The 144,179-nt window shown below is 37.6% G+C and overlaps 3 protein-coding genes across 3 annotated transcripts; 1 reads left to right on the top strand and 2 right to left on the bottom strand.

Annotated features, from left to right (window-relative positions):
* Nucleotides 1–3,226: 3,226 nt before the first annotated feature.
* Nucleotides 3,227–22,808, bottom strand: LOC131977986 (germ cell-specific gene 1-like protein). The gene is made up of 5 exons (XM_059341477.1): nt 22,410–22,808; nt 14,017–14,064; nt 11,260–11,412; nt 8,187–8,309; nt 3,227–3,519 (listed from the first exon to the last, which is right to left on the bottom strand). Exons 1-5 carry the CDS (start codon nt 22,696–22,698, stop codon nt 3,227–3,229), a joined length of 906 nt encoding a protein of 301 aa, XP_059197460.1. The 5' UTR covers nt 22,699–22,808.
* An 8,475-nt stretch (nt 22,809–31,283) lies between these two features.
* Nucleotides 31,284–55,213, bottom strand: sec23b (SEC23 homolog B, coat complex II component). Its single transcript, XM_059329056.1, has 19 exons — nt 55,058–55,213; nt 51,437–51,664; nt 50,439–50,496; nt 50,216–50,302; nt 48,279–48,515; nt 47,500–47,582; nt 46,587–46,731; nt 42,909–43,067; nt 41,911–42,026; nt 40,993–41,116; nt 40,327–40,407; nt 40,127–40,216; nt 39,748–39,854; nt 38,437–38,590; nt 38,213–38,290; nt 36,413–36,574; nt 36,212–36,298; nt 34,954–35,175; nt 31,284–32,356 (listed from the first exon to the last, which is right to left on the bottom strand). The coding sequence occupies exons 2-19, from the start codon at nt 51,655–51,657 to the stop codon at nt 32,267–32,269; spliced, it is 2,301 nt and encodes a 766-aa protein (XP_059185039.1). The 5' UTR covers nt 51,658–51,664; nt 55,058–55,213; the 3' UTR covers nt 31,284–32,266.
* Nucleotides 55,214–58,516: 3,303 nt separating this feature from the next.
* On the top strand, nt 58,517–96,707 carry ccdc85al (coiled-coil domain containing 85A, like). The gene is made up of 4 exons (XM_059341498.1): nt 58,517–59,207; nt 60,440–61,541; nt 91,600–91,657; nt 95,654–96,707. Exons 1-4 carry the CDS (start codon nt 58,962–58,964, stop codon nt 95,670–95,672), a joined length of 1,425 nt encoding a protein of 474 aa, XP_059197481.1. The 5' UTR covers nt 58,517–58,961; the 3' UTR covers nt 95,673–96,707.
* The last annotated feature ends 47,472 nt before the right edge of the window (nt 96,708–144,179 follow it).

Below are 144,179 nucleotides of genomic sequence, written 5' to 3'. Positions count from 1 at the left end.
GAGAAAAGAATACCGAACATTACAAAAGAACTAAATATGACAGACCCTAGTAAGGGCAGCATTTATATATAAAGAAATATTTTATTTTTTTTAACTATATTGACATATGCAATATGGTCTAATTCCATACAACTTTAAAAAATATATCGATATATTTTTTTATATCGATATATATATCGCCCAGCCCTAGTATGAGTTATTAATCCATAAATGGGGTGACTTTATCCAGAGTGCAATACATTGAATCTTGCTATATAATCCAAAAGAACAAAGTGGTAAGATATCTACTGTAGCAGAGCAAGAAGAGAGTGCAGGTCCACCTCTTCATGCACCTTTTATATATATTTTAATAGTATGACAGTATATGAGCCTTGTAAAATGAATAATATGACATATATACACTGGGCCTGATCTTGTGCCATTTCTAATGTAATTTCTGTACCATAAACACCAGTTGTTAATACTGTATATGTTCTCTGTGAAATGTAGATGAACACCAGATGCAAATAAAAGAAAGCCAAAAATAAATCTACCACTTTTAACTCATTATGCCAAAATAATCCAGAAAAAAACACTGTAAATTGAGTGGATTGTAATTTTGCAAACAATCTGTTAATACAACACTGCCCTCTGTAGGGATTATGTACACAATACCATGGGTTAGGCATTGAGTTTTAGGTTTTATCACACAATGATCAGTCATTCTTCAGCTATATTAAAGATCCCTTCCAAACATGTTTAAAACATATAAAAGTTCTCTGCTTTGAGCAATAGTAGTTTGTAGTAATAGTTTATCCCTGACATTTTTACTCTAAACTAATTCCAATTAAAAGCAAACGCCAAAACGTTTTTTTTTACTTTAATATCGAGCATAATTGTGTGAAACACTGAGAAAAAACACATTCAAAGCCTTGAGTTTTTGTTTTCCTCCTTTTAAAAGCATCACATTTTAATTACGTACTGTTATTAAAAGATTGTAAGTGTTTAAATGTATTTAAATGTTGGGTCTGTGTTATAAGTTTATCTGCAGTGATGCCTGATATGATGAAAAGTGTGTTGCAAATGCTTATTACAAGCTGTAAGTATAAGAGTAACTGAATGATATGGAAGCCCTGAGAGACAAGTGAGAACAACAAAAGTCTGGAGATACAAAAAAAAGTTTTATTGTCATGTCTTTGCTTTGGCTAGTAATGTATTTTAATCAGGGATAATAAACAGAAAAATCCTTTTTGACATATATTCAATTCAAGAAAACGACTGTAAAATACAACATATTTAACGTTCAAACTGAACTTTAGAGTGAATGGAGAAATTAAAACTCACCTGGAAGAAAACATTAATGGTTTTTAATCCTATTTAGAATATGGGGCAGTGGTGCAATTCACCCCCTTGTGGCTGAAATGAATATTACAACAACAAACACTAAAGCCCCTTTCATAGTGCCGTTTCATGCAGGTACATTTTCGGCTTTGTAACGTCTCGCCTACACTATGAACTCGCCAGAAGTGGGATGCCGGGATCAAATAATCCCACCAATATTCCGCCTCCAGAGGTACACTGCAAAAAAGCCAACTTGTATTTTTTGGCCTAAAACAGTGATTTAAGTTGGTAAAACTTGGAAATATAAATTATTGACATTTAGGGCAATAATGTAAGTTAGCACAACAAAGGAAGCCAGTTGTCTGCTCAAAAACAAGTTGGTGAGTTGTTGTTACTTATATCTTTAAGTTGGGGTTCACAACAAGGGACAATAGCTCTGCTAACTCTTATTTCTTTGTTGTGAAATGCGGGAAAGCGGTGAAATTCGGTCATTAGTGAAAGCTAGCGGCTAACTGATGCTAGCAGCTAACTGATGCTAGTGGCGCTGCTTGTTACAGCTACAAGAGTAGCCATTAGCGTATCAATGCTAACTCAAAATTGTGGTCACATTTCATAGCGCCGTTACAATCGTGCCACTTCAGCACATTGCAGAAGTTAGCAGAAGTAAGGACTAAAAGTTATTACAATGTAAAATTATAAATTAGTACAATTTACAGTTGAGTTGACAAAAATCTGAATTCAGAGTTGAGCAAACTCAAAAACAAAACTTAAAATATTTAGTTTAATTGTCCAACTTAAAATTTTATCGAAGTTTGTTGCCTTGAAATTTTGAGTTCATGTTGTGCGTGACGTCTGGCACACACCTCCCACTTGGTCCGACAGTCATCCAATCACTGTTCACTGCGGCTGCCGCTTATTGTAAACAAACCGGCATGCTAACTGTACACAGAGTATCCGTTGATGATCGTAAACAAACCAGAATCACTAACTGTGCACAGAGTGTCCGGTGCTTGTTTTAAACAAACAGAGGTCGCTAACTGAACACATGCTGCTGCAGCACATACACACTGTACTGCTAAGGAGCTAACTGTGTAGCCTATTAGCACTGTGCTACTGGGAAGCACTGCTGCTCGCTTTAGGTTAAATGACACGAAACGCTGTAATGCAAAACGTGTTGGATTAAAGGCTCCTCCCACTATCGTCTCCTGCCACTAACGCGAAAAGCCGACACAGATCTTTCTGGCAATATAGCGGGACATTTGCAGGACCGCACTATGAAAGGGGCTCCTAAATCCTAACAAAAAAACCCCCAGCTTTTCAGAGATAAAAAAAAATAATAATAAGGGCTTCCATAGTTGGTGAACATCCAACAGTAAAACGACAACTTTCCACAGCAATTCTGTGTACAAAAATGCCACACTTAAGAACTTATTCATAATTAACATGTGTAGGCACGTCATTTGCAGTAAGTATTTGTGGCTTTATTTCACAACGATGAAAAAAAAACAGTTCAGCAGTGACTAACTGCCACCCTGTCTTTGCATTGATTTATTGATTGACATGTTTAATAAGGCTGTTCACATCCGAGAGGCCTTGACTCTATTTATATGGGTTTACTTCACATGTTCTTTTAAATCTACATTGTCGTAGGTTATACAGACAGAAAAAACACCTCCATTGGTCAAATAAGCTCACACACGTCCACTTTTACCAGTTATCAGCCGGTTTGAAGCTCCTATGTGACCTGAAGCTGTGCGACTACCATCCTCAAATATAAGGCAGTGTTGGAATGATCAGGCGAAGCTAATGATGCAGCCTGAAATCCTGTTCGCTGTTCATCCCGTACTGAATGCTGCCCATATAAGGACAACAGAGAAGAAAGCCAGCAGCTCCTGTCCCAGCCCACTCAGCACTGCTCCTCCCCCAAAGATGCTGCAATGTCACTCAGGTCCAGGGAGCCGGCAGGTAGTGGAGTTTTCCTGCCACTTTTCAGGCTCTGGCTGGTATAAACCTCCACAGATTTGGAGATGGAGTGCAAGGAGCGTTCATGGAAAAATCCAAAAGCCTCCCGTGCGTGCTCCTCGCGGATGCTTTGCTCGAAGGTTTTCCGTTTGTGCCTGAACTCGATGACGGTCTTGGTGTAGGAGTTGAGGGTGGTGACCGACGCGCCCATGCAGCAGGTAAAGGACGCAGGCCATGCTGATAGAAAAGAACAAAAAAAAAAATTTGAAAAAGAGATAAATTCACCTTGTAATTCAGCCCATTCAGTGACTCTGTATGGACAATGTAAACCAGGGGTGTCAAACTCAAATACACAATGGGCCAAAATGTAAAACTTGAATAAAACCGCGGGCCAACATTGAACAAATAAACCTTTTAATATATACCAAACATGTTTTGCTTTAACATTAAATATGGAACCAGCAATGCTTATAAACATACAATATATAACTAAATAGTGCAGACATGCAAAATCAAATTTCAAATAAAAAACACATCAATGTCATTAATTTATTAAATAAATAAAAAATAAAAATCGTATGCGTCTTTTCTATTTGCATCCTTCTGATTTAAATATCAAAATAAACTTTTTCAACAGGTTAATAAATTCTGCCTTTCTTTTCGCCATTTTTGGGAAGAAATTTCCCAAAAGAAAGAAAGAAAGAAAAAAGAAAAAAGAAATCAAAAAAAAAAAAAATCAAAAAAAAAAAAAGAAATCAAAAAAAAAGAAGAAAGAAAGACATTTCTGGGAGACAGCTCTAGCTTGAGGTTGCTATGACGACTGTCACAGAGGAGCGTTTCTGGGTCCTGTCCTGATTGACGCGCCAAAACAACAGCAGAGCATTGTGGGATTTGTAGTATTAGCGGTAAATGTAAAGATAATAATTCGCCTCGCGGGCCAAATAAAATTACACTGCGGGCCAAATTTGGCCCGCGGGCCAGAGTTTGACACCCCTGATGTAAACTGTCAAAATCAACTAAGAAATGAATGCCTTCATAAATAAATTGTGAACCATTAAATGTATCAAAAATAATGCTAAAAATAATTTTAGATTTTGTTTTGGGGGGGGGGGGGGGTTCTTTTGTTTTGTTTTGTTTTAATTTGCTTTTTTTAATTTATTTTTTTGTATTAATTTCACTATTTATTAACTTTCCTATTGGCTATTCCTTTTTGTGTATTTAAAAAAAATGTATTTATAAAAAAATATTTTTTTCTATTTATTTAATTCTTACATTCATTCATTCATTCATTTATGTACTATTTTGCCCCCCAATTTATTTCCCCAAACTTATTTATTTCTGTGATATTTTCTTCATTAATTAAAATGTGTCATGGGGTAAAATTTTCCACCTGTTGGTTGACTGAAATCAGAGTAAATAATACATGTTGAAATTAATAAAAATAAAATAAATAAATAAAGGGAAAATTAAATTGAAAGGTAATTAAATAGGGGGATTAATAAAAAAAAAGTGAATACATAAAGAAAACAATTAAACTAAAAAATACATTTTATCTTTTAATTTTATCCATTTAAAAAAAATCAGTTTTGGTACATTTAATAGAAAGTATTTATTTATTTTTGAGTTTGGCAGCTTACGCCATCAATAACTCCACTGTTGGCTTTCAAATAGATGAAAAAAACAGTGAGCACTCGTGTCGGGACACAATTCAATATGCATTTGGACATTTTTCTCGTCAGTTATTTTGTTTGCTGAGATTAGTGTCAATCACTTTTAAGTCTTTCCGCTCCGTTCGAGCATGCTGGACCACATGTGAGATCATACAATCAAATCATTGTCTCGTGTACTTTTCCTGCGGGTTGGTTAATGCCTACAAAAGGTCAAGAATTGTTTAGCCTTCCAAAGGAATTCTCAGCATACTGTGCATATTGTAATGGAGTGAAATATCATCCCCTTATGCAATTCCAATCACGCCTGTATTGGAGCTTTGGACACCAAAGCCTAATCCTGCCGTAACATGACAGCTTTGGGCTTTTTTCATTAGAGACAGTGACACTGGGAGAGGTGAGAGCAGAGCTGGAACCAACTATTTGGGGCGACATGCAAGAAAGAAAGGAATTCCTTTATCTTGTCTAATAAAATCTTGAAAAGTGATCTGTTTCATTCTGAAGAGTCAGCTTTTTCAAAACCAACATGGCTCAGTTCAAAATTTTGTTTCAAAACAAAACTTCTCATCTCTTCTCTGACATGATTCTGACATCAGATGATTTGCTACCACTACACTTCATAATGATGTTTGTTCGAACAGAGATGTTTTTATTTTGTCTCTGCATAATGTACTTTATTACCTGTGTCTTTTTTTTTAATCTACTGCTGATTTTAATGAGTTTTCTCTTTCTTGTTTCTGGTTTCTGTAGCACTTTGAGATTTCTGTATGAAAAGTGCTTTTCAAATAAAATGTATTATTATTACATTTATTATAATAGGTGACACAATTAAACGTATTTTATAGAGCACTGCTTCATACACGGTCGGCCAAAAAGTTGGAATATTTTTGTTTTCAGATTAGGGCTGGGGGATATATATCGATATAAAAGATACAATACAGGCCAAATGTTTGGACACGCCTTCTCATTCAATGCGTTTGCTTTATTTTCATGACTATTTACATTTTAGATTCATCAAAACTATCAATGAACACATGTGGAATTAGGTACTTAACAAAAAAGTGTGAAATAACTGAAAACATGTCTTATATTCTAGTAAGCAAAGGGTGGTTACTTTGAGGAATCTAAAATACAAGACATGTTTTCAGTTATTTCACACTTTTTTTGTTAAGTACATAATTCCATATGTGTTCATTCATAGTTTTGATGCCTTCAGTGAGAATCTACAATGTAAATAGTCATGAAAATAAAGAAAACACATTGAATGACAAGGTGTGTCCAAACTTTTGGCCTGTACTGTATATGGATATATTTTTAAGATGTGATATGGAATTAGACCATATCGCATATATCGATATAGTTTAAAAAAAAATCTGGTAACGCTTTATATTAAGGTCCTTGTAATAACCATTAATTAACAAGTAATAAGGCATTGTTCTCGCTTTAGATCCCTTTAGCTGCAAAAAGCATAGTTAACCGTTAACAAGTGCATAGTTAACTTATAATAGATGAGCAATAAAGTATATTTTAATATCAATAAGCAAACAAAAGATTAATAAAGGCATGGCAAAGACATAATGGGTGGGTTATGGGTGTTTGTAATGCTATTATGAAGAATTATAAGATACTCATGAGGCTTTTATTAATGTTCTTATTATAAATCAGTTATAGCCTGCTATTAGCTGTATTATAATGCCATTATTAACACTTATATAGGCTTATAAACACACAGTAATGTTAATAAGCATCTTGTAAGGACTTACAAGGGCCTTATTACTTGTTAATTAATGGTTATTACAAGGACCTTAATATAAAGCGTTACCAAAAATCTTTATATATAAATACTGCCCTAACTAGGGTTTGTCATATTTTGTTCTTTTCTAATGTTCGTTATTCTTTTCTCATATGAATATATTTATTTCAGAAAAAGATTAGCCTATTTTATTTCATAGGCTATTTTTATTGAAGATATTTTTTATTCTAAATGTGCACTTTATGGAGCTTTGATTTTTTAAAAAGGTACTCCTGTTATACAGTATTAAAGTTCACTTAAATAAACCGTTTCAATAAAACTACTTGTGACATGTCATATTTTTCTTTGGCTTTGACTGAACATTTGCTCTCAATTTGCGATAAAAAATATCAAGATGTATGTCGTATATCGATATTCAGCCTAAATATATCGGGATAAGATTTTTGGTGCATATCGCCCAGCCCTATTTCAGATACGATCCTCTTTTTTTTTTTTTTCAAACTTCTCTTCATTGGGTTTTTTTCTTTCGTTCACATACAAAAACAAAGAATGTACGTGTTAATTTATGCTTAAAATCAACACGAAAGAGCAGAATGACAGTAGAAAAATAAAGCAATAAAAAAAACCTACAAAAAAAAAAAAAAAACCTAGGTGGAGTCAAATCAAATATCAAAACAAAAATAAGGTTTACAAATAAAATAGATTTAAATATTAATAATACAACTCGGAGGATGTCAGGTTTTCCAAAATTTACATTTGTTAATTTTTGATCCAATCCTCTTTTAATAGTGGTTTCATTTTCATTGTGATATGTTTGGAAGAGAACTTTATTTGTCTTTTTTTTTATTTTTATCTCTAACTCTGTTTTGGATTGAGTTTTTATTACTATTTTATTCTATTTTATTTTTATTGTTTTACTGTTTTTAGTATTTTATTCTTTTTATTGTTTTTATTTATATCCAGTTGTGTATGATTTATTCTATTTTAATAACTGTACAGCACTTTGGTCAACTGAGGTTGTTTTTAAATGTGCTCTATAAATAAACTTTGACTTGACTTGACTTGACTTATGAGCGACCGTGTATAATAGTGGTGAACAAACATAGTATGATCTTTGAGCTGTGGAGTTGTTGAGAATTTATTTGACTGAATAAAAGAATAAATAAGTCAATACAGGTTAAAATATAAGTTAACAGTAATATTATTAAAAACAGTTCATGTGTGTCATATGTGATTAGAAAGAGACATTTAATTTCATTGATTTGGAGTTACATTAAAAAAGACTTCATTTCCCAAGATGCTCTAGGAGCAGACGTAACGTACGTGATTACGTCAGAGTTTGTTGTGTTAGCAAGAAATGTGGAGTCACGGCATGAACGCACACGCTGTATGTTTTTGCTCTTCTTTATTTTTCACTAAAGATCGTCTGATCATGAAAGGAAAGGTCTCGCTTCATTATTTTTTAGTTAAGGATTTTCTGCTACAGGAGTCATACCAGAAAGACCAGCCGTAGTCCCAGTTGTAGGGCCTCCAGTCAGGTGGACCGTGGCTCACAGTGACCTGGAAGACCTGTGTGTACATCACATGAGCCACCATGCCAAGAAGACCTGAAATAATAATGCAGGAGATAAGTTGTTAGGTGTTGTTCATGGTCAAAATTAGAAATATTATGCTTCAGAGCAAGGTAATTATAGTTAACGAAAACTAACGAAATAACGAAAACTAGAATTGAAAAAACATTTTCGTTAACTGAAATAAAAATAAAAACTAGAGTTTTAAAAAAAAACGATAACTAACTGAAACTGTATTGTGTGGTTACAAAACTAACTAAAACTAACTAAAATTACAGTGAAAATGTCTTTAGTTTTCGTTTTTTCAACTTTTTCCATTCATAATTCAGTGTTTCTATTTTAACATGCAACACATGGTAAATATGTTTACTGAGACTGGGATGTTTACACTAGAACCAAAATTCAAAACACCCAGAACTGTAAGAGTTAATAACCTTATTGGGGCTGAGATGATAAACCAAAGGAGATAAAGACAAAATTTATTATGACCTCTTTGAATCTGGCACCCAACACATAGCCCATTACAAAAAAACTAAAACTAACACTAAAACTAATAAAAACTAAACTAAAACTAAGCATTTTCAAAAAATAAAAACTAAACTAAAAATAGAAAACTCACTGTAAAAACTAACTAAAGCAAACTGAATTTGAAGACAAAAATAAAATACGAAAATAAAACCAAAACTAATGAAAAATCCAAAACTATTATAAACTTGCTTCAGAGTTGGTGCAGACTTTTCATGTTCAAACAAATATGCAGATATGGAAACAAAATATTGAGCTCCTGATAGCATCCAAATAGTTCATCCTGCCCAGCTGATGGAATATAATATGTTATGCACGTCTTTTTATCAAGTGGAGGAAACTGGAGAAACAATCGTGTCCAGTAGTCAGGCGACTTAGGACCAGATTTAAGAAGAACGGGGACACACCGGACAAAAGCACCAACATTTTTTCCACATGCTCTCTATCACTATAGGTTTCAATTTTTGGTGGGAGCCACTTCATCAAGATTGTGGATCGGAGATGGCAGCCATATAAAGTCTATGAGAACCAATATATCTTCTAAGCCAGTAGTTCTCAACCTTTTTGAGTCACGACCCCCAATTTAACATGCATGTTGTCCGCGACCCCCGCTCACTGAACAGAATTTCACACGCACAGTTGAGATCACCCAAAAAAGAAACCAAATGACCAAAAAAAGTAAACAAAATGATCAAAAAAGACACAAAATTACCACAATATGATCAAAAAGACACAAAATGACCAAAAAAGACACAAAATGACCAGAAAAGACACAAAATGACCAAAAAAAGACACAAAATTACCAAAAAAGACACAAAATAACCAAAAAAGACACAAAATGACCCAAAAAAGAAACAAAATTACCAAAAAAAGACACAAAATTACCAAAAAAGACACAAACTGACCAGAAAAGACACAAAATGACCACAAAATGATCAGAAAGACACAAAATGACCAGAAAAGACACAAAATGACCACAAAATGATCAAAAAGACACAAAATGACCAGAAAAGACACAAAATGACCAAAAGTACACAAATTGACCAAAAAAGACACAAAATGACCAAAAAAGACACTAAATGACCCAAAAAAGAAACAAAATTACCAAAAAAAGACACTAAATTACCAAAAAGACACAAACTGACAAAAAAAAAGACACAAAATTAGTAAAAAAAAACAAAAAATGACAAAAAAACACACAAAATGACCAGAAAAAGACATTAAATGACCAAAAAGACTAAAACACATTAACACATGAACACTTTAACACAGTGGAGACAGAGCTGACTTCCAAAATGATTTGGCGACCCCCAGAAATCATCTCGCGACCCCAAGGTTGAGAATAGCTGTTCTAAGCCACTCAGAAGGTGAATCTTGGTGTCAAAATATACATTTTCTGGGTCAAGGAATCATTTAAAGCTATTGAGAATATCACTAGATGACTCACTGTAAATAATTTGTTGATCAAGATCTGACATGAGATGAAAGTGTTCCCTTGATTTTTTTTGAGCAGTGTACATTGCAGCTAATCCAAACTCTCCCGTGAACATAGATTCAAAACATTTTCAACTCAGGATTCCCTGCAGCAGCACTCGAAGACCTACCAGTCTGGGTGAAATGAAAAAAACTATTTGATCAAATAATCATCTAGTGATGTTCTCAATAGCTTCAAATAATTCCTTGACCCAAAAAACTGTATATTTTGACACAAAGATTGACCTTCTAAGTGGCTTAGAAGATATATTGGTTCTCATAGACTTTATATGGCTGCCATCTCCGATCCGCAATCTTGATGAAGTGGCTCCTACCAAAAATCAAAACCTATGGTGATAGAGAGCATGTGGGAAAAATGCAACATGATCTCACAGAAATCCGTGAAATAGCCACGGATTTCGCTTAACTCAAAATCCGTGGAATAGCCACGGAATCGCTCAAGTTTCCGTGAAACTGACACGGATTTCGCTACAATGCAAGTTAATGACAGTCATATCCCGAGGCTATTCCAACATACAAAGTGATTATGTACATTCATTGAGTGAATATTTAGAAAATAAAACATATATTTCTCCCTAGAAATGTGATCAAAATCCATTTTTATGCAGAAACAAAATCAAAATATTAATTTTTTCACTAAAAATTAGAGAACTGTCCGCCATGTTTTTTGTTCTGACCGCCGGAACCTTGAAAGTCACGTGACTTGGAACAAACCAATAGGAACAAATATCCATGGGATGGCCACGGGATATGACTGTATTTAACTTGCATTGTAGCGAAATCCGTGTCAGTTTCACGGAAATTTGAGCGATTCCGTGGCTATTTCACGGATTACTGTGAGACCAGGTTAAAAAAATGTGGTGCTTTTGTCCGGCGTGTCCCCTTTATTTGGCTAAGCCGCCTAACTATACTAAATCACAAGCAATAAAATCAAACTTTGTGTTGATAATAAAATAAATGTGTCTACCTGAGAGCACCGTGAAGACGGCAGCGAAGGCATTGAGCTTGAGTCCATCGATGATGTTGCTGGAGTGGACGAGGTCGACACACATGAGGCCGAAGCCCACCACCAGCAGAATAATGTACAGCATCTCAGAAACCAGCGACAGCCACAACATCCCTGCACAACGGGCACATATGGTTATGATGACATTAGGTATTCACATTTTAATATCATGGTATAACATAACTTACAGCATGGGTCTGAAACTCGCGGCCCGTGGGCCAATTGTGGCCCTCGTGACGATATTTTGTGGCCCCCACCTTGATATGAAAGTTTAATGTGAGTTTTATATGAATGGCACTTTACCCTGTTGAGTGTGGAAGGTCCCCTTAATTACTTTTTTTGGGTAATTTTGTGTCTTTTTTTGGTAATTTCGTGTCTTTTTAAAATGATTTTGTGCCTTTTTTAATAATTGTGTGTCTTTTTAAATCATTTTGTGTCTTTTTTTGGTCATTATGTTTCTTTTTTAAGTAATGTAGTTGTTTTTTTTAACGTGTTGTGTGTGGAAGGTCCCATTAATTACTTTTTGGGGTAATTTTGTGTCTTTTTTTGGTAATTTTGTGTCTTTTAAAAAATAATTTCTGTCTTTTTTTAATAATTGTGTGTCTTTTTGAATAATTTTGTGTCTTTTTCAATACTTCTGTGTCTTTTAAAATAATTTTGTGTCTTTTTTAATAATTGTGTCTTTTTTGTTAATTCTGTGTCTTTTTAAAATAATTTTGTGTCTTTTTTGGGTCATTTTGTGTCTTTTTTTAGTCATTTTGTGTCTTTTTTGGGTCATTTTGTTTCTTTTTTTAAGTAATTTAGTTTTTTTCTGTCATCTTATGTTTTTTGGGGCATTTTGTGTCTCTTTTGGGTCATTTTGTGTCTCTTTTGGTAATTCTGTGTATTTTTTGGTCATTTTGTGTATTTTTTGGGTCATTTTTTTAATTTTATTTTTAATTTTGTGTCTTTTTTGGTAATTCTGTGTCTTTTTTGGTCATTTTGTGTCTTTTAAAAAAAAAGTAATTTAGTGTTTCTTCAGTCATTTTGTGTCTTTTTCTGGCCATTTTGTGTCTTTTTTGGTCATTTTGTGTCTTTTTTGGGTCATTCTGTGTCTCTTTTGGTAATTCTGTGTACTTTTTGGTCATTTTGTGTCTTTTTTTTTTAATTTTGTGTCTTTTTTGGTAATTCTGTGTCTTTTTTGGTCATTTTCTGTCTTTTAAAAAAAAGTAATTTAGTGTTTTTTTCAGTCATTTTATGTCTTTTTCTGGCCATTTTGTGTCTTTTTTTGTCATTTTGTGTCTTTTTTTAGTAAGTTTGTGTCTTTTTTTGGTCATTTTGATTCTGCCTCCAGCGGCCCCCAGGTGATTTGAGTTTGAGACCCCTGACTTACAGTATGTTGCAATCACTCCACAGTCAGCCTACTCAGTGTAACTATTGCAAGTATTATTGCATGTCATTTTACTGATGTTGAACGGGGCACTAATCACATTGTGTGAATCTTATCTGTACAACTTAAAACAGACAGCGATTTGTTTTGGACTAGTGGACAATTTAGATCTAATCCAGCATCTCAGTGTCTCCTCTGGCAGCTAATAGAGGGCTGGTGTAAATATGTCAGACTGCTGAATCTCAAGTGATGTCAGAGCTCTGCAACGCCAAATCTTATTCAGCCGGCCAATGACTCCAGCCAAGCGTAATCACATCTCCATTGCAGTCTGCCTCTCATCTTTCTTTCAATTCAGTCACTGCACAAAGTGACAGGAAGTGAGTGTTTCTCAAATTACAGTATCAACACAGCTGAAAATCCTAAAAGTTAACACCAAATGTGTTTTCAGCTAGGGCTGGGCGATACGGACCAAAAGTCATATCCAGATATATTTAGGCTGAATATCAATATATGATATATTTATATTTTTATCATAAAGTGAGAGCAAATGTTCAGTCAAAGTCAAATTTGACGTCACAAGTAGTTTTATTGAAACTTTTTATGTAATTGAACATAAATACTGGAGTACCTTTTAAAGAAAATAGCCTATGAAATAAAATAGGCCAATCTTTTTCTGAAATAAATCTATTTATAGGAGAAAAGAATAAATAACATTACAAAATAACTAAATGTGACAAACCCTGGTAAGCATTTATATATAAAGAAAGAAAAAAACTATATTGATATATGCGATATGGTCTAATTCCATATCATATTTAAAAATATATCGATATACTTATATCGATATATCATCCAGCCCTATTTGAGGCCCACAGGTGAAATTGCAACATTTGAAACTGTCTAATAGTAAGTAATAGTATCTATTCCTGGCTACATGATGACAAACCCCAGATTCGAGACTATTTCATGGCAATATTTTTGGCGGGAAAATAGTAAGACTGTATAACAATAGGTGTTTCATAGCTTCATAAAGTGCACATTTAAATAAAAAAATATCTTCAATGAAAATGGTCTTTGAAATAAAATAGGCCAATCTTTTTATGAAATAAATATATGTATATGAGAAAAGAATAACGAACATTACAAAAGAACTAAATATGACAAACCCTAGTAAGGGCAGCATTTATATATAAAGAAAGAAGAAACATTTGAACTATATCGATATATGCGATATGGTCTAATTCCATATCACATTTAAAAATATATCGATATACTCTTATATCGATATATCGCCCAGCCCTATTTCTTGTGAGATTGTTCAAGAACTTTTCATCATGTTGGACACTCACCTTTCTCTGAGGCAGGGGCCAAGTCAAGGAAGCTTCTGCACATCTCACCTACAGCAGAAAAACAACATATTTATCATGAGTTGCAGTGGTGGACACGGGCCTCATGCCTCCATGGTTGAAAAAAGTGCGCTGAAGTGCCTCTAGAGTGGTGAAAACGAGAGGAAGTGCCTTATTGGCTGCCCTTTACATGTGCAAAAAATGATTTGGTGCCCTCTAGGGTTCCCCTTCATACAATAAATTATGATGATGTGCCCTCTAGTGCAAGAAAATTCAATAACGTGCCTTAACGAGTGCCCTTTTAGTGCCCTTTTTCCTGTTTGGTGCCTCCGTGGTTGAAAAAGCGTGCAAAAGTGCCCTCTAGAGTGGTGAAAATGAGAGAAAGTGCCTTATTGGCCACCCTTTACACACTGCAAAAAAAAGAAAAGTTGGGTGAACTCAAAATTTCAAGGCAACAAACTTCGATAAAATTTTAAGTTGGACAATTAAACTAAATATTTTAAGTTTGGTTTTTGAGTTTGCACAACTCTGAATTCAGATTTTTGTCAACTCAACTGTAAGTTGTACTAACTTATAATTTACATTGTAATAACTTTTAATCCTTACTTCTGCTAACTTCTGCATTTCACAACAAATAAAGAAGAGTTATCAGAACTATTGTCCCTTGTTTTGAACCCCAACTTAAAGATATAAGTAACAACAACTCACAAACTTGTTTTTGAGCAGACAACTGGCTTCCTTTGTTGTGCTAACTTACATTTTTGCCAATTTATATTTCCAAGTTTTACCAACTTAAATCACTGTTTTAGGCCAAAAAATACAAGATGGCTTTTTTGCAGTGCACATGAAAAAACTTCTTGATTGCCCTCTAGGGTGCCCCTTCATACAATAAATGATGATGATGTGCCCTCTAGAGATTCTATAATACCGCATCACCCAACTGTTAATAATGTCATGTGAGATATTTGCTCTCATTTAGCTCTCAAAGTGCACAAAATAGATGCATTTTACTTGAAAATGTACACATTTTCTCCCAGGGGGGCATGCCCCCCGGACCCCCCTAGATGGTTTGGTTCGATACTTTTAACTGTCAGTACCATATCATTAATAAGTTTGATCTGGATCTCCTTTTAACTTAATGCTAATATTTAATCATACATGATGCATCATAGCTTTTTGCGTGCTGGTGGGGCTCCATGTTGTGCAGAATGTGCCCTTTTTATTTTTTCGCCCCCGCCCTTCTAACAGTCTGAGTCCGCCACTGATGAGTTGGCACAGCGAGGTAGCAGTGGGATCTTTCTGTTGAATTTACCATGTGGCAGTTCAGAAACAGGTTTGTTTGGGCTTGGGTTCAGAGGACATGTGAATTGTTTAAGAGGTCAGAGGGGACCGGTTTGGGATTATTCAAAACTGGATAAATAAATGCTCTTATGACTGAAGTAATACAGGCCTCAGGCCAAGTCCTAATCTGTGTTTAATTCCCAATTTCTGCCCAGGTGTGTCTCTCTGGATCGGCTTAGATACAATATGACCTCCTGCCCGACGACCAGGCAGCAACAGCATATTTAGAGTTCATAAGTTCAAAAATGAATAAACAGAATGTTGAATAAGAGGCACATGTCAGAAATGCAGCTTTTTTTGGGCTTCTGATTCAGTGTCACCAGCTGGTGTGTTGGCAATGCCGCTCAACATCTGGTCCTTATCCTACTGAAATACAGGTACTTTGCATAGAATACCAATGACAGAGTAGAAAAGAGATATTATCCTTCAGGAAAGAAGATGTGCTGTAATTACACGCCTGCCTGTCAGAGTGAGACGTCACAGTAAGACGTAATGAAAGCTCGTGTCAAATCAACAGCCAGAATGTAAAAAAATGACCCTTGACACGGCACATTCATACAGATGGGATGCTTTCTGTCTGTCATCTGCCTAGCGGAGCGTGTCGCTGGATTTCTTGTAAGTTCAACACTTTAATCAGGTAGAAGCAGTGTGGCAACAGCTGTTTTGAGGAAAAACTCATCAAGGACCCTGTTACATAATCCTTATTAACTCAAGCTGTCTCCATCCCCCTCTCCATCGTACAGCCACTTGATGAGATAGACATGTGTGAATTCCTGTTTGAGTAATCTCAATATGTGATTCATTTCTAGTCTAGAGCAGTAGTTCTCAATCTTTTTGAGTCGCGACCCCCAATTTAACATGCATGTTGACCGTGACCCCCGCTCACTGAACAGAATCTCACACGCACAGTTCAGATCACCCAAAAAAGAAAAAATTACCTAAAAAAATTACCAAAAAAGACACAAAATGACCAGAAAAGACAGAAAATGACCAAAAAATGAAACAAAATAACCAAAAAATGAAACAAAATGACCAAAAAAGACACAAAATGATCAAAAAAAGACACAAAATGATAAAAAAAAAAAGACAGAAAATGGCCAAAAAAAGACACAAAATGACCAGAAAAGACAGAAAATGACCAAAAAAGAAACAAAATGATCAAAAAAAGACACAAAATGACCAAAAAAAGATACAAAATGACCCAAAAATACACAAAATGACCAAAAAAGACACAAAATGACAAACAAAAAAACCCCACAAAATGACCAAAAAAGGACATTAAGTGACCAAAAACACATTCACACATGCACACTTTAATACAGTGGAGACAGAGCTGACTTGGCGACCCCCAGAAATCATTTCGCGACCCCAAATGGGGTCCTGACCCCAAGGTTGAGAATAGCTGGTCTAGAGCACCATGAACATAATTATTATTAGCACATTATCACAGTCAAAGTTCTATAGAATTTGGCAAACATTTATTGATTATTTTAACCAGAACACATAGTCTGAGGGCAAGTTATAGAAGTGCTCTTAATAGAAGGATTTTTCAATTTTTTCAATTTATTTTTATTCCTGTCTGTTTATTTTTTATTTTTTTATTTTTAACTTTTGAAGAGTGTATATATATGGGTACACACATACACACACACACACACACACACACACACATATATATAATTAAATTAATTTTCGACATCTGTCTACTTTTCATTTTGAGATACATAAGTTAATACAACTTAAATTACCTTTTTATGTAAACGTGTACTTAATGTGTATGGTGTCTGTAGTGTCTGATATATTTTATGTTCAAAATGAGGAAAATCGATAAAAAGAGTTGGGAAAAAAAGAAAAAAGAGAATTAATCAGAGAGGACTAATCCAGCCTGATTGTCCCTTTGACCTGAACTTTTACCCCCTTCTGTTAAACGTCACCTTTGAAACTCACGCTCCCCTCTGAGCCCCTTTTATTAAATGGCGAAACCACAATGTCACCAATTTCTTTCCCATTTCGCTGAGTGAAAAAGTTAAGACCAAACACATCATTCTCCATTTTCTCGTCCCTTTGGCTTAAGCTGGGAAGCAATCACATTCAGCCCCTATCAAGTGCTTCACAGCCTCCCACTTAGAGCCTGAGACCAATCACACAATACTGAGTCTAGAGTGTGAGTGCTCCTACTCTTTGCTTTTTTTTTCTGTTTTAACAGCAGACTGAAGCTCCCATGTGTGGCTATTTGCTCCGCATTTCATGCTGGATAAAAACAGATAAAGCAATTTTACCAGATCGCAGCAATTTGATGAGCAGACTGATAGAAATGGAAGGCGATTATCCTGAAATTGTCATAACAGGGAATAAGTCAAAGAGAGCGACTAATCTCCATTTGAACTGAGGGAGAGCTCCATTATGATAGACGAGGGGGGGGTTAACATTACTGGAATGATTTTCAAAAAAATTGTTAGTTTGGAGTTGTGTTTTAAAATTGGAATGATACGTAATACGTGGTTATGCAGACTCAGACAACAGCCTGCTGTCTAACAACTAAAACTAGAAAATTTCCTCTGGGGAAATTCTGAAAGGGCCACGGGGGCTACTACCGGTGTGTGTACACTATGATGAGATTCTTTTGAGATTTCAAACTATGCCCTTTAACCTCAAAATGTGTGTGTGTGTGTGTGTGTGTGTAATTAAAATCACATAAAGTTAACTGTGTGTGTGTTTGAAGCATGTGTATGCATGTGTGTGTGTGTGTATCTGTAACTGTAATCACATCAAAGATCAAAGGCAATCAGATCAAAGCAATCAACAGAATTAACTGACACCTGTTCCGGCATAGTGACAGCAGAGGTGGACAGACTGGAATTTCTGGCCTCGAACAGAAAGCATTTTTGGCAAAACCATAATACCTATCATTGATCCGACTTCACTTTGAGCGTCCTGAGTTCTTCCTGAACGTCTACATATGTTTTTTTTAAGAAAAATGAAAAAATAGCTTTGTTAGAGCGATCTAAAAAAACTGTTACATCTCCCTTCTTCCGAAATCTTCCTGCGTTTTTAATATGGGAGCCAATGAGGCTGTTGGTGCGTGTTGGTGGATCATCTGTGCGCCCTACGCCCAAACTATAACTCTGACAGCTTTACCAGCGGATTGTGAGGGAGAAGACAAATTTTCCTACGTTTCTATGTATAAATTATTTCTGCAGAGTGGAATTTGCGGCCTGGAGCGCAGTTTACAAATGTATTTTTTGACAATTTATTCTCTCCCTCTACACTCTGGCGATGATGTCACACACTGTGACACGGGATTGTGACAAGGGATTGATAAAAAACTATATGACCTATCGAAACGTGGATTAATACACCGATACACAAGACTTGTGTCTACTGTTTAAAGTTTAAATGGAGTCTCTAGGTGAAATTATGCCGGAGAAGTAGACGTTTAAAAATCTCCAATTATTGTTCTTTTTCGCTCATTTTTTGTCGGCCGTCCCATTCATTTCAATGCAAAATTCATATTCTGTAGAGAAAAGTAATAGCACACCGATCCCGATCAAACCGCATGTTTTGATATATAATTTGTCCTGCAACTCTTCAAGTTGTAGGACTAGTAGCGGGATGAAATTGCGTCCGGAAGAGGAAGAAGAAGAAATCCACAGTATAACAGTACAGTACACTTTATTTTGAAGGTGTCTACATAAGAGTGACACAAGCCTGTCAGAAACATGACATGACAAGTATCATGAGCATTAATGTTACTTCAAAGTGTCATTAATGTTCATGACACATCCCATGTCATGTTTATGACACACTCATGTCACTCTTATGTAGACACCTTCAAAATAAAATGTTACCATATCTTGCTTAAGTCACAAAGGCATGTTCAAAAAATGTCACATTTTATTTTGACTTCGGCATAATAAACCCGCTTAAGTCACACATTTGACATAGGCCATTATCTTAAAGGGGTAAAATCACATGATCTGATTATGAGGAGATGATTTAGGCAAAAAAACAAACAAATTTGACAAAAAATGACTTAGGCGATTACTTTAACAGTGTGACGTTATGCTATTTGATCCTATAGTGGTGCTACAGATCACTACACCTTCAAAATAAAGTGTTACCAATATTAGTGTCAACAATAAAACACTGATAAACTAAACTGATAACTAAACAATCTCCCTCTAGCTCTTCTTTGCTGGGTTCTTATCTGATGCCTATGAATGTGGCAAATTGTCAAAGAAGTGATGATGTTAAATGGTCAAAATCACATGATCTGATCAACTGAGGATGGAGGTGATTTTACCATAGGTGGCTATGAGGAGATGATTTAGGCAAAAAAACAACAATTTTGACAAAAAAATCACTTAGGCGATTATTTTAACAGTGTGACGTTCTGTCTGGTCATCATATCGATAATCATTACAATTTTTCCTCAAAAATCGGTATTAGGGTTGTCAAAAGTATCGATACTAAAAAGTCGTATCCGGATACGATACTCATTCTCAAAAGTATTGGTACCCCCAGTATACACAGTGTCAGTACACATAAGCATAGAGTTAATAAGTTTACATAAATGTTGGTGACTGAAAAGTGTTATTTTCCCAGAATGAAGCAGAGAAAAGTTGACCTGCAACCAAACAGCAACACACACAGCCGAAAATATTGTTCTAATTGTTATTGTTTATTGTATTTATTTATTTTTTGCACTACCTCAGACCTGAAGCTTGTTATCATAGTTGCAGTTTCTTTTTGTGCTGTTTTTTATTGTTATTATTAGCCTGTAGCTCTGTTAATTTTTACATGTTGCATTTTTCTTGTTAATAAAAATATTTATGTTAAATTTTGGGGTCTTTGTTTTTATCCTTGTGGTATCGAAAATGGTATCGAGTATCGAATATTTTCCTGAGTATCGGTATCGAGTTGAACATTTTAGTATCGTAACACCCCTAATCGGTATACACTCTAAGAAAAGATTCAGGAGGTTAGTTGGTACGACTTAAAAACACGAGCTTTTTCAGCATAAAAAATACTATGTGTTACATGTCCATTGTTTTATTAAGTTGATAACTTATTTCAAGAAGTTGATCAAAATTAAAAATGAAGAAAGACGTCTTAACTCAGAAATATATTGATTTGGATAAACATTTCTGCCTTCACTTAACAAGGAAAAGTATTAAGGTAATGAAACTTAATATTGTATATTAAAAATTGTATTACAATATGTCTGACTTAAGTGAAATAAGTTACTTATACTCAATAACATTGAGGTAACAATTTGCATGGACTTTTCTGACTAGAAAGAAAGTAAAATAAAGGAGTTATAGCAACTTAAATAGAATAATTTGACCACTTATTAACACTAAAACGTTGATATAAAAATTGAGTTGGTTCAACATAATGAAGCTTGTAGAGGACAAAACAAATCATGTTGGTTGTACTAGACTATTTTAGTTAGTTCAGCTATAAAAGTCTCATGGGAAATACTCAATAATGTCTTAGTTGGAATTACTTAAAAAGAGAAATGCAAATTGTTACAACTTTAAAAAAAAAAAGATGAGCCAGTGTCATTTTTTTAGAGTGTAGGTCTAAATGAAGAGATATCGGTCGGGCTCTTCTTAAAAACATCACATTTCTTTTGTCTCCTTGCACTGTAATAAATTATTCTGTAGTCATTTCATTTTACTTAATATATTTGATAAAATGTATTAAATATAAATGCGTCCTTGATTTAGAGGCAGTTGTTTAAGTAACTTTAATATAAAAATGTTTGAGATAGAATCTACTTATTTCGATCACATAAAAATATAATCTTTATGTGTTTGTAATTCTATATCAAGAGAATTTTGAATGAATCCAACACAATAGAATTAGTCCGTTTTAAATTGACAGGCACTTCCTGTTAAGTTGTTATTAACTCAACTTGCAACATAGTTAGATTTAATTAATGATATTGCATGCATTCTGTTGCCTCAATTTTATTGAGTAGCTATTGTTTATCTTTTTTTTTTTTTTTTACTGTGTGTGTCTGTAAAGTTAAGATAGCTCAGTACCATTGGCGGTTCTACACAGGGGCCTCCAGGGGCCACTGCCCCTGTGAAGAAGCCCTTGGCCCCTGCTGTGGCCCCTGTGTAATAATAAAATAACGGAACACTTCTTCCCTATTTTTCTGTTAAAACAATATCTCATTGTACACAAAATGAACCCAGAATGTGTACAGTGTACAATAGTTTAATTGTGCAACAGAAGCTTTCAAAATAAAAGAAAGTAATTGTGGACAAAAATTATAAATGTCATTGTCGTACAAAAAATAGTTGTTGTTATTGTTGTGTAAGTCTCATTGTTTCAATCAGTGTATTTGTATCTTCCAAATATATTTAAATTACACACATAATAACCAGTGGTGGAAAAGTAACTAAGTACATTTACTCAAGTACTGTACTTAGGTATAATTTTGAGGTACTTGTACTTTACTTGAGTATTTCCATTTTATGTAACTTTATACTTCTACTTCACTATATTTAGAGGCAAATATTGTACTTGTAAATCTACTTAAAGTATGAAAAGTAAAAGTACTCGGGTTATGCAGAATGGACCTACTATGATTGTTTTATATATTCTAAATATATTATTACATTATTTGTATTGGTGATTTAATGTATGCGGTGTTTTAATTTTGTAAAGATTGGGCTCATTTAATTACTTAATATACTGTTAAAAGATTTAATTAAAAAAACGTTTAATCACTTTACATTGATCATATATATTATGTTAAATCTCAACCTGATAAGTAACTAAAGCTGGCAGCTAAATCCTAGAGTAAAAAGTACAATATTTGCCTAAAAATGTAGTGGAGTAGAAGTAAAAAGTTACATAAAATGGAAATACTCAAGTAAAGTAGAAATACCTCAAAATTGTACTTAAGTACAGTACTTGAGTAAATGTACTTAGTTACATTCCACCACTGATTTCACAGTGTGGTATTAGTACTTTTACTTAAGTAAGAGATCTAAATACTTTTCCCACCACTGATAGTAACACACAGCTTCTCCTCTTACTTTCATCGTGGATGTTCTCCTCGCAGGAGAACCAGATCCCGGTGTGGAACTGTCTGAAGAGGAAGCGGTCGTCCCCGGTCTCCCAGCTGTAGACCACCTTGTTGGGGTCCGTCTCGTTGACTCCGTAGTCTATACACTGGTGGGTCCGCAGCTTGCTGCACTTGGGCTTGGGGACTCTCTGCGTCCCCACGCACCAGTACGTGGTTATAAACGCGGTGATGGAGAAGAGAAGAGCGAAGAAGTTCAGACTGACCGACAGAAGGCTCCTGCATTTGCGACTCGTCTTCATTGTCCGTGAGAAGGAGGATGCACGAGGAGGAGGACCGAAAAGTTCATGGGTGCAACGTGGAGTAAGAGCACGCGCCGCGGCTAATTCCCACTCAGTCCTCCAGGTGAAGCTCGGCTCCCATTGGGCTCCTTCCAGCGACCAGACATGTCCAGTGGAGCAGGACAGAGACTCACTACACCTCCACACTGAGCTCACTCAGTGCCAAAGTGTCATTCACACACTTTTTTTCTCCACTCCTCTTTCACGCGCGGTGTCCCACGAGCGTCCAGCCTATAGGACGTCACGTTGTCAGAGGATTTGACGCTCGACTGCATCAAGTGTGGGATTTTCTGTTGATGCTCTCAATCTCTCGCCCCCTCTGTCTCTGTCTCTAGATAGATAGATAGATAGATAGATAGATAGATAGATAGATAGATAGATAGATAGGTAGGTAGATAGATAGATAGATAGATAGATAGATAGATAGATAGATAGATAGATAGATAGATGGATGGATGGATGGATGGATGGATGGATGGATGGATGGATGGATGGATGGATGGATGGATGGATGGATGGATGGATGGATGGATAGATAGATAGATAGATAGATAGATAGATAGATAGATAGATAGATAGATAGATAGATAGATGGATAGGTGGATGGATGGATGGATGGATGGATAGATAGATAGATAGACAGACAGACAGACAGATAGATATACTTTATTTATCCCAAGCTGGGAAATTCCAGTGTAGCAGCAGCATTACACACAGAGACAATAACAACATTGTGGGGCAATTTTGTGGGACAAAAAAAAATCATATGACATGAACAGTTATTTCTGTTTTCCCTATAAACGATAGGTGTGTATGAGGTGGTGGTGCCACAGATGATCGACATATTTGATGTGTTTTTCTTTTTGCTCACCAGAGAATATATCGGCCGGCCGATATATCGGTCTATCTTTATTAACTAATAACTGTACAACTATTAGTTTTCTATGAAATTCCTGGTAGCAGGTAAAATGTTTCTATTAGTCCTTGCCTTTGACAGTTCCCTGTGAAGCCGTAGATGTTAGCTCATTCAGAGGGAGGTCACGGAGAGGATGATAAGCTGCTGCTGCTCCCGACCAGACGAGTGGTGGTCTATTGAGTCCTTTGAGACGAAACAGAGATGACTCCACGAGACTAAAAGTCTGCAGTGAATGTCTCCTAATCTGCCGGAGTGCAGAGACAACACAAATGTTGGCATTTCAAAGACCTTTCCCATGAGTACTGTGTGAGAATGAGCTAAAAATACCAATCGTTTGAGCCTCCGTGCAAACAGTATTTACAACCCCGGAGTAAATGAGGCCAGATAAGCTTGACATCTCTTTTACCTCAGCTGCATGCCTTCATGTTGAGCCCCCCAGAGGCTAAGCCGCACTTCAACATGACTCTGAAAACTGACAAATCAGGCCACCAAAGTGCCCCAAATACTGCTGAACAAGCTGCCGGGGACACTGTGGGTAATTACCACCTTGAGATCTCGTACGTAAAAGGTGATCAAGGGGTGAGGGGCACGATTGCTGTTGCAATTACACTGGATTATACCGCCCACTGCAGAAACCACTTAAAGCAGGCGTCTCAAACTCAAATTACCTGGGGGCCGCTGGAGGCAGTATCAAAATGACCAAAAAAAGACACAAAATGACCAAAAAAATACACAAAATGACCCAAAAAAATAGACAAAGTGACCAAAAAGACACAAAATGACAGAATAAAAAACTAAATTACTTAAAAAAGACACACAATTACCAAAAAAGACACAAAATTATTAAAAAAGACAAAATTATTTAAAAAGACACAAAATGACCAAAGAACACACAAAATGACCAAAAAATACACAAAATGACCAAAAAAGACACAAAATTAATTTAAAAAAAAGACACTAAATGACCAAAAGAAGACATAAAATTACAAAAAAAGACACAAAATGACAAAAAAAAAGACACAAAATGACCAAAAAAAGGACACAAAATGACCAAAAAAAGACACAAAATGACCAAAAAAGACACAAAATGACAAAAAAAAAGACACAAAATGACCAAAAAAAACACAAAATGACAGAAAAAACACACAAAATGACAGAAAAAACACACAAAATGACAGAAAAAATACACAAAATGAAAGAAAAAAGACACAAAATGGTAGAAAAAACACTAAATTACTTTAAAAAGACACAAAGTGACCAAAAAAAGACGCAAAATGATTTAAAAAGACACACAATTATTTAAAAAAAGACACAAAATTACCCAAAAAAGTAATTAAAAGGACCTTCCACACACAACACAGTAAAGTGTCATTCATATAAAACTCACATTAAACTTTCATATCAAGGTGAGGGCCACAAAATATCGTGACGAGGGCCGCAATTGGCCCGCGGGCCGCGAGTTTGAGACCCATGACTTAACCCTCCTGTTATCCTCGGGTCAAGGAAGGAAGAAGAGGGAAGGACGCAAAGGGAAGTAAAAAAGGATGGAGGAAAGAAGGAAGGAAAGAAAGAAGGATGGAGGAAGGAAAGAAGAGAGGAGGAAAAGGAGAAAGAATGGAAAGGAGAGAGAAAGGAAGGAGGATGGAGGAAAGAAAGGGGAGGAGGAGAAGAAAGGAAGGAAAAAATAAAGAAGGAAGGAGGGAGAAAAGGAGGGAGGCAGGAAGGAAAGAGGGCAGAAAGGAAGGAGGAAGGAAAGAAAGAAAGAAAGAAAGAGGGGAAGGAAAGGGGGGCGAGGGAAGGGAAGAAGGAAGGAGGATAGAGGAAGGAATGGAGGCGGGAGGGATGAAAGAAGGAAGGAAGGAAGGAGGAAAGGAGAGGAAATCAGGAGGAAGGAAAGAAGAGAGAAAGTAAAGGAGATAGCTGAAGGAGGAAAGAAAAGAAGGGAAGAAGGAGGAAAGGAAGGAAAGAAAGAAAGAAAGAAAGAAAGGATAGAGGAGGAAGGAAAGAAGGAAGGAAGGAGGAAAGAAGAGAGGAAGGCAGGAGGAGGGAGGAAAGAAGGAATAGTCAAAACAGATTGGGTCAATTTGACCCGGAAGGACGACAGGAGGGTTAAAGGTTAAAGGCACAGAAGTAACAAGTGGAATCCGATGAAGTGCTTTGGTAAAGGCTGAAAGATTCTCGGAGAAGACCCGATGAGTTACTGTGGGATACGTCATCACTTGCCACTCCATGAATAAATCCTTCTACACATCTCAGAGCTCCAAACAGCGCCCCGTGTCCTGAAGTCACCCAGTGGCACTTGCCACCAGCTGCCAAGAGTCTTATTGGATATCAGCAGCATATTGGAAGTCAGAATACTTGGCACCAGTCTGGTAAACACTGCTGATGACGTTCATGGTGAGGATGCTGATAATTTGTGACAATAACAAGAAGTTAATCCCTGCTCTCAAGTTAACACATTTTAAGTCCTTGGCTGCGGCGTGAGGGAATGAAAGTTTACACATCCACCAAAGCCTTTCGCAGAATTATTCAGTTTGGCTCAGTTTAGAAGAGGCACTTCTACTATGTACACATCAAACACTACACCAGGATAGGCTGGATGTGAATTTTAGAAGATACAAAGATTCTGAAATGAGGTTATCAGTTGTATGTCTGAGGTGTTTAGAGTCAGGATTCCCTTCTGTGCAAAACTTTGTATATTGGGAATTTATCCCAATGATTTTACACATACAAAGAAACAGACTAAAGTGTTGAAGTGTTGGATTTCGGACTTTTGCATGCCAGGAGAGCTATTGCCTTGAATTGGAAGAGCATGGAGGCTCCTTCTATAAAACAATGGAAAAAAGAACTATCAGAGTGCATCAGATTGGAAAGACTGACTTACATTACCAAAGGAAATCTGAAGGAATTTGTACAATTATGTGAACATTATAGCATCTGGAACATAGGGTCATAAAATTTAAATTATCTTTATTATTATTATGTGTATATGTTTACATGTATATGTGTGTGCAATTGGGCAATTAGTTGAAAGGGGTGTGTTAAAAAAATAGCAGTGTGGCATTCAATCAGTGAAGTCATCAATTTTGTTAAAAAAAACCAGGTGTGAATCAGGTGGCCTCTATTTAAGGATGAAGCAGCACTTGTTGAACATGCATTTCTCTTTGAAAGCCTGAGGAGAATGGGTCGTTCAAGACATTGTTCAGAAGAACAGCGTACTTTGATGAAAAAGTTGATTGGAGAGGGGTAAACTTATAAAGAGGTGCAAACAATTATAGGCTGTTCAGCTAAAATGATCTCCAATGCTTTAAAATGGAGAGCAAAACCAGAGACACGTGGCAGAAAACGGAAGACAACCATCAAAATGGATGGAAGAATAACCAGTTTGCATATGTCAAAATACTTGAAGAGGTCATGTTGCCTTATGCTGAAGAGGACATGCCCTTGAAATGGGTGTTTGAACAAGACAATGAGCCCAAACACACCAGTAAACCAGCAGAATCTGGTTCCAAACCAACAACATTGATGTTATGGAGTGGACCTTAATCCAGTTGAGAACTTGTGGGGTGACATCAAAAATGCTGTTTCTGAAGCAAAACCAAGAAATGTAAATTAATTGATGAATGTTGTTAGAGAATCTTGGAGTGGAATAAAAGCTGAAAGGAGCCACAAGATAGTTAATAATAAAATAATAATAATAATACATTTTATTTGTAATGCACTTTACATTACAGGAAATCTCAAAGTGCTACAGGTTAAAAGCATAACATTCTAATTATAAAAAGGATAAAAAAGGGAAAAAAACAGCTAAAAACAGAAAACATGCATACATAATCTAAAAACCATCTAGATGGGAGGAACCAAAGGTTTTGCTAAAAAGGAATGTTTTTAGTCCTTTTTTAAAAGTCTCTATGGACTGACTCCATGCCACACAGATGTGAAGCAGTTATAAAAAACTTACATACATACAACTAAATATTAGTTTAGTGATTCACAGGATTGCTAAATCCTAGAAAGAAAAACGTTTGTACAAAATAGTTTTGAGTTTGTAAAGTCAACGGCAGACACTGCTATTTTTTTTAACACACCCCTTTCTACTAATTGCCCAATTGCACAGCCTTAAGAGCTGCATATCACCAATACTGGGTCCGGTTGGTTTTCTGAGAATCTACTGCACCTACTGGTACCTTGTTTGCCATGTAGCAATAAAAAATATACTAGAATTTTATTTCATTATTATTATTGTTGTTATTTATTTAATTAATTAATTTTAATTATGTATACTTTCATGATTATTATGATTGTGTATTATTGTTTTATTGTTATTTATTTATTTCCTCTCCATTTTTTAAATTTGTTTTACATTTTTTTTTAAATATTTAATTCATTTAATTTATTCCTTAATAAGATTTAATTTAATGTATAATGTATATTATATTTAATGTATTTTATTATTATTATTATTATTGTTATTTATTAATTAATACATTTAATTTATTTTTTATTAACTCAAGTATTTGTTTTCTGAGAGGGAGGGATGGGGTTTTATGACTGTATGTTCGTTGTTGTGTTCATCGTGTATTACTTTTTGGGGAAAAAACTCAATAAATAAAGTTTTGAAAAAAAAAAAAAATACTAGAAACCTGGATTAATCTGGTTAGTCACATTGGACTGCTATTATATTGAACATTACTGTACATGCAGCACATGATTACAAACACATTACCACAGCAGCTCCTGTTCAGAAAACTTTACATTGTCCTGGAGATGAGGTTTCTTCTTCTTTTTCTCCTGTTAAAAGGGTTTTTGAGGAGTTTTCCCCTGATGTGAGGCTCTAAGGACACAGGGTGGTGACACAACATTTACAGTCTGTAAAGCCCTTTGAAGAGAATTTGTGATTTTGGGCTATATAAATAAAACTGACTTGACTTTTCTTTACATTTTTAATTTCCTCTGCACTCAACTTGATGAAATCTGCCACATAAAGATTATTGTGACAACAATTAATATTAAAAGGGACGGCCCTGTGTTTTATCTCGTGGTGTGGATATTAAATCATATATCTGAGCTTTCATGCGATTAAAAAAAAAATGTACATGCACTCAGACGGACAATATTAATATACATTTAGAGTGAAATTTAAGCTTTTATAATCTTAAATCGCTGAAAAGAACAGAACTATTCTATTTATGGTGTGCATCATATGACGACAGTATTGTGTCAATCATAGTTATATAAACTTGCTACGGCATATTCCATATAGAAATCTTACATAAGTTATCTGGGATGGAAGCCAGAATGGATTTTTCCGGCTGCAGGAACTGATCCGTGAGGATTTTATAGGAGATAATAAGACAACACATTTCCTTACAGCTTTGCCTAAGCCTGGGAATCACATGGCCATGAGCATCATGAATGATCAGCGAAGGAGAAAAATAGTGTGACGAGAGAATCTTTAATGTTCTTTTGTTCCCTTGAACGTCATTAAAAATGCACAACTGCAGTTTCTGCGTGCCTCATGATGTCCAGGCGTATAGACACAGATTAAAATAAAAAAATCACTCCTTTTAGGAGATCATTTCATATCCACGTACAGTATGGTGTCACGCAGCTGCTCCAATTTAACCCTATAAAGCCTGAACCATGAAATAATTGCCAGAAAATTATATTTTTTTAAAAACTTGAGTATTTATTGAACCTGCTGACAAAAAAAATAAATCAATTTGCATATATGAATTCTAATTTGTATCATATTTGATACATCAGGGTTTTTTTGTACAATTTGTTGCAATTTGTTTGTTTTTCTTGAACTAACAAAAACATAAAAACCTAACATTTTTATCCTATTAAGACTTTCCTTTTAACATTTAATTCAAATATGCAAGAAAAAAATTATTTATCTGCTGATATGAAGTTTTCACCCAGCAATGAACCTGTATCATTTTTGCTACGTATTTTTGTGCAATTTGTTGCTCAGTTTGTTTGTTTTTAATCTCCAACACATGTATACATCAGGTTTTTCAGGAAAAAAAATATATCACTCTAATGATGTAGAGGTCTCAACAACATGTGTATCAAATATGATGCACTTGGCTTTATAGGGTTAAAAAAAAAAAAAAAAAATGGACTGAGGAGCAGCTTTTGGTATTGTGCAGGAGTATCCATGTCAAAAGAGATTAAGAGCTGCTGCAGTGCATCTTTTTACACGGCCTTGAATACCTTTGGAGCATATGTGGCTTCACAGTGCAACATCACTAAGGTCTAAGCTCTTGATAGACAGACTTCATTTGTATTTCAGTGGCAACTTCCGCCTAAAGCTGCTAAGAGTAGAATTTTCCTCTGAACAGATAGCCCCCTAAGGATTAGTCTTCATAATCTGCCGTTCACTGATCCTCGAAATCATACTGTCTGGGTGCTCTGAAATCTGCTTACAGTGACAGTAGATGGTGTGTGAGTGGTTTTATGATTGGTATGGAGTGTGGTGTGGGCTTCATGTACAGTAGCAACAAATGAGAAAAAGACAATTGTTGAGAGAGAGTGTTTTCACCAGTCTGACACGGGACACATCACCTAGTGTTGTAGAAACACGCTGGGTGCTTGTTTTTTTTTTTACTCACTGACACGCAAATCTGCAAGCCCTCTCCTTCTGCTGCACATAAGCAAACAGATGCTGGGCGTATAAACTGAGCATCTCCTTTGACCTCTGACCTCCATGTGGAAATCCATTTTTTCTTTCTCGTCCAAAGTACAGACTCACCTCTAATCCGTGAAAACTGTTTGTGTACGGCAGTAGTTCTCAACCTTTTTGGGTCGCGACCCCCAATTTAACATGCATGTTGTCTGCTCACTGAAAAGAATCTCACATGCACAGTTCAGATCACCCAAAAAAGAAACAAAATGACCAGAAAAAGGAAACAAAATGACCAAAAAAGACAGAAAATGACCAAAAAAGACACAAATTGACCACAAAATGATCAAAAAAAGACAGAAAATGGCCAAAAAATACAGAAAATGACAAAAAAAAGACACAAAATGACCAGAAAAGACAGAAAATGACCACAAAATGATCAAAAAGACACAAAATGGCCAAAAAAGACAGAAAATGACCAGAAAAGACACAAAATGACCAAAAAAAAAAGACACAAAATGACCAGAAAATGACCAAAAAAGACACAAAATGACCAGAAAAGACAGAAAATGACCAAAAAAGACACAAATTGACCACAAAATGATAAAAAAAAGACAGAAAATGGCCAAAAAAAACAGAAAATGACCAAAAAAAAGACAGAAAATGACCAAAAAAGACAGAAAATGACCAGAAAAGACAGAAAATGACCAAAAAAGACACACAATGACCAAAAAAAAGACACAAAATGACCCAAAAAAGACACAAAATGACCAAAAAAGACACAAAATGACAAACAAAAAACCCCCCACAAAATGACCAAAAAAAGACATTAAGTGACCAAAAACACATTCACACATGCACACTTTAACACAGTGGAGACAGAGCTGACTTGGCGACCCCCAGAAACCATTTCGCGACCCCAATTGGGTCCCGACCCCAAGGTTGAGAACTGTTTGTGTACGGGACAGGCATGCCGGTGGAAGAACAGACAACTCAGACAGATTTGGTTTCCTGCCGACAGGGCTTTATATGGATAGCATTACGAATCCAGACAGGATCTAAATCAAACAACTGTCCCTTTTGATACAGTCTAACAGTATATTAAAGTTTGATTACAAAGACACTTGGGCAATCATTGGGTGCAAAATACCAGATGGTGACGAGACGAGATGAGGAGCGGACTATAGAGTGCTCTATAAAGTCAAAAACAAATCTAAATGTTCGTCATTGAAAAACAGTCAAGTCCCAGTTGAGTTGATGTGATTGACTTCCATTTCTCAGAACTTTAATCCTCATTATTCAGAGGGAATTTTCTTGGAAAACAATTAAAAAAAGGTATAATCCATTTAGGATTTCTTTCATTTATTTATATATGTCAAATGTGATTAATAAAGCCATCGGTGTGAAGACCGATCGGCCCCGTGAACATTACTTAACCAGCATTAGAAGTTCCATTATAATTTATTAATGAGAAAATTCTAGGCATGTCATTTTTAAGCTATAGACAAAGCAAACACATCTTATTTAAACAGCTCTTTCAACCGAGTCGGATGCAGTAGACACACATTTTTTAGGACGAACGAACAAAAAGAAAACAAAAATAATAATTATTATTAGTCTAATCATTCTGCATGTCAGAGGTAATATCAAATATAAAAGAGATAGAGGGGTTGATATTGCTTACATGAGGACAGTCTGGAGCACTGGAGGCGGTTCTTATAAATAACAAGTTAATGGAAATGAGTAGAAATGTCACTCATTAATTAATTAATTAGGAATGTGCTATGTTCCTTCCCCTCCTTCATCTTCTTGTATGGATATGTCACACATGACTCCAGAAAGGTCACAATCAAGCAAACATACAGTGGACTCTCTGGGTTTGGCTCCTTTTACAAACAAAATGGAGAAATGTGAATGGATCCCTTGTCAGATGGGGAATGTCGGATCACTCCTCGTCGCTTCGTGGTGGAATAGAGACTTTGACTTTATGCAGAGCTGGAGACGGCCAGTTTCTTCAAGTGGTCCATGAAGACCTGCAGGCTGACGTCATCAGTGAGGATCGGGGCTCCCGACTCCTGCAGACAAAATAACAAGAACAAGTGGCGTCAGTATTTAGTCTTTTTTTTCATTTTATTGGGAAAATATTTTATTCACAAGCAAAAATTTCAGCCTCCAAGCCGACCTTTCCTCATTTTTTTGGTTGAATTTAATTCACTTTATAAATCCTTAGCCCTGGTTAAAAACAAAAAAAAAATAGACAATTTTTAGATTACTAAGAAAAGATATTTGATGTACTCTCTGGCATTTTATGACATAATTATATTAGTATTTATTTATTTTGAAATTTTGTACGCAAAATAAGAAGAACAAGTGTCGTCAGTATTTAGTCATTTTTTTCATTTTATTGGGAAAATGTTTTATTCATAAGCAAAAATGTTCAGCCTCCAAGCCAACTTTTCCTCTTTTTTTTGGTTGAATTTAATTCACTTTATAAATCCTTAGCCCTGGTTAAAAATAAAAAAAATAGACAATTTTTAGATTACTAAGAAAATATATTTGATGTACTCTCTGGCATTTTATGACAATGATGTTGTATTAGGTATTAGTATTTATTTATTTAGTAATTTTTTGGGAAAATATTTTATTCATAAGCAAAAATTTTCAGCCTCCAAGCTAACCTTTCCTCATTTTTTTGGGTTGAATTTAATTCACTTTATAAATCCTTAGCCCTGGTTAAAAATAAAAAGAATACACAATTTTTAGATTATGAGAATATATTTGATGTACTCTCTGGCATTTTATTACATAATTATATTGTATTAGTATTTATTTATTTAGTAATTTTTTTCATTTTATTGGGAAAATATTTTATTCATAAGCAAAAAATGTTCAGCCTCCAAGCCAACCTTTCCTCATTTTTTGGTTGAATTTAAAAAGAATACACACTTTTTAGATTACCAAGAAAAGATATTTGATGTACTCTCTGGCATTTTATGACAATTATATCGTATTAGATATTAGTATTTATTTATTTATTTATTTTGTAATTTTTTTCATTTTATTGGGAAAATATTTTATTCACAAGCAAAAATTTCAGCCTCCAAGCCAACCTTTCCTCATTTTTTTGGTTGAATTTAATCCACTTTATAAATCCTTAGCCCTGGTTAAAAATAAAAAAAATACACAATTTTTAGATTATTATGAAAATATATTTGATATACTGTAATTATATTGTATTAGATATTAGTATTAGTATTAGAACGCACTCTCATCCACTTTAAAAACTTATTTTCAGGAACCCCAGAATAATATAAAGGGAACACCTTATACCCCATGTGCCTTATTATGTTATTATTTTATTTTTATATATATATTTAATTCTTCAGATACTTTTACTGACATTTTTCTTTGTATGTCTTGTTTATATACTGAATGTTTGTATTTCCTTCATTGTTAATAGGGATCTGAAAAAATAAAAATAAAGCAAACAGGTTTTAAGATTATCTTATGCAAGGCCTTGTGCTCTTGATAATCTCTTTTTCAGACTGACTGTTTGTAAAAACTGCAGGTTCAGGGTTCAGTTCTTGGTTTACTTTGGGAATAAGAGATTTATGCTATTTTCAGCTTTCAATCTTCCACACTTTATATCAGAGGTTAGCAAATCCAGGACCTGTGTTTGCTGACAGTTTGACTTTCTTTTCTTTTTTTTGAGTTGTCAGCACAGCTTGTTGTTCACCCAGAAGTTCACACAATCCTGGGCTTTAAAGTAAGGAGGCCCCTTTCTTCCAATGGGACAATAAAGAAAACTTTAAAGTCACTTAATCAAAATAATGTCTCTGTGTTTAAAAGTAATGACTTAGTTTCTTAACAATATCGGAAAAATTCTCACAATAACGAGTTAGTTTGACTTTATTATTTCATTATTTTGAGATATTAAGTGATTTTGAGAAAGTGTGTACTCGTTTTTAAATATCAAGTCATTATTTCAAGATGAGAAAGCCAATATTTTAAGTAGGGGTGCACAGATTTACTTAACTTTTACATCAAACCAATCTTATCTAGGGATCTTATCTACCTCCACAAAGGTCTGAAAGTATTTATTTTAAGTTCAATATTTTATTAACTACCTCAGACATTGTGATTTCCTTTATTTGTTAAAGAAAAATACTGCTATGGTATTGCTTTTCAATAAAATAAGACTCAGACATTGAAGGTGTATGCTGTGAGTCGTAAAAAAAATCGGGAGGTCAGGCTTTTTAAAAATCGGTGAACGGACAGAAAATTGCAATCAGTGCACCACTAATTTTAATCTTTTGAAACAAGAAAGTCATTATTTTGAAAGTTTGTAATTATTTTTAATATAAGAATGTCTTTTTTAAAGACGTTAAATCATTATTTTGAGAAAGTTTCTCATGAGGACTACCAGAATGCTTCTTTTTCATCACAAAGCCAACTCGAGCCTGTATATTAAGGTCTTGATTTGGACACAAGGACATTTCTGAAACTTGAATGAACCGTTTTATATTAATATGCTCTTATGAAAGCTCTGCAGGTGCTTGTAAATATGCTCAGCCTGCTGAAGCTGCATGAGGAGAAGACTAATAAGGGAGTCTGCTTGTTCTAGTAAGAGGTTAAAAAAAAACAGAGTAAGTGGTGTGTTGTGGTCCAGTACCTGTCCCCAGGCGTAGAGGTTGTTGTGGGTCTGTGAGGGGTTGACCTTAGAGAGCAGGAAACGAGCCTGGGAGCCTCCGTGCTCCGTGTCGACGTAGCGCGGCATGGGGAAACGTGTCTGGAGGATCTCCTGGGCGTCATCCAGAGGAGCCTGCAGCAGCTGTTTGAAGTTCTCGTACTCGGCCATTTCCTGGTAGCCGGCCTTCCGCCACTGGGCGATGGTCTGGGGGAAAATAACAACGTTAAGAAAAGCCTGAATCAGCCAATATGTTAAAATATTATATATAAAAAGATAAGATATTTCTGAAACTGTTCTGTTGAACAGAAGTGGTGATATGGAGGAGGCAGTGGGAGAATAAGAAAATTAAAAATGACGTTTTGGCTGGGGAGAGGGACGCCTGGAATGCCGTGCTTAGCATGTTGCCCCCGCGACCCGGCCTCAGATAAGTGGACGAGAATGGCTGGATGGATGGATTATTTGTTGTTGGGAATGTACACTGTAACCTTCACTAAGAATATTATCTATTGATTTTATAAAAATTTCAAATTGTATTTATTAGTTGTTGGGTTTTTTTGCTATCTACATTTAGTCCTCGCAGTATTATTAATATTTTAAATATTATTTTCTTAATTATACATTACTGTCATATGTTCTTGATGTTTTAAGTATTGGATGTTGGATGTATTAAAACAAAAAAAACCCCCAATAATTATATGTTTAAAAAATATATTCAGGGTTTGTACACTCTAGCAGTGGTCAAATTCAAGCATTTTTCAAAGACTTTCAAGGTAAATTTTCAAGCTTTTCCAGTATCTTACACCTGTTGTAAACTGCCTGTTTTAGATGAGTACTAACATACTAAAAGCCCCCTTTTAGTATGCAAGTACTCATCACTTAACCATAGCAACAGAGATGGTATTACACTTTTAGGAGGAACGGTCTTCATTTCAGATAGGCTACTCTTTATTTTTACACTGAACATGTGATTATCTATAGTCTATAGATGGATATAGTCAGATTGAAAGAGAAATACAGTAAGAATTTCAAGCATTTACAAGCACTTTATCCAAAATCCAAGCACTTTTTAAACCTCGAAAATACATTTAAATTCAAGCATTTTCAAGGATTTCAAGCACCCGTACAAACCCCGTATATATATATATATATATATATATATAATAAAGAGATGGATGACAGGTGGAGATTTTCAGAACCAAAGTTCTCTAGTGATTCATCTCAGTGAATCAAACTGTCTCACCTCTCCGTGGTAGATAACCAGCTGGAAGAAAGTGTCCATCAGCAGGATTCGATCTGGCAGGATGCTGCTGCTGTCCAGGAGAACGGGCTGTGAAAAACATCCAGAATAAAATCAGCAATCAAGAAACCCCGAGGCTTCTAGGAAACCCCCGATGCTGCCATAACAGTGATTAGAATAAGGCTGTGAGGGTGTGAGGCTGACCTCTGGTGGTCCGTGGAAGGAGTAGGAGTAGAGGATGGGCTGGATCATGATGAGGGACTGGGTCAGGTCCTGCCTGACGAAGTGGTGTCTGTAGTAGGAGGACTCATCGGGGCTGTTGTTGAACACCTGCAGGAAGGGCGACCGCCGCAGGTGGAACATGAACTGCAGGTGGAAGAGAGGAAGAGTCAGCTTGTTGAGAAGGAAATAGTCCAGGGGTCTCAAACTCACGGGCCAATTGCGGCCCTTGTGGTGATATTTTGTGGCCCCCACCTTGTTATGAAAGTTTAATGTGAGTTTTATATGAATGGCACTTTACCGTGTTGTGTGTGGAAGGTCCCTTTAATTACTTTTTTTGGTAATTTTGTGCCTTTTTTTGTCATTTTGTTTCTTTAAGTAACTTAATTTTTTTTCCGTCATTTTGTGTCTTTTTTTGGGTAATTTTATGTCTTTTTGTAATTTTGTGTCTTTTTTTGGTCATTTTGTTTCTTTTTTAAGTAATTTAATTTTTTTCCATCATTTTGTGTCTTTTTTTGGTAATTTTGTGTCTTTTTTTAATAATTTTGTCTTTTTTTGGTCATTTTGCGTTTAAAAAAAAAAGAAGTATTTTTGTATCTTTTTTTGGTCATTTTGTGTCTTTTTTAAGTAATTTAGTTTTTTTCCATGTCATCTTGTGTCTTTTTTTTGTAATTTTGTGCCTTTTTTTGGTCTTTTTGATACTGCCTCCAGCGGCCAACTGCCTCCTAATGGCTGAGTGCATGAAAAAGCATCAAAGCAAAGCTTGTTTATTAAAAATAAATAAATAAAAAGTGCCAGGGGAGGATTTCAAACCCAAACCCCCTGACAGAGACCCGTGCTAAATATGCTATTAATTCTCTCTCTTGTAGGAGCAGTTTATGTTTATAAATTATAAATAATTCCAACACTTAAGTGAGTGAATGATGGAAGATGATCCAGCTGTTTTATTAACTCTACCCAATGTAACCAAAGCATTTACAACTAAAATGCAGTAAAACTTCTATTTTAATCTGTCATATAGTAGTATCAGGTGCCAAGTTAATTTAATTAACAAGTCAGTTAATTTGAAAATAATGAAAGATGAATTATGGGCCATTAATGTTTGTGTTCATTAACTGGCCTCGTGTCATTTTTCATAAATGGCCCCTGGACAAAACAAGTCAAGCATCCCTGATTGAGTGGATACTAAATTTTAAATAAGTGCTCTGCAGACAGAGTGCAGATCTACTTTAGCAAACAGACACACAGGCCTGTCACCATAATTACTATATTGACTTATTGTTCAATATAGAAAAATTACAATAGTTTTTTCTGCTTTTTTGTGTTTAAAGTAATGCTGTAAATGTTTGACAGGCAGCACGAATTGTGAAAAAATAAACTATATTTCCCAAGCAGCCATTCCAGCTTTTAGTCATTTTGTGTCTTTTTGTGTCTTTTTTGGGTCATTTGGTGTCTTTTTTTCGTCCTTTAGTCCAACATAAAATGTGATTTTGAATCTTTTTTTTAACTTTCAAAACACTATCATGCTCAATAAAGAATTTTAAATGTTGCAAATGTGCATTAATTTCAGAGTACACTGAGACATTAAACTGCATCATTTTCAATTAAATTCTGGAAAAGTTGGTTGTGTTCTAAAACTTTTGACCAGTAGTGTACATCTGTCAACCACTAATGAGAATCGATGAAGTCACATTTTAATGAGAGAAATAAAAGATCGGAAAACTAAATAAAGGTTATTTCTTCCTAGATTGACATTCATGTATGTCCAGTGGGAGGCAGGTTTACCTGTGGGTAGAGGGACAGAGACTCTGACAGTTTGAAGGATGTCGGGTCGTCTTTGTTGAACTGGCCGAACTTCTGACACTGAAAGCGAAGAACAGGAAACAGTTCAAACGCCGGACGTAATCTTACATAACCTGCTGCATCATATGTGAGCGATTACACAATCTGAACAATGCCAACTATTCATTGTTATCTTGACAAAGCGCAGGTACGGGGGCGGGGCTCACCAGGCGGATGAGCTGCCGGTCCAGCCAACGCAGGACGTCCGGCCCCTCCTCCGACTCGGCCCTGAAGACCCCCAGACGAGCCATGAGCACCGCCGACGCTTCCTGGTCGAACGAGGACTCGATGTGCTGGATTTGGGACTGTGCATCTGCCCAGCTAGGGTGAGGACAGAAAAAAAAAGAGAGAGGGAGAGAGAAAAAGAGAGGAAGGGAGGACAGCAGGTGAGCATGGGTGTGGTGTGAATGACGCACATACACACACACAGACAGATCTCTGAGGCGTCACCGCAAATAGCAGGAATGTAAACATCCTTTTCCAGTGAGGCTTGTGTTGATTCAAGCTGTCAATTAGCAGCTTGACAAAATGCCAGGCTTATATCACAAACACATAACTTCTTTGAATCATTTCTTAAAACCCATTTTTATAGACTTAGTTTTATGTAATGCTTTCTATCTCACCACTCTTTTTTAATTCTTCACGTTTTTTACTCTTTTTACCTTTTATTTTCTGTGTATCTTGTATCTGAAAATGTCTTGTGATTGTGCCTGCTCTGTCGCTTATTGTTTTTCTTTTAACGTAAGAAGTGTTTTTAGCCTTATAGCATCATTCTCGTTGTGATAAACTGCTCTCTGTCCAAGCACTTTGTAAACTGCTGTTTCTAAAAAGGTAAAAAGTCTCGTTGAGATTAAAAAAAATCTCTTTTCCAAGAGAGACTTGGCCAAAAAAGTTACCAGGAGATGTCTAAAGCCTGAGCAACCAAGAAATGAGGACTGGATCAACATTATACAAGAAATCTACGAAATGGAAAAAGTGACTTTTCAACTAAAATTGCAAATGGACTTATTTTACAAAACTTGGTCAAAATGGGCAGAATATGTTAAGCCTTCAAGTTCTGACTTTAAGTAAAACTGTAACTAACAATGACTGATGCAAATAATGATGCGAGGAGAAAATGATGATGCTGTGTGATATAGGTACCCCCCACCCCAACTGTTCCTGTTCTTTGTTCTGTATAAAATGTTAAAAAATTCCTCAATAAAAAGTGAATTTAAAAAAAAAAAAAAAAAGAAAAGAAAAAGTGGCAAGTTACAACATCTAAACACAGTTAATATAAACAATTAAATACAATTAAATACAAATACAGCCACCACAACATCAGGGAAAGAGCCTCAAATAGAGACTCATACGAAGCAGTCACATGGCTATATTATTATATACATATTATTACATGTAGGTGCATGAAAGGAATATTCACTGGACCCGAATAATAATGAATAATAATGTTTCAGGTCGTCAGTTTTAAGGCGTCTTACTTCCTGACGATGGTAGTGACCCGTATCCTCCTCTGAGTGTTGGAGTGCTGGTACTGGGTTACGAACTGGATGGCCCCTCTTCCGCCCTGGGGGACTGGTGCATTGTGCTACACACACACACACACACACACACAAACACACAAACAGTAGAGACAGTAAGACGACTATTGTCAATCACTTCTCTCTTTGCTTGAGCCAAACAAAAAGCCTTCTGCTCCAAGACAAACACCACAAACAGCCATTGTTTAAAGAGTTTCCCTACACAAAGCCTTCATCACATCACTAGTATTCACTTTCTTGATGTAATTAGCGACTTTACTTTCATCAGCTTGCAGCAAAACTCAAGCTAAGGTTACAGGAAGTGTTTTTTTTTTTTTACCTGATTCACCACTTCAAAATAAAGGCCCAAAGTGGTGGAGGGGTTGATACCACACACTTTCCACTGGCTCGTGCCACCGATACCCATCTCCTACACAGAGACACAGAGAAGATATTGTGATGAATGGCGGTAAACAGCAGCTCTCGGGTTGCAGTTCAGATGTGAGGAGGAAAGAATGTGAATGTGGGGAGGAGACTCACGTTCTCTGAAACACAGGGACCCTTAGAGTTGAGAGAAACACACGGCCCGATGGCCCCGCAGATCTTCAATTCCCTTGATGTCTATAGAGAAAGAAAAACATACAATGTCAGTATGCAAGTATATATTAAATTTATGCTTTGTAAGGAGTGATAGCAAGGTTTTAGTAACCCTCTGGAGTCCATCTATTTATTCAAAATACACGTTTTATTTACAGTAATAACTTTATATATATATGATATGTAGACAAGCTGAGAAAGCCAGTTGAAAGTTCAATCATAGGAGCTTTCACAGTGTGACATTTATGTTTCTAGACCATTTTAAAATTGTGAATTTTCTTTCTACAGTGAAAACTATTACGGTTTTTGAAAACTATTACGGTTTTTAATGTAAATGCAAATAGATTGTTTTGTAGTTTTATTAATTATTATTTTTTCTGCTGTTTTTGTGTGTATAAATGGTAAAAAAAATAAAAATAAAAATCGTACATTTCCAGAGACTCCTGTGTCTTTTGTTCGTATTTTGGGTTCCTGGCAGCTTTATACTTTGTTAATTAAAATAAAATGAAAAAACTGACTGATAGCCAAGTTTGTGTACCGAAATCTCCTGGACTTCAGAGGTTTAATCAGGGCAAAAACACAGCCAACAATGATGTTTAATTTCTTTACCTTGACCTCCATGACGCCTCCGAAGGCCATGCGGAAGTCTCCGTTGTAATCTTTGCTGAAGACTCTCTGGAAGGTCTGCTTGAACAGGGAGGTGTTGAAGGAGTCTCCCATCACAATGTGCCCCCTGATAATAAATCACAACAAACTGGTTAGAATTTTTAGTATCCTGGAAACAGAGATTTTCAGATTCAAGAACTTTATTGTGATTATGCAAGCAGAAAAGCAGAGATGCAAAATGTATTTTTTTTCAAAAGTTCAAACTATGAGCAATATGAACTATAATGCATTGGTAAATGCAAGTAGCCAAATAAAAAAACACACACCATTGCACTAAATATTGATTGAAATGGTTAGTAATGGAGTTATTAATGAAATATAAACAATATTTATTGGGATTTTTTGTACACTTTTGGATAATGAAACATGCCCCGAGTCAAACTGACCCAAGACCATTATTGCTGTTTCTGAGAAACGAACGTACCGGGAGGGTTAAGAAAAAAATTAAAAATTAAAAAATAATAAAATAAATGCAACTAGCCAGTGTGCGAAGCATCAGCAGCAGCAAAAGACAAGTAACACTGACTTTTAGGTCTTCATTAAATGTAAGCCATAATCATTATAATTAGAAGAAATTAAATAAATGAAGCCATGAAATGTTTCATTCTGTGTGTAATGGATCTATATAATGTGTTATTTCCACTTTTTGAGTTGAATTACAGACAAAAATCCACTTTTCTATGATGTTATTATTTATCGAGATGCACCTGTGTAAGCAATATGAAGTATAATGCACAAATGAATAAATGTAACTAAACAGTGTGAAAAGCATCAGTCAAGTAAAGGTTTATGTGAAGAGAATCACACATCCTTAATATCTGGGCCCTGAACCAATGAATGAAACAGTCAGTGTTGACGTACCCGGTGAGGTTAGATAAGCACTTCATCTCCAGCAGTCCCGTCTGGTCCAAAGCACAGGCGTAGATATCAATACAGTGGCCGTTCACTGCTGAGCGGTTGGCCATGGCTTCATAGTACTGAAACAAAAAAACAGACATTAAAACATAACCTAAATATGTTGAGCGCTCAATGTATTAGAACATGGGTCTCAAACTTGAGGCCCGCGGGCCAATTGCGGCCTTCGTGCCGATATTTTGTGGCCCCCACCTTGATATGAAAGTTTAATGAGTTTTATATGAATGTCTCTTTACCGTGTTGTGTGTGGAAGGTCCCTTTAATTTCTTTTTTTGGTCATTTTGTGTCTTGTTTTGGAAATTTTGTGCCTTTCTTAAATAATTTTGTGTCTTTTTTGGTAATTCTGTGTCTTTTGGGTCATTTTGTGTCTTTTAAAAAAAATAATTTTGTGTCTTTTTTGTCATTTTCTGTCTTTTTTTATAGTAATTTAGTGTTTTTTCAGTCATTTTGAGTCTTTTTTTGGTCATTTTGTGTCTTTTTTAAGTAATTTAGTTTTTTTCTGTCATTTTGTGTATTTTTTTTAGTAATTGTGTGTCTTTTTTGGTAATTCTGTGTCTTTTGGGTAATTTTATGTCTTTTTTTAAATAATTGTGTCTTTTTTTAAAAAGTAATTTTGATTTTTTTCTGTCATTTTGTGTCTTTTTAAAGTAATTTAGTGTCTTTTTAAAGTAATTTAATGTCTTTTTTAAAATATATATATATTTTTTCTGTCATTTTGTGTATTTTTTTGTAATTTTGTGTCTTTTTTTTGGTAATTTTGTGTCTTTTTTTGGTCATTTTGTGTCTTTTTTAAGTAATTTTGTGTTTTTTCCGTCATTTTGTGTATTTTTTTTTGTAATTTTATGGTTTTTTTTGGTCATTTTGATACTGCCTCCAGTTTGAGACCCCTGTATTAGACATTTGTGAATGTGAGGGTTTTGTAGTGTCTTCATGCGGTCGCTCACCTTCGTGGCTTTCTTCAGATGGCGAGCGTTGTCTTTCTGGATGTCGTGCCAGGAGCGGATGGGGGTCTTCAGCTCGTCTCCCACCACCATGCCTGGGCCCTGGGTGGGGGGCCCTCCGATGAACAGCATCACACGAGCCCCGGTGTTGGGGAACGTACCCTGGAGATAAAGACAGGAAGGGTTTGGTTTCAGTGAACGGGGTACAGTACTGCAATATTTAACACCACAATATTGTTATTTGACTTTGACTTAGTAGTTTTGTTTTGATCAATAAATATACAGTCATGGAAAAAAATATTAGACCCTTAGACCCTTGTTTTCTTCACGTTATTGTTCATTTTTAATGCCTGGTACAACTAATATAACAAATATAATAACAAAAATAGCTCATAAAAGTTTCATTTAATAGCGGATATCTAGACATTTTCCATGGTTTTCTTGATAATGACTTTGGTTATTATCAAGAAAACCATGGAAAATGTCTAGATATCAGCTCTTAAATTAAACTCTAATAAGCTATTTTTGTTGTTTTCATTATACTTGCCCAAACAAATGTACCTTTAGTTGCACCAGGCATTAAAATTAACAAGAAATTCAAGAAAAAGGGTGGTCTCATAATTTTTTCCATGACTGTATAAAGCATGTACATTTCCAGAGTAAGAGATCAACAGGACTTAATCTTAATTCAGTACAATATATTAAAAGATAAATAGATATTAAATTATTTTATTAGCGACTATGTTGGGATTTTTGCTAGGATCTGTAGCAAAATAAAAGATGTTCTCTTCAGTCTGTAGGATATGATGTAGAGGCCAGTCACCGGATTTTAATCTAAAATAGTTAATTTGAAACACATTTCACCTTTTACAATTACTGTGCCTAAACCTGCAGCAAGCCATCTTGTGATAAAAATTAAATGTTGATTAATTATTCACCCCTATGAGTATATCACTCCTGATTGAGAGCTTTTAAGGAGTCACTTTCAGCAAAGGTGCCAACACTTAAAACAAAGTCCACAGTCCAGGAGTCTGGGAAAGTCAGACGTTTGGAAGAAGGCCACATATTCACAAAGCCACTGAATGAGCTTCATGACGACAAGTTCTACATGAACGGTGATTCATTTATACTGGGACAAAGTGTACTCATTCAGTATTCAGTGAACAATCAAACAGTAAGCCAACAGACGCTGGATGCTAAACACTTTTTAACTTTCTGCTCTAAATGTTTAAAAAAAAAAAAAACTGTTAACCCTGGGTTTTTTTATTTTTATTTTTTTTATTTTTATTTTTTTAAAAATTAATTTATTTTATTTATTTATTAATTAATTTATTTTTATTTTATTTATTTATTTTTATTTTTTCCTGTCTGTTTTTGGTGTCTGTCTCAGTTGTTTGTAAGTGTCTGTACTATATGTTGAAAAATTAAAAATTAAATAAATACTTTAATAAAAAAAAATAAAAAAAATAAATAAAAAAAACTGTTTATCAATTCAAATGCCTCTTTATAAAATCAGTGAATCTGGAGTCATGGAGTGAAAGAGCCAAAGTTATTCTAATCAAGCCTCATCTCCTCAGTTTGTGAAATTGGAGAAGGTTAGGTGCTCCATACATGGTTCTCTTGCAAAGTTTGATAAAACTTGCGGTCCATTTTTTGCACATGTTGAGGGATTGATTTTTACGGCTATTCCTGAGGAGCCACCCTGATTGTCTACTAGTTGTGAGCTTTTCTTGTGTGATTTTGTAGCATGCTGGGAATGTTTTTGATTTATCTCTGCTTAAGTGAACATATTATTAGACTTTTATTTAGCAGTGGGTGACCTATTTGTGTTTTTGTTTTGTTCTGTGTATTTGTTGTTCGCTTCCATTTTTATTTATTTATTTATTTATTTATTTATTTATTTATTTATTTATTTTTGTAATTCTTCTTACTATTAGTTATTCCTTATCTGATTTCATTTTATTTTATGTATTATTTTTATTATTATTATTTATTTATTTTTTACTTGTTATTTTGACTCTCGTAATGTCATCTCTTGATTTTGTTATGTCACTGAAAAATCAATAAACAAATGTTAAAAAAAAAAAAAAAAAAAAAGCCTCATCTCCTATCTGTTGAAGGAGAGTACAACAGGGGGAATGATCTGTTGCATGGGTTATGTAACCAGGCAGATTAGCAGAAGAGAGGATAATAACGGTGGAGGGAAAAGACAGAAGGCAAACAGGGAACTAGCCTTTGAACTGGCAGAGCACACTGTTCCTGCACAAGATAGTCATCTGCTAGTGTGTGTTTCTGAACAGTAACATGTGGCACAATCATCTCCAAGAGACTAAAGTTCAGGTCGCTGTGAAGCATCTCAATAAATGACTAATGATGAATTCAACTGAATGCAGGGTGTAACTCTTTGGATTTGATCCGTGTTAACTCTCTGTACTCGCAGCAGTTAAATGCTTGTTTTTCTTTCCATGTTTTTTTTATGTTTTTGTAATTCCAACTTGTCTGCATTGCATTTTACTTTGCTTTGTTGTTTTATTGTAATTTTTTTTTATCTGTCATCCACGTTCCATGTTTTTATCTCTTGTCTGTAAAGCACTTTGTAACTTTGTTAAGAAAAGTGCTATACAAATAAAGTTTATTATTATATTATTATTAATAAAGGAATACATCAATACAGCAATTTTTAAAGGGCCCACTTGTGTTATCAAAAGGGAAAAACAAAAATGGATACTTGTGTGCTTTTAAAAAAAAAATTAATTTTTTTTTTTTTTTTTTACAGGATCCCATTAGTGCAGACCGTTTTTTATGGTGACACTTTAAATGAGACATATAGAATAAAGTAATTTTGATGAAATATCACTATTTTATGGTTAGATTGACACACATGATTCTTCAAAAAACTGTTGTATTGTGAAAATCTGACCATATTTTCTGTTCTTAGAGTTTCGGCCTATGATAACTGGTGTCATTTTTGCAATTTTTAGGATACAACATGCCTTTAAAATCTGCAGGTGGGTTCTGGGGTTCCACATGTATAAAGGTACAGCGTACTCTATGTCCGACATTATTTGTATCTACTGAATGTACAAGCCCAATTTCCAGTTAAAACAGAATGTGGTCATTTTCTGATCATATATATTTAATTGAAAACTGCACAAAGCCAATGCAATTATAGTTCAAAATGATAAACTTTTGTTTTTTTGTACAGGTGCATCTCAATAAATTAGAATATGATGGAAAAGTCAATTTCTAGTAGTTCAAGTCAAACAATCCCAACCAAGTATTGAGTCATATAGATGGACATACTTTTCAGAGGCAACATTTACATATTAAACATACTTTTTAAAATTGGTCTTTTGTAATATTTTTTGAGACACTGAATTTTAGGTCTTCATTAAATGTAAGCCATAATCATTATAATTAGAAGAAATTAAATAAATTAAGACATGAAATGTTTCATTCTGTGTGTAATGGATCTATATAATGTGTTATTTCCACTTTTTGAATTGAATTACTGACATAAATAAAACATTTCTATGATATTCTAATTTATTGAGATGCACCTGCAAATATTTTCACTCTGAATCTGTTTTTATTTACGTTTCACACAGCATTGCCATTTTTATTTTTTTTTAAGTGGGGTTGTACAACAGTATGTCAGTTCTGCATGTGTGTGTATTGTACCTCCAGCAGACCAACAGCAACAGACAGAGCGACGCCGGTGGAGCGGAGGGGCCGTTTGCCCTGAGGGACGGGCCAGGGGTCCCTCTGAAGCTCACCCAGCAAGTCGGTCAGATTCATATCGACTCTGTGAACGGGCTGAAGGAACCTGAAGAAGAACACAAACACATCTTAGACCAGCGGTCGGCAACCTGAGGCCCCAGAGCCACATGTGGCTCTTTGGCCCCTCTCCAGTGGCTCCCTGTTGCTTTGACAAAAAAAAAAAAGATATGGAATTTGTCTACAATTTAATCCACATCATTGTAGTGATTCTTACATTATCCAATTGTAAAAATATGTACCCTATACTGACCTACAAAGCAAAAAGGCAGTAACTGCATTTTTGGTCAAAAATGAGTTATTATCATTTTCATGACTTTCAAGGCATCCTTTGTTATGTGAAAAAACATCTTATCTCAAATGTGTGTCATTTTGGAGAAAAATGGTAGTCGGCACTAAACGGCTGGATTACAGGATAACTTTAAAGTCATTTTTCTCAGTTCTGCACTCTGCGTAGTTACTGCCTTTTTGCTTTGTAGGGCCTATAATAGACAGGAAATTTTTATTTTTGTCGACTGAAATGTGCATCAAAGCCTATGACTTATACATTTTTGCCAAAACTAGCTACAACAGAAGAGACATGTGTTTACATTAACTGCCAGTACTTCACTCTGAGTGATTTGCAGTAAGAAACTGGTAAATTACGTTCATTATAAGGCTTAAAGATGCGGCTCCAGAGGGACTTTTCTTTCCGTTTTTTGGCCAAAAATGGCTCTTTTCATGGAAAAGGTTGCCGACCCCGTCTTAGACAAACGAAGCAAACAAAATCCATTTACTAACAAAGACAAGTGGGAAGTGAACAGCCTACGGTTAATACCTGCAAGAGGCTGCAGCGTCCTGAGGAGCCGCTGGGCGACCTTGTTGTCCTGCTGCCGCCGGCTTCATTAAACCCAGCATCTCCTGAAAAAAACACAGAAAAGAGAAACAGTTATTACACTTGACTTTTCCTGTGTTTACACCAAGGTTATAATAGTTTTGTATTTTTCATTAGTTTTAGTTTTAATTTCGTTGGGAATTTTTGTTTTCAAATTCAGTTAGTTTTAGTTAGTTTTTAGAGTCAGTTTTCTAGTTTTAGTTTAGTTTTTAGTTTTTGAAAATGCTTAGTTTTAGTTTTGTTTTTATTAGTTTTAGTGTTAGTTTTAGTTTTTTTGTAATGGGCTATATGTTGGGTGCCAGATTCAAAGTGGTCATAATAAATTTTGCCTTTATTTCCTTTGGTTTATTCATCTCAGCCCCAATAAGGTTATTAACTCTTTTGAATTTTGGTTGGAGTGTAAACATCCCAGTCTCAGTAAACATATTCACCATGTGTTGCATGTTCCAATAGAAACACTGAATTATGAATGAAAAAAGTTGACAAAAACTAAGGACATTTTCACTATAATTTCAGTTAGTTTTAGTTAGTTTTGTAACCTCACAATACAGTTTCAGTTTTTTTTTAAAACTCTAGTTTTTATTTTTATTTCAGTTAACGAAAAATGTTTTTTCAATTCTAGTTTTCGTCATTTCGTTAGTTTTCGTTAACTATAATAACCTTGGTTTACACATGAATCTCCTCATTCGTGTCTTTTCTACAGAGCCTTTGGCCCCACCCACCTGGATCTGTTTGGACGACAGGTCCTTGGTGCCCCTGAACACGTAGCTCTTGGCGATCCCCTCGCAGCTGAGCTCGTGAACCTGAACCATGCGTCCGAATGTGATGAGGCCCACCAGGGCGTTGGGCGGCAGCAGGCTGAGGGACATCTGCAGGGACTCTTTGAGGGCCTGGAGGTCCTCTTCTTCCAAACACGTGTCCACTACGTACAGGAAGATCAGAGGGGCCGCCGGTCCACGCTGTGAAGAAGAAGAGGAAGAGGAGGATTAACCCATTGACGCCTGAAACGCCTGTAAAACCTCTGGGCGGTTTTAAAATAAGCCCCTAAAACCTGAAGTTTTTCTGGAAATTCAACAGAAGTGTGAACGCTTCTACTAAATAATAGATTTTTCAGCCTCTGTAGCAGATAGAAATGAAATTCAAAAAGTATTTGAGAGCTTATACAAATACTACAAAACGACGTATCCGCTTTCCAGGCTTCAATGGGTTAAACTGGTGAAATTCCTCCCTACACACGTTAACACATACAGTCATGGAAAAAAATTATTAGACCCTTGTTTTCTTCAATTTCTTGTTCATTTTAATACCTGGTACAACTAAAGGTACTTGCTTGGACAAATAATAACAAAAATAGCTGATAAGAGTTTAATTTAAGAGCTGATATCTAGATATTTTCCATGGTTTTCTGGATAATTACCAAACTCATTATCAAGAAAACCATGGAAAATGTCTAGATATCAGCTATTAAATGAAACTATTATGAGCTATTTTTGTTGTTATTATTATATTTGTCCAAACAAATGTACCTTTAGTTGTACCAGGCATTAAAATGAACAAGAAATTGAAGAAAACAATGAGTGGTCTAATACTTTGACTGTATATCATGACTGTACACTGAGTAGCAGGCACTGTTGATATTTATATCTTTATTTGTTTATTTTGTCTGCAGATTGAAGAAAAATGCATTGTTTGGTTGTTGTTTGTTCAACGGGTTTCTAGAATACAAGCAGCAACACGGCTCATATTACTTTTGAAAAACCTTATGAATTATTCATAAAGCCACACTTGTTGGCTACAATAGCAGTCAGGCCTTTGTTGGTTGCAAAGCTAAGCAGGTTAATGTATAATTTCAATAACAAATATTTGCAATAGCTTTTATATGGCTTAACATATCAAAGCACATTCATGATGACGACATTAACCTCTTTCACTAATGTGTCAAATTAGCTGCACCTATTAGATCCCAAGTATAGGACTCAGGACACAAAATGCCAAACCATAAAACAGGTAAATCATGGTTTTCATTGCAAACAAGTGGTAACGAACAACATCGACAAAACCGTTTTTCAAAAGACAGATTTACAGTTAAGCTCTTAAAATGTACAATTTTCAAAAACCGGAAGGAAAAGACTGATTGTTTTTTTGTTATAGACACACACACAAAAAGAAATGAGTAATTGCAAGGGGAAATGAACATGTTAAAGAATTAAGTTCAGAGATAGCAGTACTGATGTTCAACAGCTGCTTGTTGACTGAAGGTGGATCAAAGGGAGCAGGCAAGTCCCAATTATGAAAATCTTCTCAAACATTAAGATAGATTATATGCTTTTTTTTTTGTTTTTTTTTTTAGTAAGTTTTCTAATTAGTTTTTAGCTCCGAACTGAAAATATGCAGATACGGTTTGAATAAAACTCTGGGTTAATTATGTATTCCTATAAATGTTGAAGCATGGGAAATTATCATTTGGATATGCGAGAGTTGAAGGATGACACTGAACACATTGATCAGAACTGATAAATAAACTCTCCACCTGGCGAGGCCATTATCACAAAGGGTTAATATTCACCTTTGCACAGAACACTAGTACTAGTACGAGTACATACAATCTCCATGCATAGGGCTGAGGTCAGAGTGCGAGCATGTTATGTGTGGTATTTACCTGTACTATGTACTCGATGGTAGAGAACTGTGGCATGAGTTCAGCCGGCTGGTTCACCTCTGATATGCCTGCATAAGAGGGAGGGAACTGCAGAGGGACAGAGAAGAAACACATTAACCACAATAATAAAGGAATGCTGCTACACCACATTCACTTATGCAGCCTCATATGACACTCATACCTTAATATCAAATCAAAGTATGCGGTCAACGTCAGTACTTACAGGGTTCCTCTGGAAGCAGAAGTTGCACGCCCAGATTTTTGCTCTGAAGTCAACTTGACTGTAGAGGGAACAAAACAATTTTAAGTTTGTGTGCAGTTAATTAGCAAGAGATTAACTAAGACTGACAGTAGGTACACCTTCGGTGTATTTGCAGTACCACACCCAGTACTTATAACACATCAGCAATCTTAAATGCTGATGTGTTAAAAAATATTCAAACACAGCCTCACACCCAAATTCATGCAACCTATTTTCTATTGCTTAGAAGTACAAAATGTAATATTTCTGCAATATTATGTCTAAAAACGGCCAGACTAGTTGCATATATTTTGTTAAGTCGTGTTCTCAAATCATCACAAATGTTTCCAACAACCCATAAACCCAGAGAAATCTATAATTTTAAAGACAAACACGCTCGATGGCATCATATGCCCTTTGCACATTTGTCAGAAATTGACTTTTTATCCAATATTTTATGATAAACTTTAACCTTCTTGCTTTATTTTTTTCAATATACTTCAAGCGGATTAAGGATTTTAGTTGCCAGCTGTCTGGATCTTAAGTTCAAACTGGATTGGAGAAACACCGACTAAGGTGGAAGTACTTTATTCAGTGTTTTTACCGTTTTAATCAGCTAATTTGGCTCCATGTAAAAACCTCCTGAACAATGAACACTGAAGGAATTCTAACCTGGAGTGCAATAACTGCAATGAGTTTGAATTTGTCTTTGTTACCGTTTTGATTGAAAAACCCCTAGCAGCAGAATATTACATAATGCATGCTTAAGGAATATTGCAACAAAGCAATGTCAAGAACATAGTCGGCACTAGACACTTGCACAGATGGTTAAACACAATTCCCTTATAAAAGAAAAAAAGGCTAAAATAAACCACAAGCCAAAATAAAAGGCTGAATACTCAAATTCTTGTTTTTTTTGTGCTTTGTGGCTGAAAAATTAAACATTTTCCCATCTGTTAGCATTGTTTTCTATGACTCACCATAGTGGGTTGAGGACTGCCTTGCAGTTGGCCCGGCTGCACAGAACTGGTTCATACTGGACCGGTGGCAGGTCGGGCCTCTCCTTGAGTGGTGTGAAGAGGCAGGAGACCGGGACCACTAGCCTGGTGGCTTCCAGGCGGCTGGAGGGCCAGAGGTTCCAGCTGAATCTCACCCCATCCCTGTCCTCGTTCTGTTGGATGAACTCCTGGTAGGTCGCCATCACCGAGCTTCAGCAGAGAAGAAGCCCAATAGTTCACAGTGAGGTTGGAAGTCCAGTAGAATAACAGGTTATAGTCCAAGTGACACTAGTAGCCTAAATGTGCTGCTGCTTTTCACAAGCTGCAGTGAGCTGCTCTTTATAATGGTGCTCCTTTCTGGTAGTGTAACCTTGTCTGTGTGTTTCACTAGCTGAAGTCAGTCTCTCCTTTATACAGGTGTTCCTTTCTGTCTCATGCTAAAATAAGAAGCAGGTATTGAAAATCATGACGCACAAGTGTGTCATCAGCAAACCTGATAAGCGTGTTTTCATGCGATAGCGAACAGTGCAGAGGAATCTCAGGAGTATTTTTAGGCTACACCTTTGTTGGCATGTGTCAAGGAAACATCAATGACGCCTTTAAGGAAGCGTCAGCAAAGATCCTGTTGTAGCAACTGTAGACTCTTGCCCTCTTTCTCAGAACTATCAAAGGAACGTTGTATTCCCCAAACAAGGCAACAGCATTTCCGCAAGGTAATGAGTAAAGCAGTAATGATTTGTTTACTTATTGATTTAAAAAAAAATATTGCCAACTAGGCATTAATCATAATTGTGTCATGTAAAAATGGCACAAAATGATGTTTAAATATGGAGATAGTTTGCCTTCTCTGTTTTATATCACATTTAACTGAATAGCTTTGTGTTTGGACTATCAAAACAAGACCTTTAAAGGAACTTTTTAACATTTCTGACATTTATCAAACCAAAAGATTTGAGAAAAACAATCATTAGTTATAGCCCTAATCTTTTGTTGTTAGCTGGGCATTAGATTTCAATGCGTACAACAATATCTGTACTTCTGCAGGATGGAAAAACATGTACGGGGCAGATTTTCATTATCTATTAACCACTTAATCCATAGAACCCACGCTGGTGGGACTACACATATTTACAAAACTCCATATTTCACAATCATCTATTTACAGAAAAAATACAACTGTTGTACTGTTTTGAAAACTTGACTTTTCCAGCTTTCAGAATTTGTAAATCAACTGTATGTTCTCCTGTGCAACTATGTCTTATTAGGAAATGTTTAAAAAAAAAAAGAAACATCCATCACAATCATTAACAGCCCCCACGGTGGAGTGTTTTAAGTCTCGTCTTCAGACCTGTTTTTATTCTCTGGCTTTTTAACTTTGCGTGAGTTTTGTGGTCCTCTGTGTCTTTTATTTATTTATTTTACTACGTTTATCTGTTTGATTGTATTGTTTTATTTATAGAATCATTTTAGATATATGTACTTATTTGATTATTTATTGCTGATTGTTATATGGAAATGTTTTATTGTTTTTATGACTCTATGTACAGCACTTTGGAGACGTTTTTGTTGTTTAAATGTGCTATACAAATAAAGTGGATTGGATTGGACAATCTGCAGTAGCCCAATGTGACATCTTCAGATAACCTGCTGTTTTGAATGGCCACATCCCAAAAATCTAGCCCTGTATTTTAATAATCAGTTGATAATTTAAGTAAAATTCCCTAGCTTCTCTACTGAGATTGTTAAGCTGATTTTCTCTGTCTTATGTCTGAAAGCCCTATCTTTGGGTTTTGGAAAACATGAAGACACCACCTTGAGGAGATTAATTAGTAATAAAAATAAACGGCAGTTGCACTAAATCCAATGCTTTTCTTATGTAATACGAGCTTTGCCTGGCCATATCTGACGAAGGTGTGAAATTGATGCTGTTGGGGATGTTTGGTGTTTTCCCGTCCTCTTAGTTTAAAGAAAGGAAAGTACAAGGAAACCCTAAAATGTTGTAAAGTCTTAGATAGAAAATAGGATCTTAGAAACTATTTTGAACTGTTTCTACAGTGGCTACCTTTGATTACCTTTGTTTCATAGCACCTACATTTTTATACTGTATATTCATATTTATTCTGCACTGGAATTCTATTCTACTCCTTCTTTAGACACTTTATATTTTATTGTATTTTTATTGTATTTTTATATTTTATTGCTTGAAGTATGCCTAGGTTGTTCTTTTTACTTAATTGTGTTGTTATTGTCTCTGTGTGTAATGCTGCTGCTACACTGTAATTTCCCAGCTTGGGATAAATAAAGTATATCTATCTATCTATCTATCTAAATAATATGAAGAGGGAGACAGACAGAGAGAGAAAAGTCACAGCCTGGACAAAGACGCTGCCTGCACAAAACAAGTGAAAATAACACCCTTTTTACCACTTATCACTATAAGTACCACCAAATAAAACAACATTGTACATTAAAGTTTGACAGACTTCAGACAAATAATTTAGCAAAGAACAAAAAACATGGCCAAACAAAAAGTGATGACTACTGACAATTAAACTTCAAAAACAAGTGAAAATCACACCCTTTTTACCACATATCACTATAAGTACCACCAAATAATCAGAATAAAAAAATAAAAAAAAGAATTTCCCTTTGGGGATGAATAAAGTAATCTATCTATCTATCTATCTATTAGGGGTGTGCCATATCGTATCGTTCACGATAATATCTGTATTTTTTTTTCATGGTTAAAGAAATGCATATCATGATATTGGCAACGTTCCTACTTCTTGATGTAGTGGTTAAAGTTGTTATAATCACAAAAAGCTACTTACTCCCTCTCGCTAAACACATGCAGCTTTCAAAATAAAAGCACAGTGTGTAAAGAGAATCCACCACAAAATTTTACAAGAAGACTGTCAAAATAAGAGCCTTAAATAAAACATACAAGAACCTTTATTCTCCTTTACAAAATGTCATTAAAATATGCCCCCGGAAGCCCTAAATGGTTATTTTTATTATTTGCTCATACTCAAGAGTTGAGAGTAACTTTTTTGTATTTGACAACTGTTGAGATTTGCACTTCAAACTACATGTTAGATTTTTATTTATTTATACAGACTAAAAATATATATATTTTCCATATCTTTTTAAGTATTTCCTAATATCGTATAGTATAGTATAGTATAGTAAGTATATCGTTATCGCAAAAATAGCCTGAAATATCGTGATATTCTTTTAGGGCCATATTGCCCAGCCCTACTATCTATCATATAGTTCAGGCTACAGGCCACGTATCATCTCTGATGAACCCAAGGTTGGCATTTGACACTTAAAGCATATCTAACGTTACTCAGGAGTGAACTAACATGTTCCTTATAGCGGTGTCTCTCACACAAAACTAGATATAGTGACCACTTTTTCGCAGGAACCCTATAAATGGACATGTTAGCCATCTTTCCGCTGCTCTGTCAGTCAAACCCTGGTAGTTAGCCGGTTGGTTCAACTAGCTAACGGAATGTAGCATTGACCCACTTCCGGTCCCTTCATGAATGGAGGCAGTAGCGGGCCTACTTTCGAGGAAAAAAATTAAAGTCAAGGGCTTACCTTGTGTATCAGGTTGGCCTCGGGTTTGGAAAAGGGCAAATTAATCTGCTGTATTCAGAAGAATTTACAGCATCTGGAGACAGAAGCAGGCGGATGTAGAGGACAGAAAGACGACGGTGATCAGCCGGCTCCTACACTTCACTACACTGACGTGTTACTCTACGTTAGCACGGCTCCTATTGGCTGCTCTGTCCGTGACGTAGCCGGGGCGTGCCCTGCGTACCAGAGCGTAAGAAAAGGGAAAAGAGGACTAGAGAACTCTGGGAAATGGAGTTTATAATATTGTCCTACACAGCAAAGACGTTATCTGCCTTAGTGTCTTGTTGGAGCAGAGACAACTGACTTTTGACGTTTGTGCTATAAAGTGGCACTTGTATTGCTTTATTTTTTTTTGTATTTGTTGTTGCTTTCTCTCATTGTTGTTGTTGATTTATTTTTTGTATTTTTTTAATATTTCTTGGGGAGGTGCTTTTTAATAAGCCCATATAGGTTTTTTAACCTCTCCCGCACTTTTCTTACTCTCTTAATCTTCACTATTCTTGTTTCATTTCTGTTTTTTGTAATTGTCCTTGTTGTCCTTTTTTGTTTATTGTCCTTTCCTATGGTGCAAATAAATAAATAAAATTTAACTTATATATATATATATATATGTGTGTTATATTTATGTGTGTGTATATATATATATATATAATTAGTAATAAAAATTAGTTATATATATATATATATATAAATATAACAAATCGAGAGAGCTGATAACAACAACAACAACAAAAAATAGAAAAATAAAAAATAAGGGTGTAAATAAAATAAAAGAATGCAATGAGAGACAAATACATTTTATCAAATAGGCATAAGTCGACAATTGAATAATAACAAAACAACAACAATAAAAATACAGAAACTATTGAAATAGAATTGAAATACATTAAAGAAGGTATTATGTATGACAGTAATGATGACTATGGGTCGACCACTAAAACTTCTTTCTTTCTTCTTTTTTCTATCTCACCACAACTGTGTAGAGAAGTAATAAAACTCTCTATACTATGACCACTGAACAGTTGTTGAAAGTGAAGTAAATGTATTTACAGTTGAATATTTCCTTTGTGAGATTCTACCCCACGATAATGTACAATTAAAATGTTATACCCATACTTTTACTCTAAATTTATATTAAAGTTATTAGTCTTCGTTAGAATGAAACATTAACATTAGATTCAGAAAATAAAAAAATCTGTTTCTAGAAGCTCTCTGTGCAACCTAATGGAGTTTGTGTTGCTGAATTTTGACTGAATGGCAAAGTTCAATTAAGCAGCTAATTATTTTATTTTTGTTTTAATGTGATTAAGCTCGAAAATAAATTACTTTTTTAAACTTAACTCTGCATATTCATATTTTACATACAAACTCATGATGCATCCATATAAATCTGATGCATTGTGATTTGCAGTTGCATCTTATACTGCTGAATCAACACGATAACTTGGCTTAATTTCTTAGATAATCAGAGGGCGTAGCCTATAGCTTTCTCCTCACCAGCCTTACCAATTAGTGCTCAGCACTGCACAGTGTAAGAATATCCACTCACAAATCATTAACAAACATTAGGTAATATATCTACAGTGCCCTATGTTTTACAGTTTGTACAGTTTTATATCTCAAGGTCACACACGCCCTGTTGCGCTGCAGCAGCTGTCCATGGTGCTGGAGTGAAAGTGCTGCAACTGCTGGATGTGCTGCGTTCAGGCTCGGCTCGTATATTGGGACTTTTGGCATACGTCTGCAGTGAAACCACTTGATATGACCGAGTGGCCTATAACAGTGGAAATATATTTGTGGATATAGGATATTATTACATTTGAAATACAGTTAACTGTGAATGGGCACGTATTAATATGTATACATATATTTTACTAACTAACTAACTAACTAACTAACTAACTAACTAACTAACTAACTAACGTTTACATACCAGTAAAGTTTATTAAATTAGCCTTTTCTGGAATCTTACACTCTTTATGTTCTGCTGTATGTGCTTCCACTCAGTGGTGGAAGAAGTATGAAGATCCCTTACTTAAGTAAAAGTACTAATACCACACTGTAAAATTAATCCACTACAAATAAGAGTCCTGCATGCAATACTTACTTAAGTAAAAGTACAAAAGTATCAGCAAAATGAACTTAAATTATCAAAAGTAAAAGTAGTCGTTATGCAGAATGGACCAAATTGGTCCATTCTCCATGAGGTGCTACAATCTACAATCAAAATCAAATCAATCAATCAAAATGACTTTATTTATCCAGGAGGGGAAATTCAGTTAGTCTGGTAACTCTGGAAGAATGAGACAGCCTGATGGCTGTAGGAGCGAAGGATCTTTTGTATATATTCTATATTCCAAATATATTATTGGATTATTATTGATGTATTTCAATTTTCTCAAGGTAGGGCTCATTTTAACTACTTAACATACTGTTATGAGGTTTAATTTTAAGAATACATCTAATCATTTAAATTTGTTTTGTTTTTTTATGTTAAATCTCGACCTGAAAAGTAACTAAAGCTGTCAGCTTAATGTAGTGGAGTAAAAAGTACAATATTTGCCTCTAAATGTAGTGGAGTAAAAAGTACAATATTTGTAAAATGTAGTGGAGTAGAAGTATAAAGTTACATAAAATGGAAATACTCAAGTAAAGTACAAGTTCCTCAAAATTGTACTTAAGTGTAGTACTTGAGTAAATGTACAGTACAGGCCAAAAGTCTGGACACACCTTCTCATTCAATGTTTTTCATTTATTTTCATGACTATTGACATTGTAAATTCATCAAAACTATTAATGAACACATGTGGAATTATGTACTTAACAAAAAAGTGTGAAATGACTGAAAACATGTCTTATATTCTAGTAAGCAAAGGGTGGCTACTTTGAGGAATCAAAAATACAAGACATGTTTTCAGTTATTTCACACTTTTTTTGTTAAGTACATAATTCCATATGTGTTTATTCATAGTTTTGATGCCTTCAGTGAGAATCTACAATGTAAATAGTCATGAAAATAAAGAAAACGCATTGAATGAGAAGGTGTGTCCAAGCTTTTGGCCTGTACTGTATATAAAATGGAAATACTCAAGTAAAGTACAAGTTCCTCAAAATTGTACTTAAGTGTAGTATTAGAGTAAATGTACTTAGTTAGCCTACATTCCACCACTGTTTCCACTTTAAATCACGTTGGGAGAGATATCGGAAAGGGAAGTTACATTTTCCCACAGAAAGTGAACTCAGCATTCCGCCCAGCTTGTTTAGAGTGTCTGTGAACATTAAGCGGCGCTGTAACCAAGCTGTATTTTTGGTGGAGCACAAACCCCTGGAGGGAGAGAGCTAGAGAGAGAGAAAGAGAGAGAGAGGGAGAGAGAGAGAGAGAGAGAGAGAGGGGGAGAGCTGTTCCCTCTCCTCTCTCTCCGTGTTTCTGCCGCGCACAGCGGACTCTCTCCTCTCTCTTACCCAGGGTGCTGAGCCTACAGGCGGCAGGTGTGTGCAGCGACTGTCCGCCGAAGCTTTTCTCACTTTCAGCACATTTTGGGAGCGAATTTTGGATACTAAAGCGAGGCGATAACTCACAATGCAAGTAGGCAGTGCACGGTCCACCCTGGCTGAGAGGATGTTGCAGTGATAGACAGCAGCTTGTATCTGCTTGCACTGAGCCGGCATCGTCAGCTGTTGCTCTAGCAGTGAGTGGAAGAGTCGGGAAGCAACAGAAAAAAAAGGCCAAACTATGCGACTGACTTTCTGCCGGTAACCTGTTTTTTTTCCATCTTAAGTCGAGCGGGGAGCGGATGCGAGCAGAGGGAGTCAACGAGCCTCTGACTATTTTCTGCCCTTTGTCGGTGCCGGAGGAGCTGTGCCAATGGAGAAAGCGACTCCGCCGCCCCAGCCCCAGCTCCAGCTGTCGATAGCGAAGACTGAAAGTCCAGCGGAGGACATCTCTGGTCTCTCTGACGAGGAGCTGCTCAAGTGGACCAAGGAGGATCTGGTGCGGCGGCTGAGGCGCTCCGAGGCCGACAAGATGAGCGTGATTCTGGACCACGGGAATCTCATCCGAGAGGTCAATCGCAGCCTCCAGTTGCACTTGAACGAGATCAGGGGGCTGAAGGTGAGGGGGGGCGCGCATTGGTGAGGGATGAGATCATAGGTTTTGGAGCGCACCTGAGAGCGCGCATGGCAGGAGGGATGCTGTTTAGAGAATAGATGGTATCATTGAAGTTCATTGTGTAGGCCTGTGTGAGAATCTGATGTGGGTGCATGTGACTCTACGGCCATGCTGAACCTGAAGGAGGCTTATAGTTTTCATTTAACTTTTAAAAGGAGGCTGAAAATGTCAGGGTTTTTAACCAATTAAGAAGAGCTTATTTAACAAGGAAAGGGCCAAATCTAAAAGTAGCACATGCCAATGAGGTTGAAATTCAGTGTAACAGTGAAGCAGAGGGCATGTCCCTCTGTTCATAAGCCAATGCTTAAATCTGGCGTCCAGATTTCTCTCTGTCTGAGCTGCACACACCTCACATTCCTAGACAGTTTGTGCCCATAAATCCACAGCACCATTGCCTTTAGAGCAACGTGGCATTTGCTCTGAAACAATATGCAAGCATTCTCCTTTCCAGTAACCTTTACACCGCCTTCATTTTCTGCACTGCTAATAAGAGTGTGGCACAATATTTACAGTTAAAGCTGAGACCCAGCCTGAGGTAGCCTCAGATGAAACACATGGGGATCATTTGCCTCTTCTTGGAGACCTCGTCACCTCTCCACCCATCCGAGCTTCCTAATTACACAGGAAAAGAGCTGGAGGGTAAGAGAGGGGGCGAGAGAGAGAGAGAGAGAGAGAGAGAGAGAGAGAGAGAGAGAGAGAGAGAGAGGGAGGGAGTTCAGAAATGAAGGAGCTCTCAGGGAGGTGAAGAAGGGATGTTTAAGTAAACGTTGCTGGGTGTGAAATGTTCGGGGCGTGTGATTTTACAGCTCTAACCCTCTCTTATTTCTGTGTGTGGCCTCTCACTCTCCTGCAGAGCATTCTAATCTACATTATGTACTTCACTTTGACTGGCACACAGTGAGTCAGTGCTTTTGTGGGAAAGAAAGAGAGGATTAGGATTTCATTTCATTATGATTGCATACAGCATTTGAGTGATATCTAAAAGAGCAGCGAAATGGATTGAAATTGGACAATGGCTGCAGCGGTTTAGTTGGAGTTAAATCAATAGAACACAAATTATTTGGTTTTGTGGCAAATCAAAAGCACATTCTGATCAGCATTGTCTTATTTTATGATGCTTCCTAATACTAAAGCCTCTCTCTTTCCCTCTTGTTCTTTTCTTCTCCTCCTCTCAGGATATTAACCAGAAGCTGCAGGAGGACAACCGTGAGCTGCGGGACTTGTGCTGCTTCCTGGATGACGACCGCCAAAAAGGCAAGCGTGTATCCAGGGAGTGGCAGCGCTTGGGACGCTACAGTGCCAGCATCATGCGTAAAGAGGTGACCCTCTACCTGCAAAAACTCAAGGAGCTGGAGGTCCGACAGGAGGAGGTGATCCGGGAGAACCTGGAGCTGAAGGAGCTGTGCCTGCTGCTGGATGAGGAGAAAGGGGTGGTGGTAGGTGGAGGGAGTGGTGGTGGTGGAGGAGGTGGAGGGGGAGGGGGTGTAGGGATGGGTGGGTGCCGCAACTCCATTGACAGCCAGAGTAGCTTGCTCCTGGTGCCGGGGCAGGGGCTCCTGATGAGGGACGTGGGGGACGGGAGCAGCACCTCCAGCGCGGGGAGCGCTGACAGCTCTGACCACCCTCACCATAAGCAGGCTCACCTGGCTCCGGGGGTGGGCGGGGTTGGGGTTGGGAGCGGTGGGGAAAAAGGGAGCCCCGAGCTGGTGCACAAACCCAGGTGCAGCAGCATCAGTGGAATAGGAGGCGGAGGAGGAGACAGGGAGGTGTCCAGCCCCGAGCACCCTGCTGGGCGCCACCGGAGCACCAGCCTGGAGTACCCGTACACCCTGCCCCAGCTCTGCCGGCCCCGCTGCGGCTCCATATCTGTGCCTGATCACAGTCGAGTCATGCGGGGCCTCAGCCCGGAGAAATACGGGAGGAACGTGGGTCGACGCAGTCCGGAGCAGCACCCCAAGCACCACAGCTCTGATCTCCTCCTGGGCCAGAGGCAGCACTTCCTGGGAGGCAGCGGGGAGCTCTATCAGAGGCACCACAGGAGCAGCATTAGCAGTACGGGCTGCGGGAGCCCGGAGCCCCGGCAGGCACATTTAGGGGCCGCTGAGCACAATGAAAAGGGCTGCGTGGTCCAAGGGGGCAGCCCTGAAACTCATAGGCACCAGTACAGTATGAGTCCAGACCACGTGAAGTTTGGCAGCCCTGTGAGAGACGGCCAGAGGAGGGCGGCTGGAGACGAGCTGTCGCCGCACCATCGGAGCATCTACAATGGCATGAATGGTAGGTGTGTGTGTGTGTGTGTGTGTGTGTGTGCATGGTGATGTTTGTGTATGTGCATGGGATGTGATCATCCTGAGTCTTAATCTTCTATTTACTTATAAACTTTCCCATGCACACAACCCCTTGGATGACATTGTGCAAAATATTTTACACAACCAAAGTTTCCAACCTGGTCTCACAGAAATCCGTGAAATAGCCACGGATTTCGCTTAACTCGAAATCCGTGGAATAGCCACGGAATCGCTCAAATTTCCGTGAAACTGACACGGGTTTCGCTACAATGCAAGTTAATGACAGTCATATCCCGTGGATATTCCAACATACAAAGTGATTATGTACATTCACTGAGTGAATATTTAGAAAATAAAACATATATTTCTCGCTAGAAATGTGATCAAAATCCATTTTTATGCAGAAACTAAGTCAAAATATTAATTTTTTCACTAAAAATGAGAGAACTGTCCGCCATGTTTTTTGTTCTGACCGCCGGAACCTTGAAAGTCACGTGACTTGGAACAAACCAATAGGAACAAATATCCATGGAATAGCCACGGGATATGACTGTCATTAACTTGCATTGTAGCGAAATCCGTGTCAGTTTCACGGAAATTTGAGTGATTCCGTGGCTATTCCATGGATTTTGAGTTAAGTGAAATCCGTGGCTATTTCATGGATTTCTGTGAGACCAGGTTCAAAGTTTCACAACCCTCCCGTAACACACACACACACACACACACACACACACACACTTACACACTCAAATCACTCAAAGCACCAAAAGTTAACATTTTAAGATATAATTTAATATAGCAGGATAGAGACAGTTTTTTTCCTCTATAAAAACCTAAAAAAAGAGAATTGCTGTGTGATATGCGATTACAAGGCACTTATTTGATTGAGAAAACAAAGATACTCTTCTGACTGTTGCAAAATTTACAGCATTATTGATTTTGTTGGCATCTCCAGAGGAATGTGGGTTGGCTCTGTGGATGAGAGAGAAAATCATGGGTTCAGATTATTTTATCGTTTTACATGTTCTGTATCCAAGTTGAACAGATTGGACTCAGATGGTCAGATATCAGTGTGTGTGTGGTGTATCGTTGCAGCATGCGTGCACCTCTCAGACGACGAATTAGCCCCAAATCTTTGCTGCAGTCGTGGCCGTCTCAGTGAGATCAGTGGGAGTAAAGGATGTCAGAGAGAAGGAGGAATATCAAAGTACCAACTTGGCTGCTGTTTAAATACCCCACAGTGTCTGATAATGATTTCTGGAGTCCGGGGAAAAAAAGTGCTGAGTGGCACAGAGCTGGCAGAAGCTAAAGGACAAATTCCTCAAGGTGAAATATCTGCCTGACTTTGCAATATGACGCTGAAATTACAAGAGAAACAGAAACAGTGTACACAGAGCTGAGTAAAGCCAACAGTTACAAGAAGGATATCAATTACATCTCATAAGGTATAATGTCAATAGTTACATGAGATTCTGTGTATGATGGTGAGTCATTTATTCCTGTTGGATTGTTTTCATTGTAAAAAGACAACTCCAAAGCAAAGACACAGGTTTACATTTACATTGAGTCATTTAGGAGATGCTTTTATACAAAGCCATTCACAGGAAAAAAGGGAAACAATCAAGGTATAGTGCAATAAGAGGCGTTGGTGCATCAATAAGGGCTGGTGACAATTCTTTAAGGCAGCTATTCTCAACCTTGGGGTCGGGAACCCAATTGGGGTCGCGAGAAGATTTCTGGGGATCGCCAAATCATTTTGGAAGTCAGCTAATGTGTTTTTTTGGTCACTTAATGTCTTTTTTTGGTAATTTTGTATCTTTTTTGGTCATTTTGTGTCTTTTTAGGTCATTTGTGTCTTTTTTTAAATCATTTTGTAGTCAATTTGTGTCTATTTTGGTCATTTGTTTCTTTTTTTGGTCATTTTGTGTCGTTTTAGGTCATTTTGTGTCTTTTTCGATCATTTTGTGGTCAATACGTGTCCTTTTTGGTCATTTTGTTTCTTTTTTGGGTGATCTGAACTGTGCGTGTGAGATTGTGTTCAGTGAGCGGGGGTCACGGACGACATGCATGTTAAATTGGGGGTCGCGACTCAAAAAGATTGAGAACTACTGCTTTTAGGAGTAGAGTTGTCATGTGGTGCTAGGAGAGAAGGTCCTCTCTGAAGAGCTGGGTTTAAAGGAGTTTTTTGAGGGACGCCCCTGCTCACGTTGGAACTGGTAGTACTGGAGTTCCACCAACAGGGAACAAGAAATGCAAAGAGTCTGGATTACCTTGGCAGAGCCAGGCGCCGTTCATTGGAAGAGCGCAACAGAAGTAGCGTATGTCTGAATCAGGGCGTTCAGGTAGGTAGGAGCAGTACCAGAGACAGCTTTGTAGGCAGCATTAGAGATTTGAATTTGATGCTTTGGGCTGCAAAAGGTAGCCAGTGGAGCTCAATGACCGCCGCGTTCTGGATCATCTGAAGCGGTTTTACTGTGCACATAGACGGATTACTGCATGGGCAAAGTGGGTGTGTGCCCAGGGCCCCAGAGCCAATAGGGGCCCTTGGCCTTCAGAGTTGTTTCTTTTTGGTATACAATAAAAAATCAAAAAAAAAAAATCCTGAGCCTGTGGTTTAGGTGAGTTTCACTGTGGTTTTGTGTGGACTCTTTACTGATGTTGATTATTGTTTCCTTTATTACTTTAACGATTTGTTTTAGATACTTACCTATATTTTAATTAAGGTGTGTTCTAGTCCATAATACTGCAAGGGCTGGGCTTGCTGTCGCTCCCATAATATGTTTATTGTCCAAACAAAACAATCCTAAAATTACAGTCTTTTTGTGTGGTTGTTTTTGGCCCAGTGTTGGTGAGTTTGTGTCCAGGGCCCGTGGTTATGATAATCCGTCTATGACTGTGCAGTCTGGCAAGAGCTTGTGTCAAGAGTTGAGTGGCATGTTAAGTTAGGTAAGGTCTCATTTTTTCTGATGTTACAAAGAGAAAAGCGGCAAGACCAGGCAAATATATGCACATTGTGCTATGTTTGCTATCAATAGCATAACCTTAAAGGGGACATAGTATGCTCATTGTTCAGGTGATGTTTACATGTCCAAAAAAATACATCATTTTTCTCATACTGTAACTGTCTGTCAGTCAAAGATTATATAAAGATGGATGGCAAGTGAAGCCGAAACATCTAGATGGCCCCCTGGTGGCTGGCTGCAGTAAAAAGAGGTAAACCCCGCCCCCTCCATGTTAGTGGATGGGACATGAGCCAAACTTAAAAAAATCAATGTACACATGAAATACATTTTCCCAAAGACAACATTTTATGTAGTTCTTATCACACTGCTGTATGTTCTGATAAGATTGGTTGTAATTAGTTATATGATGCTATAAATAAGGGGTGTAACGTCATGATTGACAACTTGCTCTGTGCAGACTATGGCTCCAAATCACATCATCAGCTCAAGATGGCAGCAGCCCAATCCACAATATTTTGGCTTCACTTTTGTACAGTGGCAGGAAGTAGAGCTGTGTTGTGCTTTCTTTATACAATCAATGGTCAGAATATACAACCCAGTTCCAAAGAAGTTGGGATGCTGTGAAAAATATGCAAAATTTGCAAATCCTTTTGACTTAACAGCCTTAGTTGTGACATCACAGCCTTACAGAGCCCCTGACGGCGTTATAAAGACACAGTTTCTGAATATGGGCTGTGTGCATTTCTCTCACGCTCACAGTATTTATATAGCACCTAGACTTGCTTTATGATTAGAAAAAAGACACAGAAATATCAATTTTTACATTATGGGACCTTTAAAAGGTCAATCATGGGGCATGTTTTACAAATGAATATCAGTTCACTAGTCACAGGGAATCAGCCTGCAAAAACAGTTGTATAATGTTATCTGTGGCTCTAGAGGAGCTTTGTCAAGTCTGATGCTCTGATGATGTAATGATGATGTCATCAGCGTAATCTTAGCCTACTGGGATTGATATAGTCATGAAAACTAAAAAAAACCAAGGGTATTTATGAGACAGGAATGATAGAATTGCATTATAGAAAATAATTGTAATATTTTTGGGACTTGATCCATTCTGGAGACAATAAATCAGAATATCTTAACCTTTCCTGAATTAGTTGTGACCATTTTTACATTCGGTCTTTTGAGTCTCTCCAACTTTATTGAATTAAACCACCAAATAGCTGAAGGACAAGGATTACAATCCAGCCAGTGCAGCCTCAGAAATAACTAGTTCAGTAGTCGTCTAGTAGTAAACATGGTCTCTCGAGCCATTTTGCAATCTCTACGGATTGCACTGGATTATTGTAAAGACACACACAACTTTGATTTGGATCATCAGTCTGTTTTCTATTTTAGCTCTCTGTGCGCTCTGTAAGAGATTTCAATCTTGATGTAACCTGAAACCCATATGATGTCTGCAAAAGGCCACGCCACATTAATGCCGCACAAATCCTTAATTGGAAAATGTTGTGAGTGCACGGGGCACTCACTGGCTCTTGAGTCTGATGGTTTGCCAACTGTGGCATAACTGTTATGAACTTAGCTCAGAGTGAAATGCATGCACCAAATAGCCTTTAACCAGGTTCATAAAGACTTCATTAAGCCTGTGTGTGTGTTGCTATACACTGTAAAAAAAAAAAACCCTGTTGTTTTTACGGTAAAAAAACGGCAGCTGTGGTTGCCAGAATTTTGCCGTAATAAATACGGTGCAACTTTTTAAAATATTACGGTAAAAAGATATTAGCACTGTTGATTTTACATTTAAGATTGCCATTTTATTAATTTTTTTACTGTATAAATAAAAGATTTTTCCATCAAAAGAAACGCTGTTTTGCCATATAATTGACAAGAAAATACTTTATAAATGAGAGATTTTACCATTAAATATTACAGTATATTTTTGTTAGAGATATGGTGTTTAGTACATTTAGCAGTGAGAAAAAGTATGTTTTACAAAAGATAAATGCAAAAATTACAGTGGTGGCTTGTATATATATTACATTAAATACATATTACAGTGTATTTTACAGTGGAGGATTGTATGTTTCAAAAAACGGAACTATAAAAAATACTGTTTTGGCTGATATATACATTTACGGTGTTTCCTTGTTACTGAAACTGAATTAACCCATTTATCATTTACGGTCTAGCAGTTTTTCACCGTGAAATCTACAGACATTTTTTACAGTGTACAGTGATATTAGTATATCATGATAGCTGTCTTTAAGAATGGCTGTTTGATCATGAGCATGTCCCCACAGGGCCACCCTGCCTCCACTGTCCTGACAAGGACACTAACTTCAAATGTCACAACACAGTATTTACAGTAAGATCAAGACACGCAATCAACACTTAGCTGGAGGTGGCAGGTTTCGCCTTTGTGCTGCAGATATGAACTAATTGCTTCAAAATTTAACCAGACAGGCTGCGTTTTGGTGTGAAATTTTGCAGACGGATTAAAATCCACAAGCACTGCAGAATGAAGTATGAGTATGCTGCCCTACAAAGTCTAACTGCAGTAACTACGCAAAAGGTAAAACTGAGGAAAAACTGCTTTAAAGTTTTTTAACATGTTTTAACTGGCCAGCCAAATGGGTTATATGTAGGTAAGTGATATGACACTTATTATCTATGTATTGATGATGTCAATTTTATGCTCAAAAATCATGATGTTTTTTTTTACCTTTGACCCCAAAAAATTTAGTTAGTGCACTCTGGTTTTGCTGTAAAAGGTTCTAATAGTAATGGTAAACAGAGTGCAGTAACTATAATGTTGTTGTCTTCTTTCAGCTTTTATTTTGTTTTCAGTGAATAAACATTTTTAAATTGATTTTGTTATAAGTGTATGTATACAAAGATTTGTGTATTTTAGACTTATAAAGACATTTTATATTTTAGTCTTAATATAATTGTATCTCACTTTTTTTACTTGATCACTATCTAGATAATAATTTCCCTTTCAAATAAACTTATAATTTCTATTATTTTATGACAGACCGTGGTAAGTGCAATTACTGTTTGGTTTTGAGTTGGATTTTGTGGTTTTTACATAATTATTTATCTGAAATAAAGCAAAATTTAAATATGAAACTTTGCCACGAGATAAAACAGACATGAAGGAGTTCATTTTTAGTTATAACTCAATTTTGACCAAAAATGTAGTTACTGCAGTTAGGCTTTGTAGGGCAGTATGAGTATGAATAGATGTCCTGTTGTGAGGTAGGAGAAGTAAAGAGAGCAGCTTTGTGTCCGTGTGTGTCATCCACTGACCCATCCTTACTGCCATGTCCTTTTTTGGACGGAGAGGGAGTTTAATTCCTGTGACGATGTAGTACACTCTACTCGCTTGGATTATCCTCTAAGCCCTTTGCACAGTATTATTTCATTTTTTATGTACTAGCGTGTGTGGTTGTGTGTGTGATTTGGGGTGGATGTGCCACAGTGTCCCATGCAGGCTCACTGTAGCAGTGTTTTATTCAGACAAATGAAAAGTCTAATGTGCACGAGCCACTTGACAGCACTGAAGCTCAGGCCATTTAAAATCCTGACAAAATCCCAAATGAAAGCAAAACAACACTTTGACCTCTGGCACATTTTAATGCAAACTGCTTTTTCATCTTTTTAGAAGCTTATCACACATATTCTGTAATGTTTAAGGCCAGGGGAAGGGAATGAGCACCTTTAAAATGACTAGAAGCATTCTTAGTTTTCCTTCATAAAATAACGACATGTTCAGTTTTCTGTCAGAAGGAGAAGAAGCTCTCTCATCCCAAATCATTTTAGAAGTCAGCGTGTGTTAATGTGTTGTAGTCTTTTTGGTCACTTAATGTCTTTTTTTGGTCATTTTGTGTCTTTTTTTTGGTCATTTTGTGTCTTTTTAGGTCATTTTGTGTCTTTTTTTGATCATTTTGTTTCTTTTTTTGGTCATTTTGTGTCTTCTTTGGTCATTTTGTGTCTTTTTTTGGTCATTTTGTGTATTTTTAGGTCATTTTGTGTCTTTTTTTGATCATTTTGTGGTCAATATGTGTCTTTTTTGGTCATTTTGTTTCTTTTTTGGGTGATCTGAACTGTGCGTGTGTCAGAAGGAGAAGAAGCTCTCTCATCTCAACAACACATGATCCAGAAAATAACAAAGTGGTGTAACTAAAATGATATTTAGAAAATTCAGGGAGCACTAAGTGCATCAATTAGAGATAAAATGACTGCATGTGGAATAATGCAAGTTCCTAAATAGCAATTAATATTGTCTGGCCCATATGAGCCAGATCAAATACGTCCATCTTCTTTTGTGTTCGACTCCCTCTTAGTGAAAGATAATCAGCCATGAACGCTGTATTCTCCTGACCCAGACTATTTCACTAAGCCTAAAGGATCTCTGCACTGCAGAGGGTCTTTTTCAGAAAGAAGAGAGACTTAATCATGTTTTCTGCTTTAGCAATCACAAGTTCTGCATATTAGCTTAAGCTGCTCATATGATCGGGAGGAGAAAAAAAGGCCACATGGGGAAAAAAAGATATTACAGTGTGAGGGAGAACCTCTGCTCCTGTGATGCAAGTGAATGCCACACACACACTAACACACACACACACACACACACACACACACACACACACACACACACACACACACACACACACACACATATCCTTGTACTTCTATCTTTGTGAGGACCCTCATTGGAATAGTGAATTCCCTAGCCCCTTACCCTAACTCTAAACCTAACCTTCAGCATCACATCTAAATGCCCAACCCTAACATAAACCTAATTGTAACCTTAACCCTAAAACAAAGTCTGAACTTTCAAACAAGCCTTTAAAGCAGCTATTCTCAACCTTGGGGTCGGGACCCCAATTGGGGTCGCGAGATGATTTCTGGGGGTCGCCAAATCATTTTCAGTCAGCTCTGTCTCCACTGTGTTAAAGTGTTCATGTGTGAATGTGTTTTTGGTCACTTAATGTCTTTTTTGGTCATTTTGTGTCTTTTTAGGCCATTTTGTCTTTTTTTGATCATTTTGTGTCTTTTTTGGTCATTTTGTTTGTCATTTTGTGTCTTATTTGGTCATTTTGTTTGTCATTTTGTGTCTTATTTGGTCATTTTGTGTCTTTTTAGGCCATTTTGTGTCTTTTTTTCATCATTTTCTGGTCATTTTGTTTCCTTCTTTTGGTCATTTTCTTTCCTTCTTTTGGTAATTTTGTTTCCTTCTTTTTGGTCATTTTGTTTCTTTTTTGGGTGATCTGAACTGTGTGTGTGAGATTCTGTTCAGTGAGCGGGGGTGACGGACAACAAAATTGGGGGTCGCGACTCAAAAAGGTTGAGAACTACTGCTTTAAAGAAGTGAGGACGGGCCGAAATGTCCTCACTTCACAAAAATATCCTCACTCTGTTGGTTAAAAACGTGTTCCGGTCCTCACTATGTAGGAAGTACAAGGACGCACACACACACACACACACACACACACACACACACGCACACACACACACACACACACACACACACACACACTCACTCACACAGGACATTGCATTGACCTCCATTTATTTGGACAGTCTAACCCAAACATTGACAGGAAACTTTTACACAAAAAGACTTAGAAATAGGGTTAACTGACGAGTTTTAAAAATGACGAGTTTTAAAAATGCTACACTATCACAAGTTATGTGTTTGACTGGGGTTGCTGATGTGAAAGCTTCTCCAAATACAATAAAAAAGAGGGCTGCTAAAGCGTTGACAAATAATGGTAAGCTAGCTAGCCAGACATGCTAATGGTGCCAGTTTAGCTTAGCACGTAAACAGATTGTTCAAATACATTTGTTACATTTCAGCTTTCAGCTCAGTATAGAAAGATAATTAATAGTATTGCTTTAGTTACACATAACCTACACCACACTTCTACATTAGGGATAGATAGATAGATAGATAGATAGATAGATAGATAGATAGAAGATAGATAGATAGATAGATAGATAGATAGATAGATAGATAGATAGATAGATGACTCCCAAGGGAAAATTAGGTTGTCATATAGTTAGTATTAGTATTATAATATTATTATTATTATAATTATAAGTACATAACTGCAATATATACTATGTATATGCACACAAGATATGAACAGTGATATCTGAATTTGCATTTATCACAGTCCCTGTAACATTTAACATTATAGCACTACTATGTAAATTATCAATACTTTCAATGTGAACTAGTAATTATAAATCAGAAATAACAATATTGTCAGACTCGAGTGAATCGCTATTTTCCTTCACTCTTATTCAGCACGTAGAGAAAGGTAAAGCTGTAGTGGCTAAACAATGATGAGGCAATCACTGCAGGGGCTTAGCGAACAGCCCGTTAAACAAATATATTTATTCAGACAATGAATATTTGAAAGAAGTGGGACATTTTGCAGATCCGTGTCTAACTCCACTCACTGTCTTTTGACTTAATGAGAACTGACAAACACTAGCAGCATAATTCTCCATTCTGGAGCATTTTCTGCTTTTTTTATCTGATCGAATTAGCAAAGATCATCCCATTGTCTTATTCACTCTCATTCTATTAATCTATAATTGTAGCATCACTTCAGACCATTCAGCTCCTCTGGCTGTTGTTTAGAAGTGCTGCTGCATGTCTGCAACAGGAAATCACCAGTGAAGCTGTGGCCTCAGATAATGTTCTCCCTCTCCACTGTCACTGCGAAAGCCAGGCTATCTTCCTCCGTCTCCCTCATCCTCTCTTGTCTTTCTCCCTCCTTCCTTCCCTAATTGGCTGCCAGTGTGAACAACCAGCTGTCGGGCGGGGAGAGAAAACTCTGATTACAAAGCCGTCTTTCTGGAGGAGGCCGGGGGATGTTCTGTTGGCCAGGCTGAGCTCAGGAAAGAGGGTTGAGGAAGTATTTGAGTGGATTACTGGCTGTTTTCTTCCCCTCCTCCTCCTCCTCCTCCTCCGTCTCTTTCTGTCTTCCTCTCTGCATCACATCTTCTCCTCTTCCTCTGACTCCACTCCGTCCTCTTCCTCCTCGCTTGTCTGCCAGGGCGCTGGATGGAAAGCATCCCCTTGACAAATTGTGAAGTCTCACAGCCTAAGCGGCATGAAGAAACTCAAATGTTTGTCACAGCTGCTTGGCATGAAAGGATTTGGGGGAGCATTAGGCTGCTGTAATTCAAATGGATTAGTATTATTACCAGATAACCTCATGTGTACGGCCTACTATCCCTGCTTTTTCTTTCATTACTAGTTCAACTTACCAAAGTAGCATGGTGTTGTCTCGATCAGAAGTTCTCAACCTTTTTGAGTCGCGACCCACAATTTAACATGCATGTTGTCCGTGACCCCCGCTCACTGAACACAATCTCACGCGCACAGTTCAGATCACCCAAAAAAAAGGAAACAAAATGACCAAAAAAAGACTCAAAATTACCACAAAATGACCAAAAAAGACATAAAATGACCAGAAAAGACACAAAATGACCAAAAAGACACAAAATGACCCAAAAAAGACACTAAATGACCCAAAAAAGACACAAAATGACCAAAAAAAGACACAAAATGACACAAAATGACACAAAAAAGACACAAAATGATCCAAAAAGACACAAAATGACCCAAAAAGACACAAAATGACCCAAAAAAGAAACAAAATGACCCAAAAAAGACACAAAATGACCAAAAAAAGACACAAAATGACACAAAAAAGACACAAAATGACACAAAAAAGACACAAAATGATCCAAAAAGCCACAAAATGACCCAAAAAGACACAAAATGACCCAAAAAAGAAACAAAATGACCCAAAAAAGACACAAAATGACCAAAAAAAGACACAAAATGACACAAAAAAGACACAAAATGACACAAAAAAGACACAAAATGACCAAAAAAGACACAAAATGACACAAAAAAAGACACAAAATGACACAAAAAAGACACAAAATGACCCCAAAAAGACACAAAATGACCCAAAAAAGAAACAAAATGACCAAAAAAGACATTAATTGACCAAAAAGACTAAAACACATTAACACATGAACACTTTAACACAGTGGTGACAGAGCTGACTTCCAAAATGATTTGGCGACACCAAGAAATCATCTCGCGACCCCAATTGGGGTCCCGACCCCAAGGTTGAGAATAGCTGGTCTAGATTGACTTGTTTAGACAGGTGTTTCTATTTCTGAGGGCTATTTTCAACATTTATGTGAGCACATTTTTATGAATATAATGGTTATATATATTTGGTTATAAATATATTCCCTTTCATACAATCTTTTTTTAAAAACTTTCAAAACACAATCATGCTCAATGAAGAATTTTTAAGTGTTGCAAATGTCAACACAGGTAAAATAATACATAAAAGAGGTAAAATGAGGATACCTGCAAGTTCTATATTTTAAATATTATTTCTTATTTCTGTTTGTACTTGGTCTATCATCATCAAACAAAACTAGTATGTTTTTAAGGACCAACAGCTATTTGATGCAATGGGTTTTTACGGGGGATAACCAACTGTCCCAATAATTGGAGTTAATGCTGCGTTCGATTGCACTTGGAACTCGGAAAGATCCAAGTTGGAAATTCCGACCTCCGAGGTAAATTCGTTTCATTGCTCAACCTGGGAAAACATGGCCGGCCACAGCAAATTGATGTTTTGTTTGGATGTCTTTAGAGCATTTAAAAATTATTCTGGGGAATAATTTAAGCTACCTGGTAGAACATACAGTTAAATGGTTGTGTCCTCTCTGGGTCCAAATATAGGGTGGAATTGTTGAATACTTAAGAGACAAACATATAATTAAATCTTATCAATTTCCTGGATATAATTCTCAACTCAACTCAACTCAACTTTATTTGTAAAGCACTTTAAAACAACAACAGCCGCAACAAAGTGCTGTACATAAACAAACAGAACAAGAGACAATGAAATAAATAAAACAGGAAATAAACAATAAAATAAATAGATTCATTGCTTTTTAAAAGACAATTTAAAAAACAATAAATAAAAGCAAACCATAAAACACTAAAAACAAGAGCAGAGTCTCATGCGTGGTTAAAAGCCAAGGAATAAAAATAGGTTTTAAGATGACTTTTAAAAATGGACAGTGAGGAGGCTTGTCTGATGTGGAAAAGGTAGCTCATAATATAGAGAAGTGCAGTATTACACCTTATAGACTAATGTAGTTTAAATATTGGAAAAACTATAATGTTTTTTACACTTTTACACAAGCCGTTCTATTGCCCTTTTCCAACTCGGATGTCGGATCTTTCCGAGTTCCGAGTGCAATCGAACGCAGCATAAGTCCCACTCGTTGGGTTGATGGCACCAAAATCAGCACCCGTATTTGCAACATCAGTAGTGGAGATTTTAATTTATAAACAATTTTCAGCTGCTTGATGTGTTTTACCAATTAAAAGAGTAAAGGAATGAGAGCAGGTTCAAAGCTCCAGAGATAGTTAAAGAGTGAAGCCCATCAGAGACTTTCCTCTCTCAAGGTGGAAGTCTTTATCTCAGCGCCTCAAAGGGAAAGATGCTACTTTTAAATGCTATCATGGCATTTGAATTTGTAATCACACCTGAGACCAATTATCCCAAACACCCTTGCCTATAGGCCATCAGTGCAGCCATTAACCAAGGAGTGCATGATTAGGCATTTTGTTTATCTACCTCTGGTGCATATCATTGTCATTTTTAATCAAGCCGCCCTCAGCTTCATCTTTTCAAAGCTCTATCTCCTCCTGGATGGACTAAAGAGCCTTATATTCCCTATTTGCTGTGTGATTCTCAAACAATGCATGCTACCTTTTTTTAGTCCTTCATCTGTAATTCCAGTCAAATACTCAGTACATCAGTAATGTCAATGGGAAGTGGAGTGTAAAATGTCTCCAACAAGAGAATGAAAAATATTTTTGGCATGCTAAATTATAAATTGGGGGGAGATAAGGGGAATGATTATGTACTGCACAGTGGCGGTTCTAGACCAATTTTACTGTGGGGGCCAAGGAGGGGCCAGTGTTATATCAGAGGGGCACATTAGCACATGAAAGAATGGCAAAGATGATATTTAAGCATTCAAAATCTTTGAATGTCTTGAAAAAGACACAAAATGACCAAAAAAATACACAAAATGAGAAGACAGAATTCCAAAAAAAAAAAAACCCACAGAAGACATAAAAAAGACCAAAAAAAAAGACACAAAATGACAAAAAAAAGACAGAAAATGACCAAAAAGATACAAAATGACTAAAAAAAGGCACAAAATGACAAAAAAAAGACACATAAATGACACCAATGACAAAAAAAGACACAAAATGACCAATAAAGACACAAAATGTCCAAAAAAAGAAGACACAAAATAACTAAAACAGACACAAAAAAGACACATAAATGACACCAATGACAAAAAAGACACAAAATGACAAAAAAAGACACAAAATAACTAAAAAAGACACAACAACAGACAAAGAAAGACACAAAAAAAGACACAAAAGAGACACAAATGACCAAAAAAGACACAAAATGACTTACAAAGACACGTAAAGACATGAAAAGGATTTAAAAAATTGACAAAATAGCCCAAAAAGACTCCATTGTTCATCGTTATAAATTGATCATGTTAGTATTAATTTGACACAGGGGCCACAGCAGCCCCTGTAGGCCCCTGTGTAGAACCACCACTGGTACTGCAGACCAAACCAAGATGAACATTTGTGTGCATGAAGAGCACTCTGGTACTCTGATTACAACAGGTCAGTGTTTATGAACACGTGAAGCACTTGGCTGTTGCAGGATGCACCCCTCCACCCCTCCACCCCTCCACCCCACCAGTAGCTCCAAAGCTAAGTAGCTGTGTGAGTTATGAAGGGGGCTGCTTGGCGTGTTCCCGCGTCGCTCCGGTCCAAACCCCAGAGGTATGTGACAAATGTTCCACAGTAGCCCCAGTCATCCGCCAGACACGCAAACCCAGTGGAATGGAGAACAGCCTTTGTCCTCTTACTCCGTGCCAATAGGGAACGGCCCACTGAGCTAAGAGGAAATTAGCTTCCTAGGCCAGGTAATTAACTGGAAGTTGAGTAGCTGCCATGTACGAGGGCAGCACTGGGCCTGAGGGAACTTCTGTCAGTCCCAAAGTCACCAGCAGTAACCACATTTAGCTATGTTACATTTACTTCAGCTGCAGCTGTGCGTCATGCTGAGAGCTGGCAGTCTGAAGGCGTCAGGTGATCAGGTGGGAGTGAAGGACGAGAGTGGAGCAGGACAGATGTGGCTGTTTGTCTGACAGCTTTCAGGTGTCTTATGTAGTTTAACCCTCTATGGTTGACATTATGATGCCAGTTGGGAAGTGTTTTTCTTTCTTAAAATAGACTAAATAAACATAATATGTAGAAATTGTATAATTCTTTTTTTGTTGTTGAAGTTTTTGGGGTTTGTTGCGGTGCACAAGTGAAAAAAATAAACAATTTTATATAAAATTTCTGTTATAAAACATCATAACAGGAACTTTTTAAACCAGTTTCTTGTCTGAATGTTGCCTGTAGGCAACAAAGGTTAACCCTTTATCGGGTGAAGAATCAATCAATCAATCAATCAATCAATCAATCAATCAATCAATCAATCAATCAATCAATCAATCAATCAATCAATCAATATATAGCACTTTTCAAGCGAGATGCAACACAAAGCGCTTTACATAAAAAAGAAAGGAGAAAATAGAATAATGATAATAAAAAGATAACAAAACATAGAAACAAACACCCTCCGCCCCACCCACCTTCATCCCACCATCCTATTAAAAACAAAGCACAAACTGAGGAACTGAGGAAGCTCCATCTCAAAGTTCAGGTAACTTGCAGCGTTACCTGAACATACAGAAGTTTTCAATAATCAATCCACTTCTGGGTTTTGGTACAGTTGGTTTTCACACCTGATGTGAACCGTTCCAGTAAACTTGAACCGTATAGAGACCACCTTTTCAAATGCACAGTACTCTTCAAACAAACTGGACTTTTTGGTCAAGTGATAACCTTATACTCAAGGGTTACTTTCAGAAACAGCTCCACGTAGTTGTCAGTCCAAGAAAATATATCTCTGGTCTTACTTTTAGCCAGTGTTGCTCTTCCTCCATAGTATACTTTCTGTATTTTGTCAACCGTGGAGTATCGATAGACGATGTGCTTTCTGTTTACACTGGCACATGCATGCTCGCTGTACATGGACGGTCATGTGATATGTGTTTTCATTCATTCATTATCCTTAACCGCTACAGGCAATTTAGAGTCACAGATAAAACCTAAGTGCATGTTTTTAGACTGTGGGAGGAAGTTAGCTAATATTAGCCACCAAAAGCTACGAGTCATATCAGATCAATTAAGGTGGTATTGACAGACTCAGACTGAGTGCATTCAATTGATCAGCAGTTCAGTTCACGCAGATGAATCCAGCTTTATTTTGCAAGAGAGAGAACGTGTATTTTCCTCTTTACGAAGCTGCATAGTCTTGTTTCTATGCTCTGTTAGCTTGTCTCTGGTGCCTGTCTGTTGTGCACTTGTATCAGTGATGAGCTGCTTTGCTGCTGCCATCACTGTGATGGTTTTTACAGCCTCACCATCTGTTAAAAACAGGGATAGAAAGTGAGATAACATATCAGGAATCATAACATGTCAAAACCGCTGCAGCTGACAACAGAATTATTCCTCCCTTTCCCAACACCCAGGATGTAGTTATCCATTTCCTGCCGCATAAATCTCCTGCCCATATTGTGCATTATGTGCATTTGATGTAATGTTTCTCCTGATGAGAATGACAGCGAGGCACGTGCGCAGCTCCCATTACCTCGGATGGATGGGCTGATCCGACCAATGTTAAATGATTGGCAGCGCTGTCATTATATTTATATCATTATCTCTTACTAGTCCTCTTTTCAGAGAAGTCTTTTGGTCTGTAAGATTTCCTCTCAGTGATATTAAAATCAATTTCATTACCCCCCCACTGCTCCAGACTGACTGGCTCATTTCCTTTACTGTTAGAGCAAAAAGGTACATTTAATTACCTCTTTCATCTGGCTTTGTGAGAGCTTCAGCTGCAGGTTAAACATGGAACTGAAGGAATTCTTGCTTTGAACTGCAGTAAATGGTCAATTTTCTGTTCTGCTATATTAGTTTATTCATAGTCTCTCTTAATGTAGGTTGATGAATTTCCATATTATTTTATCGTGACATTTTGTAATGATATCACTGGATATTATCCTTTTTTTAATCTAATAGCTAAAGCTATTATTTCCACTTCTTTAAAGGTCGGGTCCATTTTTTGTTTTTTCAAAGTTTTTATTTCACACTGTAACTTCCTAGTGGTGATCCTTTTGCATTTTATATCCAAACATTCACATCTGAGGTCTTTTCCATTAAAAAAAAGCCTTAAAAGAAAGTTTGAACAGCACCAGACTTTGAAGCCAATTTGAGGGGGCCAAACAGAGGAATTACCTCTACTGGGTCCATCACATACAGAAAAAAACGAGCCTGGTCACAGGAATCCGTGGAATAGCCACGGAATCACTCAAATTTCCGTGAAACTGACACCTGCGTAATTTAATACATGTAAATCAAACTTTTGTGGCTTCATGCACCACTGAGCAACTTTCATAGGAATGAATAGGAAACCGCCTTCAATGCTGTATCCAGTTTTCTTTACACATCCATGAGTCTGCCTTTACTGTGTGAAGAGCTGTGGCAAAAATGGTTTATTTTAAGAGCAGAGGAATGATAATTCTTGTCCACACCTCGATGTAACCCCCTAAGGCACCAGACACCTTAATGTCAGCTCAACCTTCAGGCGTTACGTGAGAAAATGTTCCCTAAATTCTATATGTCATTACATTGTCCTGAACTTAACTGCCTGAAAAATGAAAAAAAAATGTCTTTTTTTACATCTGATGCAATGCATTGCATTATTTTTTATCTTAAGACAAAGGGCCTTTTAACACGACGGAGCTACAGAAGAATTAGTTGTTTTCATCGGGGAGGGGAGAGCCAAAACAGTGTGAGAGAGTGTAAACAAGTTTCCGCCTCAGGACATGGGTCATCGAGGTCCAAGGGCTTGTGGGAGTTGGAAGACAAAAGCCATTAAATGCAGATCCCTGGCGCTGGAGGAAGCAGCAAAGAGTTCTGGGATGCTAGAAATGTAACATTATTCACAGCTGGTGAAATTACCAATATTGCATCTCATCTGAGCCACACACACACACACACACACACACACACTGCAATCTTCAGCACGCTACTGTTATATTATTCAACAGCACTGAGGAGTGATGGGTAGTGACATGTTAAAATAGGACAACAGCAGTTTATCTTGCAAATGTCTGCTTAAATATTTAATTTACCTTTGAGAGTCATAGCAGAATGCCAACCACACCAATGCGCCTGACAACATGGGCCCTTGTAGAACGTGTGTGTGTGTGTGTGTGTGGGGGGGGGGGGGGGGGGGGGGGGGGGGGCCCGAACACCGAGGACAAAGCAACAAAAGAAGAGTTAAAGGCCAAAGCTGTGACAGCTCTCGCTTTCTGACAGTTTCTCTGTTTTTGTCCTGCTCTGTTGATCTCTATTGTTTAGATATGAATCTTAAAGCAGTGGTTGATTTCAGAACAAAGCTTTTGCAGCCACACAAAACACAAAAATTCCTGGTAACAATCCAAATGTGACGCCTATACTTCACATTGTAACTATGTTGTCTGTGGTAGATTTTTCAGTCTTCAAATGAGTGCTACAAGAGCCTTTTTTCATCATGTCATCAGTCTAGCGGTAGCCATAGATGCCACCAGTGTTTAGACTAAAAGAGTGACTGTGTTAACTAATAACTGGCAGAGAAATGCCTCATGGTGGCTTTTGGTGATGGCAGCTGTAAAAATATTTTCTAAAATCAATTTAAATACATTCCTATATGTGTGTATTATCAATGCCAACCATTTACGTAAGCAACCATAAAAAAAATTCACCAGTGAACAGGGTCACTCCTAGGGCTGGGCGATATATCAATATAAAAAAATATATCGATATATTTTTAAATGTGATATGGAATTAGACCATATCGCATATATCGATATAGTTCAATTTTTTTTCTTTCTTTATTTAAAAATGCTGCCCTTACTAGGGTTTGTCATATGTAGTTATTTTGTAATGTTTGTTATTCTTTTTCTCATATAAATATATTTATTACAGAAAAAGATTGGCCTATTTTTATTTAATTTCTTTATTTAAATGTGCACTTTATGGAGCTTTTGCTTTAAAAGTACTCCTGTTGTTATACAGTATTTATGTTAGCTTAAATAAACGGTATCAATAAAACCACTTGTGACATGTCATATTTGACTTTGTCACTTTGACTGAACATTTGCTGTCACTTTGCGATAAAAATATTGGGATATATATATATATCGTATATCGATATTCAGCCTAAATATATCGGGATATGACTTTTGGTCCATATTGCCCAGCCCTAGTCACTCCTTAACTAAAAACACAATTTTTCTTTTTCAAAGACGTGATCCAAAGCTGTGACGGCACTCGCTTTCTGACAGTTTTTCTGTTTTTGTCCTGCTCTGTTGATCTCTTTTGTTTAGATATGAATGTTAAAGCAGTGGTTGATTTCAGAACAAAGACAAACACAAACACAAAAATTCCCGGTAACAATCCAAATGTGACACCTACACTGTAAACAATTGTCTTGTAAATTAACAGTAAAATACTGGCAGCAGGGTTGTCAGCATTCTACTGTTAATTTTACAGTTCCCTTACTGTTATTTACTTTACAGCATGTTACTGTGATAAAACCACATACTGAATTACGGAACAATCCTGCATTTCATTGATTTTTACAGTAGACTAAAACACAGTATAGTGCTGAAGCTAGTTATAATATTGTTGCTATATACAATGCCTTTTTTGTAAATAGAGCATATTACTGTCTGAAAGCCAATTACTATGAATTAAGCGCTGTCTTCACAATAACCTCAGTAATTTTAATATACCATATACTGAATGAGTTTGTTAAGTAAAATACAGCCATTAAAAATGTGGACAAGAGGAGACTTAGAAAATATCATATATATATATCATATATTTTATCGGAAATGGCAAGCTACCTACAAATATTGCCCAAAATGCATTGTTTTCTACAGTATAATACAATTTTAATGAAAAACAATATGTTACTGTCACAATTTGGCTGTTTTCTTACAGCAATTTGTTACAGTGTATACTTCACTTTCACTTCACGTGGTTGCTTGAGTATGCCCTCCCTTTTGATATAGACATGTCTGTCTGTGTCCCCGAGATCAGAAAGGAGACATAACTGCACATTCACACACACACACACACACACACACACACACACACACACACACACACACACACACACACACAGCCCCTTGTAGCCTTGATCAGCCTACAGGGCTCCAATTATCCAGCTCTACTCCAGTGAGTTTGGTGCTCTCGTCTCTCCACAGTCTCCTTCAGCCTCACAGTGAGCCGAGCTGCAGGAACCACAGCTTCAAGTTATTTGCCGTGCCTACCTGCTGCCATCACTCACTTCATTAAAGTTCTTACACAGTAGACAGGAGACACTTACCGTTAATTATAGCAGCGTGACAGCTTTCCCTCTCTTCTCCCTGTCCTTTTATTCTCTGCATGGTCTAATGTGACAACAAATGGGAGCTTAAATACAAAAGGATGTTGTTAAAGCAACACAAGGAAGGATTTCTATAAAGATGGAACAACATCTGAAAACAAAGAGGAACAAAAAACCAATAATACTAATCTAAGAAAAAGAATTTGTTGCTTGGTGAAGCAGTGGGTGGTTTAGGGGGAATTACACTTCCAAGGACACTAAATGGGCAGAAAGGCAATATACCAACATGAGTCCCGTTGTTTTTATTATGAGGAATTGTTCCACATTTCTGGGAAAGTTGTTCATTCATGTTCTTGCCAAGAGTTTAATGCTGCTAAGCTAACAGTTTTAATTTGATGCTTAAAGTTTGCTTAGTCGTCGGGATAGGGGTGTGCCATATCGTATCGTTCACGATAATATCGGTATATTTTTTTTATGGTTAAAAAAAATGCATATCATGATATTGGCAACGTTCCTACTTCTTGATGTAGTGGTGAAAGTTGTTTTAATCACAAAAAGCTACTTACTCCCTGTCGCTAAACACATGCAGCTTTCAAAATAAGAGCGCAGTGTGTTAAGAGAATCCACCACAGAATTTACAAGAAGACTGTCAAAATAAGATGCCTTAAATAAAACATACAAGAACCTTTATTCTCCTTTACAAAATTTCATTAAAATATGCCCCCGGAACCCCTAAATGGTTATTTTTATTATTTGCTCATACTCAAGAGTCAAGAGTACATTTTTTTGTATTTGGCAACTGTTGAGATTTGCACTTCAAACTACATTTTAGATTTTTAATTATTCATACAGACTACAAAAAAAAAATCATATATTCTATCTTTTTAAGTATTTCCTAATATCGTGAAGAATATCGTTATCGCAAAAATAGTCTGTAATATCATGATATTTTTAGGCCCATATCGCCCACCCCTACGTCGGGATTGCTGAAGGAAAGCGCAACTTCCGTTGCCAACATGCATGCATATTTCTTATGACATCTGGTGTAAAAGGGTCTGTAGAAAATATCAAGATGGACATTGATTTCCTGTTTATGAGTTTGAAAAGGCCAGCCTCAGTAATTGACACCTTGATATTATTATTTCTTTACGCAAACCAGTTTCTCCTTCGTGTCATTTTTCTTGATTGAAATAAGAAAGCCGAGCCACCAGGGTCTCTCCACCGCTGACTGACAGCTTATGCGTCCGTGACTGACAACTAGTGGAGCCGATCAGCATATCACAGATACAATCTAGTGCAGCAGAAAGGACCAAAGCGATGAAATTCCCCAGACCTGAAGTGATATCGACTCGAAATCTGGCCTCACAAGACTGGGCCCTTTCTGTGAGACAGAGCAAACACTGACTTGAATCCATAAACATCCTGCATTGCTTTTGTTTCAACTGGCTTCTCCGGCCACTCATTATCTCTGTATTATGCATTCAGAGCTTAGCATCACGCTCCAGAGTTGCACGCTGACTGTAGCTGCCTGAGGGACGTCAAGACGAGTAGCTCTCCTGCCAGGCAGCCGGGCTGACTGACTGACTGACCGACTGTCTCCCTGATTGTCTGACTGACTGCTAGCTAAACGGAAGGTCACTGATCTACCATGCATCTCCACAGGCTTTCCTGCCCAGCCAGCCTGAATAATTTATGTGGCAGATTTTTAGGAGATCTAAGGGAATGGCCATGTGAAATTACCTTACATTGATCCTGTTAGTTGAGAGGAGGAGGGGGAGGGCGAGGGCGAGGGGGGGGGGGTGACAGATCAAAGAGGACTGAGAGATGAGCAACCGTGAGGAGAGCAGGTTCTTGTGTTTACCGCCTTGATTCAAACATCAATAACAACATGATTACTGGTTTTGACAAATTATACACATACACCACTCATTCAGATCAACATGGTCTCACAGAAATCCGTGGAATAGCCACGGATTTCGCTTAACTCAAAAATCCGTGGAATAGCCACGGAATCGCTCAAATTTCCGTGAAACTGACACGGATTTCGCTACAATGCAAGTTAATGACAGTCATATCCCGTGGCTATTCCAACATACAAAGTGATTATGTACATTCACTGAGTGAATATTCAGAAAATAAAACATATATTTCTCGCTAGAAATGTGATCAAAATCCATTTTTATGCAGAAACTAAGTCAAAATATTGATTTTTCACTAAAAATGAGAGAACTGACCTTGAAAGTCACGTGACTTGGAACAAACCAATAGGAACATATCCATGGAATAGCCACGGGATATGACTGTCATTAACTTGCATTGTAGCGAAATCCGTGTCAGTTTCACGGAAATTTGAGTGATTCCGTGGCTATTCCACGGATTTTGAGTTAAACGAAATCCGTGGCTATTTCACGGATTTCTGTGAGACCAGGTACTCATTCAGATATATTGACTCCCAGCATCCGTCTTATCTCACCAATTTTCATGAGACAAAAGAGATCTGATTTCCTTAACCCATAAGAACCCATGGTGACACCCGTGTAACAAACACTTTAAATCTTCTATAATCTCCCATATTCAGCTTAATGCTTCACCTTCACTCATTAAGTCCCTAAGTGACACATACTCAACACCCTGGTGTGGTGGTCATGTGACTGTGACAAGAAGTGACTCCTCCAAAATGTGGCTGTGACTGCAAACAGAACTTTTAAAAGCTTATTTTTTGTTACTAGACTAGGTTTAAACCTATTTAACAATTCTAATCCGTTAATAGTTTGTCCTGTATTGCATTTAACTTGTTCTGACAATATTTCTTGAAGAAATTAAAGTCACAAATTTGATTTATATTATGGAGATGCAAAAGAAAAAGGTAAATTTGTGTCTCTGTAAGCAGAAAATGTGTCTATTTTTTAAATTTATTTTAAAATAAGAAGTATTATAAACATAAATACAACGCCCATTGTAACATCTATGTCACATCACAGATCTTTGACATTTAGGGGTAGTATTTTTTTTTAAAACATCAGAAATGTGTTGTATGTGGTCCACTTATAGAACACATCCTTTAAGGATAACTGGCTCTGGGTTCTTATGGGTTAAATTTTTTTTTTTTTTAAAGTCCTGAATCTCTTATATGAACTAAGATTATGAGTTAATAATTGGTGTCTGGCTGCAGAGGGATAAGGGTTCCCCATCCGGAACGGTGATTTATTCAGTGTGGGAGCAGCGTCTCCCCAGCCAATCTCACAGATCTCTTTGTGGGGGAAATTTAGAGCCTTTCACTCGAGCTCTGGTGTACAGAGGTGAAATTTAAGGGAGCTTAGGCCCCACATTATTCTCAAGTAATCACATTATCTATATACTCTTGCTCTGACCCACATGGAGCCCTCTTCCCTCTACACATCCCTCACATCCCGTTAAATCCAATTTGGGTTTTAACGCCCTGCCCATAACTAAATCATCAAACACGGTCCGAGAGCGCTGTATGTTTTCCCACTTTATAACTCTCCTTGAAGAGGTCACAAGGCAAGTTTCATTAGACACTGATACAGTTCACTTTAAAGGGATTCTCTTGGTTTTTGGCACATGCCGACTGTGTGTTAACAGGATCGCTCCATCACAAGACAGCAGCTTGTAATCTTGTGACCTGTGTATGTGTGTGACTGCAGACCTTGAGACAGCAAATCCATTTAGACTAATTGTTCTTGTGCTCGAGTCCTAAGACCCAGAACTGACCGAGCATGATAGGGTTGAACAAGAAACTATATTGTTAAAATCTTTCATGCAGTGTCTTAGTGGTCTTTGTCCTGGGTTTCCTGACTGTACTGTAAACTGTAAGAATCACAGGTGTATCTGCTCTGATGTACAGAGCGGCCAGACTGACACCAAAAATAATACAACGAGACAAAAATATCTCACTTTTGAAACTGATCTGGACGTCCCAGACAGGGTAATGAGCTGGAGAACAGAGGGCGCCAACGTTCATAAGGCAGGGTGACGACAAGGCCTTGCAGACATGTGTTTATTATGAAAAATAATCTGGAACACATCTGGAACTGATCATATTGTGTGGTTGGCCTAATATTCATTTTTACAGGAGTTTAACTTACATAAATAATGTTTCAGAACTCCAAATAATCAGGAAACAAATGGGAGAAAGAAACTGCTGGGCCCTTCTATTATACTGTTTATATATGTCACATAGCATATTCAGACAAATATATATATAGCTTCCAAATGTACCATTTATGCAGCTCTCTGAAGAAGAAAGCAATCTGCAAGCAAAGGCCCATAAGAGCAATCTGAACGATGTATATCTTGTACAGTCAAGTATTTATACTTATTTATATGCATATTTTATACCTATACTATATATCATATTATACCATATCTTGTGTGCATATATATATATACATATTATATATTGCAGTTACGTCCGTAAGCACACCTTGCACAGGCTAAATATGTGACACATTTCTGTGTGTATATTATTATTATTATTGTATACTGTCTATCTATCTATCTAGACCAGCTATTCTCAACCTTGGGGTCGGGACCCCAATTGGGGTCGCAAGATGATTTCTGGGGGTCGCCAAATCATTTTGGAAGTCAGCTCTGTCTCCACTGTGTTAATGTGTTTTTGGTCACTTAATGTCTTTTTTTGGTCATTTTCTGTTTGTTTTTTTGTCATTTTGTGTCTTTTTTTGGTCAATTTGTGTCTTTTTTGGTCATTTTGTTTCCTTTTTTGGTAATTTTCTGTCTTTTTTTGATCATTTTGTGTCTTTTTTTTATCATTTTGTGGTCAATTTGTGTCTTTTTTGGTCATTTTTGTCTTTTCTGGTCATTTTCTGTCTTTTTTGGTCATTTTGTTTCCTTTTTTGGTCATTTTGTTTCTTTTTTTGGTGATCTGAACTGTGCATGTGAGATTGTGTTCAGTGAGCGGGGGTCACGGACAACATGCATGTTAAATTGGGGGTCGCGACTCAAAAAGGTTGAGAACTACTGATCTAGACTGCAACACAACGGAAGTGTGTCGCAGACAACATCTTCATCAATTTGACACCACAAGTGCAGCATTTAGAAAAAGCGATGCAAAGACTGTGGTCTATTTGCAGCACTTTTTCTTATTGAGTTGTGTTGTGGTTTTTGCAGCAAGTTTTCGAAATGCTGCCATGTGTTGATGACAAATTGATGAAGATGTTTTCTTAATTTGCTTGTGTTTTGTGTATTTGCATGTGTTTTCTTAAGTTGCAGCGCTGTGAGCTCTCAGGGCCACCGTAGATCTGAGATGGTAGTCGAATAGGCTTTGTCCCGGAGGAGAAGCATGTGAACACCACCCTCAGTGCTTCCCACCATCAGCGAGGCAGAACAGGAAGCTTACGGTCCCTGGAAGAAAGCAGAATATCTTTTCCCTGCTGTTGCGGAGGAGGGCATGTACCTGACCGTACCACACAATAAGACCAGAACAAATGTTTTAAGAAAATAATCACAGAACCGAAGGAATGAGCCAATGGGAATTTTCCATTGTATTTTGAGTCATTGCAGAAATAGACTCTGTGGCAAACAAAAGATTATGATGCTTATACTTTTTGTTCAGCTTAACTTTTATGATTTTTCAAGAGTAAATACAATCGCCAGAGGTAAAATGCTAACACTTGGTTATTAAAAAACTATACCACAGATGCATGACTTAAGTGTCACCACCACTAAGCTGACATTGACGTTTAATGTCCCCAAAATATCAGTTGTCTTATTCAGCCACTTGTTAGCAACCATAAAGTATAAACCTAGATAGTTTAAAAAAAACCTTATTTCAGGCAGCTACCAAAAATACATAAAAAAAACCCATTGACAAGCAGTGGTGGAATGTAACAAAGTACATTTATTCAAGTACTGTACTTAAGTACAATTTTGAGGTACATGTACTTTACTTGAGTTTCCATTTTATGTGACTTTGTACTTCTACTCCACTACATTTTAAGGCAAATATTGGACTTTTTACTCCACTACATTTAGCAGACAGCTTTAGTTACTTTTCAGGTCGAGATTTAACATGAAAAACATGATCAATTTAAAGTGATTAGACATTTTATTAAATTAAACCACATGACAGTATATTTAGTGGTTAAAATGAGCCCTGGCTTGAGAAAATAAACCACTGCTTAGATAATTGCATCAAAAACAATAATTGAATAATATATTTGACAATCTGAGTGGGTCCATTCTGCATAATGAGTACTTTTACTTTTAGTACTTCAAGTACATTTTGATGCTGATATTTTTGTACTTTTACTCAAGTAAGGTTTTGAATGCAGGACCTTTACTTGTACTGGAGTAATCTCACATTGTAGTATTAGTACTTTTACTCAAGTAAGGGATCTGAAAACTTGCAAAAATGCTAACTCCTTCCTGGGTTTTTAGGACTCATTCTTGCAGCATTTAATGCTTTCATGCACCTCCTCAAACATCAATGCTAGTTACAGTGTCTTCTCACACTTGATAGTAAACTGTATTAAGGAAGTTAAAGGCTTCTCCTTGGCAGTAACACACAGCAAGCCCAGTCATTTCCACTGTAAATCTTCTGCTCACTGCAAACGTCTCTTTCCATCACACTGAATGAATATATCAAGAGTGTTTGCAAATGAATGTAGACGTCCCAGACAGGGCTCTGAGCTCAGGAACAGAGGGGACGCCAACCATGTGTTTGTTATGAAAATTCATCTGGAACACATCTGGAACTAATCACATTGTACAGAGCTGGTACCCGGCCTCATATTAATTCTGTGATAACACGACCAGCATAAATTCAGAGCTGATTTGCAAAGGATTGTCTTATTAAATGTTAGAATTGATACATGCTGATTTTATATCTAGCATCAATCCAAAACCACACTCAGAAAGTGCTGGGATCTGATTGCTAGACCACTCTATGTTCCTATCGATCCATCAGAGCATGTTCAGACAAAGTCCTGCTTTTAAATGTAGCATTTAAACAGCTAGCAGCTCCACTTCCTGTCCACTTTCTGTGTCTTTGTTTGTGTTTTTGTGCCAGGAGGAAGTGAGATGTGATCATGTATTTACCGCTCTCTAACTGCTCTATGAGCTCTGCTTTAGCCGTGAAATCAATTCCATTCCACACACCCTGACCTCCAAATGAAAATACCCTGCAGCCCCACTGCTGCAGCCCCCTGACTCTTTAAAGGAATTTTCATATCTCTTTGTGCCGTCTTGCCTCGTCCCCCACCTCCCCCCCACGAAAATAAACACAACGAGGGAAGGGGCAGGGAACTTAGTGAAGGTGGCTACTGGAATCTTAGCCAGAACTCGGCGGTCACAAGAGCGTTATGAATCTTTAATGAGAGATGTTAGCGCGCCAAGGAGAGGAAATGTGCTGAAAACATGATTATGGGCTCATGGGGAGGAAACCGTTGGTGGAGAGAGAAAGAGAACGAGAGAGAGATATCAAGCAGGGGAGCAAGGATAAAAGAATTGTTTTGAAGGGCAAAGAAGGTGCAGAGGGATAACATTTTTTTAAAGCTTGGACCGCTTAAGGCAAAGGCATTTTTCTACAGCTTAACCAACCAAGTTGTGGCCAGAAGTGCTCACACAGCCACAGAGTTTGAGGCCAAATAATGTGTGTCCTGTACTTTAAAACAGCACTATATTAACACCACTTTATTTGACAGCAACATTTTTCTTGGCAAGCTGAAATAAATCAGCACGGGAGTTTTTGGTCAAGGATGTCGAGATAGAGTCAAGAGCCTGGGTTGTGTTTGAGGACAATGATGTAGAGTGCGATAGTGTGATTTCTTACACTTGTCAGTGTGACGGAGCGCAGCAGAAATTTTAGCGAACTAAGCTGTTTAATCTGTGACTCCTTAAGCAAAATAAATCCCTGTTGTTATCTCTCACTATCTGCCCCTGCTATTGTTCCATGTTATCTCCCAGTCTTGAATTTGATACACTTTGAGATTAAGGTCTAGATAAATCTGTCTGCCTGTAGGTGTGCATGTGCGTGTGCATTATGATTCACAGTTTCTCTGAAGGTTGTTGCCAATCTGTTTGCTGTCACTTGCACCATTGCAGCAGAGATTGAAACAGACGATAGGGTGTGAAAAAAAGTTTTAAATGCTGCTCTATACAACACGATATAAAGTGGTGGCCATGGGCCGTCTGAGTGTACTATGTCTTTGTGAGCTCACTGACAGATTGTTCTTTTTTGCTGGAAAAGCAAAAGTCTAATGAGATGTAACAGTGGGCATATGGTAAGAAATAAACTTATTCGCTTTCTCGCCATGAATTACAGAGGACTATTGATACCACTGTCATGTCTGTAGATAGGTAAAACCTGGAGTGAGTTAAGGCCAAGTCATAATTTCCGCATCCGTGAAGGGTCTTAGGTAAAGTTTGCCATTTTCAACAGCATTCGGTTGAACTTTGTGCATGTGTGGTTGTGGGAGTGGGTGCACATGTGTGAGTAAGTAAATGTGTATGTGGTGGATATGGCATAGCTTGTCTACCTGCACTCTTCAATTAATTTGTAATTGATTTTTTCTAATTTTGTTTGTTTTTGTTTGTTTGTTTTCTGTAGTCTTGTTTTGTTTTTTATCTGTGCTTATGTATATCCATTGTGAAGCACATTGAGTCTGCCTTGTGCAAATGTGCTCTATAAATAAAGTTGAATTGAATTGAATAGAATCAGCCCTGTTCCTGAGGGCAGCCAAAAAAAGTAATCATGCAGACTATAGCATAGCAAACATGTCAAGACTGACACAGACCCTCGCAGGTCATGATTGTGAACATCTGCCTTTAGCCTAGCCTAGCCCCGCGGTTCTCAAAGCGAGTGGTGGCAACTCGCTGGTGGGGAATAGAGCTGTGGCAGGTGGGGCGCGCCAAACTGGGGGAAATTTTCTTTTTTATGCCTATCTTTATCCAGACATCCCAACAGTTCCGGGAGTCTCCCACAAATTGATAGCGGATCCCTGACGCCCGCAAATGAGATCCAATCTCCCAGAATCTGGAGCAAGACCGGGCACTAGACTAGAGAGTGACTGCGTGTGTGTTTGTGTGACTATAAATGCAGCACTAGTGAGAGCAAAGTGTCCTTATAGCTGTGTTATTGGACCGATCACCCATCCCCCACCCCTGGGGGGCGACACCAAGTGCAAGTGAACTTGGTTAAATTTGATGTTATTGAGTTAGAATTTAGATATAACATGATGTTACTTGAAAATGTTAAGCTTGGCATATTTCATTAGCATTGTGTTGGGGAAATCAGGGCAGGTGGGCCTTGAAATTCCCCCTTGTCCAAAGTGGGGAATGACCGAAAAAGTTTGAGAACCACTGGCCTAGCCTAAAGATTGGAAAGAAGGGGAAACAGCTATGGCTCTGACCAAAACAAAAAGAAAGATCCCAACCAAATTTACAACATTTTGATAACATATCATCATTCTACCCACCTATCTTTAACAAACGTAATATGAAGAAATGACGACTGCGTTTAAACCTGTCCATGGTTACATGGTAATACTGTGAGCATCAAAAAGTTATATCTTTGTCAGCACAGTTGGAGGAGCGATGGCCATTTGGAGCCCCTACTTTTGGCACCCTTGGTTGCCAGGCGAGCTGTACAGAAGTGTTGGACGGTATTAAAATATTGTATGCAAAGAAATAGTCATATCATGCAACTGAAGTTTGGATATAGCTAGGCTAGCTGTTTCCCCTGGCTTCCAAGTCTTTTTGCTAGGCTAAGCTAACGGCGTCCTAGCTAATACATATACTTAACATATTGACATGAGAATGGCATCAGTCTTCTCACCTCACTCTTGGCACAAAGCAACTATTTGTGTTCAACAAATATAGGAGCCCCTACTTTTGGCACCCATGGTTGCCAGGTCAGCTCTACAGAAGTGCTGGATGGTAATAAAGTATTGTATGCAAAGAAATAGTTATATCATGCAACTGAAGTTTGGATATAACTAGGCTAACTGTTTCCCCTGGCTTCCAGTCTTTTTGCTAGGCTAAGCTAACGGCCTTCTCGCTAGAAATGTATACTTTACATATTGACATGAGAATGGCATCAATCTTCTCACCTCACTCTTGGCACAAAGCAACTATTTGTGTTCAACAAATATAGCAATAATTTTTATAACGTCAATTCAGTTTTTGCATGAGCCATGACTAAGACACGTTCAATGGTAAACATTCCCAATTCTGCCTTTTACATACATTTCCACTGAGAACAAAACCTGGTACTTCATCACCATGTTTTATTAATGAGTCATTTTCTCTTGTTTTGGCAGTCTAAAAAGACAGACATCAGCTCCGAATCATTAGATTAATGAGGCGCTCTTCTCTTGTCAAAACAACACATTTAAAACTCATCTTTTCCCCTGTCTCTCTCTCTTTTCTTCTCTCTCCGTCACAGCTTTGATATCAGCCGGCTGCTGCACCAACAACTGTAGAAATGTCAAGCTATGGGACAGGTAAGAACCCCTCTGCACCTTGTTTCTTTTTCATAAACCTCTTTTGCGTAATTAGAATCTTTGAAAGAAGAAGAAGAGCCAATGAAGGTCATTGTTCACTATTTCCACGAGGGCCCATAATCCTGTAATTAGCTCCCATTATTCTATTTTACCATACAGAGTGCTTCCTTAAGCCGGAGTCTCCAAACCTATTTACATTTAACAGTTGGCTTTGAGGGTATTTTGATGACAATCAGATCTCTCTCCGTCAGAACTGTATGAAATAATTGCATACTTTCACTCTAGTCTCCTGCTAATCATTCGGTGATCAACGTAGAATCTCTGATTTATATTCTGTAATGATCCTGTGTCTTTGTAGGGTCAGTCCTTGAGTTAGCCTAGCGTCCTAGCTCCAGATGAGTAATGTGTTTGCATGCTTGGTCTGGCCCAGGTGTAATCACAGTGGGTTTACAGTGGAACGACAGAGTTAGAGGTGACCCTATCCTGTCCCGGTATGCCATCCTACATCTTCAATCAGGCCCCAGTGGGAGGGCGAGATGGCTGTGTTAATATTTAATGACGGCAAGACAAGACACACCTCCCCCTCGAGGATAGTCGTGCCCCCCTAGTCAGAACACGCACACATACAAACACGCATAATTCCCACAAAATCTCATGGTCGTTCTTCCATACATGGTGACCTTTTCTACCTGTGGATGAATTTGTCTTTCTCCTTCTCTATCATGTTAGTCTTTCACCTCGTCATTCCTTCTATGCCTGTGCTTGTTCAACCCACTCACACTTACCGCATACAAAAATATCAATGACTCAGGTGAGGAACAGTAGAAAGTGTACTTTATGTCAGGAGATGATTTGCAAGCTCAGAGAAAATGCAACAAGGATGTGCTAACAATGCAGACCGAAGTCAGGTCCCATGGCCGTCCCTCAGCTCTCTGCTGTGGTGGAGACAGACGCAGGCGGGAACAAAAGGATCTGTCACTGATAAGCAACACTAAAGCCTGGAATGATGAACAGCTTACTCACTTAAACTCTCTGTCGTCTATCTATCCATCTATCTATCTATCTATCTATCTATCTATCTATCTATCTATCTATCTATCTATCTATCTATCTATCTATCTATCTATCTATCTATCTATCTATCTATCTATAATAATATTAACATTACATTTGATTTATATGGCGCTTCTAAAAGATACTCAAAGTCACACACAAATACAAAATGCAGAAAAAACAAAGCAGAGATGAGAAATTATGAGTTCAGGTTTGGGGTTGGGAGTCAGGTCTTGTAAGCTATCTTGAAAAGTTGGGCTTTGAGTCTGTCTGTCTGTCTGTCTGTCTGTCTGTGTTACTTGTTTAGGTTTAGACAAACTACTTGCTTAATGTTAGGAAAAAGACTATGGTTTGGGTTAAGATAACTGTTACTACTGGGCAAAGGTTCATAAGTTGCTAACCTGCATACAGAAGTTAATTTACAGTTTTACTTACAATGAAACTAATGGCTCTTTGTGTCAAAGGGAACATAAACAATTGGTCTCTTGGGTCTGGGCTTTCAAAACCTCAGAATCCATCATGTGATGCCATGAGGCCTAAAAAAAGTTTTTCCCTATAGACATTCATTGGGAAAAAGATGGCTTATACATTTTTTTGAACGTCATAACCCCAGCAAAGTGTCTTGTTTGACTATCAGAATTTAATACATTCACTCTAATAGTTTTCGGAAAACCCAGAAGAGTCGTACAATTAAATCATTTAAAAATAAGTTGATCGCTAAAACAAAGAATCTTGCTTGGCAGGCGGAAGTCTCTAGTGGGCATGTTCCAGTATTTTTATGCACAGGTCAAACCTTTTTTAGTTTCATGCACCACTGAGCAACTTTCATAGGAATGGACAGAGCCCCATCACTGCTACGCTGTGTCCATTATTCTTTATAGATCTATGCTCCTGTCAGGTCTTTATACTGCGTATCCATCCATCCATCCATCCATCCATTTATCCATCCATCCATCCATCCATCCATCCATCCATTCATCCATCCATCCATCCATCCATCCATTTATCCATCCGTTTATCCATCCATCCATTTATCCATCCATCCATCCATCCATTTATCCATCCATTTATCCATCCATCCATCCATCCATCCATCCATTTATCCATCCATCCATCCATCCATTTATCCATCCATCCATCCATCCATCCATCCATTTATCCATCCATCCATTTATCCATCCATTTATCCATCCATCCATCCATTTATCCATCCATTTATCCATCCATTTATCCATCCATCCATCCATCCATCCATCCATTTATCCATCCATCCGTTAATAAATAACATACTCTTGCTTCACAGGAACAAGCCAAGAGCGTATTTTGGGTTGCCAGATTGTCAAGAAGCCCTTTGGCTCTGGTGCATCTGGACCAAAATCCATTTACGTACAAGTTATTAGTGTTTACATTTAATGGATTATTTAAAGAATTGAATGTTGCCCATAAGGCAATTTGAGCACAATTCATGTGTTGGTGTAAGAGTTAGGTGAGCTGTACTTTTCACAGAAGACATTTAAACATGTCACAGTAGGATAAGTTCAGGTGTAAATCATAAATTTAATAATGGCTTAATTCAATATAGCTGCTTCAGTTTCAGGGTTATGGTATTGTGCATGCTGCCTCACTGTCACCACTTACTGGGACACTTGAACAGAATGGAGACATTGGTAATGTGACTAGTAACACTTGTTCTTTTCTCTACCATGACAAGTCAAAGTGTCTGCTGTGAAAAAGAGAATGTTTGTATTGCTAATGGTTGTGTATTAATCACCATGGAATTGAGAAATGCTTTGTGGGCACTGCATTGCTATGCATAATTATAGTGGTGCAAGCAGCTATTCAGCAAAATACAAACAAAAACTGTGGTTACAAATGCCTGATTTCATCTCACAGAAGCTGGTTTTCTTTTTAAAATAGAGCTGGAATCCTGACTTCATTTTTAGCCGAACAGAGAGATTGGGCTCATATTGATAGGTTTAGCCAACAATATTTTTATCCATACCACTATTATGCATCAAACTTCTCATAAAATACATACAACACATGCAATTGTCAGTCCTAGTGGACCCACTGTGAATCAACTTATTTTCATTGTGGCCTGCCTACTTTGGAAGAAAGAAAGCAGAAACAAAAACATGACTATAATAATAATAATAATAATGGTCCGCTACTAGTGCCGCTCCGAGCCCCGCAACTAGTGCCGCTCCTAGCCCCGCAACTAGTGCCGATCCTAGCCCCGCTACTAGTGCCGCTCCTAGCCCCGCTACTAGCCCCGCTACTAGTGCCGCTACTAGTGCCGCTCCTAGCCCCGCTATTAGTGCTGCTCCTAGTCCCGCTACTAGTGCCGCTCCGAGCCCCACTAATAGTGCCGCTCCTAGCCCCGCTACTAGTGCCGCTCCTAGCCCCGCTACTAGTGCCGCTCCGAGCCCCACTACTAGTGCCGCTACTAGTGCCGCTCCTAGCCCCGCTACTAGTGCCGCTCCTAGCCCCGCTACTAGTGCCGCTCCGAGCCCCGCTACTAGTGCCGCTCCTAGCCGCGCTACTAGTGCAGCTCCTAGCCCCGCTACTAGCCCCGCTACCGTAACGCCGGTGATCTGGCTACGAGCCGGGGGACAGCGGAGCCGCCGAGAGACCCGCAGCTGCTTGTTTATTGCCCATAAAATCAGTGGATGTGTGTGGCTGAATGTGAACATGCTGCAGAAAAACGTTGCAGAAGCAGAATTGAGCATTTTAGCCTCAAAGTACAGATGGGCTAGTCTGGCTATGTAAACATCAATTTCTGTCGCTCTACATACGTCATCTGGTATAACTGATACGATTGGCTAAGAGCTACCTACAGACGCTTTTGATAGACATTCGTAGCGCCCAATAATCAATAATGATTCACAAAAGTTATACCGTAATAATAAGAGCTTATTTTGTTCTTCTTCTCTTTCGGTACAGCTTTGATGCCTCTTCTTGACCCCAACCTGACCAGCTAGACTCCTCAAACGGAGGAGGGGTGGCAGTGGTGCAGCCCTCCTGCGTCTCTGGCCTTGATAGACACGAGGGCCCCTGGACACCGTCCTCCACGACTCCGGATGGTCCGTCGTCCACGGCCTCTTCCACGTCCACAGCCCTGAAACAGCCTGCCTCCATGTTTTCATTTCTACATATCGAGAGTCTGAGAGAAGGATGAGAATGCTATTAGTACGGTTGGAAAAACTCAAGATGACTGCCGCAGTTAAATGGATTATAGTGGATATCTCTCCCTTCCAACTGTGACACGGCTACCTCCCGGAGAGCACCCAGAGAAAGGGAGGGACGCTGGGGATCGGTGAGAGAAGATGTAGAGGACTCTGCACGTTTTGTGCCGCTACCCTCTGTTTACAAATGTACATCACTGGTGGAGAAGCACATAAATTAAACTTTATACACTCTGCTGTTCCCCCACACTTTCCCCTCCCTGTTTATCCGCTCTCTCTATCCTCTCCAGACATCAACCATTTTCAAAGTGTGTAATGAGACTGGTGTAATCTAGCGTTCTGTCTCTCAGTCTCCAAATCCAGCCGATCAAATGATCGCCATCGTCTTCAACGTTTCCAGCCATTTCCACAGAATTTAAAAACAAAACAAAAAGCATATTTGTCAAAGATGTTCTAGCAAAGAAAAAAAAAAACAACCTCTTCCTGTGTCTTAAACCAAGATGGTCATCATTGCTAGCTGCTGACAGATGTTCTAGTTCTATAAGATGCAATGTTCAGGTGTAATTTTTCTTTTTTGTATTATGTTCTTTACTCCCTTAAAGCGCCTATATTGAAGCTGGGGAGAAGATTATACGTTTCTCCATGTTGTTTTTTACAAGGAAGTAAAGTCCAAGTAAAAAGTAGATTATTGGATTAGTTTTCTATATATCTATATATATAAATATAATATGATTATTATTTTTGACTTACTGGTATTAGAACTATTATATGAAGATGCATATGATATATATCAAATAATAAACAGACTTCTTTATGTAAAAGTGCTTTGCTTGTTCAGGTTTTATTTCAGTGTGCTGAAAGGTCTCAGAGGTGAGTGTGTGCTGACCTTTGACCCCGCAGTCAAAGGTCACATTGGACAAGCTGTGAAAATGATTATAAGGTTAGAAAAAAATCTATAAGTCACCCACAGGAGCGAAATAAGGATCAGAGTGGAAGTTGTTTTACAGTTTGAATACATGGGGTAATGAATAAAAAAACAACAATTTTGTGTCATTTAAAAAGATGAATAAAGGGATCAAGCACTAGAAACACATCCTGAGGATCACATGTAAACATTCACATGTTTCCACATCTCATCCTGTCAGATGGGGAAACAATAGGCTCAAACTGGAGGGAGTTTCCTGTGAAGTCACTGGAACTGTAACAGCCAGTTCCTCTGCACCCTTCAGCTTCCCTCACATCCTGACAACAGGCTAAATCCAGTTGAACTATAACATCTGCTACACTACTAAGGCTTCCCAACATCATTGTGTGTGTGTGTGTGTGTGTGTGTGTGTGTGTGTGTGTGTGAGTGTGTCTCTATAATTTGGTCAAAGGATAAAACTAAAAATGTTTGTTATGTTGCTGTTGTCGTAATAGTAACTAATTATTATGTATTAATATAATTTTAATGCAGACCTTATAGTGTTAATTTACAGTGGAAGTTTGGATTTTTAATCTGGCACAGGCCCAAAACTGCTGCAGTGGTTCGGGCTTGGACAGAAATGATGTGGGTTCATCTCAGGTCGAGCCTATTTTTTTTTTTTTGGCTGATCTGATCACAGCTCTTCTCCAAACCTATTTGTTCCTTCTTAATGTGTAAATCTTCTAGGCGTTCATATTTCTGAAGAAAAAAGATGCACAAATGTATAGTTTTATTCTTTAAATAAAACTTTAAATAAAATATTAAATATTTTCCTGAATTAGCTGGGCAGTGTAGTTTTTAACAAACTGTACTCAAACAGGAGTAAATAGAGTATTTGTTGGAAGCTATTTTCAGCTGCGGATTAATACACGTGGCACACTAGAATGTACAGCAGCAGGACAGTGTATGCAAGCTAAGCTCAAAACAAACTACAGTGCACATGCTAATAGTGTGGCTGAATTTGTTATTTATAGTTTATTTAATAGGACAATAGAGCTCTGCGACACAGAGCATAGACTGTGTAAAAGAAGTCCCAATGAGTTTGAGGATTGAAGCCTCATGTTTGGTATTTTGACTGCTGCCATCTTGGTTTTTGCCAGAAGTGACCATATATGGACGAGAGGGTGGAGAGGATTAGCTAGGTTAGCTAGCTAGCTAGCTTGATTCGCAAGGTGCATCTGTAATTCATGTTAACTGTGATATTAACTGAGATGCTAATGTTAGCTATAGCTAAAAATCTTGCTTCACAAAATGTAGCCTACTTACTGGAAACAATTAACAGTCAGTTCCTTAATGCAAAAGTGAATGAGACATCTTTAGAAGACCAAACAGAAATAAAACATAGAACATCACGACTTTGATATTAGCTTTGAGAAGAGTGCAAAAAACATATGAAATATGAATAAACCGCCTCCATTTTGATTGATTTCCTGATTTTAAAAAGTTTGACATATTGAAACAACCCAACAGCAGTTTGGTTAATATTCCCTGGACAGCACAACAACAAGAAAGATTCAGGAAAATAAATCAAAACAGAGAAATCTGCTTTTTCAAATGAAGCCTTCACAGTAGTTATAGTTCAGTTTGGGTACAAGCAGTGGTGGAAAAAGTATTCAGATCCCTTACTTAAGTAAAAGTACTACTACAATACTGTGAAATGACTCAACTACAAGTAAAAGTCCTCTATTAAAAAACTTACTGAAGTAAAAGTAGAAAAGTATCAACGTCAAAATGTACTTAAAGTATCAAAAGTAAAGGTACTCGTTATGCAGAATGGCCTCGGATTGTTTTATATATTCTAAATATATTATTGGATTATTATTATTGATACATTTATGTAAGCAATGTTCTTATTTTTTATTTTCATTTTAACATAATTAACTTAATTTAAACTTAATATTATTATTAAGTTATTATTATTATTATTATTATTATTATTAGGTCTAATTTTCGTTTAACTTTCATGTTTTTTATGTTAAATCTTGACCTAAAAAAGTAACTAAAGCTGTCAGCTAAATGTAGTGGAGTAAGTATAAAGTTACATAAAATGGAAATGCTCAAGTAAAGCACAAGTGCCTCAAGTACAATACTTGAGTAAATGTACTTAGTTACATTACACCACTGGGTACAAGCCCAGGAAAGGAATGAAAATCCCCACAATGTCATTACAAATACCAATGTGTATTAGGTTCTACTACAAGTGCACTCAGTACCAGTGAAAGCAAACTGAGGCTGATCTGGTTTGATCTGATTGCTCAGAGTGATTAGTGTTTACTTATATGTCCCAGAAAATCTCTTTTAATGAGGGTCTGTACTGTGCTGGTATTTAAATCACATATCTTGGCACTGCTGCTACATATTGTGCTCCTGTGGGATGCCCTGCTGGGGCGTCAGGGGGATCTAGTCGCTGATGGAGCTGAGTGATCGCCTTATCTGTAAAGCAGAAACTGTAGTTGCGGCACAAAGAAAAAAACACACACTGGAGATTTAAACATGTGTGTGATAGGAAGGACGTTGTTTAGATGCAGAGAAAAAGGATATTTTTGGTGCGGTTGTACTTTATGTACACTGTAAAAAATAATCCGTTTAATTTACGGTAAAATACCAGCAGCTCCGGTTGCCAGAACTTCACCGTAATAAATAAAGTGAATGGTTTCCTGCTGTAAATTTAAATGTAAATATCAGCAAAAACTGTAATCTAGACTGAATATTCCTGCTATTTTTATGGTAATTGTGTCATTCATAAACACATCATGGTATTTCTCTATTAACTTTACATGAAAATGTTATATTTTAACAGCAAAACGGTGTTTCTTCCAGTTTATGACAGAAAAAAGGAAAAAGTTTGGTGCTATTCTTTGATTAACGGCAGTTAAAAGTGTCCAATACAGTGATATACAATTTTTCATTTTACACCCCATTTCTGATGTATTTGAGAGTGTTTTACTGTTATTTCTACAAACATTTTTACAGTGTACAGTAATAAGAAGGAAGAAAGTGGAGGAAATAAAATGTAATCAGTGCATTATTTTTAGTGTGTATAGAGTGAAATTCAAATGTCCCTACACTCTAGGGAAATGATTCAAGGAGCCTGTAAATGTGACAGTAATATAAAGGTATGCATACTAAATTAAAATGCTGAATATCATCATGGCGAGTATTTGAGTTCATCAAAATTCATTAGTAGAACTCCAACAGGAATCTTTGTGTAAAATATCCATACATAAAGTTTTATTCTTCATAATAAATTAATATTGGACTCACAGATTACATGGTTTAAATATTTGTAATAATAAATGTACAATAAGTGTAAAATCAGTCAGTACAACACATTTTTAAATTTTTTTAAAATCATAAGCAAATTTGCAGTTATATCCTACAAATGTTTTCAATTATATTTACTCAGTTTGTTTAGTGATTTCTACTCAGGTTTTCCATATGGTTAACATAATGTTTCAGTTACATTTACTCAATTTATGTGGTAATTGAGCCAATAAGTCAATTCATTCAGACGTACTGAATGAAAATACTACTTAAATTTACTCATTACTCATGTTTTGTTTAACCGATTTGAGAGCTTTCAAATCAAATCAATATTTTTAAGTGTAAAAATGCTGCACTTATTGAATTAAGTAATATGCAGTATTATTTTTTTGAGTGCATGTGTTTTTACCACTTAATCCAAAAGGTGTGATAAAATATACTTGTGTGTTATTTCCACATATTTGTAGTCCACGTGTATGTGTGTGTGTGTCTGCATCTCTCCTTCTGTGTACATGTGTGCATCTGAAGCGGTGTGGAAGTAAATCTGTGTGAGCGTGTGTGTGTTTACTCAATATGCAGAGTCATGTGGGTGGTGTGTGCATTTCAGCCAGCCAGACAGCGGCAGGTTGATTAAGACACACCCTCGCCTGCTTACCCAGGAAGACAAAGAGAGAGAGTGTGTGTTTCTATTGATTTGTGTGCATCCGTGCACGTTTCGCTGCCATTTATGTACAGTAAGTGTGTTTGTGTGTGTGAAAAGTGTGTCGGTGAGCTGCAGTTGATGTGTTTGTGTGTGTGTGGGGGTGAGAGTGTGCAGCGCCACTGATCTGCTCTGCTGCATTGCAGCATGTCCTGCCCATCCCGAGGTCGCCGTCGTCCTCCGCCAGGGCACTCTTCCAAGGTCTCAGCAGGTCAATCCTCCCCATCTGCATACCCTGCCGATGCAAGCGTGAATCTATAAACACCACACCAAATCTGTCGGCTGTTACAGCAACGGGACACCAGTAAGAACCAGAGCCGGAGTTAACCATACTCAGTCACAATAATCTATCAACGCCGAGATCAGACATGTAATCTACCCAGATGACCGGTCGATCAAGCGGGAAAAGCCATCAACACTAGATGAAGTGCTGCAGAGCACATATTCTACATGCAAATGCATGCAACTGCAGTCAGATATAGTGACACTTTGACTCACGGGTTGTTAGTCTGCTCGGCTGGAATTTACTGTCAATCTGTGGAACGTGAGAACTTTTATGGAGGCCGTCAGCAAGCATGTGGACCCGAGGTTTTATGACCAAAAATATCCGAGTCATCATGAAACATGTTACGACCCGGCTCGATTTTGAGAGCTGTAACATGTGAAAGGGGATAGAAATGAGGTGGAACGCAACACTGGGCGGTTCTGGTTAAATCAGGTGTTTATTTAACCAGTAAGAGAAGTATCTTATACAACAGAAATTAACAAAAGGAGGCTGTATGGGGGCTGGCGATTAAGTAATACAATATACAAAGTAAAATAAATTAACTACCAAGCTCTTGGCTTAAAGAAAACTCTAAGGAACAAAAGGAGGTCAGCACCCATAAGCTTTCAGAAAACAAGAGACAAAACAAACTAAACTTTAAACAAAGGGTGTCTAACTCTTGGTTATCTTTATCTAGGGAATTTACAAACTACAGAACTTACACAGAGTCCAAAAAAAAAAAAACTCAGACAGTCAAGCAATACTGCTGCAACACACAATAATACAAAGCTCCTAATTACACAAATTGATATGCACCCAACAGCAAAGGCAGACTGCTCACTGTCTCAAATGAACTGTGGACACATGAGCATTTCATAAGGTGCAGCCTGTTGATTGAAGAGTCCTGATTGGCTGACTCGTAGGACCAATCACAGACAGCGGAGAAACAATACAATAAATGAAGAACGGCAGCCAGCCGTAACAAACAAGAATATACTTGCTACATATGTTACTGACTGACATAACATGTAGAGAAAATGTCAATAAATATTATTTAGTGTGCTTGAAAAAACAAACAAATCAGTCACACACACACACTGTAAGACTGTGTGTGCGCAGTAAACACAAACACACTTCTTGGTCGACTGACTGTTTTGCTCTAAATGACAAATCTGAGTTCAAGGGCAGAATCAAAGAAATGCAATATTTTTGCAGCTGCCATGGATACAAGTAATTGGGCAGTCGAAGCACAGAAGCCCTGAGTGCTTCCAGACATGAAATGTTGTGGAGGAAAACCTCAAAAAGGTATCTTCAAGGATAAAGTCAATAGTGTTGTTTGCATGAAAATCAGAAGCCCTGTATTTACCCGAGAGGAGAACACAAGTGTTCAGTTATATCTGTTTGTATTGATAAAGAGCATTAAAGTTAGAGCAAGGGGCTTTTATTTGTGTTGATTTTGGCAGCTCCAAGTGTTTCCATGAGAGCCTGACTCCCTTCTGAAACCCTCTCATTTTACTGCAGCCTTGTCTGACAGTCTGCACCTCAGTCCTGGTTCTCCTGTCAGTCCAGGGGCCCCAGCAATACGGCCCCCTGCAGTGGAACTACGAGCTGATGTCAATGTACAGTTTGTCCTGGACCACGTGGTGATCCTCCCGACCAGTGGCGGTTCTAGACCAGTTCTACTGTGGGGGCCAAGCAGGGGCCAGTGTTTAATCAGAGGGGCACATTAAAAAACGGCAAAGATGATATTTAGGCATTCAAACCCTTTATTTTAGCTCATTTAAAGTAAGTTATGTACTTACTTGATTCCTGTGGTCTATGTCTAGTACCTTCAGGTTGAATGCACTTATGCACTTATTGTAAGTCGCTTTGGACAAAAGCGTCTGCTAAATGACATGTAATGTAATGTAATGTAATTTAAACTTTCTCATTTTTGTGCACAATTACTTTATTTTTATTTTGAAAGTGCAGTACAGTGAGAATGATCTTCTTTTATATACACAAGCTTTTATTGCACAATTAAACTATTATACAATGTACACATTCTGGGTTCCTTTTGTGCACAATGAGATATTGTTTGAACAAAAAATAGCTAGAATTGTTCCGTTGTTCATCGTTATAAATTGATCATTTAAATATTAATTTGACACAGGGGCCACAGCAGGGGCCAAGGGCTTCTTCACAGGGGCAGTGGCCCCTGTAGGCCCCTGTGTACAACCGCCACTGCTCCTGACCACCACATTGTCATTGGCCGGTCCCAGCTGCAGGTTGAAGGAGGTATTTGGGTCTGTCCGCAACTCGCTTCCAGAATCTGAGCTGGAGAGGTTTCTGGAGAACTTGCTTGATTTCACATGATTTTGCTGGAATCAGGCAGAGTTGTATGTGACAGGCATTCAAAATAACTATATAGAAATCACCAATATTCTCACTGGTGGTCTTGATGGCTTATGTATGTCATATAGAGACATCGGTAAATGGTAATGGTAAATGGACCTGCACTTATATAGAGCTTTTCTAGTCGCTTTGTAACCACTCAAAGCTCTTTACACTACAGACTGACTCATTCACCCTTTCACACACACATTCATACTGGTGGCAGAGGCTACCCTAAACGGTCTCACCTGCCACCATTTGGAATTCATTCACACAATCGATGAACGCAGCAACAGGAGCAATTTGGTGTTCAGTATTTTGCTCAAGGATACTTCGACATGTAGGCTGCCATGATCAGGAATTGAACCACCAACCCTCCGATCGGTGGGCAACCAGCTCTACCAACTGAGCCACCAGTAGGCTCTTTAAGCAAACATGAACATGAAAAATGCTTCCAGAGGGGCACATTGCCACTAGATATTTCCAGTTTCCTTTCTATAAGCATCAGCTGTCTTCATATTCACAATCCAAACCCAACATAGGTACTGGGCAGTGGTCCGTCTCCCATTATCAAGACATTACCTTCAAAAGCAGGGTTGTTGTCTTTATTCAGCCTTTATCAATGCTCCATCAACAACAAACACAGATCCTTAGACACCAGCAGTCATCCCTGGCTGCCCTTCACCCAAACTTATGGCAAACTTTTGGAGTTCTCTAGAATGATCCTATGTTTTAGTGACATGCATGACGTTTGGCTGCAGATGCAGAAACTCTCTTAAGGATATACTTCTGCCCTAAAATATCCACCTGCATGTCAATGTACAAAACTTTGTTTACCTTTTGAGTGGAGAATGTCCAGAAACGTAATATATTTATCCTTGATAAATTAAAGCAAATGGAGGCCAGGTTTAGAAACAGCAAAACTGCATAAAAACATCAGTTTTAAAATCTCACACAACTCATGCAGTATAATCCAGGTCACATGTATGCAGACATATGCTTTCAGAAAATTCTTCACATTTAAAAAAACTGTTTTTGTTTGTTAATAATAAGGTTTTGACGAAAATGCATGTGTTTGGGAGGTAAGCATATGACTGGATAAATGAGACTTGGATTACTCTTCATGAGTTGTGTGAGAGTTTTTAAACTTATATTTTTGCACTTTTCTTTCTATTTTTATTGAAATCCTGCATGAAAAACGAAGTTTTCATCAAAAATCCAAGGGAACACGCAGTGACTACTTGATATACAAAGTGGTCATTTTAAGAGTATTTCTTTCTTCTCAACAATTTTCTGTCTTCACAGCTTGAATTTGCCACTCTCTCTTAAAAGCTCTCTCAGAACTCTGTGTTCCTCTTTCTGAAGAGAAACCCTCAGAGAATTACACCTTTAAAGCATTTTTTAAGGATCACCGTGGACTCTTTCCAGGCATCTTTGTTCTCAGAGTATAGACACTCATCCTATCTAATATCAGACAGATGCACCTAGCACCAGCTGCTATAGCCCCATAACTCATAATTATAATTCAAATATAAACACTGCAATAAACTTGAATTACCCTTTAATTAAATATGACTTTGTCAATCGAAACAACTAAACCAGAGACTTCCAATATGCAATTTCCTTCCACTAGGGTTCTCTAATCAAAGAAAAACAAAAGACGGAGCAAAGCTGTCATTGCAGTCCGGAAGTTTTTAATGGAAGCAGAATTATCCGCAGAAGTCTCCTCCTCTCCAAAATAAATGGGCCGGTTTCACATTAAAAATCTGTATTTTGTCTGGTGCTGTTGTTTACATGTTGACAAAGGGGCTTGAGCTAAGCTGCTGGTAGCATTTGCTTAGGTTGTTTCTTTGAGACCTTAAAATCCAGACGTCCAATGACTAAACTCCTTCATCTAGTTAAAAAAATACATTTAACAACGACCAAGATCTAAAGAAAAGTACTGTAAAAATGTGGTTTAAAGCTGCTAAAAATTACAATTATGACAACCACAGACAGCAGGCGGCAACCTCCGAGTTTGAGCAGGGAGGCAAACCAGGAAGTGCCTTAAGCTGCATTCTACTGAAAATTCCAGCAGGGGGCGCTGACAACGGCTGCAGAAGGATTTCGGTCCATCCATTTCAATACAAAATGAGAAAACTTCTCACTTGATTTATTACCTCAGAATTTTTTTGTGGGACAACACTACGGTCTCAATCGCTAGAGAAAAATCTTCCTCAAGACAATTTGATGATAATAATGTAAATAATGGCCCCATTTAGAAGAAAATAGAAGATAAAGAATCGTATGATTTGGGGCGTGGCTACCTTTGATTGACAGGAGGCTAACAAGGCGAGAAATGCATATCTACACCAACTTGTCAATAAAGTTATATATATATATATATATATATATATCATGTCATATCCCTATATATGAATATATACAGACGTTTACTGGTTTGGTCTCTCTTTGACCCTTTCACTGTATTTTCACTTAATGACATTTTATTTGAACGTTTTGTTCATTAAAATGTCTTGTTCAGCGTTTGGTTGGACTAACAGACACTCCAAGAAGTCGCTGTTCATTTTTCTTAGGTAATTAACGCCCATTTTGTTTTTGTTTTTTGCTAGCCAAAATGAACATCCCAGTTAATGCTAACATGAATTAGCAGCAGCTTCTCTCAGTCAGGTTGAGGTGTAGAGAGGCTGTAGTCAGTGATCAGATCCCTCTCCTCCTCCACAGTCCAAATATGGTCTGCTTCCTGTATCTGAACTCAATGCCTCAAATGGGCCACAAACCAATGGGTGACGTCACGTGTATGTATACAGTTTATGGTTAAAACGTTAGATATCTCTGTATCTCTGTGATTGGACATTGCTGAAACATTTGGGATCATGTTACATATGATACCTTTAACGTTTTGTATGATACCTCCTTGTGAAAACAACACATTTGCAACCACAAACAGAATGCATTCACATGCATTTTCCAGTTCATTTTACTAATATTGAAGTGTGCAATAATTTTGAATAAATCAAACAATGAGCACCCTGGGAAATGCAGTTTGCGACAGCTGCCTGACGTGCCTCCTGACCGTGTCTCCTGGCCGACGGGCTTTGGGGAGCTGTTTGACAAGGAGTGGCTTGTTGTACAAATACTCAGCCTCAGCTCATCTGCCAGGATGTTTGGGGTTTTATTACATTCACGCAGCAGGACGACTTCAAATGGGGCTATCAATGATTTATCATCTCGATACAACGGAAACAAACAAATACATCCTCCCTATGATTTACTGTAACACAGCAAAGTCTCAGATTTCCCTCATGTGAAAGAAGCTGGTTTATTTATGTAAATGGGTGGCATCCCAGTGAGCTCCCTGGAGGAAAATGTAAACCACGTCAGGCAGGCCGATACAGGAACAGGAAGGTAGAAAAAACACCTTCTGATTTTCTCTCTGCACTCTGACAGTTGGCTCTCTGGAGACAGAAAGAAATAAGAAGCCTCCTTGAGCTACACTGATTTGAATAAAAGCACACATGCATGAGAAGTGGACAGGCATTTTATTGTTCTCCATATCACTGAGTCACAAAAGCACTATGTTCTCTCAGTACAAAACAATTCTGTAAAGTGATAAATGTCCTGCAGGGCTGCATATGAAGTGAAGAAACAAAGTGTCTCATCTGCATTCTGTAAGCGATCATAGAAACATAACTTCTGTGTGACCACGGACAAACACTTGACTGTAAACACGGCATCAACAGAGCGTGTTTAACTTCTAACCTCATGTAGGTCACCACTGAATCACGCCGATGCTACATGCGTCTTAGGCTGGTTTGCTAATGACCCGTCTCTAGTACAATAGGAGTTAATTACATCCTCTAATGACTTCACACACTAAGGCTAATGGCCAACAGAGATAAGTGATCTCTCATTACTTGTCCCATATCTTAGCTGCAACAGAAGACTTATTAAACAAACTTCATTGTGGGGACACGTTTTTATGGGTCCTGCTAGAGGGACACACTAATGTGTTTAACCCTTTGATGCACAACATGGGTCTAAAGTGACCCGACAGTTTTTATGTTCTATATCTTTGCAATAATTCATCATTCAGTATTCCAGGTTTTCCTCAATTAGTTTGTTTTTGATCATCATACATCCTAATTTTTATGTTTTCCTTTATTAATTTTTTTAATAAATCCCTTTTTCTGTCACTATTCCTCTAATACACAACATGGGTGAAAAATGACCCATATCCATTTTTTAGCTAAGTAGCTTGTTAAGCTAACTTCTTGGCTAAGTATTTATCTAAGTAGCTTGCTAAGCTAACTACATAGCTAACTTCTTGGCTAAGTAGTTAGCTAAGCAAGCTACTTAGCCAAGTAGTTAGCTATGTAATAATACAAAAACTTTTTTTCTTCATAAATTATGAGAGGCAAAATGAAAATAATGATCTGTTGTTATCAAAAACAAGATATTTAAATAATATTTAGAATATTCAATCATAAAATAGGTTGATATCAAAAGATAGAGCACAGAAACACATAGCAACATTAAATAACATGAAGGGAATGAATGAGGGTCATTTTAGACCATGTTGTGCATCAAAGGGTTAATGTCATGTTGCCTTTAAAACACAAACATCACCAGTTTAATAAGTACACCTTTTTGAGGGGTTTGCATTGCAACACTGCCAAGCAATTGTTATGGGAAGTCAGCAATTATTTTAACCCATATGAAACAATAAACAATACATACAGATACAAAGAACAACAGTGCTCCTCTGGGAAAAGCATATAGTGTATATGCACATACATCCACAAACATGTACTACATTTGTTGTTTAAATGATAGAAAAGTAGATCTAGATTCAAATCTGCACAAATATATAAACATAAAGAGACAGTAATGTCTCACTGATTAATGACAAGCTTTATAAAGAAAACCTACATTATCTGCAGTTTGTATAAGGATCAATTGTGCATAATGTCAGTTAAGTATAATCTATGTCTTGACCACTTGTCTTGGCCACTAACAGTATGTTTATCATGTTCTTGTAGCACCATCTACAGTATAGGTTTAATGCACACATATTTTGCATGACTGCTGGGACTAGATAAGTTATTGCTATCTATATCATTATATCACAGTTTACATCAAGTACAACCTAAAAAAAAAACTACAATAAGTACAACCTAAATTCAAACACAAATTACCAGAATATTGCATTAAATATGACAAAACAAATTATTTTTTGCTTTTGTTAATGTGATTCCAAAGGTTCAGTATATTAGGCATAAAATTAGGTGAAAATTATGGAATCATGGAATCTAGGGGGGTCCGTGGAGTGGATTTGGAAGCCCAAATTCAGTGCCCTCTCACACATTCTTATGCCACTATTCCATCATATACACTAATCTTAATGATTGTATATTTTAAGCATTATTTGAAATGAGAATAAAGTTCTTGTATATTTTATCTAAGGCATCTTATTTTGACAGTCTTCTTGTAAATTCTGTGGTCGATTCTGTTAACACACTGTGCTCTTGTTTGTTTTGTTTGTTTTATTTCAGTTTTCAACAAAATTCCAAGGTAACACACAGTGAGTACTTGATATATAAAATGATCATTTAAAGAGTATTCTGTAAATTAATTAAAGAGTTGTGTGAGAGTTTGTAAACTTGGACCAGGAGTTCAAAAGTTCAGACTACAAATAAAAAAATAGACAGATTATTTGTTAGTTTCCATCCATCCATCCATCCATCCATCCATCCATCCATCCATCCATCCATCCATCCATCCATCCATCCATCCATCCACCCATCCATCTATCCATCCAGCAACCCATCCTTCCATCCATCCATCCATCCATCCATCCATCCATCCATCCATCCATCCATCCAGCAACCCATCCATCCATCCATCCATCCATCCATCCAGCCACCCATCCACTCACCCATCCATCCATCTATCCATCCATCCATCCATCTGTCCACCAATCCATCCATCCATCCATCCATCCATCCTTCCATCCATTCACCCATCCTTCCTTCCATCCATCCATCCATCCATCCATCCATCCATCCACCAATCCATCCATCCATCCATCCATCCATCCATCCATCCATCCATCCATCCATCCATCCACCAATCCATCCATCCATCCATCCATCCATCCATCCATCCATTCACCCATCCTTCCATCCATCCACCCATCCTTCCATCCATCCATCCATCCATCCAGCAACCCATCCAGCCATCCATCCATCCATCCATCCATCCATCCACCAATCCATCCATCCATCCATCCATCCATCCATCCATCCATGCATCCATCCACCCATCCTTCCATCCACAGCTGTAATGCAGTTCTCCTCCTGGTTATTGGCAAATTCAGACTGTCTGAAAAGAACTGCCCTAGACCTTCCATATATCTTACATTAAGTGTAAATGTCTTCAGGGTGCCAAGCTGCAGGAAGTATAACTACTGTCTGACGTTCAATAAAACTATCCAACCAATAAAGCATAGTGAGGCAATGAGGCGGTACACTAACTGGTGTTATGGGCTTTGGTGATGGACAGATGAGTTGATTGATGGATGTGCAAAGACTCGGCGTCAGAAAGCATTCATTCTATTTGCAGTCGCAATCTGTGTGTAATCAGCATCTGATTTACGAAAGGCAGCAGCTAATTATGCAATCAGAGACGGGTTCTGCCTGCTCTCTATGTGCCACTGGAGGAGAGCTTAAATGCTGCACTTCAATCGCAGAATTTATTTAAAAGTGCTTCTTTCTGCCAATTTCCCATAAAGCTTTTTGTGATGTGCTCCCACATGGATTAGGGTTATTGGTGTAGAATAAAACTTGATTAAATTTCATCTTTCACACCAATATACCTGCACAATCTATACCTGCTTTTTGGAGAATTTCCCACACAAAATGACCCATGAAAATTGAGTGAACCGTCATGGATTTTCTTTTAGCAGACAAGATATATAATAATGTATTCTCATACCTCAGCATTTTGTTATTTTGGTTTTCATTTCTGGCATCGTGTTTGTGTTTTTCCCCCCTCATGATTTCTTTCTTTGTTTCTTTCTATCTTTTTTTCCTGTCTCTTGAGTGGGTGAGCAAAGTCAGGAGTGGTGAAGTGAGATTTTAGCGGTAATACAATGCTGATATGCAGTGACAGCAGTGGAGGCAGGAGGAGGTAGAAGCTCAACTCAGAGAAAGAGACCCTGGACTGACTCATCGAGACGAGAGGGGAGAACAAGAGACCGGACCCTTACGCCAAACTCCCACGTGAAACTGACTTCCGTGACCTCTTGTCCACATACTTTCTATACTGCAAGATCTCTTTTTTGAAATGTGTTCTTTGTTTTCAAAAACAGGTGAAAATAAGCAGTCTCTTCATTGTATCACTTTGTGATGTAGGGAAGACATTTCCAAAGCCACATATATTAATGCAGTAGTTTTCAACCTTTTTGAGTCGCGACCCCCAATTTAACATGCATGTTGTCCGTGACCCCCGCTCACTGAACACAATCTCACACGCACAGTTCAGATCACCCAAAAAAAGGAAACAAACTGACCTAAAAAGACACAAATTGACCACAAAATGGTCAAAAAAGACACAAAATGACCAGAAAAGACACAAAATGACCAAAAAAAGACACAAAATGACCTAAAAAGACACAAAATGGCCAAAAAAAGACACAAAATGACCAAAAAAAGACATCAAGTGACCAAAAAGACTAAAACACATTAACACATGAACATATGAACAACATGAATTTAACACAGTGGAGACAGAGCTGACTTCCAAGATGATTTGGCGACCCACAGAAATCATCTTGCGACGCCAATTGGGGTCCCAACCCCAAGGTTGAGAATAGCTGTATTAATGGAACTAAGACTAACGAAACTGTTCCATCTTTGTTTCTGCCTTTTCATAATGTCTCACCTAAGAAATACTGGACAAAAATGTTTGTTATTTGAATCTGAACTTTATTTGGCCCTTTAACAAAATGTAAAAAAAATTTTTTAATTATTGCCATATGTGTTTTTTTTGTTTATTGCATATTTGATACAAAGGGCATTACATGCAAAATAAGATTATGTGAAAAATAAAATTAAAATGAAATCAAAATCCAATAAGAACAACATGTTCTTATTGGCCAAATGTAACAATGCATTAGTTATGCATTTTAGTTTTTCAAACAGCTACCTTTTTCAATTTTTTTCCCTTTTGTTTATTTTATTTTTGCCAAATTGTAAGAGACAATACAGTTCCTGTCCTTGTTTAGGCAGAGCTGGATTGCATTTTGTGCAGAACACAGAGGAAAAGTTTCTCTGCAGTGCTTGCACCTTTGTCTTAATTTCCAGGTTGGGATATTGTGGACGCCGTGGTACCTTTTAGCCATCTAAAAAACGTTATATATAGTAGATTTATCAATTTTGAGTCTAAATTTTAGTTCACATTTCAATCTGTAATTTGTGTAACTGATTAATCTTTGTATTATGCAATATGGTGCATATTCCACAAAGAAAAAAGTACAATTATAATTGAGGGAGTTTACCTGAACACCCTGTTGTATCAAATTTGATACAAACATTTGTTTGTACTATAAACTAAAAGGAAGAATGAAGTAATTTTAAGTTGTTTCAACTGAGTTAGTGCTCATTTTGAAATATCAGTCAATATTTAAATGAAAATCTCACTATAAAGTTGTCAAAATAGCAAATTGTTTCTCCTTGACACCTCAAGCTAGGAGTTAATCAGTTGACGCCATCTTGGATTGCACCATGTGATATCTTTATTTGCTTGTAGTGCAAAAGGGATGCAATGGGGGGCAGCAGACACAGGTCTCCAAAATGTATGTATCAAATGTGATACAAATGGCATTATAGGCAAAATAAAGAACAGCCCTACAGTGTCGAGTTTGCATGTTCTCCCCGTGTTTGCGTTGGTTTTCTCCAAAGAAGTGTAAAAGAAGTGGACATAGCCTCCAAGTCTGAAAAGTGAAGCCAAAACGCTTAAAACTGCATTCTTTATAATAGCCAGCAGGGGGCGACTAGAGTTGTAGCAAAAAAGCAAGAAAATGACCCTACTTCTCACTCCATTTATTACCTCAGTAAACATTTAATAACCTAATGAGTTTATGCTCTTAATTGAAGACCACACTGGCCACTTTATTAGGTACACTCATTACCTAATAAAGTGGCCAGTGTGTGTATGTTTAAATAACCGCAAACTTGTTTTTGGTTTACCTCGAATTAGGCAAGCTAACTATATCCATATAGTTAGGCTGAATATCGATATACGATATATATCCCCATATTTTTATCGCAAAGTGAGAGCAAATTTTCAGTGAAAGTGGTTTTATTGAAATTAAAAATAAATACTGTATAACAACAGGAGTACCTTTTTAAGAAAAAAAAATCAAAGCTCCATAAAGTGCACAGTTAAATAAAAAATATCTTAAATAAAATTAGCCTATGAAATAAAATAGGCCAATCTTTTTCTGAAATGAATATATTTATCTGAGAAAAGAATAACAAACATTACAAAATAACTAAATATGACAAACCCTAGTAAGGGCAGCATTTATTTATAAAGAAAGACATTTTTTTGAACACAATGGATATATGCGATATGGTCTAATTCCATATCACATTTTAAAATATATCGATATATCTTTTATATCAATATATCGCCCAGCCCTACTAACTAGCATTTTTTTTTTTACTAGAGTTGTAACCACTTGGCTTCCAAATACCTTCAAAAAATATTTTTTAAAGTAAGAATCTTATTGCAGTTTTGCTGAATTGCACACACTTAGTTTGCGCATAGAATTTTGAGCAACTTTAAATGTAATTACTTCTGGTAAAATATCCACCACTGCTGGAAAATAACCACCTAGTGTTGCAGAATACAACATTATGTGTGTTTCCAGGGCATACACACAAATAGAAAAAAAATCATACCTGTGAGCAGTTTCAAAACTTCACTTCAGTTGACATCCATGTCTATAAAGTCTGAGAGAAAACTGAGACACCGGAGAAAACCCACATTCAAACCACATCATGTTTGTTGGTATGAAATACTTTTTCAAGGAGTTAACTAGGACAGCGCAGGCAGGCAGAGAGAGCCTCAGCTGGACTTAAAGCTACTGGAGGAAGTGGATTTGAATTCACTGCACTGCTGGGAGGCATAGCATGTATTGGAAGCACAAACAGCACCTGCTACAACGACAAATTCATATTCTCCGATGACGGAGGAGTGCCTTTGGTTGATGATTGCTGCTTAATTACCTGCAGATCATTCAGATATTGTAGCAAAAACACATCAGCAAATGTGAATTTCTAATGTCTGACATTATGACTTTCAATCTATCTCTGTCAAAGATCAAATTAATAGAAGACTGTCCCTACCGGAGCAATGACGCCAGCAATAAGCCGTCCAACCCGACCACACATACACGCACAATGTAATTATCATTTGACCCAATATACCAAGAACATTGGACAACCAAGCTGCAGCTGGATATGTCCGGCGTTCACATCAAAGAGACGACAGACGCTTTGGTTGGATTCTAATAATGGATTTCTGTCTCTCTGACTAATGATCAGCTTAAATTGGTTTGAATGATCTCATACGATGGAATATCAAGAATCCAGCATGCACTGTAAAGAATGTTTGTAGAAGTCAAATTACATCAGAAATAGGTCGTTAAATTGAACATTGTACATCACCGTAGTAGATACTTTTAATTACTGTAAATCAAAGAATAGCATAAAACTTTAAATTCTACTGTCATAAACTGTAGAAAACACACAGTTGTGCTGTAAAAATAAACAATTTTCATGTAAAATGAATGGAGAAATACCATGATGACACAATTATCCTGAAAGTAATGGGATTATTCAGTATAAATTACCGTTTTTTTGCTGATATTTACATTTACATACGCTCACTGTATTTCTTACGGTGAAGTTCTGGCAACCACGGCTGCTGGTATTTTACCGTAAATTAAACAGATTTTTTTTACAGTGTGTGATGGGTAACTAACACAACAAGATGGCAGAGCATAACTTGCTAACGTTTCCATTGTGAGGCATTGTGTGAGGTTAGCGAAGTTTAATCTCCTGCAGAAAGGACAAAATGCTAAAACCAATGGGGTACCATTTTAGCACCTCTTTTCACAATGATCAGGCACAAGGGTGCACTCTACACACACACACACACACACGGACATACACACCCAGAAGATGAGGGTGAGGAATAAAGGGCCATCTTAGATCGTTTCACTATATTAGTTTAGCTACGGGGCTTGAAATAAAGGATGAGATGACTCCTTGGGGATATTTTTGATGACTTTGTCCCCTCCTGTTCTTTACCACAGTGACATTCCAAGTCCCATTTTTTCTGTGGTTTTATTATCACTTTAAAAATAGCCAAGCCCCAACAACCATCTGCAAACGCAGACTGCTGCTGTGCTGTCTGACAAAGGAGATGTGTTTGCAAGAGCAAATATAGTCAGTGAGAAGGGATTAGACGTCTATGCATTTGACAGATATATATTTTTAAATGATAATGAATACTTAAATTTAATAATAAATAGTAAGATGACTGTATAAGCTTTGCACAATTATGTTTTCTCAAGACAGCTTTAATGGATTATCAGCTGAGTCAATCCATAATTATCAAAGGGGTTTAAAGGGGGCATATTATGCTACTTTTCAGACTGATTCTTGTATCTTGGGTTTCTACTAGAACATGTTTACATGCTTTAATGTTCAAAAAACATACTTATACTGTCTCATACTGAATATACCTGTATTCATCCTCTGTCTGAAACGCTTCGATTTAGCGCATGTCCCTCCTCCTGAAGAAGCCCAGTCTGCTCTGTTGGTCAGTGTTTCTTGATCTTTCTTTTAGTGTCTCTGCACCATCATTGCAGCCGGGGATTAACTGTAAGGGCACTGTAATGGCACTTTCTACAAGTATATACCATACTGCCCTACAAACCCTAACTGCAGTAACTACACTGTAAACAATTGTCTTGTACATTAACAGTAAAATACTGGCAGCAGGGTTGCCAGCATTCTACTGTTAATTTTAAAGTTCCCTTACTGTTATCTACTTAACAGTATGTTACTGTGATAAAACCACATACTGAATTAAAGTAAAAACCTGCATTTCATTTATATTTACAGTAGACTAAAACACAGTATAGTGCTGAAGCTAGTTGCAATATTGTTGCTGTATACAATGCAGTCATTTTTTGTAAATAGAGCATATTACTGTCTGAAAGCCAAGTACTATGAATTAAGCGCTGTCTTCACTGTAACCTCAGTAATTTTAATATTCCATATACTGAATGAGTTAGTTAAGTAAAATACAGATATTAAAAATGTGTATAAGAAGAGACTAAGAAAATATCATATATATATATATATATCTCATATATTTTATGGGAAACGGCAAGCTACCTACAAATATTACCCAGAATGCATTGTTTTCTACAGTATAATACCTTTTTAACAGTATGTTACTGTCACAATTTGGCTGTTTTCTTACAGCAATCTGTTACAGTGTACAGTTTTGGTCGAAATTGAGTTATAACTAAAAAATGAACTCCTTGATGTCTGTTTTATCTTGTGACAAAGTTTTAGATTTCAATTTTGCTTTATTTCAGAGAAATAATGATGTAAAAATTGCAGTAAGTTCACTTACTGCAGTCTGCTTTGACTATGATACAGTGTAGCCTTGTATTTTTTCATTGTGTTGAATAGTGAAGACAAAAGTAATAAAAAAAATTGTAACTTTATTTAATAGGAAAATTATTATCTAGATAGTGATGAGTAAAAAAGTGAGATAAAATTATATTAAGACTAAAATATAACATGACTTTATAATATTAAGTCTAAAATAAGCAAATATTTGAATAGAGTTGTTAAACACTTTTTCTCAGTTTTACCCTTTGCGTAGTTACTGCAGTTAGGCTTTGTAGGGCAGTAGTACATACAGTACAGGCCAAAAGTTTGGACACACACCTTCTCATTCAATGCGTTTTTCTTTATTTTCATGACTATTTACATTGTAGATTCTCACTGAAGGCATCAAAACTATGAATGAACACATATGGAATTATGTACTTAACAAAAAAGTGTGAAATAACTGAAAACATGTCTTGTATTTTAGATTCCTCAAAGTAACCACCCTTTGCTTACTAGAATATAAGACATGTTTTCAGTTATTTCACACTTTTTTGTTAAGTACATAATTCCACATGTGTTCATTAATAGTTTTGATGAATCTACAATGTAAATAGTCATGAAAATAAAGGAAACGCATTGAATGAGAAGGTGTATCCAAACTTTTGGCCTGTACTGTATATATAACTCTGTAGCTTCTTAGTAATGTTTGTTATATATTCAAATCCAAACATTTACATTTAGATTGAAGTATGCATGTTTTAGCCCCTCGAAAAACCTTTTCCCACATTATGTGGCAGTGACAGTGGTCGGTACGTTCCTTGTTGGGAGAAGCAGCAGTAGCAGCATAAACAAACAGATCGAGGCATTGATAGACCAGCGATGTCCCATGTTCTGAGAGATTCGAACACTATTTTTGTCAAAGGAGTCTGGTGGCTTTGAGGAGAGTGATAAGTACTGCTGTTGACAGAACAAAACATATTTTAGCCAATCAAAAAAAAAAAAAGTCAATGTCAGATTGACTTTTTATAATGTCAGATTATACTATATTTGAGATGTTTTCATCACTTTACCGTCCCCACATAGAACTGAAGCTATTGAGTTTGAGTTTATTTATTTAAAACAGGGACAATACATATTAATGAACATATACATGTAAATATGCAAGATTATAGCCAACAGCTAATTTCCATCTTTAGTCCCTTTGGCAGGTTGATGTCAATACCATAACCATAACAATAAAATCAATAAAACATTGATAACAACAAGTTGGCAGTTGGCCTTCATGGCCAGAATGAGCAGGAGGAGAGAAAACGTGTCCTTGAGCACAATAGAACAGAAAAGAAAAAGAAAAGCAAGAACAATGAAAAGTATAGTGGCTCATGGAACATCCAGGCCAGGGGTCAAGGGTCAGGGGACCAAACGTATTTCACTAGTGTTAAATGCTATGTTTATTATATCAAAGGGTTGATTAAAGTGCAGAGTGCTTAAGTGTTAAAGTGTTAGGTGCGTAAATATATTGCAGATTGCCCGATTGCACAGTAAATATAAAGTGCTATTTTAAATGCATCTGTGTTTTCTTCAGAACCACCAGACTCCTTTGAAAAAAAATCTGCAATTTTACTTTGCAGAAGAAGAGTTGCTGGTTCGAACAATGCATAATAACACAAACAAACATTCTGTTAGCTTGTTTGTGTTATTGTGACGTCCGTATCAGAGTTAGCATGTCATCCACAGCCGCGTATTCCATGTCGTGATTTCCAAACTTAGCTAAGCTAACGTCAAATCACCTCGTGCTAGTTTTCACAGCTTGCTGTGTTAACCTAAATCACTTTTTGCTAAGGCTGAGTGGGCGCTTCCGTTTCAAAAACACTGAAAAGACACAGATGGAGTCTGCATTAAAAAAAGTGACTATGAATCACCTCATGCTGCTGCTAGCTTATGCTAATGTAGGCCAGTTTGAGGTGAGAGGGCAAAAGGACAAGTGAAAACTCCTTCTGAGTGATCTGAAATGATAAAAGATGCTCTGAAGTTGGATTACAATTTACACTGATATGAGTGTGCACTCCCCACCCAGCACACACACAAATACAATAATCTGTTAATCTGCATGCACGTCAATATGCCATTAGTGTGGTTTGAAATGAGAGGGAATAGGTATCATTCCTATGAGACCATCAGCCCGTCAAAGGCTTTAGACAGATTTGTTTGGGCTTATCCCTCCTGATGATGGAGAGACTCTGAGACAGAGAAGGAAAGAGATTTGGAGTGAATGAATGGTGGGCACAAAGGAGACTCAAGGAGATTGAATGAGCTGGAGTTTGGATGAGATAAATTGGGCGGAGAAAAAACCTAGGATTTATTCACTTATTAAATTATTTTAGTGATTTGTTTTTCCCATACTGCAGCCACTGACACTAGCTGCTAACTTGCTCCAACTTTTGGCCTGACGCTGCAAACAAATAGAGAATTATACAGAATGTCTCTAAATAATTGTGTTAGCAATAAATAAAACAGTTGTTATGATAAAATGTTATGTTGTGATGTTGTATGTGATCTTGTATTTTTTTCTTAATCGTATCGTAAGTGTTTGTATATGTATTTTGTATATTGTACGTATTTTTATTTTTTGTTTGTTTTTGTTTTTTGTTTGTTTGTTTTTTGCTTCGTAATTCTCTGCTTTTTTACATCATGGCCAGGGGACTTCAGATGAAAACTAGCCTTCTGGCTAACTCTGGCTTTTTTAAGCATGTATAATTATATGTTTTATGAAATTGCACTGTCCCCTTTTAAATAAACTAATAATAATAATAATAATAATAATAATAATAATAATAATCTGCCAATGCAAAATCTTGATTTCTGAAAACTCGCGCAACAAGACTAAGAGTCTCCCGGCGTGCTCTGTGAGGCTTCACTGATAAACAGCACTGGATGACACAAAAAAGGATGAAGTTGAAGGAAAGCAATTAATGCCTTTCTTCTTTTGTTTTCCATTGTCTTCCGTCTAGTTCTATTCTCATCCAGACAGGCCTGTTAATGTGAGGCTACTGAAGAGCCGACGCTGGGAGGAAACATCATCGAGTGTAAAACAGTGCGGATGGTGTGAAACAGTGGATGACGTGTGAGGAGCTTTGGGACAAGAATCAACGAGCAAGAGACAGGCTGGAACAGCCGTCCTGCTGCCCAGCAGGCCTCGGCCTCATTAGAATCAGCAGCAGTTTGCTTCTAAGTGTGTGTGTGTGTGTGTGTGTGTGTGAGTGTTTGCTTGCACTAGCTGGGAGGCCCAGTGGGCAGGAGCAGATGCTCCATCCTCACACTCAAACTCCCCCAATAGAGTGTGTTATCTCTGCCTGAGTTCGACTTTTTGCTTGCCTCGTCTCTTCCTGTGTTTCCTTCACACTTGGCCTTTCAACCTCTGATGGTTTGATATATTCTCTCTAAAGCTTTGCTTCACTACACTGCAAAAAAAGAAAAGTTGGGTGAACTCAAAATTTCAAGGCAACAAACTTCGATAAAATTTTAAGTTGGACAATTAAACTAAATATTTTAAGTTTTGTTTTTGAGTTTCCTCAACTCTGAATTCAGATTTTTGTCAACTCAAAAGTTGTACTAACTTATAATTTTACATTGTAATAACTTTTAATACTTAACTAACTTCTGCAATGTGCTGAATTGGCACGATTGTAATGCCGCTTTGAAATGTCAGCTAATGTTTCGACCACAATGTTGAGTTAGCATTGATACGCTAATGGCTACTCTTGTAGCTGTAACAAGCAGCGCGGCTAGCATCAGTTAGCCGCTAGCATCAGTTAGCCACTAGCATCAGTTAGCCGCTAGCTTTCGCTAATGACAGAATTTCACCGCTTTCCCGCATTTCACAACAAAGAAATAAGAGTTAGCAGAACTATTGTCCCTTGTTGTGAACCCCAACGTAAAGATATAAGTAACAACAACTCACCAACTTGTTTTTGAGCAGACAACTGGCTTCCTTTGTTGTGCTAACTTACATTTTTGCCCAAATGTCAATAATTTATATTTCCAAGTTTTACCAACTTAAATCACTGTTTTAGGCCAAAAAATACAAGTTGGCTTTTTTGCAGTGTGCACTGTCTATAATAAACCAGAGACTACAGATTCTGACTTCAATGTAGTGATTTTAACCTTAATAGTCCTCATAGAGCAGTGGTTCCCAACCTTTTTCTTGAGGGACCCACATTTTTACCATTGTAAACTTTGGCGACCCCCCCATTGTCCATTGCTTTTTTGAAGCTGAACTCAATGTGACTTTCATGGTACCCTCTCTTTTTCTTTTTGAGATATTCAGCATTTTCATCTCCCTGACGCTTTGCCATTTTTCCATTAGCTCTGTGTTTCTGTTGTTAGGCGAGGTTACCGCTAGGTGAGGTTACCGCTAGGTGAGGGTACCTCTAGGCGAGGTTACCGCTAGGTGAGGTTACCGCTAGGTTGGGTTACCGCTAGGTGAGGTTACCTCTAGGTGAGGTTACCGCTAGGTGAGCTTACCGCTAGGTGAGGGTACCTCTAGGTGAGGTTAGCGCTAGGTGAGGTTACCGCTAGGTGAGGTTACCTCTAGGTGAGCTTACCGCTAGGTGAGGGTACCTCTAGGTGAGGTTACCGCTAGGTGAGGTTACCTCTAGGTAAGGTTACCGCTAGTTGAGGTTACCTCTAGGTGAGGTTACCGCTAGGTGAGGTTACCTCTAGGTGAGCTTACCGCTAGTTGAGGTTACCTCTAGGTGAGGTTACCGCTAGGTGAGGTTACCTCTAGGTGAGGTTACCGCTAGTTGAGGTTACCTCTAGGTGAGGTTACCACTAGGTGAGGTTACCTCTAGGTGAGCTTACCGCTAGTTGAGGTTACCTCTAGGTGAGGTTACCGCTAGGTGAGGTTACCTCTAGGTGAGCTTACCGCTAGTTGAGGTTACCTCTAGGTGAGGTTACCGCTAGGTGAGGTTACCTCTAGGTGAGGTTACCGCTAGTTGAGGTTACCTCTAGGTGAGGTTACCTCTAGGTGAGCTTACCGCTAGTTGAGGTTACCTCTAGGTGAGGTTACCGCTAGGTGAGGGTACCTCTAGGTGAGGTTACCGCTAGGTTGGGTTACCTCTAGGTGAGGTTACCTCTAGGTGAGGTTACCGCTAGGTGAGGTTACCGCTAGGTAAGGTTACCTCTGTGTATACTGCAGGAGGGATGTTACACATGTCCTTATTCTCGAGATATAGCCTTTATTTTTAAACTTTTCTATAGTGATTTTTCTATTTAAACAAATAAATAAACGTTTAATGTAGCCCTTATTTAGTTGTTTTTGTCCTATTAATGAATTAAATGCTGACTCATCTATATTTAACATATTAGATTTATTACTTCCCTTAAAATCAAAAGGGCTTCGCTCGATCTTTGGCGCCCCACTGGGGGGTCGAGCCCCCCCTGTTGAGAATCACTGATCTAGATCACACTTCCAACTTATTTTGCACCACATACTTTGTGTAAAATATATTTTTTAAAACCTTTTCTTGCACTTCATTATTTCAAGAACACAATTTCATGGCATGCCATGCTATGCCACGCTCATCTGTATTTCCTCTGGATCCTCACAGCAGAGAGTTATGCACTGACCCGTGATAATACGGTCGTGTTCCCAAGCAGAGCCACACTGTGATGACCTTTGCCCTTATACGAGTGGCGCTGACATCACAGCGACCTCATCGGCTCGATGCGTGTGGTCATGCGGTTGAGAACAGACAAGGTGCTATTTTTAAAAGTTCAGCATTCAGTCATTGTGAAGCTGCTGAGTATTTGTTTGGACATTTATCTTCTATTGAGGAATATAATGACCTCATATGCCACTCGTACAGCTGCATTTTGTTAAACACATGCTGTACTACTGTACATACACAACTGGCTCAGAACGCAGCAGCTCAGCTTCTTACCGGTTTTAACAGACGACATCACATCACCCTGATTTTAGCTTATTTTCACTGGCTCCCTGTTCGTTTTAGGATTGATTTTAAGATTTTACTGATCACTTTTAAAGCTCTTTTAGGTCTGGCTCCTAGCTATTTAACAGAATTACCAACTCCGTACGAGCCGACCCGCGTCCTTGGATCCTCGGGTCCTTCTGACTGTTCCAAAGTCAAAACTAAAAACCAAAGGTGAGCGGGCTTTCTCCAGGAGATAAGGCACGCTGAGTCAGTAACTTCTTTCAAATCACTTCTTAAAACCCACTTTTATAGACTAGTTTTTATGTAATGCTTTCCATGTCACTACTCCTTTTTACTTATTCTCTTTTTACTTTTTTACTCCTTTTACCTTTTGTTTTCTGTGTATCCGAGACAGTCTTGTGATTGTTCCTCCACTGTCTCTTATAGTTGTTTCTTTTAATGTAATTTAATTGTTTGTAGCCTTTTGGCATCATTCTCGTTGTGATTAACTGCTCTTTGTCGAAGCACTCTGTAAACTGTAAACTATAAATAAAACATATATTATTATTTCACTATTTACTTAACATACTGTAATACTGAAAATGTCTAATCACTTTAAATTTATGTTCTTTATGATGTCTTTTATGTTAAATCTCGACCTGAAAAGTAACTAAAGCTGTTCGCTAAATGTAATGGAGTAAAAAGTACAATATATCTAGAATTTGATTTTGGGGCCCTCTATTTCTGCCAATGATATTGATTGTTGATTATTCAAACACCTACTATAAACTCATTGCGGCTCTGGCAGTGTTGTTTACATTATCCTATTGTCAGCCTGTCTTTACAGATTTATGGGGGTGGCCCAGTTAATAACATAAATAATACCAATGCAATAATAATACAAATAAAACCAATGAATGAATGATGTCCAGGGTGTCACATATGGTTTTTAATCTCAAAATGTAGCACATTCAACTAGAAGAGTGAGCTAGGGTTGATTTACACATCGTTCCAAATGGTAAAACATTATATAAAAAAACCTATATGATATATATTTTAGTAAAAGTGGCATCTGGTTTATTATCTTTGGCTTCAAAAAACTACAACAACAATGTGCGAAAATAAATTGTAGTGCAATTAAGTGCAACAACAAATAAAATCACTTAGAAATATCTATATATATATATATATCATATATCATCTTTACTCCTTTGATAAGCCCCACTGACTAACTGTCTACAGAAATAGTGACATGCCTTTTGGGGAATAAAAAGTTCTCTTTAACAGGCAGTGGCCCTCTGATCACCTGCTCAGTCCTGTCTAAATCTGAGAGGAATAATAAAAAATATTTTAATGCTCTTGGGGGCCCCCTAGTGGCCACGGGGCCCTAAGCAGTCGCTTAGTTCGCTTATACCTTGGGGCGGCTCTGCTCAAACCTCTCGCTGCTCAAAGTAACACCAATCCCTATGCCATGCCTGTCGTGATAAACTTGGGCTCTGATCACAGTGGCTCTCAGTGTGGCACCGAGCTGTTAGGCAGCTGTCTTGACAACAACAATGCCCCAAGTGAGACATGTGCGTGAAAATAAAGTTTGTCGAGCAACATGGTTTCAAGGGGTTCTTTCCTGGCAGAAACTTCTATTTTTTACCGTGGGTGTCATGTTGATTGACATTAAGTAGAGTGTGACATGAAGTTGACAATGATAACACTCAACTAGGCACAATGACCAAGAATAAACAGGGAAGTTTTGCCATAAGGAACTGAGGCAAAACCAGAAATCATCTTACATTTCTCATTTAAATGAATGGCAGTATGTGGAGAAAAAAAATAGTAGTAAGGCATACAAACACTATTTATGATCAGCATAACCCTTAAACATATATAAAGTATGTGCAAGAATGTTTTTCATTTGTTTGATTTGCCTGTTGTCCAAAATATGATCAGCTGTACACGTGCATTTGTTATGATTACATTACCTGTGCTCAAAAACTTTTTAACAGCAGTGTAACAACACAAGATTTTGACCTTTTCATGAAAGACGTCTGTTCTTGCAAAAAATTACATTGCGAGACAGATGTTTGGGGCATAGAGTTGAAATCTCGGCCATATGGGGATCAATCTTCCTGTTACACATCAGGTCAGCACCAAATAATTTTGATTTTAGGTAAAATAATGTGCTTTAAAGTCTCATCCTCTGAGACACATTATATTCAGCAAGGAAGACTTTGATTGTAGTTTAAACCAAACTTGCTACTCCTAATCTTTTTGTTGAAATTATAAAATATGAACCTCAACTGTGATTACATATTAATTGACATTTTGAGTCAAGCTTTAATAACGCACATGCATGTATTACATACAGTACGTGGGCCTCAGATTCCCCGTTATGTCTACTGTCTCATCCATGTCTCTGTTAGCCTCTCTGCCTCCTCTTATCTCCAACAAGAAGCTTTATCATTTTGTCTGAGCAGCAGTGTCAACAACCCAGGCTAAATGGCCTTTTCCAGGACCCATTTGGCGCCACATCAATTAAAGACCCTGCCACCCTGATGGGTGATAGCGGCAGGAGGAGAAGGGGGGGGGGATGTGTCAGAGAGGAGGCCCATTGATGGAGTGACTTAGCCCGGGCAGAAATCTTAACTCTGGCCGGGTGGATGGATACTGTAGCAAGAGAAGGAGCGCTGAACCTCGACACCAGTAAATATTGGATTGAGGCTCTTTACGGACCTGTCAGAGAGCAGTATTGATTCCCCCTTTTGTCCAGTCTAAAGAGGTAAACAAGAGAATAGGATGAACATACAGTGCCATGCCTACGAGTCCTTGTGAATCAATGCGTTCAGGCAAAGTACATTGTTCCTTCACCTGGAAATAAATGGCTGAGCTGTAACTCATGTGGATGACACTTTTATTTCCAATGACGACTGGTTCAGTGGTACCTCTTTGGCGCCACCTCCAGCATCCTCCGACTGAACAGGCAGAGCCGGCCCAAGGCATAAGCGAACTAAGCGACTGCTTAGGGCCCCATGGCCCCTAGGGGGCCCCCAAGAGCAATTGACAAAAATATGTATATATTTTGTTTAATAATTTGCATGTATGAGTGATGATTTTTATATGATCAAAGATATATATTATTGTACAAAAACAGTTTTATGTCAGAGTGCTGCCGCTGATGTAGGCCTAGTGATTCGGTAACTTTGCCTCCTGCCTGCAATGCGCACTGCTCATCCAAAGCACAGTTAGTCGGAGGACATATTGTTTAGTAGCTGAGAAAAGAAAGAGGACGAGGAGAAAAAACGGCAAGATAGGTATGTTTGCATGTCTTGGTAATCGAATATTTATCAAAGAGATTTGGGTAACTGTTAATAGCAAATTAGCTAGCTTGTTAAAAACGACAGAAATGCACCTTTTAACTGGCCGGTTAAATAGCTTCATATTTTATGCTAACATAACACATAACATATTTGAGTAATACTGAGCTTAACTTTGTGTTGATTCTGGGAGTTGGCCATATATATTTCTGCTTTTTCGTTGGGCTTCAAAATAAAGTTTTTACTAACGTTTGATAGCAAACATTAATTAAAATGTCACCTTGTTTGCCAGTACGCGCAGTGCTAACAATATGTTTTTGCATCCGGCTACTATAATTATAGTTTGAGATTTGTTGTTTGCACAAATTGTTTGCTGCAGAGCATGATAGTTTATTCTTAATAAAATAAAGGGCCCCAAAATTGAATTTTGCTTAGGGCCCCATGGAGGCTTGGGCCGGCTCTATGAACAGGTATCAAATGAAGATGTGGTCATATTTTTTACCAGCATTAGCAAGAAACAAATTAGAATGAACAGCATTGGAAACCATGATGGGACCTTCACCTCAGGGGCCAAACGGTAAAGGTCTCAGTGTGTCATCATGGTACACTGATTTACTTCAGACAATGACAGAGGAGAGCATTACGGGCTTTACATCTTGGAATGTATTCAGCATAAATCAGCATTGAAAGGTGAGGAAAGGCATTTCTGAAAATAATTCAAAGTATAATTCTTCTCTGTCTTGAATAATACTGGTGTCACTCTGTCACCATTTGAAGTTTTAATTCCATTCTAGGATAGCAAGAGTGGAGAGTTGAACAGAAAAGAGAGTGATGCAACAAAGGTCTCCACTAGGATTTGAATCACGGAATATATGTCTCATAGCTGACATAAATAAATAAATAAATAAACAACAAGGTGAGCCATCATCAGAAGAGAAGCAGAACAATGCGTATCCACGGCAACGTGTCAATAAAGCTAACGTTATATGGTCTCTTCCCTGTTTCCATAAACAAGATGGCGACGAGTGTAACGCTGAACTCGATGCTTCCAACGTGCAGTCCACAAACCAGTGGGTGACCTCACGGTCACTAGCTGTGTCCATTATTTATATATAGTCTATGGCCTAAACCTATGTTTTGGTGCTGAATCCTACACTGACAGTCAGATGCATACCGTCTCTTTTCAAAATAAACTGTGTTTCCTGTGATCATGGACGCTTAATTTTTACAAGCCTAATTACAGTATGAATGTACTGTAATTAGTGGAAATTGACACGGTGTGCTTCAAACATCCTGATACTAGGATGTGGATTTTTTTAAGGAAACTTGACACAAAAACTCCACCATGCATATCCCTCCTGCTATTGTTCTTCACAGCAGCAGCAGCCCTGTTTTACCCACAGGAAAATATGCCAGACTGTAAAACAAGACAGCCGTTTGGTACATTTATGTAGAAAATATAGCAGAGTAAAGTGATTACTAACAAAGCCTTGGATCGTATATGGAAGTAATGTTTGAATACACAGTTTAAGCCTCAGAATATACAGTGCATCTCGTACAGGATGGTGCCTGCCTGTTTCTCCTCAGAGAGCCAAGTCTGGAGGGTCTGCAAAAACAGGCCAAGCTGCTCTTAAAATGGCCACCGGGGTCTGAGATTTATCACACCACCTGCACACTAGTAAAAAGAGATCATTTGCTCCCCTTCATACATACATAAACTGCTGTCTCATTCCGGGGGGCATAACATTTATCACGGCACACTTTCTGCCTCTTCACCTACCCCCCTTATACCCAGACATGGTGTTGCGTCGTAACAAGGACATTTATCGCTCACTTTTATGCGTTGGTACAGATGTCCTGTCAAGCAGGAGTCACAGCGATGGCTAATCTTATAATGTCAGATTCAGTTGATGTCAGATTTGCATAAGTGGGCAAAAAACATAGAGGTGAGGTAAATCAGAAAACATGCTGTGTAGTTTGGAGGCTCAGACCAAGCAACTGTTCTATGTGAAACAAATAGCAGCAGACAGGCTGTCTTATAACAACACACAGCATATCACAATACCAATCCCGCAGGTTCAGAAAACCAGCTGTCTGTTCACGTTTGTCCATACGTCCCCTTTAGTGTCTATGACACGAGGGTGGACTTTTGTAAATGAGGCCCTTGCCGCGATGTTTTGCAGTAACGCTGATATTCAGCAAAGCTCGGGTGGAAGCGTGTCAGCCTCGGTTTAACTCACACGGCGTCCTGGAGGACTTTGCTGGAGGACGTAGCAATCGCTGCACGGCTGAAGACGGGAGAGCTCTCCAGCTGCAGCCGCACTCGCTGCTGATAGTCCTTTAAATAGAAGTACTTGTAGGGTTGTTTTAGACAAAAGTGGGCCTTGACATGGTGTTGAGTGTGAGGGAACACACACACACACACACACACACACACACTTCTCCTCCATTTTCAAACACACCCTCAAATCAATAGCCTGATTGAATTTGGTCCTCCCCTTCTTGCTCCCCCGGGGGTCCTGTTGATTGGGCTTGGCAATGTGGTGCATGTGTGTGTGTGTAAGTAACAGGGAGACAGAATGAATGTGTGTGTTTCCTTTATTCTACACACAGCAAAGTAACGACTCTGATCTGCATTCGGAGAGGCTCTCCAGTTCCCCGGAGCGAAATCAAGGCAGAACGTTCTCCATCCATCTTGGCGTGTTGTTTCCCATAAGGTCCGAAGATGGTGGCCTGGCCCTGTCCAGAAGTTGTGACAGCCAGGAGGGGAAATCGCCTACAGCTGATGTATCCAATTAATCTGGTAATTTATTGCCATTCACAATGACTGAGTCAATGGGTGATTAGTTGGTTGTGATTCAACACTGCCATCTCCAAAAAAAAAACATTTTCTCTCATGGTGTTTGGAAATTACTATGAAACCAGTGACCATCAGCCAAGAGGATGACCTCATGCAGTTAAAGGGACAGTTCACAATCATAAAATACATTTACATGCCTCTGTCATACTGTTTGTTGGTGTTTTATATGTTTGGACGGGCTGATGGCTTTTGTAAAGCACTTTGAGTTGCATTTATATGTATGAAAAGCGCGAAATAAATAAAGTTTGATTGATTGATTGATTTCGTCTTATCTGGAGTGTTGTTTAGGAATGTACACTGTAAAAAAAGTTTAGGAGAAATGACAGTAAAACACTGTCAAATTGCATCAGAAGTAGGGCGTAAAATAAAAAATTGGTATATCACCGTTATAGACACTTTTAATTACCGTAAATCAAGGAATAGTGCAAAACTTTTTAGAAACTTTAGAAAACACTCTTATAAAATGTTCATGTAAAATTAATGGAGAAATACCATATTGTCACGAGGACACAATTACCCTAAAAATAAAGGGACTTTTTTTTGTCTAAATTACAGTTTATGCTGATATTTACATTTAAATTTACAGTAGAAAACCCACTCATTGTAATTTTTTACGGTGAAGTTCTGGCAACCATAAATTCAACAGCTCTGACTGGAAAAATATCGACTATTAGAAGTAAAGATGCAACTTTTATCAATGAATCGTCATAAAACAGTAAAAAATGACTCCATGGTCTCAGAACAATTGATATAAATTAAATCAGTGTGTTTCAGCAGAGAATCCTGATCATCAGTTAGTTGAACTCTGAACCAGTTTAAAATCCTTCAGGACCTGAAGAGTCCCTGATTCGTGACTGCAAAAGCATTTGTGTCCATTCATTTTAATACAAAATGAGAAAACTTCTCACTTGATTTATTACCTCAGAATTTTTTTTAGGGCAACACTATGGTCCAGTTTAAAGTCCTTCAGGACCTGAAGAATCCCTGATGGGTTCAGGTCTCAGACGTTCCACATCCTGAGAACAACAGGAGCCACTTTGGACCCAGAAACTGAAGTTTCACAAAACAAGGGAAACAAATAAAAACATGAAAACTCGTCTTCAGAGTCCCTCACCGCCCTGCTGGTTAGTCCCGCCCCCGTCCTGCCAAAGGTTTGGATGATCTCCTACAAAAACTAAGCTTTATTGTGTAAGAGATGTCTGCCTTTGCTTGAATTTAGATGCAAAACTTGAAAAAAGAAAAAAGAATGTCTCTTTCCAGAATCATGACCCGCCTACTCAAGTTCCAGTAACAGTTTCATGTAGGAAGTATTTACTTTCTACCAAACTACACCCACCAACTGTATCACCTCTTATCACCTCCAACTGTTTGTTCTTGACATATTACAAAAACATTTCTAATAAAAGTCTGTACATGTCTGCATATGGAGGAGGTTGGGTTGGATGGTATTGGACCAAGGACACTGCTAGTTGTGTCTTGTGTGAAACCAAGTGTCCATAGTATCCATAATAAATCTGAATGGAGGAATTAACAGATCATGACAGGAAAAAAAGCTTCTAAAACGATTTTTCTTTACAATATTATAAATGTAGAAAGATGTTTTTTGGTCTTTTTGTTGTTCAGACCCACAATAACTCAGATTTTTAACTCCATGGTGAATCAGAAGATAAATAAAATATAAAACTTGTGAGTGACACACTATAAAATATCTACAACAAATATACCGTAGAATCAAATCTAATCGTATCGTTCTTAGGCTGTATCAATTCAAATAGAATCGGTTTGCAATAAAGATGGGCCTGTTGCTATATCCACATTAACAAGTTCGATTTGGGGACTGGATATTTTTAATAGCATAACCGCCATTATCTTTCACCAGTCCCTTTGCCTGTGTAATGTAACAGCTTTAACACCAGCTGAGAGAGACATAAAAATGAGCAAATGAGATAGAAAGAAAAAATGAAAGAAATCCTTACACTGCAAAAAAGCCAACTTGTATTTTTTGGCCTAAAACTGTGATTTAAGTTGGTAAAACTTTGAAATATAAATGATTGACATTTAGGGCAATAATGTAAGTTAGCACAACAAAGGAAGCCAGTTGTCTGCTAAAAAACAAGTTAGTGAGTTATTGTTACTTATATCTTTAAGTTGGGGTTCACAACAAGGGACAATAGTTCTGATAACTCTTATTTCTTTGTTGTGAAATGAGGGAAAACGGTGAAATTCAGTCATTAGTGAAAGCTAGCGGCTAACTGATGCTAGCGGCTAACTGATGCTAGCGGCGCTGCTTGTTACAGCTACAAGAGTAGCCATTAGCGTATGACAGGAAAAAAAGCAATATTATTAAACAACATTATAAATGTAGAAAGATGTTTTTTGGTCTTTTTGTTGTTCAGACCCACAATAACACTGATTTTTAACTCCATGGCGAATCAGAAGATAAATAAAATATAAAAGTTGTGAGTGACACACTATACAATATCTACAACAAATATACCATAGAATCAAATTGAATCGTATCATTCTTACGCTGTATTGATTCAAATCGAATCGGTTTGTAATAAAGATGGGCCTGTTGCTATATCCACATTAACAAGTTCAATTTGGGGACTGGATATTTTTAATAGCTTATAACCGCCATTATCTTTCACCCAGGGCTGCCAAGTTTCAGAAAATGACAAGAGTGAGACTCTAGCACCATGATGCCTTTGGCCTTTTAACGTCGATTTATTCCTTAAGACTGATGTCCTCACCTACATGCCAGCGGCCAGGGGCGAGTCGAGGGTCAGAGCTTTAGGGCTGCTGAGCCCCCATTGAGCCCCGCTGCCACCACACACCCTCAATCAACAGTAATTAGAATAGATTAGATTGAACTTTATTGTCACTGAACAAAGTAACAGCTACTTGGACAACAAAATGTAAAATATAGGCCATCTTTCTCTCTTTCCCTTGGCACTTTTTTTGGTCATTTTGTGTCTTTTTTAGTTATTTTGTGTCTTTTTTTTGGTCATTTTGTGTCCTTTTTAGTTATTTTGTGTCTTTTTTCTGTCATTTTGTGTCTTTTTTGTCATTTTGTGTCTTTTTTAAGTAATTTAGTTTTTTGTCATTTTGTGTCCTTTTTAGTTATTTTGTGTCTTTTTGTTTTTTTGTGACTTTTTTAGGTCATTTTGTGTCTTTTTAAAAGTAATTCAGTTTTTTTCTGTCATTTTGTGTCTTTTTTAGTAATTTTGTGTCTTTTTTTCTGTCACTTTCTTTCTTTTTTTTTTAAAGTAATTTAGGTTTTTTTCTGTCATTTTGTGTGATTTTTTTTAGTTATTTTGTGTCTTTTTTTTTTTTTTATCTCGGACGTCTGGTCACTTATAGCATATAAGAATATTCAATTACTGTTAAGCCAACTATGAATAATAAGACATGCCAAAACATGTGTCCTTTATCATAGCTACACGTATGACAAAAAAACGTGTGAAAATCAGTAGTATTCAGTGAGGTAAGATTAATTAAATGCGCTGACAGTTATATGCTCCTGTCAAACTAATTACACTGAGTGGAGCGGATCACCACTCCAAGACGGCGGCCGAATTTCTCGCGTCACAGCAGCTGATGCTGCGTCTATTTGTCTATGGGCGTGTCTGCTCCGCCTTCCGCCATGTTTGCCAAAAGAGAGAGAGAGCGAGAGCGCGAAGGAGAGAGATTTAATATGAAATATATTTAATGTAAAATATATAATATGTTTGTATTAATATTTAATGTATTGTATTAATTGTATTGTAATTGAATTGCATGTCTGTATGTATGTTCTGCTTTTGGCAACAAAGGTTGATACCATTCATGCCAATAAAGCTAATTTGGTTCCATTTGTACACTGTCAGAGTTAAGGATAGACCTTGAAATTTAGAATTTTGAGAAACACTGCTTTAGGGGGGTCTAAATTGATATTCGCAAGTCTGTAACTCTGACATACACACACACACACACACACACACACACACACACACACATTGAGACTAACGTTAGAGTCTCTTTTTCAAGTGTGAACTGGTCAAGAGAAGAGGCAAATAAATGTTACACAGCTCTGCAACAAATACAGGACAGTGATAGACTTATAGCAGCCTTAAAACAGTACATATTAACTAGGAAACTCAAGGAGAAACAGTGAATCAACTGTCAACAAAATTGAGTAGTTAATTACCATCTGTCTTCAAGCAACGTCGAGTGGGTTTTAAATGTCGGCGCTGTTGTGTGTGAAAGAAAGTTAGAGACGCCAAGACCCGCCTTTCGTTGCTTCTGATTGGTTTATATTGCGTGGTGCCTTCCGCGGTTGGTTAGATTTAGGCACCAAGGACTGATGGATTGGTCTGGGATTGGTTATCTCGGTCAGTCAATCAGAGTTACTCGAGATACGGCAAGCCGCGAGGACGAAAGTTTATTATCATGAAAAAAATAAATACAGGGTATTGAATGGGGAAATATAAGCGTGAGAAATGTCAAGTGTGGCGTGTGGTGTGAGAATGGGTTAAATTGCGTGACTGTCACACTCAAAGCGTGACACTTGGCAGCTCTGTTTCACCAGTCCCTTTGCCTGTGTAATGTAACAGCTTTAACACCAGCTGAGAGAGACATAAAAATGAGCAAATGAGATGAAAAGAAAAAATTAAAGAAATCCTTACACTGCAAAAAAGCCAACTTGTATTTTTTGGCCTAAAACAGTGATTTAAGTTGGTAAAACGTTGAAATATAAATTATTGACATTTAGGGCAATTATGTAAGTTAGCACAACAAAGGAAGCCAGTTGTCTGCTCAAAAACAAGTTGGTGAGTTGTTGTTACTTATATCTTTAAATTGGGGTTCACAACAAGGGACAATAGTTCTGATAACTCTTATTTCTTTGTTGTGAAATGCGGGAAAACGGTGAAATTCGGTCATTAGCGAAAGCTAGCGGCTAACTGATGCTAGCGGCTAACTGATGCTAGCGGCGCTGCTTGTTACAGCTACAAGAGTAGCCATTAGTGTATGACAGGAAAAAAAGCAATATTATTAAACAATATTGTAAATGTAGAAAGATGTTTTTTGGTCTTTTTGTTGTTCAGACCCACAATAACACAGATTTTTAACTCCTTGGCGAATCAGAAGATAAATAAAATATAAAAGTTGTGAGTGACACACTATACAATATCTACAACAAATATACCGTAGAATCAAATTGAATCGTATCGTTCTTACGCTGTATCGATTCAAATCGAATCGGTTTGTAATAAAGATGGGCCTGTTGCTATATCCACATTAACAAGTTCAATTTGGGGACTGGATATTTTTTAATAGTTTATAACCGCCATTATCTTTCACCAGTCCCTTTGCCTGTGTAATGTAACAGCTTTAACACCAGCTGAGAGAGACATAAAAATGAGCAAATGAGATAAAAAGAAAAAATGAAAGAAATGGTGAGGCACTCCCTCTCCCCCTCTCTATGACTTTGCACTTTTCTCCCTATTAGTGGAGGCGGACCTTCCAGCGTCCTGCCGGGGACAGCAGCAGCAGCAGCAGCAGCCTGAAACTGTGGCCAGAATCCCTAATGAGAGGTCTACAGAGATAATTGATGACAATTTTGAATTTGCTAGCCATTATACAGGCCTTGAACACTTTGGTTTAATGAGAATTAAAGATTCAAAAGCAATGCATTTTATATCAATCAGGCAAACAACCCAGGGGAGAGGAAGAGGGAAAAGAGGGGAAGAAACACAGAGGAGGCAGTTATGTGTCTGAAAGCAGCAGGCAGGAAGGAAAAGAAACCACAGATGATGATGTTTATGGATATACTGTGTCCTTTTCTTAGTATTGTATAAATGCTGCTGCTTGGCCTTTAATGCCATGGTAATATGTAATAACAGCACATGATTCAATTTCTCTCATTCTACTGGCAAGTCATATGTTTTGAAACAGATATTTTCGTGTAGACATTATTAAAACAGATTTGCCATCTTGTTCTTTTCATGCGACACTGGTATCTGCTAATGCTAACACCAGCACTAAGTAGCACCAAAATTTGATAATTCATTTTCATAAACTGAAAACACACTGTTTAAGGGTCAAAGTTCTAAAAAAACACACACTGTGCGCCATCTTTATCATTTATTATACTCTAAATGTGACCATAATTTACAAAATGAACATCTTCATTGTTGTTGTATTGTAGAAAACTTGAAACTACTCACTGAGAACATAAAGTCATGAAAATGTTTACCTAGTAACATAATGTAAAGTTAGAAGTAGGGTCATTTTCTCATAGACTTCTATACCATGAAACTCTTTTTTGCAATAATGTAATGCAGTGCCCGGCCAGTTCGGAGCCGGTGCTGGTGTGGTTCGCAGTTAGTTCAACTTGCTTTTCCACAGGCTTAAGAGCCACGTCAATATGACACAGTATACGTCTGAGTACGTCACTGCCTCCTCCAAGAAAACATTAGGTATCGCTAACAATAGCTAACATTAGCTATTGTTAGCAATTTCCCTCTAGCTGACCAGCTTACATCACCCAAGGAGGCATAGTTATACTTAAGTACTCTGTAGCTTGCTAATCTAGATAGCAACGGAATCCTTACACTGCAAAAAAGCCAACTTGTATTTTTTGGCCTAAAACAGTGATTTAAGTTGGTAAAACTTAGAAATATAAATTATTGACATTTAGGGCAATTATGTAAGTTAGCACAACAAAGGAAGCCAGTTGTCTGCTCAAAAACAAGTTGGTGAGTTGTTGTTACTTATATCTTTAAGTTGGGGTTCACAACAAGGGACAATAGTTCTGATAACTCTTATTTCTTTGTTGTGAAATGAGGGAAAACGGTGAAATTCGGTCATTAGCGAAAGCTAGCGGCTAACTGATGCTAGCGGCTAACTGATGCTAGCGGTGCTGCTACAGCTACAAGAGTAGCCATTAGCGTATCAATGCTAACTCAAAATTGTGGTCGCAACATTAGCTGACATTTCATAGCAGCGTTACAATCGTGTCCATTCAACACATTGCAGAAGTTAGCGGAAGTAAGGATTAAAAGTTATTACAATGTAAAATTATAAGTTAGTACAACTTACAGTTGAGTTGACAAAAATCTGAATTCAGAGTTGAGCAAACTCAAAAACAAAACTTAAAATATTTAGTTTAATTGTCCAACTTAAAATTTTATCGAAGTTTGTTGCCTTGAAATTTTGAGTTCACCCAACTTTTCTTGTGTTCAACAATGTGAACATTAGAAAATACTTCAAAACTTACCAGGTTCAGTGCCACCCAGTTTCGACTCCAGCATAGCTGTCAATGAGTTCAAGGCTGAGGTGATTTGGCACGCCGGTCTTATGTCGAGCAAGTCTAGAACCTCAAAACGAGGATTTAACCTTGGTCTCCTGCTGCTGTTTCAGCTGAGGGACTTTTTTTTGGTCCCTATAGTCCTTTTTTAACTTTTTTAAATTTGTTTGTTACCTGGTCAATGGTATGCTCGTACCCTGCTGCAGCCATCTCCTGTTGAATTTTGGTAAATGGACCTGCACTTATATAGCGCTTTTCTAGTCTTTGTGACAAAGTCCCACCTGCCACCATTTGGAATTCATTCACACACCGATGAACACAGTATCGGGAGCAATTTGGGGTTCAGTATCTTGCTCAAGGATACTTCGACATGTAGGCTGTGACGGTCAGGGATCGAACCACCAACCCTTCGGTTAGGGGCCAACCAACTCTACCAACTGAGCCACAGCCGCCCCGCTTCTTTCTGGAAACCACCTCGACTTTTTCCTGAATCTCAGCCGATGACCACACTGCAAGGAGGCAGTTTGTCTCCCCCACGGACGCTTGTTTTGATTTTCCATCCGTTCTGCAGCTTAAAATGGCGGGTTCAGTGTTTTCCAGTAGTCTTGTTGGTCATTATAACCCTGCCCCCAGCCCCTGATGTAGGGGTTCGCGGTTGAAGACCAGCAAAGAGTCGGTGCCGATGTGGAACCCGTTTTCCTGCCTCTTTGGTGGTGGAAAACCAAAGAACGGTTCCAAATTGGGCATCAGCCGGGAACCTGCGGGAGTGGAAAACCCCTATAAGTGGAGTCGTCCCTGCTTACCATTAATGACCTGCTGACCTTTTCTTTCAAGTCATTTTTTTTTTTAGAAGTCATTTTTACTGAAATTATATTTCAGTGGATTACACTTCAAGTATGCTGTTTGGCATCAAAAAATGGATGATATCCATTACATTTGAATCTGATCTTCTCATTCATTTATTTAACTATGACACTAACACAGAAAATCAGAATATCACTTATTTCTACTTTAAAAATATCGCTCTATTTGTTGACTGGACCACATTGGGCTGCACACACACAGCAGGTGGTCTCCCTTTCATCAGCTCTGCTGTATGAAAAAGGAACACAATGTCCTGCTGACAGCCCTCAGGCTCAGGGGAATGTCAACTCAAACCGTCACCGCGGGGAGTCAGAGATGGAGGAGGGATGGTGAGGAGCACGGGGTAAGAGCAGGAGCAGGAGGAAGAGGAGACAGGGAGGATGCCACAATAATCAGCACCCTGCAGTCGGAGGCAGCAGCCCTGCTCTGTAGGGGTGGTGGTGATGACATCAGAGGAGCAGCAGGAACAGCTCGCTGTCTCTCACCGACAGGGTGGTGGAGCACCCACAGGTGAGGACAGAGCTGGACTCACAAATGTGAAAATAAACTTACTCACTAAAACTTTGTTATCTCACATAAGCCATTCACTGCAAAAAAGCCAACTTGTATTTTTTGGCCTAAAACAGTGATTTAAGTTGGTAAAACTTGGAAATATAAATTACTGACATTTAGGGTATTAATGTAAGTTAGCACAACAAAGGAAGCCAGTTGTCTGCTCAAAAACAAGTTGGTGAGTTGTTGTTACTTATATCTTTAAGTTGGGCTTCACAACAAGGGACAATAGTTCTGCTAACTCTTATTTCTTTGTTGTGAAATTCAGTCATTAGCGAAAGCTAGCGGCTAACTTATGCTAGCGGCTAACTGATGCTAGCAGCGCTGCTTGTTACAGCTACAAGAGTAGCCATTAGCGTATCAATGCTAACTCAAAATTGTGGTCACAACATTAGCTGACATTTCATAGCGGCGTTACAATCGTGCCAGAGAAATTCAGAGTTGAGCAAACTCAAAAACAAAACTTAAAATATTTAGTTTAATTGTCCAACTTAAAATTTCAAGTTTTCACGGGCAAGGCAAGCTAACGGAAGACAGTCGCTCAACAAAATGTGGAAACGGAAAATAGATTGAAATTAAATAGATGAATGCAGAATCTATTTTCACCTGCAAAATGAGAAAATTCTCACCTGATTTATTACCTCAGAATTCTTTTTTTACGACAACACAATGGTATCGATCACTAGTAAAACATCTTCTTCAAGACAATTTGATGTTAATAGTATAAATAATGGCCCCATTTAGAAGAAAATAGAAGATAAAGAATCGTATGATTTGGGGCGTGGCTACCTTTGATTGTAGTCTTAGTCGTCAGATTCCTCTCGCTCCTCAACAGTCCAAATATGGTCTGCTTCCTGTTTCCAAAAACAAGATGGCGAAGCAAGATTTTGACGAGTGTAATGATGAACTGGATGCTTCCAACGGGCCACAAACCAATGGGTGACATCACAGTCACTACGTCCATTATTTATATAAAACCTATACGTCTATAGGTTTATGGGAATATAAGCCATAATGGTTATGGGTTGAACAAGAGTTGCTTTATGTATTATTCATTAGAAAACTTTTTATAGAACAGACTCATTTGAGATTCAGTTGTTGTTGATGTTTTTTTTTTAATCACAAGACTAAGAAAACGGTTTACAAAACACATTTACCCAATAAGGATTTTCTTCATTATTATCTTGACGCTGTTAAATGAAGAAGGTTGCCAAAGAGTAATTATAAAATAGAAAGAAAAAGCTCTGTCAAAACATACAAAACAATAAAGCAGGCAGCAAGTAGCAATAACATAAGTCTCCATAGAACAACACTACAAATACAAATAGACCACAACTCAAATCAGTTGTTATTAGGTGTATTCAATCAAACAAGCAAAGCAATATTTGTGTGTGTGTGTGTGTGTGTGTGCACACAAACGTGGGTGAAAGGCCTCATTCCGTCTCCTAGTTTAGTCCACTCAGCAAAAAGTCCACTTTGTGTTCCACATAACAGCAAAACAGATCCGTCCTGATCCAGTTCATAAGCACAAAAAGAAAGAAAGTCAAATAATGTTGAGTTTGTGATGCAGTTTTTGTACGGTTCCTCTCAGAACAACACAAATCAGGGCAGTGCTGCAACACTTTTTACCTGGATGACACTCATAAAAAGTACATTATCTATTCAGTATTCAGCTAAACCCAATATGTCATATACATATTTCAAACCTCTGAAGTCCAGGAGATTTTGGTTCAAATTTGTCAACTTCCTATGCATTCATTTCTGTCTCTGTTCAGCATCTTTCAGTCTGTCCTTATGCATGGCTCCTTTTTCTCCACATAAACTTGGCTATCAGTCAGATTTTTCTTCTTTTTTTTAATTAAAAGTATAAAGCTGCCAGGAACCCAAAATACAAACAAAAGACACAGGTGTCTATGGAAAGTACCATTTTTAAAAACAATTTATACACACAAAAGCAGCAGAAAATAGTAAAAATAGTAATAGTTTTCATTGTAGAAAGAAAATTCACATTTTAAAAATGGTCTAGAAACAAATGTCACACTGTGAAAACTCCTATGATTGCTCTTTTAACTAGCTTTCTCAGCTTGTCTACATATCATATATAAATAAAGTTATTACTGTAAATAAAACGTGTATTTTCAATAAATAGATGGACTCCAGAGGGTTAAAGCAAACCACAATATTTTCCTTAATCTAACCAAGTAGTTACATTTCACAACATTTATCATGTGTTACAAACTGTTTAAAACTGCATTTTCACTGTGTTTGAACACAACATCACATATGTGATTGTTCAGTGATGTGTTTGCATTATATGCATCTGGAAACACTGAAAGTTTAAAGCTTAAAATATGAATTAAAATCCAAGATATTGATCTTATTCTGCAGAGACAGAGGTCTTTAAATAAGACATAGCATGTATCCAGAGACCAATAGTAGAAAAACTAGTTGAAATTTCCACCTTTGAACATTTGGCTTCTGTGACGCTCTTTGCTGCCTTTGTTTGGACAGATAAGCCGGGCTCCTTTGTACCCATGAAAAGCATTTCCAACCAAGTTCCTGTTCTAAAAGAAGCCTAAATTACTCTTGTGACCTGCCTGAGCCCACTTTGATAGATAATTCCCTTTACGTAATCATCTTAACATGATTAATAGACTGTGAGAGCCGTCTAAGAGGTGACTTTTGTTAACCTTTTATGGGTATTTCCCTCTAGAGGAGCTATAAGAGGCTTGGCTATTGTCTGTTTCACCATCAGGGCCAACACAGTCTGCCAGACTTGATATACTCCTATGACGTATTGCCTCTCTCAGAGGGAGGGCGAAATGAAGTCCATAAACTCAAAACATATTTCCCAGTAAGCACATGAAGAGAGCATGGATGGTTTATTGTTCTCAAGAGGAAGTTTTTGCCAGTGGCAGGTTCAGGCAATACATGTACACACAAAAGTGTGTTCCAGAAACATGTGACACATTCTTCACTAAAAGGACATTTCAGAAAATTCAAGCATATTTGATGAAGACACAAACACCATAGCTCCTTCAGCACTCAAAAAAGCAAACTGGGTGTCTGCTACCTTCTCCTTAGGCTAACATGTAGCTTCTACTAAATAAAATGATGTTTTGTGGTTGAACAGTTTTAAAACATGTAGTTTTAGCATAAAATGCAACACTTTAAAATTTACTAGAAGACTTTATGTTAAAACAACCTAATTAAATTGCTGAATATAATACTCTGTTTAAAATTATTTATTTCCTGAATAATTACTATAATGTTCATTTTCATATGATAAAGATAATCTTTTAGGCTAAACCACTTCAACCTAACTTTGTTTTGTTGGCTCAGCACAATTAATTCATGTACTGCACTATTTTAAAAAGGAGTTGTAACTACCCTATTAAATAAAGTAACTCTTAATAATGTCATACACTTTTAAATGGCCCAAGAAAATTATGTTAGTATGTTACAATTACCCTTACAAATCTAATTGGACTGACCTCTGGTAATTAATTAACAGTAATGCAAATACATCATGTTGACCCGACATATTTACATTTTGTTCACTCAACAAAACTGTTTCTCGCTAAATTAAAGCGTATACATTATTAATAGTAATATTTAAAATATTATATTTAGGTGGAAATTATTTCCATAATTTTGTTTCGTTCTGGGAACAAGTTCTTTTTTTGAGTGAGACAAACACACTAAACACAATAGAGAAGTATATCCATGCACATGAAAAACATCAATACAACCACAGGCAGGTACACAAGAAGGCACACACACAACAGCCCCGGCATGTGCACGTGCATACACACTGAGAGCGGCTGTGACAGCAGCAGATATCCAGTAACAGTGCAGGGCTGGATAGTAACTACTGCAGAGGCCATTTGACACCTCCTCTATGGAGATTCAGACGCAGTGCTCTGGCTGCATACTGAAACACTAGCTCAGGCTGCCTGGACTACATGCATTTCAACATTATACCGTTTGTTCTGAATGCTTCACCTTAAAACTCCCCTTACATCTTTCTCTATGTCTTTTTTTCTTCAAAATTCACCTCCGTCATTTGTCTTATTTCTCACCATTAGCCACTCATACAAACTTGTAAACTTTGTACGACACCATTTGACATAAGCTCTGCTTTCAAACAAGGCTATGGTATGATAGAGGTTGGCTTATATTAGGGAGCATTATAGTCAACCTGGTCTCACAGGAATCCGTGAAATAGCCACGGATTTCGCTTAACTCAAAATCCGTGGAATAGCCACGGAATCACTCAAATTTCCGTGAAGCTGACACGGATTTCGCTACAATGCAAGTTAATGACAGTCATATCCCGTGGCTATTCCAACATACAAAGTGATGATGTACATTCACTGAGTGAAGATTTAGAAAATAAAACGTATATTTCTCACTAGAAATGTGATCAAAATCCATTTTTATGCAGAAAAAGGCAAAATATTGATTTTTTCACTAAAAATGAGAGAACTGTCCGCCATGTTTTTTGTTCTGACCGCCGGGACCTTAAAGTCACGTGACTTGGAACAAACCAATAGGAACAAATATCCATGGAATAGCTGTCATTAACTTGCATTGTAACGAAATCCATGTCAGTTTCACGGAAATTTGAGTGATTCCGTGGCTATTCCACAGATTTTGAGTTAAGCGAATCCGTGGTTATTTCACGGATTCCTGTGAGACCAGGTTCATTATAGTCTATGTCAGGGATGGGCAACTGGAGGCCCGGGGGCTTTTTTATTCCTATTTATACTGTTATACATGCATTTGAGCATGAAATATGTTACTACAACCCTGAATCCAAAAAACTTGAGATGCGGTGAATAAAAAAAAAATACAATGATTTGCAAAACTACTTACATGCAACCTACATTCGGGGTAGTGGTGGCACAAGAATATTTTTATGTGTTTTGCCAGGTATTTGGGTGAAGTGACTCTTTAATCTTTGTTGCTTATAAAGACAAAAAAATATATTTTCGTAATGGATTCCTCAATTAAAAACGTATTGGTGAATGAAAATGTATATATTTTTAGAAGCACTTGCTGTCCTACTGTAAACACAAACACCTTTACAGAGAAGACATCATGTCAAACACAAAAAGATTCTGATGCCTGTTGCTCCACAGCAGCACGAGGGACGGAAGACAAGGTTAAACACTTTGTTGACACACTGTAGTGACCTCACAGACCGAGCTGTCCTCCTGGAAGCTGGAGAAGATTGCTGCACAGACAACAAATATCATATCATAGCAAAGTGGAGGACATGGATAAAACCACTAAGCCTATTGCCTGTGTGTGTGTGTGTGTGTGTGTGTGTGTGTGTGTGTGTGTGTGTGTGTGTGTGTGTGATGAAATATGAGAAGACAAACAAACAAAACGAACAAAGATTTATTGTTGTCATGAGCTCACACATGTGCATGATCACAGAGACACAATTTGGAGACGGCTCTGTCAATATGGTGACATGTTGATATTCACATGTTCCCCGCCAAACACACACACACACACACACACGCACACACACACAATCTTGTACTTCTATCTTTGTGAGGACCCTCATTGGAATATTAAATTCCCTAGCCCCTTACCCTAACCCTTAACCTAACCTTCTCCATCACAACTAAATGCCCAACCCTAACCCTAACATAAACCTGATTGTAACCCTTAACCCTAAAACAAAGTCTGAACTTTCAAATAAGCCTTTAAAGAAGTGAGGACCGGTCGAAATGACCTCATTTCACAAAAATGTCCTCATTATGTTGGTTAAAAACATGTTCCGGTCCTCATTATGTAGGAAGTACAAGAACACACACACACACACACACACACACACACACACTCTTGTACTTCTGTCTTTGTGAGGACCCTCATTTGAATAGTGAATTCCCTTGCAAGGTTATAATAGTTTTGAATTTTTCATCAGTTTTAGTTAGAATTTTGTTGTGAATTTTTGTTTTCAAATTCAGTTAGTTTCAATTAGTTCTTAGAGTGAGTTTGCTAGTTTTAGTTTAGTTTTTATTAGTTTTAGTGTTAGTTTTAGTTTTTTGTAATGGGGTATTTGTTGGGTGGGAGATTAAAAGAGGTCACAGTAAATTTTGCCTTTATTTCCTTTGCCTTATCCATCATCATTATGTATGAAAAAAGTTGACAAAGACAAAAACGAAGGATATTTTCACTATAATTTTAGTTAGTTTTGTAACCACACAATATAGTTTCAGTTAATTATCATTATCATGTAACCTTTAACCCTTAAAATAAAGTCTGAAATCTCAAAAAAAGCCTTAAAAGAAATGAGGACCGGCTGAAATGTCCTCACTTTGCAAAAATGTCCTCACTCTGTTGGTTAAAAACGTGTTCTGATCCTCACTATGTAGGAAGTACAAGAACACACACACACACACACACACACACACACACACACAAAAAATGAAGAGACATAATGAAACAGTGTTGCCTTATGTCCACACCCACACCCCTGTTAATCTGACTGGTCATCCTCTGGGGTCAAGGCTGACACACACATCTCCAGCCCTCTGACAGTGATTTCCCTCATGTGTTGTTATGCAGCTGCCACCCCCCACCCCTTCTCCACACAACACCAGACTGTTAGGCTGACAAGTCACCGGACAGACAGTCTGACATTAGCCAGCCTACCTCTACACCTGCCTCTACAGCGTGTCTGTCCCTGCCTGTCTGCTTGGCTTCCTCCTGTGTTTGGGTAGCTGCCATGCTCACTATTCAACCCCTAATTGTCTCTGGCTGGAAGTTAAATCCACAATCTGTTGGCTAAACTTCTTAGTTCTTGTTGGCTTAATGACCTATCTACCTAACTAACTATACCGAGCTCAAAGGATAAGCGTCTGGCTCTGCACCTGCTAAGCCTAACCCCCCTCCTGCATGGGGACCTGGGGGACAGAACAACACCAAACCCTTTAATAAGAATATTCAGACAGGCACCTGCAGGGGCAGCTACTGAGACTCACCGCTGGGCCTTTGGGATCAGGGGATTACTGGCGGTGATGGGAGACACAAAGCCACTGACAGAGGTTTTTTTTCTCTCTTTGTCTCTACATGTGTCTCCCATGCACACAGATGTTCTTTATATATGCACTGTCACTATTCCAGTAGTATGCAAATAGAGGATAATACTTTTATTAATATTCATGATAATATGTCATATTGTCATTGCAG

This window comes from Centropristis striata, chromosome 1 (genome assembly GCF_030273125.1).
Source record: "Centropristis striata isolate RG_2023a ecotype Rhode Island chromosome 1, C.striata_1.0, whole genome shotgun sequence".
NCBI classification, from domain to species: domain Eukaryota; kingdom Metazoa; phylum Chordata; class Actinopteri; order Perciformes; family Serranidae; genus Centropristis; species Centropristis striata.
This window is presented reverse-complemented; position numbering and strand designations above follow the sequence as displayed.

Coding starts and splice junctions, on each gene's coding strand:
- LOC131977986 (XM_059341477.1), bottom strand. CDS start 22,698: ATGAAGACGAGTCGCAAATGCAGGAGCCTTCTGTCGGTCAGTCTGAAC. Junction 8,310..11,259: donor CGTCTTCACGGTGCTCTCAG/GTAGACACATTT, acceptor TTATTATTTCAG/GTCTTCTTGGCATGGTGGCT. Junction 3,520..8,186: donor GTCTTTCTGGTATGACTCCT/GTAGCAGAAAAT, acceptor CTTTTCTATCAG/CATGGCCTGCGTCCTTTACC.
- sec23b (XM_059329056.1), bottom strand. CDS start 51,657: ATGGCGACCTACCAGGAGTTCATCCAACAGAACGAGGACAGGGATGGG. Junction 46,732..47,499: donor GACGCTGCAGCCTCTTGCAG/GTATTAACCGTA, acceptor GTTCTTCTTCAG/GTTCCTTCAGCCCGTTCACA. Junction 32,357..34,953: donor ACCTCTACGCCTGGGGACAG/GTACTGGACCAC, acceptor TTTTGTCTGCAG/GAGTCGGGAGCCCCGATCCT.
- ccdc85al (XM_059341498.1), top strand. CDS start 58,962: ATGGAGAAAGCGACTCCGCCGCCCCAGCCCCAGCTCCAGCTGTCGATA. Junction 59,208..60,439: donor ACGAGATCAGGGGGCTGAAG/GTGAGGGGGGGC, acceptor TCCTCCTCTCAG/GATATTAACCAGAAGCTGCA. Junction 61,542..91,599: donor CATCTACAATGGCATGAATG/GTAGGTGTGTGT, acceptor TCTCCGTCACAG/CTTTGATATCAGCCGGCTGC.